A 133784-nucleotide genomic window follows, 5' to 3' on the forward strand; every position below is an offset into this window, starting at 1 on the left:
CAACACCATCCAGGACAAAGCAGCTTGCTTGATTGGCACTCCATCCACCCCCTTAAATGCCTTCCTCCACCACCGATGCTCAGTGGCAGCAGTGTGGTCCATCTACAATATGGACTGCAGCAACTCACCAAGGCTCCTTCAGCAGCAAAACCCACAACCCTAACCACAAGAAGGACACAGGAACACCACCAGCTGCAGGTTCCCCACCAAGCCATACACCATCTCGACTTGTAACAATGACACCATTCACTATCACTGGGTGAAAGCATGGAACCTCCTCTCCAGCAGCACCGTGGGTGTTCTTGCAGCACAGGAGTGGTTCAAGAAGGTGGTTCACCCCTGCCTTTTCAAGGCCAATTAGGGACAGGCAACAAATGCTGGCCTAGCCAAGGGCCCCAACATTCCCTGAATTAATACGTTTTAAATAGTCAGTCTGGGAGATATTGGGGTGCTTCTAGATGAATGAACCAAGACACGTGAAATATCTTTCATCATGTACATAAGATCTTGTGACCTTATCAAAGACAATTAGAAACATAGAAACATAGAAAAACTACAGCACAAAACAGGCCCTTCGGCCCCACAAGTTGTGCCGAACATATCCCTACCTTTTAGGCCTACCTATAACCCTCCATCCTATCATGCTCCATGTACTCATCCAGGAGTCTCTTAAAAGACTCTATTGAGTTCGCCTCCACCACCACTGACGGCAGCCGATTCCACTCGCCCACCACCCTCTGTGTGAAAAACTTCCCCCTCACATTTCCCCTGTACCTACCCCCCAGCACCTTAAACCTGTGTCCTCTCGTAGCAGACATTTCCACCCTGGGAAAAAGCCTCTGAGAGTCCGCCCGATCTATGCCTCTCAACATCTTATATACCTCTATTAGGTCTCCTCTCATCCTTCGTCTCTCCAAGGAGAAAAGACCGAGCTCCCTCAGCCTATCCTCATAAGGCATGCCACTCAATCCAGGCAACATCCTTGTAAATCTCCTCTGCACCATTTCAATCTTTTCCACATCCCTCCTGTAATGAGGCGACCAGAACTGAGCACAGTACTCCAAGTGGGGTCTGACGAGGGTCTTATATAGCTGCATCATTATCCCCGGACTCCGAAACTCAATCCCTCGATTGATAAAGGCCAGCACACCATACGCCTTCTTAACCACCTCCTCCACCTGCGGGGCCGATTTTAGAGTCCTATGGACCCGGACCCCAAGGTCCCTCTGATCCTCTACAGTACTAAGAGTCTTTCCCTTTATATTGTACTCCTTCATCCCATTTGAGCTGCCAAAATGGACCACTACGCATTTATCTGGGTTGAAGTCCATCTGCCACTTCTCCGCCCAGTCTTGCATCCTATCTATGTCCCTCTGTAACTTCTGACATCCCTCCAGACTATCCACAACCCCACCAACCTTCGTGTCGTCGGCAAACTTACCAACCCATCCTTCCACTTCCTCATCCAGGTCATTGTTCATCAGTCATTTGCAAAGAGAAAAGAGAGCATTCCTGATAGCTATGACAGAACAATACAGCACAGGAATAGGCCTTTCAGCCCACCAAACCTGCATTCATGTGTCAAGATAGACATTGAATGTTGCTAACGTGTCTGCCTCCACCACCTCCACTGGCAGTGAGTTCCAGGAACCCACCACTATTTGCATGAAAAACTTTCCCTGCACGTCTCCCTGAAACTTCCCACTTCTCATCTTAAACCTGAGCCCTCTTGTAGTCAATCCTTCCACCCTGGGAAAAGGTCATCTGAGTGCAGTCGCGATCTTGAATTGACAAACTCTGCTTGTACTGAAGAGGAATTAATTTGGCAGAGAAACTGAAATAAAACAACATTTTGGGTGGGAGAGTTCACAAGTTTATTCACAAAGGGAAGAGACTATTTTTGAAAACAAATAATTGACTGTAAAAGTGACGGATCTTATTGTGGCACCTGATAGCTCTGCCTGTCATGTTACTGAAGCCTTGAAGATACTTTAACTATAGTTGAGAATGGGAGCATTGTGGCTATGTTACTGGATCAGTAATCCAGAGACCTCGTCCCGGAATTTCCCACAGGGCTTCAGGACACCCCCACCAATGCGAGTCCTGCGCCATGTGGGAAACAGTCAATGTGATTTCTTTCCTGAACTGGCTAAGGGTGGGTTTGCTGTCCAATTAAGGATAGTTGGCAGGTTCTTGAAACTGGAGGGCCAGTAGGAGGATGAGACTTGAGGGAAATGGCAACTCAAAACTCAACAGGACCTTTCATTTACTTTATTTATTAGTGTCACAAGTAGGCTTACATTAACACTGTAATGAAGTTACTCTAGTCACCACACTCCGGCACCTGTTCGGGTACACTGAGGGAGAATTTAGCTTGACCAACGCACCTAACCAGCACGTCTTTCAGACCATGGGAGGAAACCGGAGCACCCGGAGGAAACGCACGCAGACACGGGGAGAATGTGCAGACTCCACACAGACAGTCACCCAAGTCGGGAATCGAACCTGGGTCGGTAGGCAGTGCTTACCACTATGCCACCCATGCCACCCTACAGCTTACAGTTGGGCTATCGCTGGGGAGGGAGAGATCTCTCAATAAGGAGACCTGCACCAGCTGCTGCTTCCGGGCAGCCAATAGGAGCCTTTATGCCTGCCTCCAAGCATATAAACTGTCCCCCACCACCGAGAACATAGAGGCCGAAGAGAAAATCCCCACTCAGTCTGTAACAATTGGCCTTAACTGGCCATCAATAGCCTCAGTTGGCTACCTGCCACTTCTGGTTGGGTAACCCTACTGCTGCCCCTGGTCAAACTTGCCATCAACAGATCCAGGCAGCGGGCCACTGAGGGAGTCATCTGATCCAAATGTTGTCCGCACTACCGCAGCTGCATTCATGACCGGGTACACCAGGAGAGGAAGAACGCAGTGTTTACCGACACTGTAGAAGGCCTTTCATGCTCATTGGCACCGCAGGAACGAGAGTGCCTTATCAAACCCCTTAATCGCCTTTTGGTTCATGAAACTATAAGTTTCATTAGTGATTTGTTTTTTGTTCGAGGCGATATCCCTTTAGGGGCTGTTACTTTAATTTTTCCCGAAGTTAATTTGATTTAGTTTAATTGGTTTTAACCCCAAATTGGGTAACCCTGCTGCCTGCATCCTCTGCCAATCTGTGCCCCTGGAAAATGGCCCACGGCCGGGGTACAGCAGAGAACTAGATTGCAAATTGGCACCGGGAAATTCTGCACTCGGCTGCCTCCAGTGTCATCCCCAGTGAGTCCTAAAACTCTTGCTCCTGAACAAATGATCCAGAGATGCGAATTGAAATCCCAACACAACGCTAGGGGAATTTAAAATTAGTTAATTTTCAAAAGCCTGGAATTTAAAATGATGATGGTGGCCACAAAGGAATCAGACTGTCCTAAAAACCTGTCTGGTTCGCAAATGAAGGAAGGAACATCTGTCATCCTTACTCGACCTGACCTACATATGAATCCAGATCCACAGCAATGCGATTGATTCTAAACTTCTTCATTGTAATGATTTTAATCAGGCAATTGAGGTGGGCCTGCTTGAATATGAGCTCCCTGATTGAGGGCCAAATGGATGGTCCAATCAGGGAGCCCCATGCTCTGTACAGCAGTGTCTTTTCCTCTGGCACTCTAGAGGTAGTCATGGTGTGGAGATGCCGGCGTTGGACTGGGGTAAACACAGTAAGAGTTTTAACAACACCAGGTTAAAGTCCAACAGGTTTATTTGGTAGCAAATGGCATTTACTTTCGGAGCCCTGCTCCTTCAAGGAGCAGGGCTCCGAAAGCTAATGACATTTGCTACCAAATAAACCTGTTGGACTTTAACCTGGTGTTGTTAAAACTCTTACTCTAGATGTAGGCAGCATACTGCGAGCACTCCGTATAGTGTTGTTAGATCTTGTCAATAAAGGACTTTTGGTGAAGGGACTTCCTCCTCCACTTATGAAATGATGTAGAAAAATGTACTGAACCAACGTACACTACACAAACTGCAGTGATTCCAGAAGTCAGCTCAATGCCACCCTTCCAATGACCAATTTGGGATGGGTAATAAATGCTGACCTTGCAAATGACTCCATGGAAATGGGCGGCACGGTGACACAGTGGTTAGCGCTGCTGCCTCACAGCACCAGGGACCCAGGTTTGATTCCGACCTTGGGTGACTCTTTGTAATGCAGGAAAACACACACACGCAACTTGAAACCTCTCTGTGGATTGGTGATAACAAATGCATTAGCACGGTCGTACAGAATCCTGCTATTTGAATGAATTCAGTCATCTGGTGCAGGCTGATGCCATCATTAAAACAGCAAAGGAATTTGGTAGGGGTGTGTCGACGCGTTGATTCTTACTGTCACATTGCATGACCTAAAATCCTCAAGAGGATTCTGTTACAAACTCAAGTTGGCTCATTGAATAGATTCACTTGGTGCTTGGCGAAGTGGATTTTTCAATGCTTCATTTAATATTTTCAAAAAATGTGTCTCTGGATGAATTTCCTTAGTTAAAGCCTGCTATTCTCAGACACTTGTTAGTCTTGATCGATGGGGTTAAAAATGGGTGGCACAGTGGTTAGCGCTGCTGCCTCACAGTGCCAGGGACCTGGGTTCAATTCCAACCTTGGGTGACTGTGTGGAGTTTGCACATTCTCCCCGTGTCTGTGTGGGTTTCCTCTGGGTGCTCCGGTTTCCTCCCACAGTCCGAAAGATGTGCAAATTAGATTGATTGACCATGCTAAACTGCCCCTTTGTGTCCCAAGATGTGATGTGGTGACAATTCACACCTCTTTAACCTGTGCTTAACCCTCTCTCCGCTCACATTGTCTGTACCTGTAAAGACTTGATTACCTGTTAAGACTCGCATTCCAACCATTATCTTGTAATTGAGTTTGTGTCTATATATGCCCTGTTTGTGAAACAAATCCTGCACTCACCTGATGAAGGAGCAGCGCTCCAAAAGCTTGTGCCACCAAATAAACCTGTTGGACTTTAACCTGGTGTTGTGAGACTTCTTACTGTCCCAAGATGTGTAGGTTAATGGGATTAGCGGGGTAAATATATACGGTTACAGAAATAGGGCCTGGATAAGATGCTCCGTTGAAGAGTCGTTGCAGGCTCAATGGGCCAAATGGCCTCCTTCTGAATGTCGTGATTTTCTCTGATCCACTATTAATGAGAAGAAAAAAATAGGGAAAACGAAGATTCACAAGAATTAGCGGAGGCTACTTCCTTTTAGAACTTCAGCAGATGAAGTTGTTCAAGTTTAAGATGTTTACTGATTTAAATGAGCTGTTTGCCTGATGTAGATAAGTGGCTTACCTTGTGTTAATATAATACTGTACATTTGTTGGGGGAAATGTTAATGGTTCCAAACAATAAGCAAGCAAAGAACTGCACCTTTATCAGACACTTGCCATCAAAGGGACATGGGCCAAATGCAGGGAAATGGGGTTAGCTGAGATTGGCTTTTTGCGAGGCATGGACCAGTTTGGGCCAAAGAGCCAAAGGGATTGGTCTTGTATCTTAACATCTGAAGAATCTCAACAACGGTCATTTAAAAGGAAATAACAAGCAATGAGTTTGATGGCGAACCTGGTAGTGTACACTCAGATCTACAAAAGGAATTTTATAAAGTGCTACATCGAAGGTCACTTTTTGTTTATTCATCCATGGGCTATGGTTTAAAGTTTATTTATTAGTGTAACAAGTAGGCTTACATTAACACTGCAGTGACGTTACTCTGAAAATCCTCCAGTCGCCACACTCCGGCACCTGTTCGGGTACACTGAGGGAGAATTTAGCACGGCCAATGCACCCTGACCAGCACATTTTTCAGGGTGTGGGAGGAAACTCACACAGACACGGGGAGAACGTGCAGACTCCGCACAGGCAGTCACCCAAGCCGGGAATCGAACCTGGATCTCTGGCGCTGTGAGGCAGCAGTGCTTATCATTGTGCCACCATGCCGCCCCCTTGGGTGTCACTGACTGGGTTAGCATTTATTACCTGTCCTTAATTGTCATTGAGAAGGTGCCTAGGAGATGCCTTCCTGAATCGCTGACATTTATTGAATTCATATTTCACCATCTTCCATGGTGGGATTCGAACCCAGGTCCCCAGTGCATTACCCTGGGTCTCTGAATTACTAGTCCAGTAACAATACCACTAGACCACCGCTACCTCAGATATCTACTCGGACTTGAAGCAGCAACAACCAAAGCTGGCGTTGTAAGCTCCGTTTGGAGTTCCATAGGTCACTCAGTTGTGAACAGTTCAGTTCTGAGGCAAGAGCACAGTGGTGTTGTCACAAGACTAGAATCCAGAGTCCAAGGGTAATGATCTTGGGGACCCGGGTTCATACCTCACCATGGCAAACAGTGAAATTCAGTAAAAATCCGGAATTAAGAATCTACTGATGACCATGAAACCATTGTCAATTGTCGGAAAAACCCAGCTGGTTCACTAATGTCCTTCAGGGAAGGAAATCTGCCGTCCTTACCTGCTCTGGCCAAATGTGACTCCAGAGCCACAGCAATGTGTCTAACTCTCAAATGCCCTCTGAAATGGAGGGCAATTAGGGATGGGCAATAAATGCTGGGCCTAGGCAGCGACATCAACATCCCGTTAAATGAATAAATAAATGATTATTGGGAAAGGCATCAAAGGAACAAATCCCATGGACAGGAAGGGCTGAAGAGGGCATGGGGAGAGTTAGGGGAAAAGCTAGAGAAAGACGCGGGTTCAGGGTTAAGACTTGGTAGGTTTGGTGGAGGTTCAGTTTGGAGCACAATGGAACAACAGAGGCTGGTAGCGAATAAGCCAGGGTTATTTTTGTGTAATAGGTCTGCGGATGCAGAAGTCCCTTCACCTTAATCCCTTCATTTACAAAATCTAACAGCAGTACACAGAGTGCTATCAGTCAGCAGTCTATCTCCGGGGGTGTCAGAGGAACTGACACTCCCAGTTAAGTACAAGGCAAAGATTCCCTGACTGGCCCATCAACTGGATCCTTAATCAGGGAGTTCATTCTCCAATCTCAATCTCAATGGCCTGAGTGAAGTCTTTGCTCTGCTGAATGAGCTGAGGGATGGCTCACCCTGCTATACACATGATATATTCAAGTCGATACACCTTAGACGTGAAGGATTGAAAATGATGGTCAGACCAGGGGAATATTTAAGTATTTTTCCATTTCATTCATGGGACATGGGTGTCACTGGCTGGCCAGCATTTATTGCCCATCCTTAATTGCCCGAGGGCAGTTGAGAGTCAACCACATTGCTGTGGCTCTGGAATCACATGTAGGCCAGACCAGGTAAGGGCGGCAGATTTCCTTCCCTAAAGGACACTTCTACAAATACATAAAGGGCAAAAGAGTAACAAGGGAGAGAGTAGGGCCTCTTAAGGATCAACAAGGTCATCTATTTGCGGATCCACAAGAGATGGGTGAGATCCTAAATGAATATTTCTCATCAGTATTTACTGTTGAGAAAAGTATGGATGTTAGGGAACTTGGGGGATTAAATATTGATGTCTTGAGGAGTGTACATATTACAGAAAAGGAGGTGCTGGAAGTCTTAAAGCGCATCAAGGTAGATAAATCTGCGGGACCTGATGAGGTATATCCCAGGATGTTGTGGGAGGCTAGGGAGGAAATTGTGGGTCCCCGAGCAGAGATATTTGAATCATTGATAGTCACGGGTGAGGTGCCTGAAGATTGGAGAGTGGCAAATGTTGTACCTTTGTTTAAAAAGGGCTGCAGGGAAAAGCCTGGGAACTACAGGCCAGTTAGCCTCACATCTGTAGTGGGTAAATTGTTGGAAGGTATTTTAAGAGACAGGATCGACAGGCATTTAGAGATGCAAGGACTAATTAGGGACAGTTAGCATGGTTTTGTGAGTGGAAAATCATGTCTCATAAATTTAATTGAGTTTTTTGAAGGGGTAACCAAAAAGGTAGATGAGGGCAGTGCAGTTGATGTTGTCCACATGGACTTTAGCAAGGCCTTTGACAAGGTACCGCATGGCAGGTTGTTGCATAAAGTTAAACCTCACGGGATCCAGGATGAGGTATCTAAATGGATAACAAAATTGGCTTCTTGACAGAAGCCAGAGGGTGGTGTAGAGAGTTTTTTCAAACTGGAGGCCTGTGACCAGCGGTGTGCCTCAGAGATCAGTGCTGGGCCCACTGTTATTTGTCATTTATATTAATGATTTGGATGAGAATATAGGGGGCATGGTTAGTAAGTTTTCAGATGACACCAAGATTTGTGGCAAAGTGGACAGTGAAGAAAGTTATCTCCAATTGCAGCGGGATCTTGATCAATTGGGCCAGTGGGCTGACGAATGGCAGATGGAGTTTAATTTAGACAAATTCGAGGTGATGCATTTTGGTAGATTGAACCAGGGCAGGACTTACTCAGTTAATGGTAGGGCATTGGGGAGAGTTACAGAACAAAGAGATCTCGGGATACATGTTCATAGCTCCTTGAATGTGGAGTCACAGGTGGACAGAATGGTGAAGAAGGCATTCAGCATGCTTGGTTTCATCGGTCAGAACATTGAATACAGGAGTTGGGACGTCTTGTTAAAGTTGTACAAGACATTGGTAAGGCCACACTTGGAATACTGTGTGCAATTCTGGTCACCCTATTATAGAAAGGATATTATTAAACTAGAAAGAGTGCAGAAAAGATTTACTAGGATGCTACCGGGACTTGATGGATTGAGTTATAAGGAGAGGCTGAATACGCTGGGACTCTTTTCTCTGGAGCGTAAGAGGCTGAGCGGTGACCTTATAGAGGTCTATAAAATAATGAGGGGCACAGACAAAGTAGATAGTCAATATCTTTTCCCAAAGGTAGGGGAGTCTAAAACTAGGGGGCATAGGTTTGAGGTGAAAGGGAAGAGATACAAAAGTGTCCAGAGGGGCAATTCTTTCACACACAGGGTGGTGAGTGTCTGGAACAAGCTGCCAGAGGTAATAGTAGAGGTGGGTATAATTTTATCTTTTAAAAAGCATTCAGATAATTACATGGGCATGATGGGTATAGAGGGATATGGGCCAAATGCGGGCAATTGGGATTAGTTTAGGGGTTTAAAAAAAAAAGGCGGCATGGACAAGTTGGGCCGAAGGGCCTGTTTCCATGCTGTAAACCTCTATGACTCTATGACACTGGTGAACCAGATGGGTTTTTCCCGACAATCCACGATGGTTTCACGGTCATCAGTAGATTCTTAACTCCCGATATTTTTCATTGAATTCAAATTCCACCATCTGCCATGGTGGGATTCAAACCCGGGTCCCCAGAACATTAGTTGAGCTTCTGGATTAATAGTCACGGGGATGGTGCCAGAGGACTGGAGAATGGCGAATGTTGTTCCTCTGTTTAAGAAAGGGAATAGAAATGACCCTGGTAATTATAGACCGGTTAGTCTTACTTCGGTGGTTGGTAAATTGATGGAAAGGGTCCTTAGGGACGGGATTTACGACCATTTAGAAAGATGCGGATTAATCCGAGATAGTCAGCACGGATTCGTGAAGGGCAAGTCATGCCTCACAAATTTGATAGAATTTTTTGAGGAGGTAACTAAGTGTGTTGATGAAGGTAGGGCAGTTGATGTCATATACATGGATTTTAGTAAGGCGTTTGATAAGGTCCCCCATGGTCGGCTTATGATGAAAGTGAGGAGGTGTGGGATAGAGGGAAAGTTGGCCGATTGGATAGGCAACTGGCTGTCTGACCGAAGACAGAGGGTGGTGGTCGATGGAAAATTTTCGGATTGGAGGCAGGTTGCTAGCGGTGTGCCGCAGGGATCAGTGCTTGGTCCTCTGCTCTTTGTGATTTTTATTAATGACTTAGAGGAGGGGGCTGAAGGGTGGATCAGTAAATTTGCTGATGACACCAAGATTGGTGGAGTAGTGGATGAGGTGGAGGGCTGTTGTAGGCTGCAAAGAGACATAGATAGGATGCAAAGCTGGGCTGAAAAATGGCAAATGGAGTTTAACCCTGATAAATGTGAGGTGATTCATTTTGGTAGGACAAATTTAAATGTGGATTACAGGGTCAAAGGTAGGGTTCTGAAGACTGTGGAGGAACAGAGAGATCTTGGGGTCCATATCCACAGATCTCTAAAGGTTGCCAGTCAAGTGGATAGAGCTGTGAAGAAGGCCTATAGTGTGTTAGCTTTTATTAACAGGGGGTTGGAGTTTAAGAGCCGTGGGGTTATGCTGCAACTGTACAGGACCTTGGTGAGACCACATTTGGAATATTGTGTGCAGTTCTGGTCACCTCACTATAGGAAGGATGTGGAAGCGCTGGAAGGAGTGCAGAGGAGATTTACCAGGATGCTGCCTGGTTTGGAGGGTAGGTCATATGAGGAAAGGTTGAGGGAGCTAGGGCTGTTCTCTCTGGAGCGGAGGAGGCTGAGGGGAGACTTAATAGAGGTGTATAAAATGATGAAGGGGATAGATAGAGTGAACGTTCAAAGACTATTTCCTCGGGTGGATGGAGCTATTACAAGGGGGCATAACTATAGGGTTCGTGGTGGGAGATACAGGACGGATATCAGAGGTAGGTTCTTTACGCAGAGAGTGGTTGGGGTGTGGAATGGACTGCCTGCAGTGATAGTGGAGTCAGACACTTTAGAAACATTTAAGCGGTTATTGGATAGGCACATGGAGCACACCAGGATGATAGGGAGTGGGATAGCTTGATCTTGGTTTCAGATAAAGCTCGGCACAACATCGTGGGCCGAAGGGCCTGTTCTGTGCTGTACTGTTCTATGTTCTATAATACCACTAGGCCATCGCAGTGGAAGGGATTTAATTGTTTTACTTGGGTCAAAGGCATGTAAGTTTTTTCGGGCAACTCAGGCCTTTTTTTTATGAGCTGGGAAAAGGACTTGAACCCTAAAGAACTGTGAAAGTGGCCACACTTGACTGCAGGACTTGACCTGGTCAGTGAGCCCAGCCAGCCTGTGTGTGTGTGTGTGTGTGAAGGGGCCCAGTCCAAAAATTGCAAGCAGCCAGAAACCAGACAGACTGCTGATTAGGTTATCAGCAGCACAAAGAGAACCTCACGACATCACCAGACTAGGCCGGCAGCAAGACAATGCACCTGGTCTGGACTCAATACAGGTGATAATGGCCTTGTCCCAGAGCGAGGAGAAGCCCATTTCCCTAATGGGAAAACAATTAAACGATCTCCGATGGAACAATACAAGACAGCAAGGGACCTATCACCTGGGATGGGACCATCTGGTCTCTATGGATTGTAAGATCGCAGCTGCAGATAACCCTAGCAAGCCTTTGTCAATGGAAACTGCCGGTTGGAAGGGGGGGCGGAGTTGGCTGACAAAAGAATTCAAGTTTACAATATAAAAGGATGGTCACGTCGGCCATCGCTCTCTCCTTTTCTCTTCGGACCAGCATGACAGCACTCTCCACTCGGTCGTCTCCAGCACGCAGCCTGAAGCCACTGAGCAATTTAAACTAGGATTGTGAGTATCCCCTGGTAATTCACAAAGTTCCCGAGATCATCATAGTGGATGAGGCTTTGGGGAAAAGGGGGGGCTTTTGCATGCACCTTTCATAGTTTAAGACACTGGTAAACTTGTATAAAGTAAGAATTCCGAGGTGTCCGTCTTAGTATTCCTTCCATAGCTTATAGTCTTATAGAGCATAAGGCATTGTGTGTTGTTTTCCTGGTGTTTTTGCGACCTTTGACCTTGATGTTTTAATATATATATCTTTGACTTCCGTTGGAGTCCGTTTTGATCTTTTCAATTTCTCACCAATGATCTCTGACTAAGTCACAATATAAATATTCCTTACCATAATTCTGGAGGGCATTGGTGGGGTTTTGGGCGACGGAGGACAAAACCTAAAATAAGCCCAGTGGAGTTAAAAAGAGGGATTCCGCTACAATGGCGACCGCGACAGGACTCCGGTGGTCTGGAATATGTAACTTGTCAGAGGGGGTGAGGGAAAGAAGCAAAATGGAGGAGAGAATCTCCTCATATCTGTGGAAAAAGGTCAACCTCACCAAAACGTGGGTATTAGCACTGATCAATGCCGAGCAGCCCATAATGGCTGCGGCTGCATGGACAGAGAGCAAGGAATACACTAAAGGGTTGGAAAAGGCAGTTTGGCTAGCCTGCCTGTCCCAGCAGGTAGCCAAAATGGAAAGGAGGATTGCTGTTCTGGAGGGAGAGTTGAGCAAAGTTAGGGCCAACGCGGGGGACAGCGCTAGAGCAGAGGAACAGTTATTTAATGAATTAACTGATGCGAGGCAGTGTATCCTACAAGCTAGCGAGTCACACAGATACGAAAAGGAATTTCTCCAATGCCAGGTAGTTGAGGCAAAGGAGAGGGAATGGGAGACCCAGGAACTCCTGGCTCAAGGTGCGCAGAGGTACAAGGAGCTGGAAGGGAGGTTCAGGGACATCCAGGCAGCGTACAGGGTGGCTTGCGACGAGTTAGGTGACGGCAAGCATGGGCCGTGCCAGGCACGGATAGAAGAGCTGGAGGAGGCTCTGTCCAAGGTCAGGGGACGGGTGCACCTGAGAGATCCAGGAGGGTCCCCTAGGGGCAGAGGGCTCCTCGCAGCGGATGATTCCCCGGGCGCTAAGGGGAATCGACCACCTCCTGAGGCGCCGGAAACGTGTCCGGGTCGGCAGGTGGGGTTCGGGCTGTCCAGAGAGGGGCAGGTCCAAGGGGGGTCAACGGGGTACCCCCAGGTGGCGGCGTGTCCGCCGGGTATAGCGCACCATTCCTTTGGGAAAGGGAACAGACCGCTGCCTGAGATGCCGGTAATGTGTCCGGGTCAGCAGGTAGGGTTCGGGACGTCCAGGGAGGGATGGGTCCAAGGGGGGTCAGTAGAGTATCCCCAGGTTGTGGTGTCTCCGACATGGGTAGCACACCCCGGAGTGTTGGGGCTACCGAGCATGGAGGGAGAGCCGGATGCCGATGAGGCAGGGGGGCAACAGCCCCAGGTGGGGCAGATGTGCCCGGTTAGACAAAGAAAGTATGGTCCCCCGGTGGGAGGGGACGCAAGGGGACCGATAGAGAGCGATATGATAATTCCCCATGGGGCACATGTGCTCAGGGGGATGGTAACCCACATCCCAAAACTGACTCGGGCGGGAGACCCGTCGTTACATTTTATGCAGGTGCAGCAGGCAGCTGACATAAACGACTGTGATGAGGTGGAACGGGTAAAACTACTGCTGATGACCCTAGACTCATATCTATGTAAGGCAGTGACCTCCAGGGAAGGGGGAAGACCTGCCACATGGGTAGCGGCACAGACAGCAGTTCTGGAGGCCATGGGGTTAAATCAGGGTAGTCCCTTCACGAGGGTGTGGGAGACAAGGCAGCAAGTCGCAGAGTCCCCGGACATGTTCGCAGACAGGCTGTGGACGGTGTATGAGGGAGCGTGTGGGACACCCTTAGACAGGCAACATCTGGACGAGAGGACAGCCCACTGGCTGAAGACTCTCGTGGCTAACTGCCTTCCGCGAGTTAGGGCAAAGGCCGAGCATTGGTTCGACCCGCTGGACCCCAACCTTAACGAGGCGGAGGTAATAAGAAAGCTCACCCTTGCGTATCGCAATGGGGAGAGAAGTGAGGAACAGCCCCATAAGGGCAAGGTGCATGAGGTCGCACCGGCACCCCTCCCTAGGAGGGAGTGGAAGTAGGGAGGCAGCCGGGCCTCAGACCGGAGGCCGGTGTGCTACGGGTGTGGGAAGCCCGGGCACTTCAGGAGGGAGTGTAGGAACCCGAGCAGGGAGGAAAGGGCTCCCATGGAAAAGACACCAACCTCGGTGGTAGGGGCACTTACCCCGGAGACGATCGATGTAAAGGATCTGCTGGCTTATCTGCAGACCAAGGCAACAGGGTCCGGGCAGGTAGCGATGGCAACAGGCCAGGGCCAGCCCGCACCCGCACCACAAGCTCCCTTATGACTGCCAGCGGGGCAGCCCACCTTCCTATGTCCATTAGAGTATGGCCCATGCGGGAGACCCTGGGTCAGGATGGAGGTCCAGGATGTGGTCGGGAGTTACCTACTGGACACAGGTGCTTCCAGTACCATTGTCCACACGGACAATCCCCAAACATCCCCTCTATCCAGCGGGGCGCCCTACAAACTTGTCGGCTTCACGGGAAACGAGAAGACTGGTTTTTTCTCTGTTCCCTTGTCCATTAGGTTGGGAACACTCCAGGCGTGGTGGAAATGCGTCCTGATGAGATGGGAGCAGGAGGGAAAGGGGATCCTAGGCGCCGATTTTATAGTGGCTCATCAGGTCTTGGTGGACCTGAGGAACCACTGTTTGTGGGGCATAGCAGGGGAAGGGGCTGAGAAAGAGGTCATGGTGACAGAGAGGGCACAAGAAAGGGGGGCTTTGTGTGTAGTGAAACCTAAGGAGGGGTATGATTTGGAAGCCATGGTAGGGAATACCTTGGAGGAATATAGGGGGTATGTCCGGAAGAATTTGGCCGCCTTTACGACCCACAAGCACGATTGCGGGAGGGTCACTGGGACAGAGGTCAGGATAGATGGAGACCCCATGTCCCGACCCCAGAAACAGTATAGTTTCCCCCGGGAAGCGGAGGCAGATTTAGAGGTGGCCCTAAATTCACTGATAGGGCAAGGTATTTTGAGGCCAGTTGCCACACATGTGAACTCACCGCTCTGGCCGGTGAGGAAGCCAGATAATTCCTGGAGGGCCACAGTGGACTACAGAGTCCTTAATAAGAATATTCCGGCATGCGCCCCAACGGTAACAGCCGTGGCGGACCTGTTAGGAGAAATTCCAGCGTCAGCCTCTGTTTTTACAGTGCTGGATATTTCGAATGGGTTTTGGTCCATCCCAGTCAGGCGGGAGGACCAGTATAAGTTCGCCTTCACGTTTAAGGGGCAGCAGTATCCCACCAGGGCCAGGAAGAGCAAGAAGGGAGTGAGGAAGGGGGTAGCAAGTGAGGAAGCCCCCGTAGAGGTGGAAACAGTAGGGGAAATACCTGACCCCACCGTTACCCAACAGGTGACAATGTGCTATCCCAGCTGGGCAGCACCGGAGGTAGCGGCCGCAGTGAGGTTAACGGTGATACAAGCACCCAGCCCGGGTAATTTTAAACTACCCGAGCATCAGCTCACCGGCCGGGTCAACTGCCTCAGTGAGGCCGATGTTAGGGAGGCAGAGGAGATGGAGGTATCACCTCTGGTATGGGAGTCAGGGAGGGGTCGTCGGAGCAGCAGGGTCTCCAGACCCCCGGTAAGGTGGTCTCCCTCACACATGGCACTCGGGGCCCGACCACGCAACAAAAGGGCCCGGGTGGAAAGTAGAAGGCGTGGGGCACTACCAAGGGCGGCCACGGGTAGCCCAGTCTCCGCAGGGAACGGAGAGGGATTCCGGAAACCCTTTGGGGAAGGGGAGGCCAGGGGCAGTCAGGACCCTCGGCCCACGGAGGTCCGGACTGGACGGTCGGGCCAGGCAGACGACTGGCCTCAGCAGGGTGAGGGTCAGTTTTAAGTTGGCCACCCGGAGACGGGTGGCGGTGTAAATAGATATAGGATTCACGTTCTGGTTGTTTTAGTAGTTTTCTGTGTAGATTATTCTGTGTATGTGATGTTTTCCGAATTGGGAACAGTAGTGTGGAGGTCGGGAACTTCCATTGTTTAAGAATGGACGCAGGGCACTAGGACCCTGGGGAGCCGGGCTGCGAAATACAGTACCACAGCCGGCAGCTTGTGAAATTGCACGGCGGCAATTTCAAAAGCGGTAACTGCAAGCGAGGAATACAATGGCGCCCTTCCGTTTGAAGTGGTTTCAGGAAGGGTGGACAGCAATGTGGAGGCAAGGAGGTCTTCTGTTTTGTTTTACAGATGGGTCGTCCTGCCATATGGATACTGAGTATAACAATGTGCCTGGAGATGTGCGAGACCCGCAGAGGGGAAATGGAGGAGTCGTTGGTATATGGGTGCTCTGGCGGCAGGGCACCCCTCGTAACTACCGGTCAGGGAGACCTGGTGGCCTCGGAGCAGGCACGCTACTCCCACGTGGGGAGGTGGCCTGGGTGGCTGGGGTCGAACTCGACCAGGTACCCCAGCCACCAGAGCTTCACATGCGGAGAGGCCTCTGTACTCTGCAAAGAGATACAGGTGGCGACTGACCGGGTTAGGGTGACTGAGGGCAGGCGGGTGTGTTTAACCTGTAAGGGGGATGTTCCTTTGGGGAGGTGGTGGTGGCTCAGGAAGCTGAGCCCGGACATGAGGGATCGATCCTCGGACTGGGAACGACTGGACAATAATACCTACCGGACCATCACGGAGTCACCAGGAGGGATTACTGTATGTTGGGCTTATGACCAGGGGATATATTTGTGCCTATGGGGGTCTGCCAGGGTATGTCCACAAGGGGCATCGATCACCTTCGTGAGGTGGTGGCAAGACTCCGGGGGCGGGATAAATTGGGACCGCAGTGGGAAGGGATGTGTAACTCCCTGGGCTGGGATGACCGTGAAAGCTACCGAACTGCTGGTTCAGGTAAAGAGACCCCTGCCCACGGCCCAACCGATCGACCCCCACAACTGTCCGACAACCACCAAGGGGCCCGAGAATGGCCTAGTGCTCATCCCCACCAAGAAGGTATTGTACCAGGGGGTACATTACGCTGTTGCCTCTGTTGTGTTAAATTTGACTGAAATGCATCTACCAGCATGGTGCCCTCGCGAGACAGAGAACTGCAAGTTCCGAAAGCGGAGGAAGACCGCGGAGCTGCGGAAGTTATTAACTCGATCAAACCTCCACAGCCCGAACCGAACCTCGCCAGTTTAACAAAAACCGCTACTGTATCCCAATGCTGTGAAGTTTCTGTATATATATATGCGGTAACCCCTACGTTTGGGGGCCGCTGGTTTATTGCTGTACTTGTTGTGTTTAATGTTTTCCATCCCGCATATTGCAAGGGATTGTTGTAATGTACCTACCTATGTCACCTTTCTCTGTGTTGCTGTATATAAAAGGGTTGTAGCTCAGATTAAGGGGACTCCTCGGGGCACAGAGCTTCGCGGGTTAGTAAGGGGTGCTTACAGTCGCGAAGGAGGAGAAGTGTTGCCCCTCAAACATTTATGTCGATACGGTCCGAGCGCGTCTGAACGTACCGAAGGGGCATCTGTAAGTTTTTTCGGGCAACTCAGGCCTTTTTTTTATGAGCTGGGAAAAGGACTTGAACCCTAAAGAACTGTGAAAGTGGCCACACTTGACTGCAGGACTTGACCTGGTCAGTGAGCCCAGCCAGCCTGTGTGTGTGTGTGTGTGTGTGTGTGTGTGTGTGAAGGGGCCCAGTCCAAAAATTGCAAGCAGCCAGAAACCAGACAGACTGCTGATTAGGTTATCAGCAGCACAAAGAGAACCTCACGACATCACCAGACTAGGCCGGCAGCAAGACAATGCACCTGGTCTGGACTCAATACAGGTGATAATGGCCTTGTCCCAGAGCGAGGGGAGAAGCCCATTTCCCTAATGGGAAAACAATTAAACGATCTCCGATGGAACAATACAAGACAGCAAGGGACCTATCACCTGGGATGGGACCATCTGGTCTCTATGGATTGTAAGATCGCAGCTGCAGATAACCCTAGCAAGCCTTTGTCTGTGGAAACTGCCGGTTGGAAGGGGGGCGGAGTTGGCTGGAAAAAGAATTCAAGTTTACAATATAAAAGGATGGTCACGTCGGCCATCGCCCCCTCTTTTCTCTTCGGACCAGCATGACAGCACTCTCCACTCGGTCGTCTCCAGCACGCAGCCTGAAGCCCACTGAGCAATTTAAACTAGGATTGTGAGTATCCCCTGGTAATTCGCGAAGTTCCCGAGATCATCATCGTGGATGAGGCTTTGGGGAAAGTGGGGGGGCTTTTGCATGCACCTTTCATAGTTTAAGACACTGGTAAACTTGTATAAAGTAAGAATTCCGAGGTATCCGCCTTAGTATTTCCTTCCATTGCTTATAGTCTTATAGAGCATAAGGCATGGTGTGTTGTTTTCCTGGTGTTTTTGCGACCTTTGACCTTGATGTTTTAATAAATATATATATATATATCTTTGACTTCCGTTGGAGTCCGTTTTGATCTTTTCAATTTCTCACCAATGATCTCTGACTAAGTCACAATATAAATATTCCTTACCATAATTCTGGAGGGCATTGGTGGGGTTTTGGGCGACGGAGGACCAAACCTAAAATAAGCCCAGTGGAGTTAAAAAGAGGGATTCCGCTACAATGGCGACCGCGACAGGACTCCGGTGGTCTGGAATATGTAACTTGTCAGAGGGGGTGAGGGAAAGAAGCAAAATGGAGGAGAGAATCTCCTCATATCTGTGGAAAAAGGTCAACCTCACCAAAACGTGGGTATTAGCACTGATCAATGCCGAGCAGCCCGTAATGGCTGCGGCTGCATGGACAGAGAGCAAGGAATACACTAAAGCGTTGGAAAAGGCAGTTTGGCTAGCCTGCCTGTCCCAGCAGGTAGCCAAAATGGAAAGGAGGATTGCTGTTCTGGAGGGAGAGTTGAGCAAAGTTAGGGCCAATGCGGGGGACAGCGCTAGAGCAGAGGAACAGTTATTTAATGAATTAACTGATGCGAGGCAGTGTATCCTACAAGCTAGCGAGTCACACCGATACGAAAAGGAATTCCTCCAATGCCAGGTAGTTGAGGCAAAGGAGAGGGAATGGGAGACCCAGGAACTCCTGGCTCAAGGTGCGCAGAGGTACAAGGAGCTGGAAGGGAGGTTCAGGGACATCCAGGCAGCGTACAGGGTGGCTTGCGACGAGTTAGGTGATGGCAAGCATGGGCCGTGCCAGGCACGGATAGAAGAGCTGGAGGAGGCTCTGTCCAAGGTCAGGGGACGGGTGCACCTGAGAGATCCAGGAGGGTCCCCTAGGGGCAGAGGGCTCCTCGCAGTGGATGATTCCCCGGGCGCTAAGGGGAATCGACCACCTCCTGAGGCGCCGGAAACGTGTCCGGGTCGGCAGGTGGGGTTCGGGCTGTCCAGAGAGGGGCAGGTCCAAGGGGGGTCAACGGGGTACCCCCAGGTGGCGGCGTGTCCGCCGGGTATAGCGCACCATTCCTTTGGGAAAGGGAACAGACCGCTGCCTGAGATGCCGGTAATGTGTCCGGGTCAGCAGGTAGGGTTCGGGACGTCCAGGGAGGGATGGGTCCAAGGGGGGTCAGTAGAGTATCCCCAGGTTGTGGTGTCTCCGACATGGGTAGCACACCCCGGAGTGTTGGGGCTACCGAGCATGGAGGGAGAGCCGGATGCCGATGAGGCAGGGGGGCAACAGCCCCAGGTGGGGCAGATGTGCCCGGTTAGACAAAGAAAGTATGGTCCCCCGGTGGGAGGGGACGCAAGGGGACCGATAGAGAGCGATATGATAATTCCCCATGGGGCACATGTGCTCAGGGGGATGGTAACCCACATCCCAAAACTGACTCGGGCGGGAGACCCGTCGTTACATTTTATGCAGGTGCAGCAGGCAGCTGACATAAACAACTGTGATGAGGTGGAACGGGTAAAACTACTGCTGATGACCCTAGACTCATATCTATGTAAGGCAGTGACCTCCAGGGAAGGGGGAAGACCTGCCACATGGGTAGCGGCACAGACAGCAGTTCTGGAGGCCATGGGGTTAAATCAGGGTAGTCCCTTCACGAGGGTGTGGGAGACAAGGCAGCAAGTCGCAGAGTCCCCGGACATGTTCGCAGACAGGCTGTGGACGGTGTATGAGGGAGCGTGTGGGACACCCTTAGACAGGCAACATCTGGACGAGAGGACAGCCCACTGGCTGAAGACTCTCGTGGCTAACTGCCTTCCGCGAGTTAGGGCAAAGGCCGAGCATTGGTTCGACCCGCTGGACCCCAACCTTAACGAGGCGGAGGTAATAAGAAAGCTCACCCTTGCGTATCGCAATGGGGAGAGAAGTGAGGAACAGCCCCATAAGGGCAAGGTGCATGAGGTCGCACCGGCACCCCTCCCTAGGAGGGAGTGGAAGTAGGGAGGCAGCCGGGCCTCAGACCGGAGGCCGGTGTGCTACGGGTGTGGGAAGCCCGGGCACTTCAGGAGGGAGTGTAGGAACCCGAGCAGGGAGGAAAGGGCTCCCATGGAAAAGACACCAACCCCGGTGGCAGGGGCACTTACCCCGGAGACGATCGATGTAAAGGATCTGCTGGCTTATCTGCAGACCAAGGCAACAGGGTCCGGGCAGGTAGCGATGGCAACAGGCCAGGGCCAGCCCGCACCCGCACCACAAGCTCCCTTATGACTGCCAAAGGGGCAGCCCACCTTCCTATGTCCATTAGAGTATGGCCCATGCGGGAGACCCTGGGTCAGGATGGAGGTCCAGGATGTGGTCGGGAGTTACCTACAGGACACAGGTGCTTCCAGTACCATTGTCCACACGGACAATCCCCAAACATCCCCTCTATCCAGCAGGGCGCCCTACAATCTTGTCGGCTTCACGGGAAACGAGAAGACTGGTTTTTTCTCTGTTCCCTTGTCCATTAGGTTGGGAACACTCCAGGCGTGGTGGAAATGCGTCCTGATGAGATGGGAGCAGGAGGGAAAGGGCATCCTAGGCGCTGATTTTATAGTGGCTCATCAGGTCTTGGTGGACCTGAGGAACCACTGTTTGTGGGGCATAGCAGGGGAAGGGGCTGAGAAAGAGGTCATGGTGACAGAGAGGGCACAAGAAAGGGGGGCTTTGTGTGTAGTGAAACCTAAGGAGGGGTATGATTTGGAAGCCATGGTAGGGAATACCTTGGAGGAATATAGGGGGTATGTCCGGAAGAATTTGGCCGCCTTTACGACCCACAAGCACGATTGCGGGAGGGTCACTGGGACAGAGGTCAGGATAGATGGAGACCCCATGTCCCGACCCCAGAAACAGTATAGTTTCCCCCGGGAAGCGGAGGCAGATTTAGAGGTGGCCCTAAATTCACTGATAGGGCAAGGTATTTTGAGGCCAATTGCCACACATGTGAACTCACCGCTCTGGCCGGTGAGGAAGCCAGATAATTCCTGGAGGGCCACAGTGGACTACAGAGTCCTTAATAAGAATATTCCGGCATGCGCCCCAACGGTAACAGCCGTGGCGGACCTGTTAGGAGAAATTCCAGCGTCAGCCTCTGTTTTTACAGTGCTGGATATTTCGAATGGGTTTTGGTCCATCCCAGTCAGGCGGGAGGACCAGTATAAGTTCGCCTTCACGTTTAAGGGGCAGCAGTATCCCACCAGGGCCAGGAAGAGCAAGAAGGGAGTGAGGAAGGGGGTAGCAAGTGAGGAAGCCCCCGTAGAGGTGGAAACAGTAGGGGAAATACCTGGCCCCACCGTTACCCAACAGGTGACAATGTGCTATCCCAGCTGGGCAGCACCGGAGGTAGCGGCCGCAGTGAGGTTAACGGTGATACAAGCACCCAGCCCGGGTAATTTTAAACTACCCGAGCATCAGCTCACCGGCCGGGTCAACTGCCTCAGTGAGGCCGATGTTAGGGAGGCAGAGGAGATGGAGGTATCACCTCTGGTATGGGAGTCAGGGAGGGGTCGTCGGAGCAGCAGGGTCTCCAGACCCCCGGTAAGGTGGTCTCCCTCACACATGGCACTCGGGGCCCGACCACGCAACAAAAGGGCCCGGGTGGAAAGTAGAAGGCGTGGGGCACTACCAAGGGCGGCCACGGGTAGCCCAGTCTCCGCAGGGAACGGAGAGGGATTCCGGAAACCCTTTGGGGAAGGGGAGGCCAGGGGCAGTCAGGACCCTCGGCCCACGGAGGTCCGGACTGGACGGTCGGGCCAGGCAGACGACTGGCCTCAGCAGGGTGAGGATCAGTTTTAAGTTGGCCACCCGGAGACGGGTGGCGGTGTAAATAGATATAGGATTCACGTTCTGGTTGTTTTAGTAGTTTTCTGTGTAGATTATTCTGTGTATGTGATGTTTTCCGAATTGGGAACAGTAGTGTGGAGGTCGGGAACTTCCATTGTTTAAGAATGGACGCAGGGCACTAGGACCCTGGGGAGCCGGGCTGCGAAATACAGTACCGCAGCCGGCAGCTTGTGAAAGTGCACGGCGGCAATTTCAAAAGCGGTAACTGCAAGCGAGGAATACAATGGCGCCCTTCCATTTGAAGTGGTTTCAGGAAGAGTGGACGGCAATGTGGAGGCAAGGAGGTCTTCTGTTTTGTTTTACAGATGGGTCGTCCTGCCATATGGATACTGAGTATAACAATGTGCCTGGAGATGTGCGAGACCCGCAGAGGGGAAATGGAGGAGTCGTTGGTATATGGGTGCTCTGGCGGCAGGGCACCCCTCGTAACTACCGGTCAGGGAGACCTGGTGGCCTCGGAGCAGGCACGCTACTCCCACGTGGGGAGGTGGCCTGGGTGGCTGAGGTCGAACTCGACCAGGTACCCCAGCCACCAGAGCTTCACATGCGGAGAGGCCTCTGTACTCTGCAAAGAGATACAGGTGGCGACTGACCAGGTTAGGGTGACTGAGGGCAGGCGGGTGTGTTTAACCTGTAAGGGGGATGTTCCTTTGGGGAGGTGGTGGTGGCTCAGGAAGCTGAGCCCGGACATGAGGGATCGATCCTCGGACTGGGAACGACTGGACAATAATACCTACCGGACCATCACGGAGTCACCAGGAGGGATTACTGTATGTTGGGAGAAGTGGTGGGCTTATGACCAGGGGATATATTTGTGCCTATGGGGGTCTGCCAGGGTATGTCCACAAGGGGCATCGATCACCTTCGTGAGGTGGTGGCAGGACTCCGGGGGCGGGATAAATTGGGACCGCAGTGGGAAGGGATGCGTAACTCCCTGGGCTGGGATGACTGTGAAAGCTACCAAACTGCTGGTTCAGGTAAAGAGACCCCTGCCCACGGCCCAACCGATCGACCCCCACAACTGTCCGACAACCACCAAGGGGCCCGAGAATGGCCTAGTGCTCATCCCCACCAAGAAGGTATTGTACCAGGGGGTACATTACGCTGTTGCCTCTGTTGTGTTAAATTTGACTGAAATGCATCTACCAGCATGGTGCCCTCACGAGACAGAGAACTGCAAGTTCCGAAAGCGGAGGAAGACCGCGGAGCTGCGGAAGTTATTAACTCGATCAAACCTCCACAGCCCGAACCGAACCTCGCCAGTTTAACAAAAACCGCTACTGTATCCCAATGCTGTGAAGTTTCTGTATATATATATGCGGTAACCCCTACGTTTGGGGGCCGCTGGTTTATTGCTGTACTTGTTGTGTTTAATGTTTTCCATCCCGCATATTGCAAGGGATTGTTGTAATGTACCTACCTATGTCACCTTTCTCTGTGTTGCTGTATATAAAAGGGTTGTAGCTCAGATTAAGGGGACTCCTCGGGGCACAGAGCTTCGCGGGTTAGTAAGGGGTGCTTACAGTCACGAAGGAGGAGAAGTGTTGCCCCTCAAACATTTATGTCGATACGGTCCGAGCGCGTCTGAACGTACCGAAGGGGCATCTGTAAGTTTTTTCGGGCAACTCAGGCCTTTTTTTTATGAGCTGGGAAAAGGACTTGAACCCTAAAGAACTGTGAAAGTGGCCACACTTGACTGCAGGACTTGACCTGGTCAGTGAGCCCAGCCAGCCTGTGTGTGTGTGTGTGTGTGTGTGTGTGTGTGTGTGTGTGAAGGGGCCCAGTCCAAAAATTGCAAGCAGCCAGAAACCAGACAGACTGCTGATTAGGTTATCAGCAGCACAAAGAGAACCTCACGACATCACCAGACTAGGCCGGCAGCAAGACAATGCACCTGGTCTGGACTCAATACAGGTGATAATGGCCTTGTCCCAGAGCGAGGGGAGAAGCCCATTTCCCTAATGGGAAAACAATTAAACGATCTCCGATGGAACAATACAGGACAGCAAGGGACCTATCACCTGGGATGGGACCATCTGGTCTCTATGGATTGTAAGATCGCAGCTGCAGATAACCCTAGCAAGCCTTTGTCTGTGGAAACTGCCGGTTGGAAGGGGGGCGGAGTTGGCTGGAAAAAGAATTCAAGTTTACAATATAAAAGGATGGTCACGTCAGCCATCGCCCCCTCTTTTCTCTTCGGACCAGCATGACAGCACTCTCCACTCGGTCGTCTCCAGCACGCAGCCTGAAGCCCACTGAGCAATTTAAACTAGGATTGTGAGTATCCCCTGGTAATTCGCGAAGTTCCCGAGATCATCATAGTGGATGAGGCTTTGGGGAAAGTGGGGGGGCTTTTGCATGCACCTTTCATAGTTTAAGACACTGGTAAACTTGTATAAAGTAAGAATTCCGAGGTGTCCGTTTTAGTATTTCCTTCCATAGTTATAGCCTTATAGAGCATAAGGCATTGTGTGTTGTTTTCCTGGTGTTTGGTGACCTTTGACCTTGATGTTTTAATATATATATCTTTGACTTCCGTTGGAGTCCGTTTTGATCTTTTCAATTTCTCACCAATGATCTCTGACTAAGTCACAATATAAATATTCCTTACCATAATTCTGGAGTCTAGAACTGAGGGTACCCTGGGCGCTTCGAGACCGCCCACTCAGGAAAGGCTGCCAGGTAGTGGATAGGCAGCAGTTTCCTTTTCTCTCTCTTGGGAGCGCTACTCTAGTGAAGTAGACGCAAGGTGGCCATTGTTCCATCGGCAAGAGAGAGAATCACTCGGGCATTGGTGGGGTTTTGGGCGACGGAGGACCAAACCTAAAATAAGCCCAGTGGAGTTAAAAAGAGGGATCCCGCTACAGGCATCAAAAGTAGCAGTGGTGGAGTGACTGTGTAGATATATATCCACAGGAGCATTGTAGTGACTGGGAGGCCAAAGGAAGCTGGAGAATGCTCATTAATTACTTGGAAGGACAATTTCTCAAGGTTGGGAAACTGCAACACTTGTATTTGAGGCAGGATAATAAGGGAGGCTGCAGAATGGCAAGTTCAAGGGTGTTTCTGAGAAAAAGAATTGTGGAGTTTACAGGGAAGTGTTTTGGGAGGATGGGAGGCAATGAACTGAGAGGAGAGAGGGCAAGGTGATCTAAGATAGAGATTGGAATCACTGAGGTTTCGTCACCAAAAGAGAAAGGAAGGGGGAATTTTGAGAAAAATGCTGTGGAAAACCGAGATTAAACTCTATAAAGACTCTTTCTGAAATGAAAACAGAAAATGTCAGAAATCTCAGCAGGTCTGGCAAAACATGCAGAGAGAGAGAGACAGACAGGTCTGTTACCCTTTGTCAAGAACTCACTTCCCAGCCAAAAACAACGGCAGTGACATTTGTAGTACTGAAACATCATGTATTAATTATTGTGAGAGGCTCAATAAATGGAATCCACGGGGTGGGGTGGCGGGTGGGGGGGGAATCCACGGAGGGGGGGGGGGGGGTGGGGGGGGCGGCGATTCTCCCAAAAGTGCTGAATTAATGGGAAAACTGTTCTAAATCCCAACTGTTTTGCCAGTTCAGCTTCTCACTCGAATCTCCGCACTCTGTGCACTGCAGAGGTCCAAGTCATGAACATCATTAAAAACTTGGGGGGCGGGGCCTATTCGCACCGGAGTTTGACAGTTCCGGAACTCTGTGCATGCGCAGTGGCCCCAAACTGTCAACCGCCCGTTTGCTGGTCAGCTCGATCGCTGGCCAGCCCGGGACCCCCGCAGTGCTGCCCCTCCAGCCCCCCCCACGGCTCGATCGCGATCCTTACGACAATCCCCGGGCCAGCTCTGACCCCCCACTCTTCTGGAGCGCCCCAATGCCCAGGCCCCACCTCCCAGCAGTGGCGATCCCCCCACCCCCCTCACCTCGGCAGACCGCCCCCCCCCCCACCCCACTGACCACCCCCCGCCCCGGGGTCAGACCACCCCGGATGCAGGCTACACCTGGAGGCAGGCCGCTCCCCGACAGACCACCCCCCCCCCCCTCACCCCCCCAGCCGCTGCCCTCCCCTCCATCCCAGACTGATCCCAATTTATAGTGGCAGCGGGATCCCCCACCCCCACCAATTGCACCTAGGCCTCACCCACAATAGGCCCCGCCCCCTTGGCACTGCCTGATGCCCTGTGGGCAGTGCCAAGGTGCCCCCTGGCCATGATTTTTAACGCCAGATATTTTTCATTGAATTCAAATTCCACCATCTGCCTTGGTGGGATTCAAACCCGGGTCCCCAGAACATTAGTTGAGTTTCTGGATTAATAGTCAAGTGATAATACCACTAGGCCGTCGCAATGGAAGGGATTTAATTGTTTTACTTGGGTCAAAGGCATCAAAAGCAGCAGTGGTGGAGTGACTGTGTAGATATATATCCACAGGAGCATTGTAGTGACTGGGAGGCCAAAGGAAGCTGGAGAATGCTCATTAATTACTTGGAAGGACAATTTCTCAAGGTTGGGAAACTGCAACACTTGTGTTTGAGGCAGGATAATAAGGGAGGCTGCAGAATGGCAAGTGTTTCTGAGAAAAAGAGTTGTGGAGTTTACAGGGAAGTGTTTTGGGAGGAAGGGAGGCAATGAACTGAGAGGAGAGAGGGCAAGGTGAGCTAAGACAGAGATTGGAATCACTGAGGTTTCGTCACCAATAGAGAAAGGAAGGGGGAATTTTGAGAAAAATGCTGTGGAAAACCGAGATTAAACTCTACAAAAAAATCTTTCTGAAATGAAAACAGAAAATGTCAGAAATCTCAGCAGGTCTGGCAAAATATACAGAGAGAGAGAGACAGACAGGTCTGTTACCCTTTGTCAAGAACTCACTTCCCAGCCAAAAACAACGGCAGTGACATTTGTAGTACTGAAACATCATGTATTAATTATTGTGAGAGGCTCAATAAATGGACCTGGGGGGCAAGTGCTAACCACTGTGTTGGGCAGTGCCAGGGGACATAGGCTGGCACTGCCAGGGTGCCCATGCCCAGGGGGACACCATTACCCCACCGCCCGACCCGCTGGGGGGGCCCCGATTTCCCGCCCTTCATTCCGGCTGGATCTCCCACTAGCTCCCCGAACGTGGAGAGCTGGTCTGAACCCCTGCCGGAATGAAGTACCCCTGGCGGGGCGGGAGATTCAATCGGGACCTGAAAGTTCCCGATAATGAACAAATATACATATTTAAAATACAAGCAGAAAAGATTTAAATGGCTTACCTGCCTTCCCGTCGGTTTCCAGCGTGGTCTGACTGGCGAGTGTTCGGCGGCTCTGGGGGATGCACCTGCAATGGGAGAATCGCGGCCCTCGCATCTCATTTATGTAACAGAAAGATAGCACAAGGACATCACTATAATTGTGGTGCTATAAAAGCAGAGAAACACCTTTGCAGGATTCAGCAGAGGATGCGACAGGCAGCATGGGGTGGCACGGTGGCACAGTGGTTGGCACTGCTGCTTCACAGCTCCAGGGACCTGGGTTCGATTCCCGGCTTGGGTCACTGTCTGTGTGGAGTTTGCACATTCTCCTCGTGTCTGCGTGGGTTTCCTCCGGGTGCTCCGGTTTCCTCCCACCGTCCAAAGATGTGCGGGTTCGGTCGATTGGCCATGCTAAATTGCCCCTTAGTGTCCTGAGATGCGTAGGTTAGAGGGATTAGTGGGTAAAATATGTAGGGATATGGAGGAAGGGCCTGGGTGGGATTGTGGTCAATGCAGACTCGATGGGCCGAATGGCCTCTTTCTGTACTGTAGGGTTTCTATGAATAGCGCCAGGGACCTGGGTTCAAATCCCGGCTTGGGTCACTGTCTGTGCAAAGTCTGCACGTTCTCCCTGTGTCTGCGTGGGTTTCCTCCGGGTGCTCCGGTTTCCTCCCACAATCCCGAAAGGCGTGCCGGGTAGGTGCATTGGCCATGCTAAATTCTCCCTCAGTGTACCCGAACAGGCGCTGGAGTGTGGCGACTCGGGGATTTTCACAATAGTTTCATTGCAGCGTTAATGTAAGCCTACTTGCGACACTAATAAATCAGCTTTATTTTATAACACATAGCTTGAAGCACATTACAGAATGAAGTTTGGAGATTAGAATCTGTTCTCTGCAAAATAACTTCAAGGTGTGACCGTGAGTTAGAGCAGGCTGCAACTTGGATGGTAAATACAGAAAAGTGACTGTTTTTTTTTCAGCTTGTCTTATCTGATTAAACAGCAGGAAATGAAATCACCCTTTGGTTCTGATAGACATTCCGCCCTGGCCTCAGTCATTGTGATGTGGAGATGCCGGTGTTGGACTGGGGTAAGCACAGTAAGAAGTCTCACAACACCAGGTTAAAGTCCAACAGGTTTATTTGGTAGCAAATACCATAAGCTTTCGGAGCACTGCTCCTTCGTCAGATGGAGTGGATATCTGCTCTCAAACAGTGCACAGACACAGAAATCAAGTTACAGAATACGAATTAGAATGCGAATCTCTAAAGCCAGCCAGGTCTTAAAGGTACAGACAATGTGGGTGGAGGGAGCATTCAACACAGGTTAAAGAGATGTGTATTGTCTCCAGACAGAACAGCTAGTGAGATTCTACAAGCCCAGGAGGCAAGCTGTGGGGGTCACTGATAATGTGACATAAATCCAACATCCTGGTTTAGGCCGTCCTCATGTGTGCGGAACTTGGCTGTCAGTTTCTGCTCAGCGACTCTGCGCTGTCGTGTGTCGTGAAGGCCGCCTTGGAGAACGCTTACCTGAAGATGCAAGGCTGAATGCCCGTGACTGCTGAAGTGCTCCCCCACAGGAAGAGAACAGTCTTGCCTGGTGATTGTCGAGCGTACTGGACAACGAAGGGTACTCTGTCCACCGTGTCCTGTGTCACGGGACACGGTGGACAGAGTACCCTTTGTCGTCCAGTACTTCCCCGGAGCGCAGAAGCGACGGCATCTCCTCCGGAGCCTTCAATATGTCATTGATGAAGACGAACATCTCGTCAAGGCCATCCCCACACCCCCACTTCTTGCCTTCAAACAACCACGCAACCTCAAACAGACCATTGTCCGCAGCAAACTACCCAGCCTTCAGGAGAACAGTGACCACGACACCACACAACCCTGCCACAGCAACCTCTGCAAGACGTGCCGGATCATCGACACGGATGCCATCATCTCACGTGAGAACACCATCTACCAGGTACACGGTACCTACTCTTGCAACTCGGCCAACGTTGTCTACCTGATACGCTGCAGGAAAGGATGTCCCGAGGCATGGTACATTGGGGAAACCATGCAGACGCTACGACAACGGATGAATGAACACCTCTCGACAATCACCAGGCAAGACTGTTCTCTTCCTGTGGGGGAGCACTTCAGCAGTCACGGGCATTTAGCCTTGGATCTTCAGGTAAGCGTTCTCCAAGGCGGCCTTCACGACACACAACAGCGCAGAGCCGCTGAGCAGAAACTGATAGCCAAGTTCCGCACACATGAGGACGGCCTAAACCGGGATGTTGGATTTATGTCACATTATCAGTAACCCCCACAGCTTGCCTCCTGGGCTTGTAGAATCTCACTAGCTGTTCTGTCTGGAGACAATACACATCTCTTTAACCTGTGTTGAATGCTCCCTCCACCCACATTGTCTGTACCTTTAAGACCTGGCTGGCTTTAGAGATTCGCATTCTAATCAGTATTCTGTAATTTGATTTCTGTGTCTGTGCACTGTTTGAGAGCAGATTTCCACTCCATCTGACGAAGGAGCAGTGCTCCGAAAGCTTATGGTATTTGCTACCAAATAAACCTGTTGGACTTTAACCTGGTGTTGTGAGGCTTCTTACTGTGCTCAGTCATTGTGTCATGAAATTCAGAGTGAACTCATGTAGCACAAAGCAAACAAATGTGCATTTTGTAAGATTTTTCTATTCAGGCCCATAGAAACCTATGATAGGCAGTTGACCGTTTGTAGGTAATTTTAGGATACTTTATTAAGAAGCAACTGTTTAAATATGATGGGGTGAATTTTACCGTTCCACTCACCATGGGAAACAGAGCGGGCGAGGGGCGGACCATGGAAAGGTGCGTTGACCTCGAGTGGGGCCTTCCGGTTTCGGGGCGAGCGAGCTCGCAAAATCCCACCAGATGTATTAACTAATTCGACAGTAAAAGCGACGTCTGAAAGTGGTTCAACTCTCCCAGAGGATGGTAAAGGGATGTTGCTGGTCTCTGCACCCCAAGGTGATGGGGCGGTGACAGTTCTTCGATGATTGTGGACAGCAGTCTTCCTTCCTTTAGAACAAAGATCAGCACGGCACAGGAAGAGTCCTTTCAGCCCACCAAGCCAGCGCTGACACGTGACAACTTTCTGAACTGAAGACCTTTTGCCTCGAAACAGTCCATATCCTTCCATTCCCCGCCTATTCATGTATCTGTCAAGATGCCTCTTAAATGTTGCTGTTGTATCTGCTTCTACCATCTCCTCTGGCAGCGCATTCTAGGCACTTACCACCCACTGTGTAAAAAACTTACCTCTCACATCTCCTTTAAACTTTCCCCCTTTTACCTTAAACCTATGTCCCCGAGTAATTGACATTTCTACGCTAGGAACAAGACTCCGACTATCCATTCTATTCATGCCTCTCATAATCTTGTAAACTTCTATTAGGCCGTCCCTCAGCCCCTGAGGTTCAAGTGAAAACAAACCAAGTTTCTCTGATCTCTTCTCATAGCTAATACCCTTCAAACCAGGTAACATACTGGTAAACCTTTTCTGTACACTTTCCAAAACTTCCACATCCTTTTGGTAGTGTGGCAGCCAGAACTGTACACAATATTCCAAATGTGACAGAATATACAGCTGCAACATGACTTGCTAATTTTCTATGCCTAGACTGATGAAGGCAAGCATGTCGCATGCCTTCTTGACTACCTTATTGTCAGAGGATACAACAGGATATTGATAGATTGGAGACTTAGGCACAGGAATGGCAGATGGAGTTTAATCAGGACAAATATGAGGTGATGCATTTTGGACGATCAAATTTTGGTGTGAATTATACTGTTAATGGCGGAACCCCCTCAGGAACATTAACACGCTGAGGGATCTGGGTGCGCAGGTCCACAGTTCCCTAAAAGTGGCAAGGTGGCCAAGGTGATTAAGAAGGCATATGTCATGCTTGCCTTCATCAGCCGGAATATTGCGTGCAAGAATTGGCAAATCATGGTGCGCCTATATAAAACCTTGGTTGGGCCGCATTTGGAGTATTGCATGCAGTTCTGGTCGCCACACGACCAGAAGGACCTAGAAGCTTCGGAGAGAGTGCAAGGAAGGTTCACCAGGATGTTGTCTGGTCTCGAGGGTGTTGGTAATGAGGAGAGGTTGAATAAACGAGGATTGTTTTCACTGGAAAGATGGAGGCTGAGGGGAGACCTGATAGGGGTGAACAAAATTATGAGAGGCACAGACAGGGTGGATAGTCAGAGGCTTTTTCCCAGGGTGGAAGTATTAATTATAATGTGGCACAGGTTCAAGGTAAGAGGGGAAAAGTTTAAGGGAGGGGAAAGTTATTTCATGCAGAAAGTGGTGGATGCTTAGAATGCGCTGCCGGAGGAGGCGGTGGAAGCAGGCACATTGGCAACATTTAAGAGGCATCTGGATGAATTCATGAATAGGGGGGGGATAGAGGGATATGGTCCGAGTAAGGACAGAAGGTTTTTTTTTAGTTTAGTTAGGGCATCATGATCCGCATGGGCTTGGAGGGCTGAAGGGCCTGTTTCGGTGCTGTACTTTCCTTTATTCTTTGTTCTTATTTTGTGTTGCCACTTCCAGGGAACTATGGACCTGTATGCCTATATGTATGTTAATGCTTCTAAGCATTCTGCCATTAACTGTATACTTCCCTCTTGCATTGGACCTTCCAATATGCATCACCTCACATTTAAATGCCATCTGCACTTTCTCCACCCAAGTCTCCAGCCTATCGATATCCTTCTGTATCCATTGACAATCCTCCTCATTATCCGCAGCTCCCCAATCTTTGTTTCATCTGCAAACTTACTATTTCGACCACCTACATTCTCTTCCTAATCATTCATATATATTACAAGCAGCAGGGGTCCCAGCACTGATCCCTATGGAATACCACTGGTCACAGATCTCCAGTCAGCAAAACACGCTTCCACCACTACACTCTGTCTTCTCTGACCAAGCCAGTTCTGTATCCATATTACCAACTCTTCGTGGGTCCCATGTGACTTCACCTTCTGTATCAGCCTGCCATGAGGGGCCTTGTCAAAGACCTTGCTGAAGTCCATGTGGACAACATCCACCACCCTGCCCTCATCAATCATCTTTGTCACTTCCTGAAAAAACTCAATCATGTTTGTGAGACACAACCTCTCCTGCACAAAGCCATGCTGCCTATTGCTAATAAGTCCATATTTTTCCAAATGTGAGTAAATCCTATGCCTTTATTTACCTTTCCCTCAGATTGGCTGAAACATCTGAAGGCTCTTGATCTTCTTCCAGGCAATAGTTCTTCTTTTCTCCTTCATATGCACCCCTCGATATACCCTATCTCTGGCGACTGGTAGCTTACCCAGTGTCAACCATCTATCTAGACCCTTCTGACCATTGGATACAGGACAGTTACCCAAACTGTCAGGGTGGTTACCAAATCCATGTTTTTCACTTTGCTTGGGATCAGCTTATAAATTTACAACATGTTAAGAGTGTGATGATAATAGTTCAATTGATATAATATATAGTTATTGTGTGTTTAAGGGGAATGTTTAAAAATTCAGCTTTATGCTACAGGTAGTCAGTATGTCTGGTGGGAATGCAACTCAGGTTTTTGGAGAGCATGATAGTTGCTCATTTCATTCTTGTAAGTGTTTATTTTAGGTAGAGCAAATGGATTTTTGTTTACTTAAGTTCCGCAGGGATTTCTGATTACAGTAATTGACAGGGTCATGTGATGATGTGGTTATTGTGCAGAGCTGGGTCTGTAGCAGCGAGGAAAAAGCTTTGGCAGAAAGCAGTTTAGTTTGCAGCTGAAGCCTGGCTGAAGTTTAGAAGGATTTTGCGGGCTCCTGGAATGCTCGAAAGCTCAAAGGCTGTTAACAAATGTTAAAACTAGTATGCTTGGGTTTGCTAGCTATATTTATTTAAAAGTGAATTTGACTTATGCATGAATGGGGCTTAGTTTGAACTGAAATAGTGATAAGCTAGAAAGTAAAGTTGTTTCCTTTTCAATGTTAAATAATGTTCAACTGTTAATGGTTGAGCTGCTTCATTTGTTAGAGTTATAGATAAAGAACAAAGAACAAAGAAAATTACAGCACAAGAACAGGCCCTTTGGCCCTCCAAGCCTGCACTGACCATGCTGCCCGACTGAACTAAAACCCCCTACCCTTCCGGGGACCATATCCCTCTATTCCCATCTTATTCATGTATTTGTGTTATTAAGTTTATTTTATAAACTGTGTTATTAAGTTTGTTTTACTATTTTTAAAAATCCCTAATTTATCAGTGGAATCATTCCTGGAAGGAAGTATACTTTCCTCACATTAATGTCAAAATAGAAAATTGTTGGGATCTTACCTGGCCTCATAATATACCTGGGGTTCTGGTCTGTGATCCTAACAAGGATCATATCCTGGTGTCCTTCAAACACTTGCATAGATAAGAGGGTACCCAGGACTAACAGCTAACAGCTTAGGAATGTCAACATGGCAGCCTAAACTACAACTGTTTTGAGGTCAAAGGGCAGGATTTTCCAGCCGCGCTCACCTCAAGCCCGGAAATTCCTGCCCAAGGTCAACAGACTTTGCATGGTCCTCCCACCATCCACTATAATTCTTGTGGCAGGTGGGATGGGAAAATTACGCCCAACATGTTTACAAATCCTCTTTCTGGTGAGATAATAAATGCTCTGGGGCAGCACGGTGGCACAGTGGTTAGCACTTCTGCCTCACAGCACCAGGGACCCAGGTTCAATTCCCGGCTTGGGTCACTGTCTGGGTGGAGTTTGCACGTTCTCCCCATGTCTGCGTGGGTTTCCTCCAGGTGCTCCGGTTTCCTGCCACAGTCCAAATATTTGCGGGTTAGGTGAGTTGGCCATGCTAAATTGCCCCTCAGTGTCAGGGGACTAGCTAGGGTAAATGCATAGGGTTATGGGAATAGGGCCTGGATGGGATTGTGGTCAGTGCAGACTCGCTGGGCTGAAATGCCTCCTGCTGCACTGTAGGGATTCTATCCTCGCAAAGCAGTCCAAAGATGTGCGGGTTAGGTTGATTGGCCATGCTAAAAGTTGCCCTTAGTGTCCTGAGATGCGTAGGTTGGAGGGAATAGTGGGTAGACATGGGGGTAGGGCCTGGGTGGGATTGTGGTCGGTGCAGAGTCGATGGGCCGAATGGCCTCTTTCTGTACTGTAGGGTTTCTATGACTTCTATGAAATCCCACAAAGGTTCAATATTAGACAGAAACTACCTGTTTATTCAAGGCCCCATTTTTACAGGTTCACTTTGCAGAATGTTGATGGGGGTGAATACTTATCTTTCCTGTGTCACCCTCAGAAAATATCTTCTTCACTGCTTTAAGGACTATTTGTGCAACCTCGCAAAACATCGAGTTATGTTCAACAGGATTTGGGCCAGAGTTATCCGACCTGGCCTGTGGCTGGGATTATCCAGTCCAACTTCTATGAACAAAGATTTGGCTAAGCACCAAATTCTCTGATCTCACTGGCAGCAGTATTGGGGTGTATGAGACCAGAGAATTGGGGCCCTGATCACTCAAGCTTTGCCATCTGATAGACAGGATGTTGAATCACTGGTTCTCTTCACATAGGAGAGGACAAAATTCAAAAGGAACATTACAATGAGCAGCACAGTGGTTAGCACTGCTGCCTCACAGTGCCAGGGACCCGGGTTCGATACCTGGCTTGAGTCACTGTCTGTGCCAAACCTGCACGTTCTCCCCGTGTCTGTGTGGGTTTCCTCCGGGTTCTGCAGTTTCCTCCCACAGTCTGAAAAACGTGCTGGTTAGGTGCGTTGATCATGCTAAATTCTCCCTCAGTGTACCCAAACAGGCGCCGGAGTGTGGAGACTGGTGGATTTTCACAGTAACTTCATTGCAGTGTTAATGTAAGCCTACTTGTGACACTAATAAATGCTTTAAATCCACAAAGCTGATCACACAACAACCACAAAATCGCATGAAGCTGATCTTTCCCTACACCCTAGCTATGACTGTAACACACTCTCTCCTGCACTGTCTCCTTTTCTTCTCTATGAACGGCATGCTTTGTCTGTACACAGACGGGGCGGCATGGTGGTACAGTGGTTAGCACTGCTGCCTCACAGTGCCAGGGACCTGGGTTCGATTCCTGGCTTGGGTCACTGTCTGTGTGGAGTCTGCACATTCACCCCATGTCTGCGTGGGTTTCCTCCGGGTGCTCCAGTTTCCTCCCACAGTCTGAAAGACGTGCTGGTTAGGTGCATTGGCCATGCCGAATTCTCCCTCAGTGTACCCGAACAGGCGCCGGAGTGTGGCGACTAAGGAATTTTCACAGTAACTTCATTACAGTATGAATGTAAGCCTACTTGTGATTAATAAATATACTTTAACTTCAGAAACAATACTTTTCACTGTATATTAATACATGTGACAAAAATAAATTAAATCAAATCAAATCAAAAAGCAGTGTGGGATTTGAAGCTATTAACTGGCATCAAAGCAAAAATGACACCAGATAACTAGAAGGAGATTGTAAGTTCAGTGCAAATTAAATTGAGCAGTAAGGTTGTTTGATCTGAAAGAGAAACAGGAAAATTGTGGAAAGCACAGTGCTGTCGGGTTCCTGTTTCTGCTCAATGACCTTCCATCAGAACTTTGTTCCATGTTCTCAGTTCAACTGAGGCTTGATGAGGGGTCACTGACCCAACTTGTTAGCCTGGACTTTAACTGTCCAATTCACTGCCAATGGGGGATTCCAGCAGCGGGTGAGGAAGCCAGAAGTTTCGGCAGAGTGTTTGTGGCTTTTTAATGCGACCAATGCATTTGTTTTTGACTTGTGGGTTATATTAAGTAGTTTCACTAATCACTTACAGTACTTACTTCTCTCTGAGTTTGCACAAAGATTTTTTTTGGAGCTCTTTTCTGCTCCCGTCTGGCCTCACTCTGTTATAGAGTCATAGAGTCATCGAGGTTTACAGCAAGGAAACAGACCCTTTGGCCCAACTTGTCCACACCACCCTTTTATTTTAACCCCGAAGCTGGACCCAAATTTGGCCCATATCCCTCTATACCCATCTTACCCATGTAACAGTCGAAATGCTTTTTAAAAGACAAAATTGTACCCACCTCTACTACTAGCTCTGGTAGCTTGTTCCAGACACTCACCATCCTCTGTGTGAAACAAATGCCCCTCTGGATGCTTTTGTATCTCTCCCCTCTCATCTTAAACTTATGCTCTCTAGTTTTAGGCTCCCCTACCTTTAGGAAAGGATGTTGACTATCTGGCTGATCTATGCCCCTCATTATTTTATAGACCTCTATAAGATCACTCCTAAGTCTTCTCCGCTCCAGGGAAAAAAATCCGAGACTATTCAGCCTCTCCTTATAACTCAAAACATCAAGTCCCGGTAGCATCCTAGTAAATCTTTTCTGCACTCTTTCCAGTTTAATAATATTCTTTCTATAATAGAGTGACCAGAACTGTGCACCGTATTCCAAGTGTGGCCTAACCAATGTCTTGTACAATTTCAACAAGACGTCTCAATTCCTGTATTCGATGTTCTCACCAACGAAACCAAGCATGCCGAATGCCTTCGTCACCTGTGCACCTGTGACTCCACTTTCAAGGAGCTATGAACCTGTATTCCTAGATCTCTTTGTTCTATAACTCTCTCCAACACCCTCCCATTAACTGCTACCATTAATTGTTCTGCCTCTTGCTGCTGCCTTTGCCATTTTATGCACTCTGCTGGTCTCGCTCAGCGCATGGAAGTTAAGTTGCTCTGAGGCTCAGTGTGCTGGAGCCGGTTTGAAAAAGGGTTTTGTGTTTCGATACAGATCCACAACATGCCATGGCACCTCCCTTTACCGACCTGATTACCAACCTCTCTCTTTGCATCCAGCGTGGTGCCACGCTCCTGCTGCTTACCCCCTCAGTGATTTCCAATCAACACTGCCTTGATTTCTCAGGTAGCCTTTGTCCTTTCATCAGCTGGGAGCAATATTTCACTGCGGGGCCTTACAACCTGCAACATTACCTCGAGGGACAGCCTTGATGTGAGTCCAGTGCTGCAGGTTCTTGTTCTGTTTAAGCACCTATACAATCGTTCATGTCCCACCCTGGCAGGGTCCCTATAAGTGGCCTAGCTGGTATGTGTTGTCATCACAGCCGCTCACTCAGTGAAAATGGGTTTATATGGAAAGAGGTGATTCAGGAGGACACAAAAGCAATGAATTCAGAAAAGAGAGGGTAATGAGAGCTGAGGTAAAGATTGGAATCATCGAGGCTACAGCAATGATAGGGGAGGGAGAATATTGAAAGGATTGGGGTGAACCCCATTATAACTATGATGCGACTACGAATGACATAATCTAATATAACTACAATATGAGTTGATTTTTAAAATTCATTTATGGGATGTAGGCATCGCTGGCTCGGCCTACATTTATTGCCCTTCCCTAACTGCACTTGAGAAGGTGGTGGTGAACTTCCTTCTTGAGCCGCTGCAGTTTCTGTGGTGTAGGTGCACCCACAGAGCTGTTAGGGTGATGGGAGAAGTTGGGGTTGTTCTCCATGGAGAGAAGAAGGTCTGAGGAGTTTTGATAGAGATGTTCAAAATCATGAGGGGACTGGTCAGAATAGAGAGGGAGAAACTGTTCCCTCTCATAAAACGATCCATATTAATGACTTGGATGTAAGGATAGTTGGTGCCATAGCCAAATTTGCAGATGACACTAAAATAAGTGGGATAGTAAAGTTGTCATTAGGAAAGAAGAAATTTACAATTTAATATGGATAGTTTAGGTAAATGGACCAAAATTTGGCAGATGGAGTTTAATGTGAATAAGTGTGAGGTTATCAATTTTGGTCGTAAAAATAGAAAGGCAACTTATTATCTAATTGGAGAGAAACTTCAGGGTGCTTCAGTGTAGAGGGATCTGGGTGTCCCCATGCACGATTTGCAGAAAAATGACATGCGTATCCAGAGGTTATAAAGAAGGCAAATGGAATTTTGGCATTTATAGCTAAAGGAATAGAGTAGGAACATGTTGCTAAGGTACAAGGCATTAGTGAGACCGCACCGAGAGTATTGTGCACAGTTTTTGGTCCCCTTACTTAAGGAGGGATGTTGGAGGCAGTTCAGAGGGGGTTCACTAGATTGACTCCAGAGATGTGGGGTGGGATTTTCCGGCTGCGCTCACCCCGAAATCGGAACCCCCCCCTCCCCCGAGGTCAACGGACCTTTCCATGGTCCAACCCTCACCCGCTATGATTCCCATGGCAGGCGGAATGGGAAAATGTGCCCCAAGGATTTTGTCTTTTGAAGCGAGATTGGGCAGTTTTAGGCCTATACTCTCTAGAGTTTAGATGACTGAGAGGAGATCCATTTGAGGTATTTAAGATGATAAAGAGGTTTGCCAGGGTAGATGTAGAGAGGCTGTTCCTTCTTGTGGGGCAATCTAGAATGAGAGGTCACGGTTTTCAGATAAATAGTGCGGTGGACGCCGGGACATTTGAGTAAATTCAAGGAGGAGATAGACAGATTTTAGATTAGTAATGGGTTCAAGAGTTATGGAGAATGGGCAGGACAGTAGAGTTGAGGCCAAGATGAGATCAACCTACCTATTGAATGGCAGAGCAAGCTTGAGGGGCTGAATTGCTCTTAGTCCTTATGTGCTTATGTTAAGATTCCAAGCCTCTAACCTACACTTGTATCCACAGTATTTATATGGCTAGTCCAATGATAACTCCCAGGATGATGATAGTGAGAGATACCGTGATGGTAATGTCATTGAATCTCAAGGCTAAATTCCCTCTTGTTGGAAATGGTCATTGTCTGGCAATATGTGTGATGCAAACCTTACTTCCCACTTGTCAACATGAGCCTGGATATTGCTGCATTTGGACATGGACTGCTTCAGTATCTAAGGAGTCGTGAATGGCGCGGAACATTGTGCAATCATCAATCAACATCCCTACTTCTGACCTGATGGAAGTAAGTTCATTGATAGAATCATAGAATCCCGACAGTGCAGAAGGAGGCCATTTGGCCCATTGACAACAATCCCACCCAGGCCCTATCCTTGTAACCTTACGTAATCCCCCTGACACTAAGGGAAAATCCCACCCAGACCGGTTCCCCATAACTCCAAGTATTTACCCCACTAATCCCCCTAACTGACACATCTTGGACACTAAGGAACAATTTGTCATGGCTAATGCACATCTTTGGACTGCGGGAGGAAACCGGAGCACCCGGAGGAATCCCACGCACGGGGAGAACATGCAAACTTCACACAGACAGTCACCGGAGGCCGGAATTGAACCTGGGTCCCTGGCGCTGTGAGGCAGCAGTGCAAACCACTGAGCTGCCGTGCCACCCCACACCAGTGCTGATGAAGAAGCTGAAAATGGTTGGGCCTCGTATACTACCTTGAGGAACTCCTGCATATAACATATTGTTAATGAAACAATGGGCCCGATTTTACCAAAAATTCACACCCGTTTTCAGGCGCAAAATCGTGGTAAAGTTGGGCGTCGGGCATTTAACGCGATCTGCACCCGAATCTGAGCAGATCGTGGCTTTACCGGCACCCGGTTCGGGCGGCCCGACGATTTAAATGCATTTGCATGCATTTAAATCGACTTAATGAACCACGTGCCCAACTCTACCGCCAAATCCCACTTTACCATCGCGCGGCCCAACCGGATCCGCGTTTTTAGCGACCTGCAGAATAAAAGTCCGAAGCGGATTTCTATTCTGCAGGGGAATCTCCGAAGCCCATCCTCCCCGACCATCCTTCACGGACCCCCCGCTGACCACCCCGGCAGCCCAGGATCAGACCCCCCCTGGGAGGCAGGCCCCCCTCGGCAGAGCACACCCCCAACCTACTTCGATCGCTGGTCTCCCTCCACCATCCTTCCATCCTGCAGTCCTTCGAGAGCCTGCAGCACCTTCCTGGCCTTCCACTGGCATCCGCCGGAGGAGGGGGGTGGGCTCAGATGGATTTCTGGTTGGGAAGGGGAGGATGGGTGGGAGGATGGACTTGGGAGAATCTTGCAAACTGAAAATAATGTAGCATCGACTTTGTGCTGCCTAATTATCGATGGGAAAGGTAACTAAACTTCAGTGTCCTGGTGAGCAATTAGTGACCTGTATAATACATTTGTGATCTGTAACAAAGAACAAAGAACAAAGAACAGTACAGCACAGGAAACAGGCCCTTCGGCCCTCCAAGCCTGTGCCGCTCCTTGGTCCAACTAGACCAATCGTTTGTATCCCTCCATTCCCAGGCTGCTCATGTGACTATCCAGGTAAGTCTTAAACGATGTCAGCGTGCCTGCCTCCACCACCCTACTTGGCAGCGCATTCCAGGCCCCCACCACCCTCTGTGTAAAAAACGTCCCTCTGATATCTGAGTTATACTTCGCCCCTCTCAGCTTGAGCCCGTGACCCCTCGTGATCGTCACCTCCGACCTGGGAAAAAGCTTCCCACTGTTCACCCTATCTATACCCTTCATAATCTTGTACACCTCTATTAGATCTCCCCTCATTCTCCGTCTTTCCAAGGAGAACAACCCCAGTCTACCCAATCTCTCCTCATAGCAAAGACCCTCCATACCAGGCAACATCCTGGTAAACCTTCTCTGCACTCTCTCTAACGCCTCCACGTCCTTCTGGTAGTGCGGCGACCAGAACTGGACGCAGTACTCCAAATGTGGCCTAACCAGCGTTCTATACAACTGCATCATCAGACTCCAGCTTTTATACTCTATACCCCGTACTATAAAGGCAAGCATACCATATGCCTTCTTCACCACCTTCTCTACCTGTGTTGCCACCTTCAAGGATTTGTGGACTTGCACACCTAGGTCCCTCTGTGTTTCTATACTCCTGATGACTCTGCCATTTATTGTATAACTCCTCCCTACATTATTTCTTCCAAAATGCATCACTTCGCATTTATCCAGATTAAACTCCATCTGCCACCTCTCTGCCCAATTTTCCAGCCTATTTATATCCTGCTGTATTGCCCGACAATGCTCTTCGCTATCCGCAATTCCAGCCATCTTCGTGTCATCCGCAAACTTGCTGATTACACCAGTTACACCTTCTTCCAAATCATTTATATATATCACAAATAGCAGAGGTCCCAGTACAGAGCCCTGCGGAACACCACTGGTCACAGACCTCCAGCCGGAAAAAGACCCTTCGACCACTACCCTCTATCTCCTATGGCCAAGCCAGTTCTCCACCCATCTAGCCACTTCTCCTTGTATCCCATGAGCCTTAACCTTCTTAACCAACCTGCCATGTGGGACTTTGTCAAATGCCTTACTGAAATCCATATAGACGACATCCACGGCCCTTCCTTCATCAACCGTTTTTGTCACTTCCTCAAAAAACTCCACCAAATTTGTAAGGCACGACCTCTCTCTTACAAAACCATGCTGTCTGTCACTAATGAGATTGTTCCGTTCTAAATGCACATATATCCTGTCTCTAAGAATCCTCTCCAACAACTTCCCTACCACGGACGTCAAGCTCACTGGATTGTAACTGGAAGTAACTGGATTGTTGATGCTCAAGTGTTCAGAGTCCTGTGGTGAACCTGGAAGAATTGTCTCCGTGGTGGAACTTAGTTGGAAATAAGATTCAAGGAGATTACTAAATCTTGTTTTCATCTGAACATTGCACAGAATTAGAGGAATTCCCTTTGGAAGATAATGTCAAAATTACAACCGCAGGAACTAAAAACCTGACAGTCAAAAATTTGGGAAAATATTTCAAAATATATATCCCCCCCCATCCATATTGCTCTCTCTACTGTCTTTTTCTTTCCCGCCCGGGCACGCTGCTTCGGATTTTTTTCGAACTGCGCATGCGCAGTTCAGAGCTCTGATTGGTCCGGCAGCGCTGAGCCCCGCCCACAGCGCGGATCGGGCCGGAGCCGGCAAAATGCGTATGGGCGCGCTGGAAAGAGGATTCCAGGCGCGGATCTATTTGACGCCCGGATTCTGCACTTAGACTCCAAATGGTAAAATCGGGCCCAATGAATACTTTTACGTGATACTTTAAAACCTGAAACCGAACTAGTTTCATAAAAACAAAATAAAGATGGCAAGGCAGATGTTGTGTTGCGGCTGTAGCATTGGGGGGTAGTGGACACCAGCGTGCTCCACGGCAGCTCCGTCTACAGAAAGTGTCTGCAACTCCAGGACATTCGGCTCCGATTTGTTGAGCTGGAGTCCAGGCTTTGAGCACAGCGATACAAGCAGAGAGAGGGAAAGTTACCTGTACACTTTGTTCCATGAGGTAGGCACACCACTGAGGGTCAGGGCAGGAGGGAGTGTCTGAAAGTGAGGAGGCTATAACAGAACATAACAATGGAGATCTTGTGTTTATTTGATTTGATTTAATTTGATTTATTATTATCACATGTATCGGTATACAGTGAAAAGGATTGTTTCTTGCATGCTGTACAGAAAAAGCATACCGTTCATAGAGAAGGAAAGGATAGGGTGCAGAATGTAGTGTTACAGTCAGAGCTAGGGTGCAGAGAAAGATCAACTGAGTGCGAGGTAGGTCCTTTCAAAAGTCTGATGGCCACAGGCAAGAAGCTGTTCTTGAGTCGGTCGGTATGTGACCTCAGACTTTTGTATCTTTTTCCCGACAGAAGAAGGTGAAAGAGAGAATGTCTGGGGTACATGGGGTCTTTGATTATGCTGGATGCTTTTCCAAGGCAACGGGAAACATAGACAGAGACAATGGATGGGAGACTGGTTTGCGCTAGTTTGTTTATCAAATAAGTTTGCCGTTCTTACAGCTTGTGTAGATGAGAACAGGAATGCAAGGAGGATAAGCAAGTACCACCACCATGGTACAGGAGACCATTCAAGTTGGGAAGTTAAAAGAAACATACCATAGAATAGAATCATAGAATCCCTTCAGTACAGAAGGAGGCCACTCGGCCCATCGAGCCTGCACCGACAACAATCCCACCCAGGTCCTATCCCCTTAACCCCACATATTTACCCTGCTAGCCCCCGAAATGGCAATTTAGCATGACCAATCAACCTAACCCACACACCTTTGGACTGTGTGAGGAAACCGGAGCACCGAAGGAAACCCACTCAGACATGGGAAAAATGTGCAAACTCCACACAGACAGTCACCCGAGGCTGGAATTAAACTTGGGTCCCTGGCATTGTGAGGCAGCAGGTTCTAACCACTGTGCCATCGGGCCGCTCATATGCAGTTGTAGTAAGGGACAGTATAGTTAGGGGAAAAAAATGCTGTTCTCTGCAGCCAAGAGTGAGGCCTAGAGGTTGTGTTGTCTGCCCAGTGCCAGGTTTAGGGACAAACCCTCGTGGCTGGAGAGAAACGTGCGTTCAACAGTAGTTCTGATTCAGGGTGGGAACCAAGGACATAAGCAGGACGAGGAAAGAGGTTCTTTGAAGGGAGTTTGGGCAGCAAGGGACTAAATTAAAGAGCAGAACCACAAGGGCAACAATCTCTGGAGCAAATTGACATGGGGCCAATAAGATTGGAGAACCAGCAATGTCAACTCAATCAAACCCCCATGATCACCATGACAGCCTGCATCATACCTCCAGATCTATTCCGCACAGAGTGCCGGATGTTTTTTATTTATTCATTTTTATGGGATATGGGCGTCACTGGCTGGGCCAGCATTTATTGTCCATCCCTAACTGTCCTTCAGAGGGCATTTGAGAGTCAACCACATTGCTGTGGGTCTGGAGTCACATGTAGACCAGACCAGGTAAGGACAGCAGATTTCCTTCCCTCACGGACATGAGTGGAGCAGATGGGTTTTTACGATCAATGGTTTCATGGTCATCCGTAGACTTTGAATTCTCGATTTTTATTGAATTCGAATTTCACCATCTGCCGTGGTAAGATTCGAACCCGGGTCCCTCGAGCATTACCATCCTTTGGATTACCAGTTCCGTGATAATTCCACTGTGCCACTGCCTCTCCAATAATCTGGAGATTGTATGGGACGTTTGTGAGGCCACACCTGGAGTATTGTGTGCAGTTTAGTGTCCTTATCTGAGGAAGGATGTCCTTGCTATAGAGGGAGTACAGTGAAGGTTTACCAGGCTGATCCCTGGGATGGCAGGTCTGTCATATGAGGAGAGACTAAGTCGGTTAGGAATATATTCACTGGAGTTTAGACAAGTGAGAGGGAATCTCATAGAAACTTATAAAATTCTAACAGGGTTAGACAGGGTAGATTCAGAAAGAATGTTCCCAGTGGTGGGGGAGTCAAGAACTAAGAGTCATAGGATAAGGGGTAAACCCTTTAGAACTGAAGTGAGGAGAAATTTCTTCACCCAGAGGGTGGTGAACGTGTGGAATTTACTTCCAGAGAAAGTAGTTGAGGCCAAAATGTTTGATTTCAAGAAAAAAATTAGGCTCTTGGGGCTAAGGGGATCAAGGGATATGGGAGGGAAGGGAGATCAGGATATTGAATTAGGTGATTAGCCATGATCAAAATAAATGGTGGAGCAGACTCGAAGGGCCGAGTGGCCTACTCCTGCTTCTAGTTTCTATGTTTCTATTAATCTGGATTATCTGGAGAGGAATCCCGGCTGTGCATCTGGAGGGGTGCGTGAATGTGCACTGAGAGCAAAATTCTGTCCTCTGTCTCCAAATGGGAAAATTAGGCCCAATATCACCATTCATTCAATGCTGCTGGGTGGGTCAGAATTCTGGGACCCGCTCCCAAACCGATACGATGCAATCTGGATGGTAATCAGTTTATCTGATGTCTTGTTGCCTGTATAGACCAGAGATTACAGTAAATCAGATGAACAGGAAGTTTTGTTCGTGACCTCAGCAGCCGGAGTGGGATTTCTCTCGAATAGCTGTTCTTAGAATATGTTGCACGGGGACAAGAGTTAACATCTGGAGGAAAAAGCGGCTTATTGCTCTTCTGAAAAAAGCGCCCCACTTGTCGATCGGGGAAAGGAAAGAGGCAGTCCACTTCGCTCTGCTTGTACGAACACTTGTGAGTTTTTGATTGGATATGGCACAGGTAAAAACCTCTCTCATAACCAACTTTTAAAAACCATTACCTTCAAATTGTTTGCTGGTTTAGTTTGACTTGAGGTGAACGCAATTTTCTGTAGCAAATCTGGCACAAGTGTGACATTTTTGATGTTTTTCTTTCAGTTTCTGTTAGTTTATGAGTCGACAATGCTAGACTTTTTTAGTCGGGTTTCCTAAAGCGTCTAACTTGTACCTGTCTAATTAGGAAGCAAGTGCATGAGCTGGTTTATTGTCAAGAATCCAGGCATTTCTTCTAGTTTTTCCTTCTTGTGCCAATTCAAAGTGTTATCTACTCGTGGGTCAGAACAGAATCAGCAGGAAATTGGCAATCTGGCACACATTAGAAAGAGCAATAAATTCACAACAACAACAAGGTTCAGTTTGTATTTGAGCTTATTGACTGGCAACATAAAAGAATAGGACACTAATCATTGGTTTTACAGAGACAGGAGAACGAAACATGGGCCATCAAGAAATGGCAGAGATGTGATTCACAGTAGAAGATATAAGTTGCATACCAGAAATAAAGAGCAAGCAAGGGGCTAATATGAATGAAGAACTCAAAGAAGTTTATATCATCAGGACATAAGTATTAGAGAAACTCAAGAGACTAAAAGCCAACAAAGTCACATGATATTTCCTGGATGAAAGCAGCTCCAACAACAATCAAGAAGCTCAATACAATGCAAGACAAAGCAGTCCACTTGATTGATGCCCCTTCCAGCATCTCCAACCTCTAAACCTTCCACCACTGGCACACAGTGTGTACCACTGACAAGATGCATTGCAACAATTCACCAAGGCTCCTGTGACAGCACCTTCCAAACCCATGACCTCGACTACCTTTTTTAATATATTGTTATATATTTTTATATTTATTTATTAGGCTTTCATTAACACTGCAATGAAGTTACTGTGAAAATCCCCGAGTCGCCACACTCTGGTGCCTGTTCAGGCACACTGAGGGAGAATTTAGCACGGCCAATCCATCTAACCACCATGTCTTTCGGACTGTGGGAGAAAATCGGAGCATCCGGAGGAAACCCACACAGACACAGGGAGAACGTGCAAACTCTGCAGACAGTGACCTAAGCCGGGAATCGAACCTGGGGCCCTGGAGCTGTGAGGCAGCTGTGCTAACCACTGTGCCACCTTGCCGCCCCAAGAAGGACAAGAAAGGCAAGGGCAATAGATGCATTGGGAATACCGCTACTTGCAAGTTCCCCTCCAAGCCACTCACCATCTTCACTTGAAGTTATGTCGTCATTCCTTAACAATGGCTGGTCAAAATCCTGCACTCCCTCCCTAACGGTGCCGTAAGTATTCCTACAGCAAAAGGTCGGCAGCAGTTCCAGAAGGCAGCTCACCACTCAAGGGCAATTAAAAATTAGCGATGAATTCTGGTAAATGCAAGAAAAAAATGACTGTCTATTCCCTTGGGTTCCTAATAACGGCAGCCGCAGAAATAATGGATGCACTGGTTATAACTTTCCAAACTTTTCTAGATCCTAAAATGATCCCAGTAAATTGTAATTTACAAAATGGAATATTGCTGTCGGAGAAAGAGTGAGAAAAAGAGGAAAGAACAAGGCAGTTAGCCTGACATCATGCTGGAACATACTGGAATCCGTTATTAAAGAAGTCTTAACAAAGGAATGAAAATATTTGATAACAGACTGAATCAACATGGCTTTACAAAGGGAAATCGTGTTTGACAAATTTATTAGAGTTTTCTAAGAATGCAACTGATGGGGTTAATAACAGGGAATTGGGATTTCGAAAAGCATTCAATAGTAGGATAGAAAAACAGGATATTCTATTCAAGGTGTGATATTTCTAAAGGGTGATGTCCAGAAGACTTGGAGGTACTCGTCAATGGAGCACAGAAAGTTAGTATGCAGATACCACAAGCAATTGGGAAGGAAATTGGCATGATTCTTTTCATTCATTCGTGGGACATGGGCATCTCTGGCTGGCCAGCATTTATTGCCCATCCCTAGTTGCCCTTGAGAAGGTGGTGGTGAGCTGCCTTCTTGAATCGCTGCAGTCCACGTGTTGTGGGTTGACCCACAATGCCATGGGGGGGGGGCTATTTCCAGGATTTTGACCCAGTGACAGTGAAGGAACAGCGATATGTTTCCAAGTCAGGATGGTGAGTGGCTTGGAGGGGAACTTGCAGGTGGTGGTGTTCCCATGTTGCCCTTGTCCTTCTAGGTGGAAGTGGTCAAGGGTTTGGAAGGTGCTGTCTAAGGATCTTTGGTGAATTGCTGCAGTGCATCTTGTAGATAGTACACATTGCTGCTACTGAATACCAGTGGTGGAGGGAGTGGCCGTTTGTGCATGTGGTGGCTATCAAGTGGGCTGCTTTGTCCTGGATGGTATCAAGCTTGTTGAGTGTTGCTGGAGCTGCACCCAGCCAGGCAAGTGGGGAGCATTCAATCACACTCCTGACTTGAGCTTTGTAGATGGAGGACAGGCTTTGGGGAGTCAGGAGGTGAGATACTCGCCGCAGTATTCCTAGCCTCTGACCTGCTCTTGTAGCCACTGTGTTTATGTGATGAGCCCAGTTGAGTTTCTGGTCAATGATAACCCCAAGAATGTTGACAGTGAGGGATTCAGTGATGGCAACACCACTGATTGTTAAAGGGCGGTTGTTAGACTGTCTCCTATTGGCGTTGGTCATTGCCTGACGAAAATGTTGTGTGGCGCAAAAGTTACTCATTGATCTTCATTGCAAGGGGATTGGAGTACAAGAATGAAGAATTCTTGCTACAATTGTACAGAGTTTTGGTGAGACCATGGGCAGAATCTTCCCAAAATAAAGATCTAGGGGGTGATCTTGTGAAAAAAATTCTAAGTACCAAATGAGAGAGAAAACGGGAGAGTTTCAGACTCATTTTTTGGGTTAGTTTGAAAATGCAATCTTACGGCACTTAGTGCAAATAAAGAGCCAGGCTGTGTTTCTCACCAACAGGGGAGAGTGCGGATTCAGAGCCTGAGCTCACCAAGGAAGCCAGCTGCTGAGCTTTAGGGCTTCCATTATGCAGGCACCCTGATCTCCCAGTGTACAGGGAGATATCTTGCCACGGTTCCCACTTGTCCCACAGACATCAGGATCACCCCCCCCCCCCCCCCCCCCCCCCCCACTCGTCATTAAAGAGTCCCAGATGCTATAGTCCAGGCTCACTTACCTTAACCAACTTGCTGGTCAAGGTTCTGCCCTGTGAGAATCATAGCTGGCCTCCACCAAAGGAAAGCAGATGTGATGGCCTTGTTGGGGGGCATCGGAGGCTATTAAAGCCCCCTGGTTGGTTGTGGGCAGGGCTGAGCCCATGAGGCAGTGCCAGCCTGGTACTGCCCACCTGGCACCCTGGCACTGCCATAACCACTGAGTGGTGGTTGAGGTTGTGGGATGAAGCTATGATGCAGGGGGGAGGCAATGGGAACTCCAGAGGGGTGGAAGGGTAGGGGGAAGTCCCACCGGGGATGCGATCAGGATGGGAAGGGAACTCTGCCGGGGGGTGGAGGTATAGTCGGAGTGAGAGGGAGGGCGGGGAACTCTGCCAGGCTGGCAATCGACATGGTGGGGGGGGGAGTGGGCGGGTGTAAAGAACCTTGCAGATCAGGGTGGGAGGGAGGGTTCTCTGCTGGGGGTGCAATTGATAGCGGGGGGTGTTGATGGCTATGTCCTTGTGGCAGGTGCGGGCGTGGGAGACCGGCGCAGGGGGTCCTGATGTCCCTTGGGGCAGAGGGGGTGGGTGGCAGGAGATATCCCAATATGGGGCACCTGCGCAATGGCACCCCTCGAGTTCAGCAGCTGGCTTCCCCGGCAAGTCCAGGCTCCACCTTGGAATTTTGAATGCTGACAATGGATCTCATTAAAACATATAGGATTCCAGAGGGTATTGACAGGGTGGACACTGAGAGGTTAATCCTCCTGGCTGGTAATTAGAACACGGGGGGCACTGTCAGGGACAATCAATTAGGACTGAGATAAGAAGAATTGTCTTCACTCAGAGGGGAGGCAATGGCCCAGTGGTATTATCGCGAGGCTATTAATCCAGAAACTCAGCTAATGTTGTGGGGACTTGGGTTTGAATCCCGTGGGATTCAACCTGGGTTCAAATCCCGTGGGATTCGACCTGTGTTCGAATCCCGCCACGGCAGATGATGGAATTTGAATTCAATAAAAAATATCTGGAATCAATTAACAATGACCATGAAACCGTTGTTTGAAAAACTAATCTGGTTCACTAATGTCCTTTAGGGAAGGAAATCTGCTGTCCTTACCTGGTCTGGCCTACATGTGACTCCAGAGCCACAGCAATGTGGTTGACTCTCAACTGCCCTCTGAACAAGGACAACTAGGGAGGGGCAATAAATTCTAGCCAGCCAGCAATGCCCATGTCCCATGAATGAATAAAAAATAGTTGATGAAATATTAATGAATATTTGGAATTCTCTGCGCTAGAGGGTGGCGGGTGTTCTATCACTGCGTATATTCAAGGCTGAGATTCTTGCTCTCCTCGGGAATCAAAGAATATGGGGAACGGGTGGGAAAGTGGAGTTGAGGTAAAAGATCACCCAGATCGCATTGACGGGGGGAGATGGTTGATGTATGGCCTCGTGCGACTGGAGCTGGTTAAGATATTAGATGGGGCAGTGGCATGATCAATTTAAACGTGTGGAAGAGAGTTCTTATTTGAGAAATTTAATTGTCTGAGGAAGAAGGAGTGAGGACAATGGTGACATTGTGAGCAGGACTCTGTACCGGATGGGATATGAGCAGCAGAGTTTTGGGGAATATCAGGATTATGCTGTGTGCCAAATGGGACAGATGTATGGAGGAAGAATTCAACAACAGAGAGGCTGAGATAGAAGTAGACAAGACAGAGAACTTTTCAATAGTATTTCCAGATTCAAATGGACCAGGCACTGAATGTAAGACCTTCTGACTCTGTGCGACTCATTTCCACACTAGATGCTGTACAGGCAAACGAAGTGAACCATTTTTGATGCATCAGTTAAAGCAACAATGAGTAGTTCAATGCCATTCATAATGTTGCGGTGTTTTTCTAAATGAATAAGAAAAACTTATTTTGAGATGTTGGTTCCTATTTTAAAATGGTTAGACTTAATGCTCCATAAAATAAACAGAAGCACAATTGTAAGAACATGAGAAGCAAGAAAAGGAGTAGATCATATGGTCCCGAGAGTCTTTTCCATGATTCAATACAATCATGGCTGATCTTAGATCTAATTTCCACTTTCCGACCCACTCCCCAGTCAGAATATTACGGCCGTTCACGGGATTTTCATTCTCTCTTCCACCTTCTTCTGTCGGAATAAAGATACAAAAGTCTAAGATCACGTACCAACCGACTCAAGAACAGCTCCTTTCCTGCTGCCGTCAGACTTTTGAATGGGCCTACCTCGTATTAAGTTGACCTTTCTCTGCACCCTCGCTATGATTGTAACACTGCATTCTGCACTCTCTCCTTTCCTTCTCTATGAACGTGATGTGGAGTTGCCGGCGTTGGACTGGGGTTGGCACTGTAAGTCTCACGACACCAGGTTAAAGTCCAACAGGTTTATTTGGTAGCACGAATGAGTGCTTGATGAAGGAGGAGTGCTCCGAATGTTTGTGCTACCAAATAAACCTGTTAGACTTTAACCTGGTGTTGTGAGACTGCTTACTGTTCTCTATGAACGGTATGCTTTGTCTGTATAGCGTGGAAGAAATAATACTTTTCACCGTATACTAATACATGTGACAATAGTAAATCAAATCAAAGAACGGAGATTTGGCTGGAGCCAAATTCTCTAACTTCACTGCTGCGACCACATGGCGAGAAGGGCTGATACGATCGCACTCCCCCCCTGCCCCTGCCCCCCTCCCCCGCATCTTTCTTCATTCTCTGAAAGACCAGATCATTAAAGGCAGAAATTTTGCAGCAGCTCACACCTTGCTACTGCTGCAAGTGAGGGCGGAGGAATTGGCGCTCAGCCAAATCTCCATTCACTGCACCGGGACCAGAGAATCCGGCTAGCATGAGCAACTGGAAAATTCCGGCCAAGAAATTTGGGGAGGGAGCATAATAGAGTCCAAAACAGGATTTAGAACAAAGTTTGAGCAAGACATGTTCCAGAAAAGTTACAAAACCAGGGTGCATCGTTGGCTGGCGATCATATTTTTTGTTGACAGGAGGTCATTCTGATCGAGTGTTCACTCAGTGTTTGATTCTGAAATAACTTTACTTTGTCACATTTTGCAAACCAAGGCATCAAGGGAGAATGATGGTTGATCCTCGCACAATGCGCATTCTTTGCTTCAAAAAGTGGTTGTGAAATAGTCATTTCCTTTAAAAGTAAATGTTGGTTTCTCATCATTTGAAAACCCCAGGCAGAGGGGGTTGTGAAGAAGATAAAAGGTCGTGAATGTAGCCCACTCCATTGCGCAAACCAGCCTCCCATCCATTGACTCCATCTACACTTCCTGCTGCCTCGGAAAAGCAGCCAGCATAATTAAGGACCCCACGCACCCCGGACATTCTCTCTTCCGCCTTCTTCCATCGGGAAAAAGATACAAACGTCTGAGGTCACGTACCAACCGACTCAAGAACAGTTTCTTCCCTGCTGCCGTCAGACTTTTGAATGGACCAACCTTGCATTAAGTTGATCTTTCTCTGCACTCTAGCTATGACTGTAACACTACATTCTGCACTCTCTCATTTTGTTCTCTATGAACGGTATGCGTTGTCTGTATAGCATGCAAGAAACAATACTTTTCACCGTATCCTAATACATGTGACAATAATAAATCAAATCAAATCAAATAATAATGAAAAATCTGGGTGGAGAATTGGGAATATTTCTTTTTGTACTCATGGCTGTTTGGCCCACAGATGCATTGGCAACATAAAGAAAATACAATCACATCCTGTGCCTGGGGTCTGAGCGATTGGCCACAATACGTGAAGATAGAGCATGTTGAGGAGGTGATGACCCAGTGGTATTATCGCTGGGTTATTAATCCAGAAACTCAGCTAATGCTCTGGGGACCCGGGTTCGAACCCTGCCATGGCAGATGGTGGAATTTGAATTCAATAAAAAATATCTGGAATTAAGAATCTACTGATGACCATGAAAGATTTGTCGATTGTCATAAAAACCCATCTGGTTCACTAATGTCTTTTAGGAAAGCAAATCTGCCGTTCTAACCTGGACTGGCACAATGGCATAGTGGTTAGCACTGCTGCCTCACAGTGCTTGGGACCTGGGTTCCGGCCTTGGGTCACTATCTGTGTGGAACAAAGAACAAAGAAAATTACAGCACAGGAACAGGCCCTTCGGCCCTCCAAGCCTGCACCGACCATGCTGCCCGACTTAACTAAAACCACCTACCCTTCCGGGGACCATATCCCTCTATTCCCATCCCATTCATGTATTTGTCAAGATGCTCCTTAAAAGTGACTACCGTATCCGCTTCCACTACTTCCCCCGGCAACGAGTGCCAGGCACCCACTACTCTCTGTGTAAAACATCTGCCTCGTACATTTCCTTTAAACCTTGCCCCTCGCAGCTTAAACCGATGCCCATTGAACATTCGCCACTCTCCAGTCCTCTGGCACCATCCCCGTGGACAGTGAGGACCCAAAGATCAAAGCCAAAGGCTCTGCAATCTCATCCCTTGCCTCCCAAAGAATCCTAGGATATATTTCATCAGGCCCAGGGGACTTATCGACCTTCAGTTTATTCAAAACTGCCAGGACATCCTCCCTCCGAACATCTATTTCCTCCAACCTATTAGCCTGTGACACCTTCTCTTCCTCAAAAACATGGCCCCTCTCCTTGGTGAACACTGAAGAAAAGTATTCATTCATCACCTCACCTATCTCTACTGACTCCATACACAAGTTCCCACTACTGTCCTTGACCGGCCCTAACCTCACCCTGGTCATTCTTTTATTCCTCACATAAGAGTAAAAAGCCTTGGGGTTTTCCTTGATCCGACCCACCAAGGACTTCTCATGTCCCATCCTAGCTCTCCTCAGCCCCTTTTTCAGCTCATTCCTTGCTAACTTGTAACCCAATGACTATCTCCTTAGTTTTGTTGACATTGAGGAGATTATTGTCGTCACACCAGTTCACCAGATTCTCTACCTCATTCCTGTGCTCTGCCTCGTCAATGTTTGAGATCCGACCCACTACAGTGATCTCATCAGCAAACTTGAAAATCGAATTGGAGGGGAATTTGGCCGCACAGTCATAGGTGTATATGGAGTATAGTAAGGGGCTGAGGACACAGCCTTGTGGGGCACCGGTGTTGAGGATGATTGTGGAGGAGGTGTTGTTGCCAATCCTTACTGATTATAAGGCAATGTAAGGAATGTAGGGCAAAGGGAATATTTCAACATCTTTGTCTTACCTCCATTTCCTCCCTCCATCCCCAATTCTTCTTAATATCCAGGTTCTTGTTGTAATATTTCAGCCTGTCCTTGGTACATCAGCCAAAGGAACTGGGCAAATAATTGTCACCAAATGCTTTGCATTAGACAGTAAACATGGTGGGCACTTCTTGATCTTGCTTGGCATCGATTTTTGTTTTGATTTGATTTGATTTATTATTGTCATATATTGGGATATAGTGAAAAGTATTAAAGCAAATTACTGCGGGAGCTGGAAACTGAAACCAAAATAGAAAATGCTGGATAATCTCAGCAGGTCAGGTAGCATCTGTAAGGAGAGGTCTAGTTTGGACCAGGGAACGGCGCGGGCTTGGAGGGCCGAAGGGCCTGTTCCTGTGCTGTATTGTTCTTTGTTCTTTGAGAGAAAAGAGCTGACGTTTCGAATCCAGATGACCCTTTGTCAAAGCTGAAAGGCAAAGTGGAAGATATTTATACTGCAGGGTGAGGGAATGAAAGATGAGTCATAAACACAAAAACCAAGGGAAAGGCTGCTAATAGCTGTCCACAGAGAGAATAAAGGGTGTGAATGGCCAAACGGCAGAGAAGCTAAAATCAGAAGGTAAGCTGTGACAGGGCAGCATGCTGGTTAGCACTGCTGACTCACAGCGCCAGGGACCCGGGTTCAATTCCAGCTTCGGGTCACTGTCTGTGTGGAGTTTGCACATTCTCCTCGTGTCTGCATGGGTTTCCTCCGGGTGCTCCGGTTTCGTCCCACAGTCCAAAGATGCGCGGGTTAGGTTGATTGGCCATGCTAAATTGACCCTAGTGTCAGAGGGGCTAGCGGGGTAAATGTGTGGGGTTACGGGAGTGAGGCCTGGGTGGGATTGTGGTCGGTGCAGACTCGATGGGCCGAATGGGCTCCTTCTGCACTGTAGGGATTCTATGATTCTATTCTATGAGATGAAGATGTGGGGGGAAGGGAGGGCAATGGGTGAGAGAGAGGTAAGCTTTCGGGAAACGGGAAGCAAAGGGGGAGAAATGGTAAGAAAAAAGGGAGATAAAGTAGGGGGAAAGAGTGGGGGGAAGAAAAATGAAGAAAGACGATAAAGAAATAAAACAGTAAAAAATTAAATAAAATGAAAACAAAGGGGTCGAGGCGGGGTCGAGCAAATCAGCTGAAGTTGTTGAATTCGATGTTGAGACCGGAAGGCTGTAAAGTGCCTGGCCGGAAGATGAGATGCTGTTCCTCCAGTTTGTGTTGAGCTTCACTGGAACATTGCAGCAGGCCAAGGACAGACATGTAGGCATGGGGGGCAGGATCGTGTGTTAAAACGGCAGCAACCGGAAGGTCAGGGTCATGATTGCGCACAGACCGAAGGTGCTCAGCAAAGCGATCACCCAGTCTACGCTTGGTCTCTCCGATATAGAGGAGACCACATTGGGAGCAGCGAATGCAATAGACCAAATTAAAAAAGGTGCAAGTGAAACGCTGCTGAACCTGGAATGAATGTTTTGGACCTTGGATGGTGAGCATGGAAGAGGAAAAGGGGCAGGTGTTACACCTTCTGCGATTGCATGGGAAGGTGCCATGAGTGACGGGAGAGGTGTTGGTGTGAGTTTTAGGGCAAATCCTCCATGATTAAAGAACCCAGGGATAAAGAAAATGGCCGACTGGCTGTCAGGAACCTTTACAGCCACATGAATATGCAAGAGGCTGGGAATAACGAGAAGGTCGAGACAGGGATAATCTAATCAACAGGAAACAAAGGAGAAACCATGGCCAGCAGACACGGAGTAAATAGCCCAGCAGCAAGACAATGAGAACAGAGATCATTCCATCCACAGACAACATCAATGACTCAGCTCGCTGATGGGATTCCAATCAGGATGACTCAGAGAACATTTAAAAGACATTAAAATATCAATTAAGGGCGGTCCCGACAGTTCCGGCCCTTTTTGTTCCAGTCAATCAAAACTACCAATGATCAGAAACTGTTTTGTGTGAGAGAATCACTGGTTCAGGTTTTAAAAAGGGACAAGCAATCTCTGGTCTCTCTCTCTTTTTCTCTTCGGACCAGCATGGCAGCTCTCCCCACTCTCTTCTCCTGTTCCTGGCTGCTTCTCGTTCGTCTCCAGCACGCAGCTCGATGCCCACTGAGCAATTTAAACTAGGATTGTGAGTATCCTCCGGTGAAGTTCCCGAGATCATCATAGTGGATGAGGCTTTGGGGAAAGGGGGGGGGGCTTTTGCATGCACCTTTCATAGTTTAAGACACTGGTAAACTTGTGTAAAGTAAGCATTCCCGTTGTGCCCGTTTTAGTATTCCTTCCATAGCTATAGTCTTATAGAGCATAAGGCATTGTGTGTTGTTTTCCTGGTGTTTGGTGATCTTGACCTTGATGTTTTAACAAATATATATATATCTTTGACTTCCATTGGAGTCCGTTTTGATCTTTTCAATTTCTCACCAACGATCTCTGACCAAGTCACAATATTAAATATCCCTTACCATAATTCCGGAGTCTAGAACTGAGGGTACCCTGGGCGCTTCGAAACCACCCACTCAGGAAAGGCTGCCAGGTAGTGGATAGGCAGCAGTTTCCTTTTCTCTCTCTTGGGAGCGCTACTCTAGTGAAGTAGACGCAAGGTGGCCATTGTTCCATCGGCGAGAGAGAGAATCACTCGGGCATTGGGGGGGTTTGGGTAACGGAGAACCAAACCTGAGATAAGCCCACGAGTGGAGTTAAAAAGTGGGATCCCGCTACACTGCGTATAGTGGAGGAGTGGACTAGGTTATCCTGGAGGGAACGGTCTCTGCGGAATGCTGAAAAGTATTGTTTCTTGCAAACTATATAGACAAAACACACTGTTCATAGAGTACATACGGGAGAAGGAAAGGAGAAGATGCAGAATATAATGTTACAGTCATAGCTATGGTGTAGCGAAAGATCAACTTAATATATGATATGTCCGCTCAAAAGTCTGATGGCAGCAGGGAAGAAGCTGTTCTTGCGTCAGTGGTACGTGATCTCACACTTTTCTATCTTTTTCTCGATGGGAGAAGGTGGAAGAGAGAATGTCCAGGATGCATGAGGTCCTTGATTATGCTGGCTGCTTTTCCAAGGCAGCGGGCAGTGTAGACAGAGTCAATGGGTGAGAGGCTTGTTTGAGCGATGGACTGGGCTTCGTCAACAATCCTTTGTAGTTTATTGCGGTCTTGGATAGAGCAGGAGCCAGACCAAGCTGTGGTACATCAGGAAGGATGCATTCTATGGTGCATCTGCAAAAATTGGTGAGAATCGTAACGGACATGCCGAATTTCCTTCGCCCCCTGAGAAATTGGAGACGTTGGTGGTCTTTGCATATGCATCCACATATTGGTGAGATTTTCCCGGAAATTGGAAAAGACTGATGTGGGCGGGAACCACAGCACTGAAGGCACCGTGGGCAATGGCGGCTTTCACCTCTGTTCTATGGGTTCCGCAATGTATTGCTGGCGGGCAGACATCTGATTCGACTGCCCCCAACAACTTAGACAGCCAAAGATTGGGGCACCATTTTTAAAGGCTGCCCACTGCAGAGAGAATAAACCAATTCACTCTGGAACCCCACCTCACCCCAGCACGATGTGGGCACTGCCGAGGCAATATCCAGGCACTGCCTGGGCACCACCTGGACTCTGCCCCCACAACTACCCTGGCACTGTTCCCCTTGCATTGCCTGGGCAATACCTCGGCAATATCGGAGCACTGCTTAGGCACTGCCCCCTGGCATTACCCACCCCTCGCCACTGTGCGGGCGCTGTCTATGGATGGATTTTCTGACGGGGAGGGTGGATTTTGTGGCAATAGGGGCCTGATAATAATATGGTAATTTATTATGATGAGTTATTTTCGTGCTGTACAGAGAGGGTGTGTCCTCCTTCACTATGCTCCTTTTACACTTTGTCTCTGGAGGTGGGAACACGCTTTGCTTCTTGAGTCTCATCCGACCTGAGTCAGGAAGGGTGAGGGAGACAGGCGGTTTAGAATTGAAGTGTAGGTAAGTCAGTGCGGAGTGACAATCCGCTGCCTGTAGGTTACGGTCCTATGACGGAAGTAAACAATTGCTCCTCACGCTCCTTGACCTCACAGCAGCCTGTTATATTTTTGATCGGACCATCAAAGATATCAGCGTTCCTCCAATTCCAACTTCTTGTGCACCCCAATTTAATCAAGCCAGATGTACAGTTGCACCAAAACTTCCCCATTGTTATGTTCCCCTCCCCCTTGCAATGAACAATATTTCATTTGTCTTCCGAATCATCTGCTGTAACAGCGCATTAACATTTTGTGGACTCACAGGTTTTTAAAAGTTTGAAGTTTATTATTAGGTTCATGAGTAGGCTTACATTAACACTGCAATGAAGTTACTGTGAAAATCCCCTCGTTGCCACACTCCGGTGTCGGTTCGGGTACACTGAGGGAGAATTTATCGTGGCCAATGTACCTAACCAGCACGTCTTGCGGACTGTTAGAGGAAATCGGAGCACCAGGAGGAAACCCACGCAGACACGGGGAGAAGTTGCAGACTCCACATAGGCAGTGACCCAAGCCGGGAATCGAACCCAGGTCCCTGGTGCTGTGAGGCAGCAGTGCTGACCACTGTACCACCATGCCGCCATGAATTTGAACCTAGGTCTCTGGTTTACTAAGCAAGTGTGCTAACCTCTACACCACAAGACTAGAAGGTCCCCCTGTACCAGTGAGTTCTCAATCTCTCCCCATTTAAATAATATATTGCTTTTCTATTCTGTCTTCCAAAGTGGGCAAGTTCATGGTTTCCCATATTTTACTCCATTTGCCAAAATTTAACTCACTCGCTAAACCTATCTATTGTAAGAAGTCTCACAACACCAGGTTAAAGTCCACAGCATGCCTATCTTTTGTAACCTATCCCTTTGTAGACTCTTTATCTCCTCTTCACAACTTACTTTCCCAGCTATCTTGGTGTCATCGTCAAATTTAGCTACCATACTTCTGACCCCTTCATCCAAATCATTGATGTAGATTGCAAATAGCTGAGGCCCTAGCCCTGATCCCTGTGGCACTCCACTAGTTATAGCTTGCTAACTCAAGAATGACCCATTTATCTCTCTTCTCTGCCTGCTGCTCTATTATCTCCCGAAGTGACCTAAGACGGATTGTTTGACAATGCTCCTGTGAAATAGTGCGTCGGGACGTTTCATGGCATTAATGCTGCTTTTCTTTTTGCAAATTCTTGTTTTTCATGGACATTAATTGGACACCACCCTTCCCTTTATCACTCCTCCTGCTGCCCTTTCCCAAAGAACTGTAGCTTTGAATTAGAATTCCTAGTTCAAGTACAGCTTTAGAACCTGAGCGTGCGTTCCTCTGCCTGACTCAAATTCTCACCACCACAACAAACACATCAGGGGAACAAGTCTGTGGTTTTTCATTAGAATGCAATAAGGATGATTATTTTTTTCATTTCTGCATGTAATAACTTACTTGGGCAGCACGGTGGCACAGTGGTTAACACTGCTGCCTCACAGCACCTGGGACCCGGGTTCAATTCCCAGCTTAGCTCACTGCCTGCGTGGAGTCTGCACGTTCTCCCCGTGTCTGTGTGGGTTTCCTCCGGGTGCTCTGGTTTCCTCCCACAGTCCGAAAAACGTGCTGGTTAGGTGCATTGGGCATGCTAAATTCTCCCTCAGTGTACCCGTACAGGCGTCGGAGTGTGGAACTAGGGGATTTTCACAGTAACTTCATTGCAGTGTTAATGTAATTCTACTTATGACACTAATAAATCAACTTTAAAAGTTAAACTTGAGGCTACATTGTTCATGATATGTGCAGCTACTCTTGTTTGTGACATTAATGATAACTGCCTACCATAATGACTAATATTTTGTGTTGCGTCTCATGTTTTGGAGATTGATAGGGTAGAGAAGTGCTTTATGTTCAGCTTTATTATATCCTACACTTCTCTGCAAATTTGGAATTTTCCAGCCTTCCCCCCTCGGTGAGATCTTCTGGGATCTCCCTGCAGCAGGTTCCTCGGTGGCAGGCTGGGTAAGCCATAAAAAGTGCCATAGACATTGGCGGGATTGGAAGATCCCGCCAGTGGCGAATTATGAACCACCTCCGCTACCGAAAAACACGGTGGGGGGGGGGGGGGAGGGGAGGTGGTGGTGGTGGTGGGGGGGGTGGGGGGGGGGGGGGGGGGAGGTGCGGGGGGGGGGGAGGTGGTGGGAGTGGGAGGTGGTGGGGGGGTCAAACATCCTGCCCATTGCTTCTCATAGTCTGAAACTTACCTTCAATAGTTTAAGAAAATCTGCCTCCAGTATGATATCATGAACTAAAAATAACTAGCTTGCGTTTATACTCATCCCAAAGCAATGGGTGGCATAATGGTTAGCACTGTTGCCTCACAGCGCCAGGGACCCGGATTTAATTCCAGTTTTGGGTGACTGTCCGTGTGGAGTTTGCACGTTCTCCCCGTGTCTGCATGGGTTTCCTCTGGGAGCTCCCGTTTCCTCCCAAACCCCGGAAATGTGCTGGTAAGGTCTCATCAAAAATGAAATCCAATGTGCTGATTGGCCATGCTAAATTGCCCCTTAGTGTCAGGGGGACTAGCTAGGGTAAATACATGGGGTTAAGGGGACAGGGCCTGGGTGGGATTCTTGTCGGTACAGGCTTGATGGGCCGAATGGTCTCCTTCTGCACTGTAGGATTCTATGATTTCACAACCAATAAATTACTTTTTAACTACAGTCATTGGTGTTGCATGAGTAAACACAGCAGCCATATTTGCTTATGGCATGGGTTTGTTAAGCAGCAATGCAATAAATGATCATTAATGACTTTGCTGACCTTGCTTGAAAGGTGAATTTTCGATAAACCATTGGGGTAATTTGCTGTTATTCTCTAGTTCGTGTCATCAAATCATTTAAAGCCAACTGAACAAGAAGATAGTCTTGGTTCAACATCCCATCTGAAAAGTAATGCACAGAAAATCCGAACGGTTTCCCCACACAATTTTTGGCATGCAGGAATCTTGACTTGCTTTGTACCCAATGGCTTGGAAATTGATAGCTCACCAATTTAGCTTTGCCTCCTCATTTACCTGAAGACAGCATTAGGCTGAGTGGCTCCTGCATTGCTGGGTGCCTCTGTGCTCAGCAGGAAGCCGAACCGTGTGTATTCATAACTTGTGTTTAAAGGCTCTTAAAAAGTGGGGAGGTGATGGCCTGGTGGTATTATCGTTAGACTATTAATCCAGAAACTCAGCTAATGTCCTGGTGACTTGGGTTCAAATCCCATCATGGCAGATGGTGGAATTTGAATCCAATAAAAAAAAATGCAATTAAGAATTTACTGATGAACGTGAAACCATTGTCGATTGTCGTAAAAACCCATCTGGCAATCATAGAATCCCTACAGTGCAGAAGGAGGCCATTTGGCCCATTGAGTCTGCACCGACCACAATCCCACCCAGGCCCTATCCCTGTAACCCCACATATTTACCCTGCTAATCCCCCTGACACTAGGGTCAATTTAGCATGGCCAATCATCCTAACCTGACACTGCTGCCTCACAGCGCCAGGGACCCAGATTCGATTCCCAGCTTGGGTCTCTGTCTGTGTGGAGTTTGCACGTTCTCCCCATGCCCGCGTACATTTCCTCCGGGTGCTCCGGTTTCCTCCCACAGTCCAAAGATGTGCAGGTTAGTTGGATTGGCCATGCTAAATTTCCTCTTAGTGTCAGGGGGACTAGCTCGGCTAAATGCATGGGTCATGGGGATAGGGCCTGGGTAGGATTGTGGTCGGTGCAGATGCGATGGGCCAAATGGCCTCCTTCTGCACTGTAAGATTCTATGATTCTATTTTTGGAAACCGGACCGTCCAAAGAAAACCCATGCAGACATGGGGAGAATGTGCAAATTCCACACTGACAGTGGTTCACTAATGTCCTTCAGAGAAGGAAATCTGCGGTCCTTACCTTGTCTTACTTCCATGTGACTCCAGAGCCACAGCAATGTGGATAACTTTCAACTGCTTTCGGGTAACTACGGATGGGCAATAAATGCTGGCCAGCCAGTGACACCCACGTGCCACGAATGAATAAAAAAATGAAGCTGAACTGAATCACAGGAAGCTGCTGCTGAATATTATTAGTGCAAGTCTAGATGAGGAAAATGGAAAACTAAGGCTGAGACAGAGAGAGAGAGAGGGTCACAGGTGAAGTGTTGGGAGCCTTCGTGGTGAAGGTGGTCTGAGGTATATGTTTCCTCAGGGTTCAGGAGATACCCAAGGACCATCCTCAGAAGGGATTGGGAGGAGATAGTCATGGAGGTAAATTCCCAATTCCTAGATCTGAGCATCTTCCCGCACTGCCACTTGAAGTCTAATGAACTCACGTGGTCATGCTCAATGAAAGTATCTTCACATGACATCTCCTACACACATCACCACTGGCCTCTCATGTTGCCTGATGAACTACATCGCTATCACCCAGCTATCATCAGCACTGGCAGCTAGGCCTCAGGCCCCACTTTCAGACATTCCACTTCACTTTCGCATGCTTACCAATGCTGCCAGTTTCACACCAGCCTCTGCTGCCTATCCATACTTTCACCTGTTCCGATATGCAGCTTACCAAGGCAAAGTGTACATTGGCGAAGGAGGTTTGGCTCCGTCCCGCCTTCTCCAGTGGCAGTATGGGTCTGAATTTCACATTCAAAATAATTGGCTTAACGATTAAGTTTTTTTGGGCCACAGATAATGATCAACTCATTTTGAAAATAATCTATGTCAGCCAGTGTTTGGGCTGAATGGCCTCTTTCTGTGCACTGTAACTTTTTAAAAATTCATTCTTAGGACATGGGCGTCGCTGTCTGGCCAGCATTTATTGCCCATCCCTAGTTGCCCTTGTTCAGAGAGCAGTTGAGAGTCAACCGCACTGCTGTGGCTCTGGAGTCAAGAGTAGGTCAGACCGGGTAAGGATGGCAGATTTCCTTCCCTAAAGGACATTAGTGAACCAGATGGGTTTTTCTGACAATCATAGAATCCTACAGTGCAGAAGGAGGCCATTTGGCCCATCGAATCTTAACCGACCAAAGTCCCATCCAGGCCCCATCCCCATAACTCCAATGCACTTACCCTACTCAGGGTCAATGTAGCATGGCCAATCCACCTAACCCGCACATCTTTTGACTGTGGGAGAAAACCGGAACACCCGGAGGAAACCCACGCAGACATGGGGAGAATGTGTGGACTCCGCACAGACAATGACCTCAGCCGGGAATCGAACCCACGTTCCTGGCGCTGTGAGGCAGCAGTGCTAACCATTGTGCCACCACGCAGCGCCCCAGTCTCAATTGACAATGGTTTCATGGTCATCAGTAGATTCTTAATTCCAGATATTTTTAGATAAGTTTTCTATTTGGACCTAAGGCCTGTTGGCTTCTAGTCACAGGCTGATCATACAGAAACTTCCGAGAGTCAACAAACGCAACTGTCAATGCAGTGTGATTTTTATCCTTGTTTTAGGTAAACACTAAGTTTGAAAGATCACAACAATTTATGTGATCTGTGGCTGTTTTTATTGGGTTTCGAAATGGTTCAGTAGGCCACAAGTTTAGTTGAAGCCTTTGAAGTATCCTGTTGCTTTCGAGTGGAAGTCACCTCATCCGCAGTAACAAAGGAACAGGAAGTCTAGCATTGTCTGCATTTGAAGGAAGGCACTTCATGCACGCAAGAGTTTACTGCTGTTCTCATCATCATCCAATGTAGCGCAGATGGGAGATGCCTGTGGTAGGGGTCAGGTTTCAGTCATGGTGAACTTTTAGCATGGAAGCTCTTCCTTAACTCCAGGCAGCACATCCACTCTATGTCAGAGTGTATTCAAAAGCACAGTCAAAATCTGATAACGTCACCTTGTCATTAAAAAGACCAATTCTGCATCGGATTAAGATAGAACATAGAACAGTACAGCACAGGAACAGGCCCATCGGCTCACAATGTTGTGTCAAACATGACACCAAATTAAACTAATCCCTTCTGCCTGCCCTTGGTCGATATCCCTCTATTCCTTGCATTTTTATGTTTTGATTTGATTTGTTATTGTCACATGGATTGGTATACAGTGAAAAGTATTGTTTCTTGCGCGCTATACAGACAAAGCATACTGTACATAGAGGAGGAAAGAGAGAGTGCAGAATGTTGTGTTACAGTCATAGTTAGGGTGTAGAGAAAGATCAGCTTAATGTGAGGTAGGTCCATTCAGAAGTCTGATCTAAAATCCCCTTAAACACCCCGATCGTATCTGCCTGAAACATCCCCCCGGCACGGGTTCCAGACACCTACCACTCTCTGTGTAAAAACGTGCACCTCACATCTTCTTTGAACTTTCCCCTCTCACCCTAAGTGCATGCCCCCAAGTATTCGACATTTCAACTCTGGGGAAAAGATTCTGATTGTTAACCCTATCTCTGCCTCGCACAATTTTATAGATTTCTATCAGGTTTCCCCTCAGCCTCTGCCGCTCCAGAGAAAACAGCCCTAGTTTGTCCAGCCTCTCCTTATAGCTCATACCCTCTAATCCAGGCAACATCCTGGTAAACCTCTTCTGCATCCTCTCCAAAGTCTCCACATCCTGCCGGTAATGTGGCGACTGGAATTGAACGCAATACTCAAATTTTTATAAAGCTGCAACATGACATCCTGACTCTTGTACTCAAAATCTCAACCAATAAAGGCAAGGAAGCCATATGCCTTCATTACCACCCTATCTATTTGTGTGGCCACTTTCAGGGAGCTGTGGACTTGAACCCCAAGATCCTTCTGTGCATCAATTCTGTTCAGGGTCCTGCCATTAACTGTATACCTACCCTGAACATTTGATCTCTTAAAGTGCAGCACCTCACACATGCTCAGATTAAACTTCATCTGCCATCTCTCTGCCCATGATCATTACGTCAACTTTGACTACAAAGACAAGTCAGGGGCTAGGAATGCTGCGGCAAGTGGCACACCTTCTGACTCTCCAGGGCCTGTCCACCATCCTCGTGGCAGAAGTCAGAACTGTGCTGGAATACTCACCACTTGCCTGAATGAGTGAAGCTCCAAACCGCTAGGACAAAGCAGCCCACTTGATTGGCACCCCATCCACAAACATTCACTCCCTCCACCACTAATACACAGTTGGCAGCAGTGCGTACCATCTACAAGACATTCAGCAACGCTCCTGAGACAGTACCTTCCAAACCCACAACCACTACTATCTCGAAGGACAAAGGCTGCGGACACATGGGGATACCACCACTTTGAATTTTCCCTCCAAATTACTCACCTCCCTGACTTGGAAATATATCGCCATTCCTTCAGTGAAAATCCTGGAAGTCCCTCTTCTTGGAACACTCTTTCACTGGAAAGACGGAGGCTGAGAGGAGACCCGATAGAGGTCTCCAAAATTATGAGAGGGACAGACAGGGTGGATGGTCAGAGGCTTTTTCTCAGGGTGGAAGTGTCAATTGCAAGGGGGCACAGGTTCAAGGTGAGAGGGGGAAAGTTTAAGGGAGATGTGCGGGGGAAGTTTTTCACCCAGAGAGTGGGAAGTGCCTGGGACGCGCTACCGGAGGAGGTGGTGGAAGAAGGCACTTTAGCAACGTTTAAGAGGCATCTGGATGGGCACATGAATAGGGAGAGATTAGAGGGATATGGCCCGAGTAAGGGCAGAGGTATTTTTTTTAGCTTAGTTGGGGCATCATGATCAGCATGAACTTGGAGGGCCGAAGGCCCTGTTCCTGTGCTATACTTTTCGCTGTTCTTCTTTGTTCTAACAGCACTGTGGATGCACTTACACTTCAGGGTATGCAGCGGTTCAAGAAGGCAGCTCACTACCACCTTCTCAAGGGCAGCTAGGGATGGGCAATAAATGCTGGTTTAGCCACATCTGTGAATGAATCAAACAAAAATCCTTTCATTATCTCGGTCTCTTGAATATTTTATAAAGCAGTAATGACATTGTCAAAGAGTTACTGAGACTGACAGAAAAAGTGACCTGAATGTCATCACTGGCAATAGTTATTAACCCAAACAACATGGGTTAGTTGCGTTGAAATTATTGTTAGCAATATTTGAGGATGAGTACATTTTAGTGACATTTTACTGTCCATTTTCACAGAGCCAGATTAACAACTGCTTTACAATGATTAACCGAAGATTGTTGTGCAGGAGCATTAGGCCTTTATCTATTAACAGTAATTCCTACTTTTTAACAACAACTGCCTGCATTTATATAGCACCTTTGACAGAATAAAAGATTATAACACAAAATTTGTTGCTATGCCACACTAGAAGGCAGTGGTCTAGTGGTATTATCACTGGACTATTAATCCAGAAACTCAGCTAATGTTCTGGGGGACCTGGGTTCAAATCCCGCCATGGCAGGTGGTGGAATTTGAATTTAATTTTAAAAATCTGGAATTAAGAATCTACTGACGACCATGAAACCATTGTCAATTGTCGGAAAAACTCATCTGGTTCACTAATGTCCTTTAGGGGAGGAAATCTGCCGTCCTCACCTGGTCTGGCCTACGTATGACTCCAGAACCACAGCAATGTGGTTGACTTTCAACTGCCCTCAGGTAACAAGGGATGGGTCATCAATGCTGGCCAGCCAGCGATGCCAATGTCCCACAAATGAATAAAAAAGCGATAATCGGACAGGAACCGTAAGACTTATGAATTTTAAGGAATATCTTAATGGCGGAGAGAGTGGTGGAGAGGTTACAAAAGGAATTCCAAAATCTTGGGGCCTGGGCAATAAAGAAAATATCCGGGTGTGGGCAAGAGGCCAGAATTGGAGGAGTGCAGAGATCTCAGAGTTGTAGGTCTGGAAGAGTTTGCAGAGTTAGGGACGAGACCACAGAGAATTGAAAATTCTTTAACAGCAAGGTGAACCGGGTGTCACTGTAAGTCAGAGGGCACAAAGGTAATGAGTGAATCAGATTAAATTTTTAGATTAGTGCAGCAAAATAAATGGAAAGGAACTGAATCAAACTAGCAATGTTAATGTTTAAAGTTTATTCATCAGTGTCACAAGTAAGCTTTTTTTATATTCATTTGTGGGACATGGGCGTCGCTGGCTGGCCAGCATTTATTGGCCATCCCTAGTTGTCCTTGAGAAGGTGGTGGTGAGCTGCCTTCGTGAATCGCTGCAGTCTACATGCTGTGGGTTCACCCACAATGCTGTTAGGGAGGGAATTCCAGGATTTTGACCCAGCAACTGTGAAGGAACTGCGATATATTTCCAAGTCAGGACGGTGAGTGGCTTGGAGGGGAACTTGCAGATGGTGGTGTTCCCATTTATCTGCTGCCCTTGTTCTTCTCGATAGAAGTGATAGTGGGTTTGGAAGGTGCTGTCTAAGGATCTTTGGTGAATTGCTGCAGTGCACCTTGTAGGTAGTACACAGTGCTGCTACTGAGCGTCAGTGGTGGAGGGGTTGGATGTTTGTAGATGTGGTGCCAATCAAGCGGACTGCTTTGTCCTGGATGGTGTCAAGCTTTTTGAGTGTTGTTGGAGCTGCACCCATCCAGGCAAGTGGGGAGTATTCCATCACACTCCTGACTTGTGCCTTGTAGATGATGGATAGGCTCTGGGGAGTCAAGAGGTGAGTTTCTCGCCACAGTATTCCTAGCCTCTGATCTGCTCTTGTAGCCACTGTGTTTATGTGGTGAGTCCAGTTGAGTTTCTGGCCAATGGTAACCCCTAGGATGTTGACAGTGGGGGATTGAATGTCAAGGGGTGGTGGTTAGAGTGTCTCTTATGGTGATGGACATTGTGTGGTGCGAATGTTACTTGCCATTTGTCAGCCCAAGCCTGGATATTGTCCAGATGTTTATGTTAACACTGCAATGAAGTTACTGTGAAAATGATTCTTTTCAAGTGTATTTTACCTTTTCAAAGTGAATTGATCTCGAGGAAATCATAGGGGAGGTGATGGCCTCGTGGCATTATCGTTAGATTATTAGTCAAGAAACTCAGCTAATGTTCTGGGGATCTGGGTTCAAATCCTGCAACAGCAGTTGGTGGAATTTGAATTCAATAAAAAAAAATCTGGAATTAAGAATCTACTGATGACCATGAAACCATCGTCGATTGTCGGAAAAACCCATCTGATTCACCAATGACTTTTAGGGAAGGAAATCTGCCATCCTTATCTGGTCTGGCCAACATGTAATTCCAGAGCCACAGCAATGTGGTTGACTCTCAATTCCCTCCAAGGGTAACTAGGGATGGGCAATAAATGCTGGCCAGTCAGCGACGCCCATGTCCCACGAATGAAGTAAAAAAGACTAGCATCATACAGTGCAGAAGAGGCCCTTCGGCCCATCGAGCCTGCACTGGTATGTGAGAAAAACCTGAACTCCCACATAATCCCATTTACCAGCATTTGCCCGATAGCCAATAAAGTGTTGTCTGCAAGTTCTTCATTACAAATATGCCATGTGGTGTTATAGATTTAATTACTGTGTTAGATAGCATCAATTATACTTGGCATTATTGCCATAGGAACATAGGAAATGTCCCTACAGTAAAGCTCCCACTTTCCCCAGCACTGGTGCCAATGCCGTGGTGGTGCCTTGAAGATCACTTGTGGCTAATTTCAAAACATTAAGAGTAATGTCTCTAAAAGTTTAAGTTTTAAGTTTAAGTTTATTTATTAGTGTCACAAGTCAGCTTACATTAACATTACAACGAACTCACTGAAAATCCCAAGTCGCCACATTCCGACCGATGCCTGTTTGGGTACACTGAGGGAGAATTTAGCATGGTCAATGCACCTAACCAGCGTGTCTTTCAGACTGTGGGAGGAAACCGAAGCACCCGGAGGAAACCCACACAGACAGAGAGAATGTGCAGACTCTGCACAGACAGTGACACTGTTAGGAATTGAACCCAGGTCCCTGGAGCTGTGAGGCAGCAATGCTAACCACTGTGCCACCGTGCCACCCTTCTCAGTGGCCGGAGACCCTTCACCAGATTTTGTTTTGATTTGATTTGAGTTATTATTGTTACATGTATTAACATACAGTGAAAAGTATTGTTTCTTGTGCGCTATACAGACAAATCGCACCGATCATAGAGAAGGAAAGGAGAGGGTGCAGAATGTAGTGTTACAGTCACAACTAGGGTGTAGAGAAAGATTAACTTACTGCGAGGTAGGTCCATTATAAAATCTGATGACAGCAGGGAAGAAGCTGTTCTTGAGTCAGCTGGTTCATGACCTCAGACTTTTGAATCTTTTTCCCGACAGAGGAAGGTGGAAAAGAGAATGTCCGGGGTGCGTGGGGTCCTTAATTATGCTGGCTGCTTTTCCAAGTCAGGAGGAAATGTAGACAGAGTCAATGGATGGGAGGCTGGATGGGAGATTCCCGTAATTTATAAACTCTATTCCACTCCTCTTGTGCTTCAGGTACAAAGTCAGAATTACGAGAGCCAGTGGACCCCACACTCCCATACTTATATATAGGTGAGGTTTCCTGATTGGGCAGGCAATTATCAGCTCAATCAGGGAGCTCATACTCCAAGATGCCAACCTCATGGGCCTCGTGGAAGTTATTACAGTCTTGTGATTTTTTTTTCCATGCAGACACTGCACTAAAAACTTCTATCTCTCTCCTGTTAGAAACATAGAAACATAGAAACATAGAAAACTACAGCACAAAACAAGCCCTTCGGCCCCGCAAGTTGTGCCGAACATATCCCTACTTTAGGCCTACCTATAACCCTCCATCCTATTAAGTCCCATGTACTCATCCAGGAGTCTCTTAAAAGACCCTATCGAGTTTGCCTCCACCACCACTGACGGCAGCCGATTCCACTCGCCCACCACCCTCTGTGTGAAAAACTACCCCCTAACATTTCCCCTGTTCCTACACCCCAGCACCTTAAACCTGTGTCCTCTCGTAGCAGCCATTTCCACCCTGGGAAAAAGCCTCTGAGAGTCCACCCGATCTATGCCTCTCAACATCTTATATACCTCTATTAGGTCTCCTCTCATCCTACGTCTCTCCAAGGAGAAAAGACCAAGCTCCCTCAGCCTATCCTCATAAGGCATGCCACTCAATCCAGGCAACATCCTTGTAAATCTCCTCTGCACCCTTTCAATCTTTTCCACATCCTTCCTGTAATGAGGTGACCAGAACTGAGCACAGTACTCCAAGTGGGGTCTGACGAGGGTCTTATATAGCTGCAACATTATCCCTGGACTCCTAAACTCAATCCCTCGATTGATAAAGGCCAGCACACCATACGCCTTCTTAACCACCTCCTCCACCTGCGGGGCCGATTTTAGAGTCCTATGGACCCGGACCCCAAGGTCCTTCTGATCCTCTACAGTACTAAGAGTCTTTCCCTTTATATTGTACTCCTTCATCCCATTTGAGCTGCCAAAATGGACCACTACGCATTTATCTGGATTGAAGTCCATCTGCCACTTCTCCGCCCAGTCTTGCATCCTATCTATGTCCCTCTGTAACTTCTGACATCCCTCCAGACTATCCACAACCCCACCAACCTTCGTGTCGTCGGCAAACTTACCAACCCATCCCTCCACTTCCTCATCCAGGTCTGTTGAGGCATATGATCTCAATTCTTAAAGTGTATCCAGGACAGCTTTTTGAGCTGCCATGTAGAAATTCCCACAACAGAGGGGGTGCTACTGAACCTAATTTTAGGGAATGAAGATGAGCAGATGTTGCCAGTATCAGTGGGGGAGCATTTTTGTGGCAGTGACCATAAGTCAATAAGATTGAAGTTATGGAAAAGGAACAGGGTGGAACTGAATTGGGGGAAGGCCAATATTAATATGATTAGGCACCCTCTGGCCAAAGTCAACTTGGAGCAAAGAATTGTTGGAAATTCCGACTCGGAGCAGTGAGAGTCAAAACAGAAATAAAGAGTGTTCAAGGCCAACACGTTCCTGTAAAAATAAAGGGTGGGACTAAAAGCTCCTGAGAATGCCGGATGTCAAGGGATAAGTACACTAAGAAGTCTCACAACACCAGGTTAAAGTCCAACAGGTTTATTTGGCAGCACAAGCTTTCGGAGTCTCGCTCCTTCATCAGGTGAAGGAGTCTGAGACTCCGAAAGCTTGTGCTGCCAAATAAACCTGTTGGACTTTAACCTGGTGTTGCGAGACTTCTTATTGTGCTTACCCTAGTCCAATGCCGGCATCTCCACATCATGTCAAGGGATATACAGGGCTGGATAAGGAAAAAAAGAGCTTGTGCCAGATATCGGGGACTCAAAACAGTGGACGCCTAGAGAAGTATAAAAAGTGCAGGAGGGTACTGAAAAAGGGAGAGTGAAGAAGTGAAGAGGGGGCATGAAAAAACATTGGCAGGCAAAATAAAGGACAAGAGGGTAACCAGGGAAAGAGTAGGGCCCATTAGGGACCAAAGTGCCCACTGGTATATGGAACTGAAAGGCCTTGGGGAGGTATACACTGAGAATTTTGTACCTGTCTTCACATTGGAAAAGGCCAATGTAGGTATAGAAAGCAAGGAGACCATGATAGACCTAAACAGATGAGCAGTGAGATGGGGGAGGTGCTATCAATTTTACTGGGCTTTAAAATGGATAAATCCCCAGGCCCAGATGAGATGTATCCTCGGCTGCTGTGTAGAATAAGGGAGGAGATTGCAGGGACTGTGCTGCTTCAGCCCTGCCATAGAGATTTTATGTTTTTAAGTAGTTTGAGGATCAGGGTAAACCTTTTAGGTCTGAGGTGAGGAGAAAACTCTTCACGCAGAGAGTGATTGATCTATGGAATTCACTACCGCAGAAAGTAGATGTGGCCAAAACAATTTGTGATTTCAAGAAGAAATTAGATATAGCTCTTGGGACTAAAGGAATCAATGGATCAATCAGCAGACAGCAGCTGAGGATACATCAATTGGGCCAGTGGGCTGACAAATGGCAGATGGAGTTTAATTTAGACAAATGTGAGGTGGTGCATTTTGGTAGATTGAACGAGGGCAGGACTTACTCAGTTAATGGTAGGGTGTTGGGGAGAGTTACAGAACAAAGAGATCGAGGGGTACATCATAGCTCCTTGAAATTAGAGTCACAGGTGGACAGAGTGGTGAAGAAGGCATTCGGCATGCTTGGCTTCATCAGTCAGAACGTTGAATTCAGGAGTTGGGATGTCTTGCTGAAGTTGTACAAGACATTGGTAAGGCCACACTTGGAATACTGTGTGCAATTCTGGTCACCCTATTATAGAAAGGATATTATTAAACTAGAAAGAGTGCAGAAAAGATTTACTAGGATGCTACCGGGACTTGATGGATTGAGTTATAAGGAGAGGCTGAATAGACTGGGACTTTTTTCTCTGGAGCGTAGGAGGCTGAGGGGTGATCTTATAGAGGTCTATAAAATAATGAGGGGCATAGACAAGGTGGATAGTCAATATATTTTCCCAAAGGTAGAGGAGTCTAAAACTAGAGGGCATAGGTTTAAGGTGAGAGGGGAGAGGTACAAAAGTGTCCAGAGGGGCAATTTCTTCACACAGAGGGTGGTGAGTGTCTGGGACAAGCTGCCGGAGATAGTAGTAGAGGCGGGTACAATTTTATCTTTTAAAAAGCATTTAGATAGTTACATGGGTATGATGGGTAGAGGGATATGGGCCAAATGCGGGCAATTGGGATTAGTTTAGGGTTTTTTTTTTAAAAAGGGCAGCATGGACAAGTTAGGCCGAAGGGCCTGTTTCCATGCTGTAAACCTCCATGACTCTATGGCTCTATCTCATCTGGATCTGGGGACTTATCCACTTTTAAGCCCGTTAAAACTGATAGTACCTTCCCCCTCTCACTGCTGATCTGTTCAATTATATCACAGTCTCCTTCCTTGTTTTCATAGAATCCTACAGTACAGAAGGAGGCCATTCGGCCCATCGAGTCTGCACTGACCACAATCCCACCCAGGCCCTATCCCCATAACTCCGTGCATTTACTCTAGCTAGTCTCCCTGAGGGGCAATTTAGCATGGTCGATCCACCTAACACCTTTGGATTGTGGGGGGGGAAAACCAGAGCACCCGGAGGAAACCCACGCAGACGCGGGGAGAATGTGCAAGCTTCACACAGACAGTGACTCAAGCCAGGAATTGGACTTAGGTCCCTGGTGCTGTGAGGCAGCAGTGCTAATCACTGTGTCACCGTGCCGCCCATTTTCTATACCTACATTGGCCTACAAGGGAATTCCTGCAGCATTGGTGCAGTGCCATCTTGTGGCTCAACAACAGGGGGGTGGGGGGGGAGGGTGGATGGGGTGAGGGGAAGTGGTGGTGGTGAGGGCTGTCTCTCTCTCTCTCTTTCAAGATCCCCTTTTCTTCAGCAGGTCCCATTCCAAATCCCCCTTCCCCCCACCGCTCTGCCTATAATGTCTGGCCCTGTGGGTGCTCCCTCTATTCGACACATCCTCTCCATTAAGACCCTTCCCCTCTTCTCCCCCCACCTCCCCCGCACCCCCCCTCCCCCTCTGCGCCCCCCCCCACAACCCCAACGCTGGCTTCAAATTTCCACGCCACCTTGAGAATCCAGCTACCACCGCCACCTTTTACCCAGCCTGCTTCAACATTCAGTTGCCCGCGTGGCCACCTCTGATCTCCTTCGAGGTCGGTAGACTCGAATCCATCCCCCACGTTGCCACCACACACCCCCACCCCCACCATTCCCCCACCACTCTCCCACCCCTCCAGCAACTCCGGAGAGAAGATTGCACCGTTCAGGGTACTTGGTACTTTCTATTGCGTTCAACCAAGGTGGGAGCGGTGACATAGGAAATTTCCTGACTTGATCTATACCTCCCATAGGCAAAAGTCCCGGCCTACCTTTTGCACTGCACGTATTGGCTTCAGGTGACCACTGCCTTAAGGAGCTTGGTTGTTTCCATATTTATTTTCGTTTGTCGCTTCTTCACCTTTCTTATGTGTTAAGTCACTTGGTCAGCGTGGTTCAGTCGGTGACATTCTCATCTCTGGGTTAGTGAGATGAACTGATAATCCAGTGCAATACTGATCTGCGCTGTCGCAAATGCTGTCCTGCATTTCACTGCACTTAACTCCCTTGTTAGCTGTGAGTTAAAGTGTTGCAAAAGGCAGAAAAAGATCATTTATTGTTAAAAATATATGTCCAAATTTTCTTCCATTTTTATAAGATGATATTATTTTCCTTTCTTCTTTTTTCAAGGAGTTTTATCGTCTGGCATCTGAGTTTATTTCTGAGTAGGCAGTATTTCTACTGAAGACTTCTACTATGTTCTTACTGGCAGCTTGCTTTGTGACCTCCTTTGTGTTACGAATTGCATTAAGTGATGGGAACCTAAAGTTCCGAGATAACCTGAGTAAGTACTGAGATTTCCCTCGCTACAGAGTCTGTTTTCCCATTTCCTTTTAACAATGGCAGCTCCAAGTTTTCAATCCCACTTCCATGTTCCCAAATGCCCTTCCTTCCCAAGTCAGTTCCCATCTCATTTTTGAACTGTTCACTTTGCACTTACATGTTCCACGTTTCTATATTAAAGATGTCCATGTGCATCTTATAAGTTTCCTATTAACTAATAAGAAAGTTAATAATAACTAATAATGAGCGAAGTTGAGCTATAACTTTTATTAAGTCTCAACGACCTGGGCGGCACGGTGGCACAGTGGTTAGCACTGCTGCCTCACAGCACCAGGGACCCGAGTTCGATTCTAGGCTTTGGTCACAGTCTGTGTGGAGTCTGCACATTCTCCTTGTGCCTGCGTGGGTTTGCTCCGGGTGCCCTGGTTTCCTCACACAGTCCTAAAGTTGTGCTGGTTAGGCGCATTGGTCATGCTAAATTCTCCCTCAGTGTACCCGAATAGGCACCAGAGTGTGGCGACTGGGGGATTTTCACAGTAACTTTATTGCAGTGTTCATATAAGCCTACTTTGTGACATAATTAAACTTAAACTTAAAATGTCCCAAAGTGGTTTGCAGATGTTATCAAACAAAATTTAATATAAAACCATTTAAGGGTATATTAAGTGAGATGACTCAAAGTTTGGTCAAAGGATATGTTTCAAGTATCATCCGAAAAGAGAAAATCCATATAAAGAGGCAGAGAAGATTAGGGATCAAAATGGGACTAATTACTTAAGGAGCAAAAATGTGTGCAATTTGCAGAAGTGTGTAAAAACGATACCAGGGTAATAATATTAGGTGATATTAACTTCCCCAACATTAGATATAGAATCAAGTGTACATATTACAGAGAAGGAGGTGCTGGAAGTCTTAAAGAGCATCAAAGTAGATAAATCCCCGGGACCTGATGAGGTATATCCCAGGACATTGTGGGAGGCTTGGGAGGAAATTGCGGGTCCCCTAGCCAAGATATTTAGATCATCGATAATCACGCGTGAGGTGCCTGAAGATTGGAGAGTGGCAAATGTTGTGCCTTTGTTTAAAAAGGGCTGCAGGGAAAAGCCTGGGAACTACAGGCCAGTGAGCCTCACATCTATGGTGGGTAAGTTGTTGGAAGGTATTTTGAGAGACAGGGTCTACAGGCATTTAGAGACACAAGGACTGATTAGGGACAGTCAGCATGGCTTTGTGAGTGGAAAATCATGTCTCACAAATTTGATTGAGTTTTTTGAAGGGCCCTCATCTACCAAGAAGGTAGATGAGGGCAGTGCAGTTGATGTTGTCTACGTGGACTTTAGCAAGGCCTTTGAAAAGGTACCACATGATAGGTTGTTGCATAAGGTTAAATCTCACGGGATCCAGGGTGGGGTATCTAAATGGATACAAAATTGGCTTCTTGATAGAAGCCGGAGGATAGTTGTAGAGAGTTGTTTTTCAAACTGGAGGCCTGTGACCAGCAGTGTACCTCAGGGATCAGTGCTGGGTCCACTGTAACTTGTCATTTGTGAGTCTTATGTGAGGAATAAAAGAATGACCAGGGTGAGGCTGGGGCCGGTCAAGGACAATAGTGGGAATTTGTGCCTGGAGTCAGAAGAGATAGGAGAGGTGATGAATGAATACTTTTCTTCGGTGTTCACCAAGGAGAGGGGCCATGTTTTTGAGGAAGAGATGGTGTTACAGGATAATAGGCTGGAGGAAGTAGATGTTCGGAGGGAAGATGTACTGGCAATTTTGAATAAACTGAAAGTTGATAAGTCCCCTGGGCCTGATGAAATATATCCAAGGATTCTTTGGGAGGCAAGGGATGAGATAGCAGAGCCTTTGGCATTGATCTTTGCATCCTCACTGTCCACGGGGGTGGTGCCAGAGGACTGGAGAGTGGCGAATGTGTTTCCTCTGTTTAAGAAAGGGAATAGAAATGACCCTGGTAATTATAGGCCGGTTAGTCTTACTTCGGTGGTCGGTAAGTTGATGGAAAAGGTCCTTAGGGATAGGATTTACGACCATTTAGAAAGATGCAGCTTAATCCGGGATAGTCAGCACGGATTTGTGAAGGGCAAGTCTTGCCTCACAAATTTGATAGAATTTTTTGAGGAGGTAACTAAGTGTGTAGATGAAGGTAGTGCAGTTGATGTCATATACATGGATTTTAGTAAGGCGTTTGATAAAGTCCCCCACTGTCGACTTATGAAGAAAGTAAGGATGTGTGGGATAGAGGGAAGTTTGGCCGATTGGATAGGTAACTGGCTATCTAACAGAAGACAGAGGGTGGTGGTGGATGGAAAATTTTCGGACTGGAAACCGGTTACCAGCGGAGTGCCACAGGGATCAGTGCTTGGTCCTCTGCTATTTGTAATTTTTATTAATGACTTGGAGGAGGGGGCTGAAGGGTGGATCAGTAAATTTGCTGATGACACCAAGATTGGTGGAGTAGTGGATGAGGTGGAGGGCTGTGGTAGGCTGCAAAGAGATATAGATAGGACGCAGAGCTGGGCTGAAAAATGGCAAATGGAGTTTAACCCTGACAAATGTGAGGTGATTCATTTTGGTAGGACAAATTTAAATGTGGATTACAGGGTCAAAGGTAGGGTTCTGAAGAATGTGGAGGAACAGAGAGATCTTGGGGTTCATATCCATAAAATAATGAGGGGCACAGATCAGCTAGATAGTCAATATCTTTTCCCAAAGGTAGGGGAGTCTAAAACTAGACGGCATAGATTTAAGCTGAGAGGGGAGAAATACAAAATTATCCAGAGGGGCAATTTTTTCACACAGAGGGTGGTGAGTGTCTAGAACAAGCTGCTAGAGGTAGTAGTAGATGCGGGTACAATTTTGTCTTTTAAAAAGCATTTAGATAGTTATGCTGCAACTGTACAGGACCTTGGTGAGTTATGCTGCAACTGTACAGGACCTTGGTGAGACCACATTTGGAATATTGTGTGCAGTTCTGGTCACCTCACTACAAGAAGGATGTGGAGACACTGGAAAGAGTGCAAAGGAGATTTACCAGGATGCTGCCTGGTTTGGAGGGTAGGTCTTATGAGGAAAGGTTGAGGGAACTTGGGCTTTTCTCTTTGGAGTGGAGGAGGTTGAGAGGAGACTTGATAGACGTTTATAAGATGATGAGGGGGATAGATAGAGTGAACGTTCAAAGACTATTTCCTCGGGTGAATGAAGCGGTAACTAGGGGGCATAACTATAGGGTTCATGGTGGGAGATATAGGAAGGATGTCCGAGGTAGGTTCTTTACGCAGAGAGTGGTGGGGTGTGGAATGGACTGCCTGCAGGGATAGTGGAGTCAGAAACTTTAGGAACATTTAAGAAGCTATTGGATAGGCACATGGAGTACTTCGGGATGATTGGGAGGAAATAGCTTGATCTGGGTTTCAGACAAAGCTCGGCACAACATCGTGGGCCAAAGTGCCTGTTCTGTGCTGTACTGTTCTATGTCTATGTCTATTTATATCAATGATTTGGATGAGAATATAAGAGGCATGGTAGTAAGTTTGCAGATGACACCAAAATTGGTGGCATAGTGGACAGTGAAAAAAGTTATCTCCAATTGCAACGGGATCTTGATCAATTGGGCCAGTGGGCTGACGAATGGCAGATGGAGTTTAATTTAGACAAATGCGAGGTGATGCATTTTGGTAGATTGAACCAGGGCAGGATTTACTCAGTTCATAGCTCCTTGAAAGTGGAGTCACAGGTGGACAGAGTGGTGAAGAAGGCATTCGGCATGCTTGGTTTCATCGGTCAAAACATTGAATGCAAGTGTTGGAACGTCTTGTTGAAGTTGTACAAGACATTGGTAAGGCCACACTTGGAATATTGTGTGCAATTCTGGTCACCCTATTACAGAAAGAATGTTATTGAACTAGAAAGAGTGCAGAAAAGATTTACTAGGATGCTACCGGGACTTGATGGATTGAGTTATATGGAGAGGCTGGATAGACCGGGACTTTTTTGTCTGGAGCGTAGGAGGCTGAGGGGTGATCTTATAGAGGTCTATAAAATAATGAGGGGCACAGATCAGCTAGATAGTCAATATCTTTTCCCAAAGGTAGGGGAGTCTAAAACTAGACGGCATAGATTTAAGCTGAGAGGGGAGAAATACAAAATTATCCAGAGGGGCAATTTTTTCACACAGAGGGTGGTGAGTGTCTAGAACAAGCTGCTAGAGGTAGTAGTAGATGCGGGTACAATTTTGTCTTTTAAAAAGCATTTAGATAGTTACATGTGTACAATGGGTATAGAGGGATATGGGCCAAATGCGGGCAATTGGGATTAGCTTAGGGGTTTTTAAAAAAAGGGCGTCATGGACAAGTTGGGTTGATGGGCCTGTTTCCATGCTGTAAACCTCTATGACTATGACTCTATGGAATGGATTTCTTGAAATGTGTACAGGATAACATTTTAGGGCAATATTTGGAGGGTCCAATGAGGGAGGGAGCTGTGCTGGACCTAATTCTGGGGAATGAATCTGGACAGGTGGTTGAGGTGGTGGTGGGGGAGCATTTTAGTGATAGCGATCACAACATGGTACAATTTAAGCTTGTTATGGACAAAGAAATAGACAGGTTGTGAAAAGCGTTTTGTATTGGGGGAGAGCAGCTTTTACTAAAATAAGGCACAGTAAGAAGTCTCGCAACACCAGGTTAAAGTCCAATAGGTTTATTTGGTATCACAAGCTTTCTGAGCCCTGCTCCTTCATCAGGTCCAACATGTCCCCTCTATGGTGATAGGAAGGAGTAACAAGCCCAGAGAATCATGGATGACTAGAGATATTCATGATATGACAAAAAGGAAAAGAAAGGCAGATACAAGGGTAGCAAATCAACAGAGGCATTAGTGAAGTACAGAAAGTGCAGGGTGGAGCTTAAGAAGCAATTAGGAGAGTAAAGTGGGGATATGAGAAAGCTCTGGCTGGTAAAAATAGGGAAAATCCCAAGACGGTGCAGACTCAATGGGCTGAATGGCCTCCTTCTGCACTGTAGGATTCTATGATCCTATGATTTTGTGATATTCTGCAAGTATATCAATGGGAAGAGGATAATCAGGGAAAGGGTAGGGCCCCCTACTATTCCTCATTTATATAAACTACATAGATGATTATGTGGGGGGTAGCATTAGTAAGTTTGCAGATGACACAAAGATTGGACGGATGGTTAGCAGTGAGGCGGAGTGTCATGGGCTACAGGAAGATAATAAATGGGATGGTCAAATGGACAGATAAGTGGCAGATGGAATTTAACCCTGAAAAGTGAGATGATACACTTTGGAAGGAGCAATTTGACAAGGAAGTATTCAATGACACTAGAAAATTCTGGGGAACAAAGGGACCTTGGCGTGTTTGTCCATAGATCGCTGAAGGTGGACGGGCATGTTTGTGGAGGCAGTTGGGATTCTTGCCTTTATCAATTGAGGCATAGATTACAAAAACAGGGGAGTCACGTTGGAGTTGTATAGAATTTTGATGAGGCCACAGCTAGAGTACTGTATGCAGTTCTGGTCGCCACATTATAGGAAGGGTGTGCTTGCACTGGAGGGGGTGCAGAGGAGAATTACCAGGATGCTCCCTGGGATGGAACATTTAAGATATGAAGACTGGATGAATAGACTTGGACTGTTGCAGCAGAGAAGACTAAGAGGCGACCTGATTGAGGTGCGTAAGATTATGAGGGGCATGAACGGAGTGGATAGGGAGGAACTGTTCCCCTTAGCTGAAGAGTCAGCCATGAGAGGACACAAGTTCAAGGTGAGGGGGAGGAGGTTTGCGAAGGGGTGGACAGGTGTGAGAGAGGTCAAAATCGAGATGTTTGGAGTGGGAAGTCTTGCAAGCATTCAGGAGAAAGATGACGATGACAAAGTGGATGGGCTTTTCCTGCCTTGCTATGTCACTAAGAGTTGTACAGAGTTTCTAGACGTACATTTACTCTCATTATCTGCTAGTGTTGAACAAGAGCCTGAATGTGAATGCAACTTCCACATTTAAGCTTCTTCTTTCGCTTATTAATGTTTGTTTATTATCTTTAAAACAGCGGAACTTAATCCACCGACCAACATTACGATTGTAGATATACAGCTCGGAGAACTGACATTTACTTGGAATGACGGCCTCAGTGAAGACATAAAGAAGATGTTAGATATGTTAGATGTTAGATATCTGTTTGAGTATAAGTACCTCGATTCTCACACTTGGCAAAAAGTAAGATTTTATTTTTTTCTCTCTATTATGTTAAAACCTAATTCCAATATGTTGTCAATCATCTTAAATAGGTTCTCCATCTTTCCACCACTGAGAACAGCTTCTCTCTCCCTTCACATGTCTTGCTCCCCATACGTTTGAACATACAGATGGGATCTCAGTTTAACATCTCATTCAAAGGATGTCACCTCAAAAACAGGCAGGCTGACCCCATTGGAGAGAAGGGAGGCCATTGAGGTCCCCCCCCAAAGGAGGTCAGTAGTAAGGGGGGGTGTCCCTTGGTCAGTGCCAACCTGGCAGTGCCAGCCTAACACCCTGGCACTCCTCAAAAGAAAAACTGGCACTGCCCACTCGGCATCGGGCAGTGCCAAGGGCCTTTTGGGGGGCAGGGCCAAACAGGGCCTGATCACTGGTGCCACTCTGCATTGGGATCACAATTGGGAGGGAAGAGGGCAATCGGGGTTCGCCATCCGGGTGGAAGGGAGTTCGGGACAGTCAGGGAGTGGGGGTCAGGGAGACCTGGGCTGGCTGGGGTCCCGGGGGGAGCAAGTGGAACATAGGGGCTGGCCTGCAGAGGTCCGGGTTGTCACCGATCGGGGGAGTGGGGAGTCAGTGGGCTAACGATGGGGGATTGCCCGGTAGGCCAGCGATCTGCAATGAGGGGCCGCTGCGCATGCGCCAATCTCCGCTCCGACAATTCAGCACATGCGCAGTGACCCGCTCAGTGCTGTGCTGCCAACCTCTCAGGCAGGAATACACCCCATCCCCAGACTGAATCACGCTAGGGCACTCTGGGATGCACAGTGGGTTGGAGATTCATTCTGGAAATCACCCTAAAAAAAAATTGGATTTACTCCTAATTTCCCAATCGTTGGGAAATTAGAATTTTTTGAGAAAATCTTTACATTAATGCCAAAATAGGATATTGTTCGGGTCTAGTCTGGCTTCATATCTTGGGGTTTCTGATCTTAACATCTGTAAGAGCTTTTCATCATTTAGCAAAAACACATAAAAGTCGCCATAAGGATCATAGAACCCTTACAGTGCAGAAGGAGGCCATTCGGCTCATCACGTCTGCTCCAAACACGATCCCACCCAGACCCTGTCCCCATAACTCCATGCATTTACCCTAGCTAGTCCCCCTGACACTAAGTGGCAATTTAGCATGGCCAATCCACCTAACGGCACATCTTTGGACTGTGGATGGAAACCGGAGCACCCAGAGGAAACCCACGCAGAGACAGGGAGAATGTGCAGGCTCCACGCGGAAATTGACTCAAGCCAGGAATCGAACCCGGTTCCCTGGCGTTGTGAGGCAGTGGCTAACCACTGTGCCACCATGTCTTCCTTCTTGAAGGACACTAACTACACCAATTGTTTTACTATTTAATACAGGATTCCAGGCTTTCGGAACCGGAATATATGACAGTATTTGAATTACACAGGGGTGTTTCCGTACGAGTTAAAAATGTGCCCCTTGATATGCGAAAAATAATTTTTAAAGAAAGTAACTGGACTGTGAAAGATATCCAACCACCACCAGGTATGGCAGCTGCATATATCATTATAATTAATGTCCAAATATGAGTATGTGTGTATATTATATATATTGGTTATAAACATATCTATATATTACATAATGAACAGACTCCTGAACATGCACAATCTTTTTTTATATATTATATATTCATTCGTGGGACATGGGCGTCGCTGGCTGACCAGCATTTATTGTCCATCCCAAGTTGCCCGCGGGCATTTAAGAGTCAACCACATTATTGTAGCTCTGGAGTCACATGCCAGAATGCCTCTCACCTGATGAAGGAATGGCGCTCTGAAAGCTCCTGATACCAAATTAAACTGTTGGACTTTAACTTGGTGTTGTGAGACTACTTACTGTGCCCACCCCAGTCCAACCCCAGCATCTCCACATCATAGATCAGCTAGATAGTCAACATCTTAGAACTCAGCACTTGGAATATAGTGTTCAATTCTGGTCGCCACACTACCAGAATGATGTGGAGGCTTTGGAGAGGGTACAGAAAAGATTTACCAGGATGTTGCCTGGTATGGAGGGCATTAGCTATGAGGAGAGGTTGGAGAAACTCGGTTTGTTCTTACTAGAATGACGGAGGTTGAGGGGCGACTTGGTAGAAGTCTATAAGATTATGAGGGGCATGGACAGAGTGGATAGTCAGAAGCTTTTTCCCAAGGTGGAAGAGTCAATTACTAGGGGGCATAGGTTTAAGGTGCAAGGGGCAAGGTTTAAAGGAGATGTACGAGGCAAGTTTTTTACACAGAGGGTGATGGGTGCCTGGAACACGCTGCCGGGAGAGGTAGTGGAAGCAGATACGATAGTGAGTTTTACGGGACGTCTTGACAAATAGATGAATAGGATAGGAATAGAGGGATATGGTCCCCGGAAGGGTAGAGGGTTTTAGTTAAGTCGGGCAGCATGGTTGGTGCAGGCTTGGAGGGCCGAAGGGCCTGTTCCTGTGCTATAATTTTCTTTGTTCTTTTATTTTTGTTCTTTGTTCTATCTTTTCCCAAAGGTAGGGGAGTCCAAAACTAGAGGGAATAGGTTTAAGGTGGGAGGGGAGAGATACAAAAGGGTCCAGAGAGGCAATTTTTTCACAAAGAGGATGATGAGTGTCTGGAACAAGCTGCCAGAAGTAGTAGGAGAGGCGGGTACAATTTTGTCTTTTAAAAAGCGTTCAGACAGTTACATGGGTAAGACGGGTATAAAGGGATATGGGCCAAACGCGGGCAATTGGGACTACCATGGTGGCTAAAAAAAAAGGGCGACATGAACAAGTAGGATCGAAGGGCCTGGTTCCATCCCTCTATGACTCTAGGAACACCACACAAGAATGGAGAAGTGTTTGCTCAGGGCCAGATCAGCTGCAAGCTGGGTAACCTTCAACAAAAGCTTCACAGGATGTCTATATTCAATGTTTGAGAATACACACAGCAGAAAGAGGAACTGATAGCTACTGAAGTACCACCCAGACCAGGACACACTGTGGGAACTGAATTATCAACACACAATCAAGAATGCAGCAGCTCAGAGCTGCAGACAACCACTCAACATTCCCTTTTATCTGCACAGTGGAAGATCTCAGCAGTACGAGGTCTGTTCATTGAGCAAGGGATTCCTGAAAGAATAATAGGAGGGTTTCTAAGTTTCTAAGAACTTAGAAACTTTCTAAGTTTCTAAGAACTTTCTAAGTTCTAATAATATGCAACAACGGAACCCAATTCACCATCATCCTGGTACCTAAGAAAAACCAAGCAGTGTGCTTTAATGACTATCGGCCGGTGGCTCTGACATCCATCATTATGAAGTGCTTTGAAAGGCTAGTCATGGCACGAATCAATTCCAGCCTCCCGGACTACCTAGATCCACTACAGTTTGCCTACCACCTCAACAGGTCCACAGCAGATGCCATCTCCCTGGCCCTGCACTCAACCCTGGAACACCTAAATAATAATTTCACCCATGTCAGACTCCTATTTATTGACTGTAGCTCAGCCTTCAACACCATTATTCCCACAAAACTCATCTCCAAACTCCGTGGCCTGGGCCTCGGCACGTCCTTCTGCGACTGGATCCTGAACTTCCTAACTCACAGACCACAATCAGTAAGGATAGGCAACAATACCTCCTCCACGATCATCCTCAACGTTGATGCCCCACAAGACTGTGTTCTCAGCCCCTACTATACTCTTTATACACCTATGACTGTGTGGCCAAATTCCCCTCCAATTCGATTTTCAAATTTGCTGACGACACCACCGTAGTGGATCGGAGGAAACCCACGCAGACACGAGGAGAATGTGCAAACAATGATGAGACAGAGTAGAGGAATGAGAGAGTATCTGGTGAACTGGTGCAGCAACAATAATCTCTCCCTCAATGTCAACAAAACAAAGGAGATTGTCATTGACTTCAGGAAGTGTAAAGGAGAATATGCCCCTGTCTACATCAACGGAGACAAAGTAGAAAGGGTCGAGAGCTTCAGGTTTTTAGGTGTCCAGATCACCAACAATCTGTCCTGGTCCCCCCCCATGCTGACACTATAGTTAAGAAAGCCCACCAACGCCTCTACTTTCTCAGAAAGGAAATTTGGCATGTCAGCTATGACTCTCAGCAACTTTTATAGATGCACCATAGGGAGCACTCTTTCTGGTTGTATCACAGCTTGGTATGGCTCCTGCTCTGCCCAAGACTGCAACGAACTACACAACCTCGTGAATGTAGCCCAATCCATCACGCAAACCAGCCTCCCATCCTGTCTACACTTCCCACTGCCTCGGCAGTGTCTACACTTCCCACTGCCTCGGCAAAACAACCATCATAATTAAGGACCCCACGCACCCCGGACATTCCCTCTTCCACCTTCTTCCGTCGGGAAAAAGGTACAAAGGTCTGAGGTCACGTACCAACTGATTCAAGAACAGCTTCTTCCCTGCTGCTGTCAGATTTTTGAATGGACTTACCTCGCTTTAAATTGATCTTTCTCTACACCCGAGCTGTGACTGTAACACTACATTCTGCACTCTCTTGTTTTTTTTCACTGTATGCTAATACATGTGACAAAAATAAATCAAATCAAATCAAATCAAAATTCCATGAATTTGCTGACACTCCTACATCATGATGTCCAGAACTGCATGCATTATGTTAGAGCATAAGACCATTAAACGTGGAAGCAGAATTAGGCCAATTGGCCCATCGAATCTGCTCCACCAATCAATCATGGCTGATATTTTTCTCATCCCCATTCTCCTGCCTTTACCCCATAACCCCGATCCCCTTATTAATCAAGAACCTATCTAGCTCTGTCTTAAAGACACTCAATGACCTGGCTTCCACAGCCTTCTGCGGCAAAGAGTTCCACAGATTCACCACTCTCTGGCTGAAGAAATTCCTCCTCTTCTCTGTTTTACAGGATCGTCCCTTTAGCCTGAGGTTGTACCCTCTGGTTCTCGTTTTTCCCAAAACATCCTCTCCACATCCACTCTATCCAGGCTTTGCAGTATCTTGTAAGTTTCAATAAGAACCCCCCTCACCCTTCTAAACTTCAACGAGTACAGACTCAGAGTCCTCAACATTTCCTGATACGACAAGCTCTTCATTCCATGGATTATTCTTGTGAACCTCCTTTGGACCCATTCCAAGGCCAGCACATCCTTCCTTAGATATGGGGCCCAAAACTGCTCACAATATTCCAAATGGGGTCTGACCAGAGCCTTATACAGCCTCAGAAGTGCTCTTGTATTCTATCCCTCTTGACATGAATGCTAACATTGCATTTTCCTTCCTAACTGCCGACTGAACCTGCACCATACTGTATGTGGCTTTCCCAAAGCTTTATATGGATTCAGCATAACTTCCCTGCTTTTGTACTCAACATCCCACCCAAGTTGTCCTGCCACCTTCAAAGATCTATAAAGATGCACACACAGATGCACTTGTTCAAGAAGAAGGTTTGGCACAACGTTCTCAATGGCAATAAATGGCAATTGGTGGAGTAGTGGATGAGGTGGAGGGCTGTTGTAGGCTGCAAAAAGACATTGATAGGATGCAGAGCTGGGCCGCAAAATGGCAGATGGAGTTTAACCCTGATAAGTGCGAGGTGATTCATTTTGGTAGGACAAATTTGAATGCGGATTACAGGGTCAAAGGTAGGGTTCTGAGGAATGTGGAGGAACAGAGAGATCTTGGGGATCATATCCACAGATCTCTGAAGGCTGCCACTCAAGTGGATAGAGCCGTGAAGAAGGCCTATAGTGTGTTAGCGTTTATTAACAGGGGGTTTGAGCTTAAGAGCTGTGGGGTTATGCTGCAACTGTACAGGACTTTGGTGAGACCACATTTGGAATATTGTGTGCAGTTCTGGTCACCTCACTATAAGAAGGATGTGGAAGCACTGGAAAGAGTGCAGAGGAGATTTACCAGGATGCTGCCTGGTTTGGAGGGTAGGTCTTATGAGGAAAGGTTGAGGGAGCTAGGGCTTTTCTCTTTAGAGCGGAGGAGGTTGAGAGGCGACTTAATAGAGGTTTATAAGATGATGAGGGGGATAGATAGAGTGGATGTTCAGAGACTATTTCCTCGGGTGGATGTAGCTGTTACTAGGGGGCATAGCTATAAGGTTTGTGGTGGAAGATATAGGAGGGATGTACGAGGTAGGTTCTTTACTCAGAGAGTGGTTGGGGTGTGGAATGGACTGCCTGCTGTGATAGTGGAGTCGGACACTTTAGGAACTTTCAAGCGGTTATTGGATCGGCACATGGAGCACACTAGAATGATTGCGAGTGGGATAGCTTGATCTTGGTTTCGGAAAAGGTTCGGCACAACATCATGGGCCGAAGGGCCTGTGCTGTACTGTTCTATGTTCTGTGTAAACATTAGCCTTGCCTATGGCACCAATATCCCAAGAACCATATTAAAGAGAAACATGAATTGTAAAAGCAAGGATCTGGCGAAATTCTTATTCGTTCTCCCACACTGTTTAAAAATTTGGACCATCCCTTTTCGTTCTATTTTAATCATAGAATCCCTACAGTACAGAAGGAGGCCATTTGGCCCATCGAGCCTTCCACTGACAACAATCCCACACAGGCCCCATCCCTGTAGCCCAACATATTTACCCTGCTAAACCACACCCCCGATACTATAAGGTAATTTCGCATGGCCAATCCACCTAACCTGCACATCTTTGGACTGTGGGAGGAAACCGGAGCATCCGGAGGAAACCCAGAGGGAGAACGTGTGAACTCCACACAGACAGTCACCTGAGGCTGGAATCGAACCCGGGTCCCTGGCACTGTGAGGCAGCAATGCTACCCACTGTGCCACCATGCCACCCAGAGTTAATTTTCTGAGAGAAAACATTTCTGGTATAATTTCTTTCAATTCATAGAAATCATAGAAACCCTACAGTGCAGAAGGAGGCCATTCGGCCCATCGAGTCTGCACCGACCACAATTCCACCCAGGCCCTACCCCCACATATTTTACCCGCTAATCCCTCTAACCTACGCATCCCAGGACTCTAAGGGGCAATTTTTTTAACCTGGCCAATCAACCTAACCCGCACATCTTTGGACTGTGGGAGGAAACCGGAGCACCCGGAGGAAACCCACGCAGACACGAGGAGAATGTGCAAACTCCACACAGACAGTGACCCGAGCCGGGAATCGAACCCGGGACCCTGGAGCTGTGAAGCAGCAGTGCTAACCACTGTGCTACCGTGCCGCCCCAGAACGAAAATTATTGTTAATACGCCACGCTTATCACAACGTCTTTTAATTAAAATCCTGCTTATTTTATTAACACAGGTGATCGACAAACATTGATTTCCAACTTTTCGTGCATTTTGTATAATCATTCATCCATGAATTGTACATGGAGAGCAGGTAGCAAAGCACCAACAGACACCCAGTATGTAATGTATTACAGGTAAGTGTCAAAATGTGGGTCCATAATAAGCTAAAACAACTCCAAATTTTCTGGGGTTTTTTGTACTAATTACAAATGTTTTCCCTTTAAGGCAGAGTGAGACCACCAGGCGATGTATTCATTATTTTACAGATGTGAATGGGAGACATGGCTGTCAAGTTAATCAAGGCATATATGATGCCGAGGAGACTATTCTAATACGTGTCAATGGATCAAGTAAAACCAGAACGATTCGACCATATTACACAGAGCTCGACCCACAGGAATATGGTACGATATAACCCCTTTTCTAATGCATTTATATCTTTTGGATTGTTGTGTTTCTCATTGCATTAAGAGTACAATTAAACGTGAATGTTTTCTTGGTGCCCTTAACTTTCAGAGATATACAACCCACCAGTAAACCTTACGGTTTTACCAAACCTGACTGTGAAATGGGCCATGCCTCCAGGTTATGACATCAATACTGACTGCTTTGCATTTGAATTGAAAGTCACAGATTTGGAAGCGGGTTGTACTGAGGTAAAGTTTATGTGTTCCTCTCTTCGTTCCCTTGTGCGTTTCTAGCAATTGGTATATTTTTAAATCGACCATTATGTTTGTGGACCATTTAAGTAGAGATCAGGGCAGCACGGTGGCACAGTGATTAGCACTGCTGCCTGTCAGCTCCAGGGACCCAGGTTCGATTCCCGGCTTGGGTTACTGTCTGTGCGGAATCTGCACATTTCCCCCGTGTCTGCGTGGGTTTCCTCCGGGTGCTCCGATTTCCTCCCACAGTCCGAAAGATGTGCTGGTTGGGTGCATTGACCATGTTAAATTCTCCCTCAGTGAACCCGAAAAGGCGCCTGAGTGTGGCGACTAGGGAATTTTCACACTAACTTCATTGCCGTGTTCATGTAAGCCTGCTTGTGACATGAATAAATAAACTTAATACTTAAACTTAATTAAAATCCAGGAACATGGATGGCCCAGCAGGTCTATGCTGCATATAATCCTGAACCATCACAACTTCACCTCATCCTCTAAGCCTTGACATTCATTACTTCATCCCTCATGCAATTATCCATCATTACTGTTGTAGGTAAAAAACCTCTGACACTATTAGTGGTTCAAAATGCAGTGTTTATTTTCACAATTGTGGGAGAAGTGAGGTTCCTAACAGTGGACCCCCAGCCTTCTCATCGAACACAAGTAAGAACAGAGTTTATATATGTCCCTGTTCCCGCCCTCATTACATTGCAATTTTCTGAGATGGCTGTCATTGTTCATGGTGAGATTCTTGTTGTTTTAGCAGTATCTTCCTCTGCGTAGTTTGTTCGATCTCCAAGGCCACGATTGTTCATCATTTATATCCTTGAAACAACATAACAGGTTTTGCACAAACAAGTTAACTAATATACATACAGGTTTGTATAATACTTTATATCAGGATAAGATGAATAACGTATGATGAATATACATATGAATCGATGGTGATTCAAAGACAGAAGGCATACATGTCAACTCCATCGTGTTAAACAAAGGTACATAAAAATGGAGATTGTTTAGCTTATTTCGAGCTGGGTTAATCACATTTCTTAATAACAAGAATAGCTGTTCCTCTTATCTGGCACAGACATGAAAAACACCGAACTCTGACAAAAACATGAACTCTGCAGTGTTCTCAACAAAATCACAGAGTTTGGGTCTTAATGCTTAAGTGTAACAAAGTTCATTAACCCATACCCGACTTCACTCCCCCCTTTTGGTCGGATGCCAGGTCCAAACATGGCATTTATGACCAACTCAGAACCACATGTTATCGGGGAATGGGCCTAGCTCCTTAGTCGGGAGGTCTGCCCCCTCCCCCTGTACACTTGCGACTGTCATAATTCGTGCTGTTACTGTTTTGCAACAGGCGTTCAATAATGCCATACAAACACAGCAAGTAATTACAATGACAATTAATACAATCAATCCATGCATCAGGTATGGACCCCACGACCCGAACCATTGCCCCAGACAGCCCGGAGGGTTATAATCATGATATTGGTTCCCTTCCTCCTGTATTGCTTTTGCTACTTGTTTAATATGATCTGCTAAGCAAGTTATATTCTCAGAAGCTTCGGGAATATATGTACAGCATTCGGAGCCAACTATGGCACATGTTCCTCCTTGGGAGGCGAGCACATAATCGAGTTCCAATCAGTTCTGTAACGCCATAGTTCGAATAGCTACGACCTCTGCTGACATTTCAGAGATGGCCATGCTCACCTCCTCGAACCCATCCTTAGTCTTATTTGCAACTTTCTCTAGGGTTGAGGCCATCTGTATAAGTTCCTGTGCTGCCTTTGCCGTCCCAAAAAATGGGTAGGCTATCATGAAGAATCGTTCTGTCTCACTAATGGCTCGCTTTGCCCTAAGCAGGTGTATCTCGGGGTGGTCCCGTAAGTCAGTGTAATGGTGAAGATAAGGCACCACATATGCCAAATAACACAATCCTGTCCAATTCCAGGGAAGCCACAGATAGGCATTGTTTCCACAGACAAAATAGGTACCATTATATGCAGTCATCTCGCTCACATAAGCGGAGGAGAGGTTAACCGGGACAGTGGCTATGGGGCACTGGATTGTGATCTGTATCATGGCCTCAGCGTCATCAGTGATATCAATCTGCTGTATACAGTAACTACGGCCAACAGGTATGGTTCCATTTCTTGTCAGGCAGATAACTCCCCTTTGTTTATTTTTCACAATGAAGTAGGGTGGGGAATCTGATCTGTCGTAGCTGGGCTGGTAATTCTTCTTAAAGGACGATAAAGTGCACCCTCCGCCCCCTAGCCTTGAAACAACATCACTGTTGCTGATACCCTGCATAGTGGTACCCGATGGGGTTTTAAATGTCAGTTGCCTTGTCCCTTTCTGGGTTCCATTCTGATTTAAAACCCATTCAATTACTTCTGGAGCTGATAAAGGGATAGGAAATAAGGGAATTCCTCCCTTTCCTCCGTGCATGGGAATGTGTGAACAGACCCAGCACTTGCTCAGATTCATACATGTATGCTTGTGATGCATACAGATAAGACATATACACAAAGGTGTTCATACAATAGACAGAGTCATCGTTACAGAGATGATCACTGTGCTTCATCCCTAACTCCTCATAATTCAATTTATATTCTCCCGCTATGGCTAACAGGGCCAGGGTCGTGAGTATCAGCATGAGAAGCATCTTATCACTTACTAATATCCCGCGCGACCGTTCTACAATGGTCCAAAGGCTATATCTCCCACGCGCAAAGTTTCCGTGCGCCCTTTCAGCTTGCTTGGAGGTCAGTTGTTGTTTGTTTATATCTGCAATTGGAATATATCACATATTTTTCCAATTAATTTCAGCATATTCAACTGAGTATATACAGGCACAGATATCTCCACTAATTATAACTTCATACAGCTCATTTCATTTTTGTACAAGCCCTGATTTGTTAGGTAATATTTTTACTAGGACATCCCACTGTTGGGACTGTCAGGGAGCATTTCAAGCTCTCTCTGCGTCTCTTATTTCTTGATTGTTTTTTACCGATTTATGCATCCCTTTTAGTTGGGTGCTTAGTTTCAAAACATATCTCCTGATTTTATCTTTTAGTGGACCTACATCGGTCCCACCTGTTATGATGCTTTTTGGTAATTGCGTCATCCGTCCTGTCATTAGCTCATAAGGGGTTAATCCGGTTGTTTGGTTTGTAGCAACCCTTAATCTCATTTAGTATGGTGGGCAATACCTTCATCCACGTTTTTTTCCCCGATGTCTGTATGGCTTTCGCCAGTGCAAAGTATTTTTGCCCAATGCAATTAATTGTGCTATGCTTTAAGTTAATTGAAGCTAATTTGGCCTCATCAGCTTGGAATTCTGAGTCCAACTTAGAAACTTAGCTGCATTCTCTGAAAGTACAATGTAAGGTAAACAAACTTTCTCATGGCCAAGTTGTTGATGTAGCTGGAGACTGCTTGTATGTAATAATAATATCTAATTTAGTTATGCTTTAGAAACAGATGTTTTGTTTTTTTTCAATCTCAGCGCTGGTTTTTGGCTGTTCTCTCTCCCTCTCCTTTCTCTAAAATAACCGTTATTTCGAAAGCAATGCTTAAAGAAAGGCATATTTATTTCAGATCAGTCGAGTTTATTCTGAAGAAATAAACAGACCCTTCAGTTGGCTTGGTGCGAATCACACAACACTTTGCACTGGCTGCAGCCGGACATTCTATCAAAAGACATCGCTTTTCTCATTTAGATCACATACCATACAACTCCGATCTTTGTATGATGTATTCTTACATTATATCTAATTTGATCATTTGTTTGTCCACATTTGAAAGTGCAATGTTTAAGCAGAAATGATTCTTCTATAGACAGATTGTCTCATAAGGTAAACACCAGTGTTTCGTGGTCATAGATGCCAATTGTATGCTGCCATACACAGCTCTTTAAAAACACAGATAACCGAATAAGCCGTTTGTTGTGTGCAGTCGAATGCTGCACATCTGTGATAAGAGTGCTGCAAGATTTTTGAGTCTGGCGGCAAAGCCAGTCTCCAACTCTTTTTCTCTCTCTCAAGTAATCCGGTTTCACTTCCTGTCATGTTAATGTTAATGTTAATTGTGCAAGCTATTACAAATTATGGCAAAGAATGGTTACATGTTTGGAATAACTAGCCTTTTTTTCACAGACTTATGTTTTTATCAATACACAATATATATTATAGCGGGTATCTCAAAACCCTCTTAATTTAATTTTTAAATTAATCTGTTTCCATTTTTAAACTGAGCTCCAGATCAGAATTCCTTCATTTTCAGAACGATAACAAGCACAATACATGTAACAATAATAAGAGTTACTTGATTAGAAATGTTTTGGTTTGCTTCCTAGCTGGCTAGGCTTTAAGCTTTGCAGTGTTCTTAGATTTGGAAAACCTTGAACAATAGATGGCACAATTCCAACGGCAGTATATAATTTTAACTAGTTACCCTATCAGAACTATCATCAATGTTAGATGATTTAAATGATGTAATTTGTTGCATGTTATCGGAACATCACACAAGTCTTGAATTTCATATCGGTAACTAATTGGCAACACAAGTTCCAATAATTCATGGTGTTCAATGGTTGGCATCAAATGCAAATTAAAAATACTCAAGGACAACATCTTTATTTGTATTAACAACTGAGGTTTTAACTGATTAATCTCCTGCTGTAAATTGGGTTAATCGGAACTACGATTCATTGATTTGATAGACTTTAAACTGACTCATAGACAGTATATTCACCTCATTCTTTTGTTCCTGCTTTTCTATTTTTCACAAAATTACTTATTATTTTTTTAACTTCTCAACTACACTCTTATAATTTCAACTTCAAGACAAGGAAAGAGCACATGGTCCTTCCACGGTCTAACTCCTTTCTCAACATTAAAACGAACAACAACAAAACATTCACGCAATCACGTTATTAAACACACAGATACACACAGATACACATGGAAGCTTCCAACATTTATTCAGACTTAACATCTTAAACTGGGATGGAAGTAAAACATTTAAGAATACAGACCGTTGATTAACAGTCACTTTTATTCTGCTGCCTTCCAAACTGTAATTCAACTCAAAACAGAAGTAAATTCAAGAAATTTTATCACTTTAATCTTTAACCATTTGTAACAAATACTTCCCCAGCATTTTCTTATCTCATTATTCCACTGAATTATTTCCCTCATCTCTAATTATATTGATTTGTCAATTTGGTATTATAGGCGGGCACTCCCTTTTAGCCCGTCTGTCATTTAATACAGTTTCATGGTTGATCCATGTAACCCATTTTAATTAGAATGCATTATGGCAGTATAATAATTCCCAGTACGACACACGCACTCCCATTCTACCTTATGTAACTCCCTTCTCTGTTAAACTTTGACTATATCTTAAAATTAAATCAAGACTTATAACTCAGAGGAACATAAACAAGTGATTAATCATCATTTCAAATACGCAGGAATAATTCTTTCTATTTATCTTTCCAACTTCAGTTCTATCAAAAATACATTTTCAAATTTAACAAAAGCCTGATCCAAATAATCCATTTATTTTATCACTTTTAAATATCCCTACTAAAATAATTATCTTTACACAGGCAGATGCAAGATCGAATCTACTGTGTGCTTAAATGGCTAACTCTCCTTACGACTCTTCAGATGTAATCTAATGCTATTATTCCCACATTCCTCAAATCTCTGTCCGATGCCCCTATCGTAATATTTACTGGGGAACGTAATTTATTAAACTCGCATTGATCTGCTATACCCCATTCCACCACATGAGGCTCTCGATCGCAATTACATCTTACATCTCTCTCTCTCTCTCCCTCGAGTGAGAGAAACTTACAACCTGCTTGTTTTCTTTTAACCCTTTATTCCTCTTTTAACTGAGGATTAGTGGTTCAAAATGCAGTGTTTATTTTCACAATTGTGGGAGAAGTGAGGTTCCTAACAGTGGACCCCCAGCCTTCTCATCGAACACAAGTAAGAACAGAGTTTATATATGTCCCTGTTCCCACCCTCATTACATTGCAATTTTCTGAGATGGCTGTCATTGTTCATGGTGAGATTCTTGTTGTTTTAGCAGTATCTTCCTCTGCATAGTTTGTTCGATCTCCAAGGCCACGATTGTTCGTCATTTATATCCTTGAAACAACATCACAGGTTTTGCACAAAGAAATTAACTAATATACATACAGGTTTGTATAATACTTTATATCAGGATAAAATGAATAACGTATGATGAATATATATATGAATCTATGGTGATTCAAAGACAGAAGGCATACATGTCAACTCCATCGTGTTAAACAAAGGTACATAAAAATGGAGATTGTTTAGCTTATTTCGAGCTGGGTTAATCACATTTCTTAATAACAAGAATAGCTGTTCCTCTTATCTGGCACAGACATGAAAAACACCGAACTCTGACAAAAACATGAACTCTGCAGTGTTCTCAACAAAATCACAGAGTTTGGGTCTTAATGCTTAAGTGTGACAAAGTTCATTAACCCATTCCCGACTTCACTCACCGTCGATGCATCTACATTGTTCTCCCAACTGTAACTCTGGTGAAAATTCCCCGCAGTTCCCTGGAAATGTTTGTTAACCGCCGTTATTCCATTTCCCTGGCAACTTTGTTCTTCCCTCAACCGGGGTTCTGGCAGGAGTTGGATAGAAGCCCTACAGGATTTCAGAGGCAACTAATCAGGAAAAAAGACTCCGACTATCCACTCTATCCAAGCCTGTCATAATCTTGTAAACCTCTATCAGTTTCCCCCACATCCTCCAATGCTTCAATAAAACAATCCAAGTTTCATAGAAATCATAGAAACCCTACAGAAAGAGGCCATTCGGCCCATCGAGTCTGCACCGACCATAATCCCACCCAGGCCCTACCCCCATATCTACCCATGTTCAACCTTTCTTCATAGTCCATTTCCTCCAAACCAGATAACATCCTGGTAAAACTCTTCTGCACCCTTTGCAATGCATCAACATTGTACACTGAGGGAGATTTTAGCAATGCAAATGTACCTAACCAGCATGTCTTTTGGACTGTGGGAGGAAACTGGAGCATGCGGAGTAAAACAAAGCAGACAAGGGGGAAATGTGCAAACGCCACACCGACTGTGACCCAAGCCCGGAATTGAACCTGGGTCCCTGGCGCTGTGAGGCAACAGTGCAAACCACTGTGCCACCCGAGTCCTGTGCCCCTGCTTTTTCCCCATTGCCTTGCAAAAGTTTTATTTTTCAAATGCGCTTCCAATTCCCTTTTGAAAGTTACTGTTAAATTTGTTCCATGACTCCGTTCAGGCAGAACATTCCCAATCATCATAACTCACTGCGTAGAAAAGAAAAATGCTTCTTAACTCTCCTCTGCTTTCTTCATAGGGTGTTGTATTGCACAAAGTCCAATTTGATTTGATTTGATTTATTATTGTCACATGTATTAACATACAGTGAAAAGTATTGTTTCTTGCGCGCTATACAGACAAAGCATACCGTTCATAGAGAAGGAAAGGAGAGAGTGCAGAATGTAGTGTTACAGTCATAGTTAGGGTGTAGAGAAAAATCAACTTAGTGCGAGGTAGGTGCATTCAAAAGTCTGACAGCAGCAGGGAAGAAGCTGTTCTTGAGTCAGTTGGTAGGTGTCCTCAGACTTTTGTATTGTTTTCCCAACAGAAGAAGGTGGAAGAGAGTATGTCTGGGGTGTTTGGGGTCCTTGATTATGCTGGCTACTTTTCCGAGGCAGCAGGAAGTGTCGACAGTGTCAATGGGTGGGAGGCTGGTTTGCGTGATGGACTGGGCTTCGTTCATGACCCTTTGTAGTTTCTTGTGGTCTTGGGCAGAGCAGGAGACATACCAAGCTGTGATACAACCAGAAAGAATACTTTTTATATCCCTAATTGTTTTGTCTACATCCCTATCTGTTTTGCTTTAGCTTTTAAGCATCTGTGGTGAAACAGAGTATGTTCTTGTCAACCTCAACCCAACAAAACGGCACTCAGTGAAAGTAAGGATGAAATTACAATATTGCAAAGAGACTCGCTTCTGGAGTGAGTGGAGCAACGAGGATTTTATTGGTAAGGTTTCTCTTTCCTTGAACCATTGTTATGTCCATTGAGGGTTTCTCATCCTTTCTGTTGCTGCATGGATTGAATGATTCTGAAATCTGTACATTTTCACCACTGATGCCAGCGAGAATGCAGCCTGGTTTTTATTATTTGTTCCTCTCCCTTTACTTGTTTTTCAGCTTGAATGTGGCATTAGCGAGAGAAAAAGATTGCAATAAATAAACTTATCTTTGACTCCCCCCCCCCCCCCCCCCCCCCCCACTCCTGAAGACAACCTGAAGTGATTTGTGAGAAGGCCATGTCCCTCTCTCCCAGGGGCTTTTCTCATCCTTATGCCTCCCGGGGGGATTTCAACAACAGGTTCACATCATCCGGGTGAACATGGTGTAATCCTCGCCAACATGATGTGACATCAGCAAAATTTGAAAACACGGTTAGGGAGTCAATAACTGGCAGGGGGGGCGGTGGTAGGGGGCCTGTTATTGTCACATGTATTGGTATACAGTGAAAAGTATTGTTTCTTGCACACTATACAAGCATACCGTACATAGGGAAGTGGGAGACACGGTGGCACAGTCGTTAGCACTGCTGTCTCACAGCTCCAGGGACCTGGGTTTGACTCCCGGCTCGGGTCACTGTCTCTGTGGAGTTTGCACATTCCCCCCGTGTCTGCGTGGGTTTCCTCCAGGTGCTCCGGTTTCCTTCCACAGTCCTAAGATACACGGGTTAGGTGCATTGGCCATGCTCAATTGCCCCTTCGTGAACTGGGATGTGTAGGTGAGAAGGATTAGAGGGGTAAATATGTGGGACTGCTGGGTGGGATTGTTGTCGGTGTAGACTCGATGGGCCAAATGGCCTCCTTCTGCACTGTAGGGTTTCTATAATTCTATGAAAGGAGAGAGTGCAGAATGTAGTGTTACAGTCATAGCTAGGCTGTAGAGAAAGATCAGCCTCATGCATTAGAGAGATTAAAAATGTTAGAATAAAGATTAGTAAGCATAGAACAAGAGTAAAAGATAGAATTAGAAGGTACGCTGTGCACAGCTTGCAAGAAGTCGTCACGCTCCAGTGCCATCTTGAATGGATCATCATTTGTGATCGATAATAACTGGCTTGCTTATTTGCAGAACCTATCCGTTTGTCTAATGCAAGATGGGTGTTGCTAACACTGGCCATAACTGCAATAATGATAGTGCTGCTTCTACTGTTTGCAGTCAGATGGTAAGTTTCCATCCAGTTATTGAGTTATAATCAGTATCAGGATTCGCCCACCACCTGTCCTGATGGCACTGACTGGCATCAGAGTTCAGCTCCAAAGGGTTTCAGCTCCCTGCTATATCTTGTTAAAAGCCAGGACTATTGAAATTCAGCAGTGTTTCTCCCAATCTCCCGCCACAACGTGAGACCAGCTGAACCATGGCACAGTGGCACAGTGGTTGGCACTGCTGCATCACAGTGCCAGGGACCTGGGTTCATCTCCCGGCTTGGGTCACTGTCTGTGCGGAGTCTGCACGTTCTCGTCATGTCTGTGTGGGTTTCCTCCGGGTGCTCCGGTTTCCTCCCACACTCCAAAAATGTGCGGGTTAGGTGAATTGGCCATGCTAAATTGCCCCTTAATGTCAGGGGGACTAGCTAGGGTAAATACATGGGGTTATGGGGATAGGGCCTGGGTGGGATTGAGTAGGGAACAGGCTCGATAGGCCACTGAGGGATTCTATGATTTCATGATTCTATGAAATAAGAAACAGTTTAACTGAAAGTTCGTGTGGAAGTTGGGGTGGGTGGTATGCACTAAACTCCTGTTAAATCATAGTGGGAAGTCCATTCATTTTTTTATTCGATTTATTACTGTCACATATATTTGTATACAGTGAAAAGTATTGTTTCTTGCACGCTATACAGACAAAGCATACTGTTCATAGAGAAGGAAAGGAGACAGTGCAGAATGTAGTGTTACAGTCATAGGGTGTAGAGAAAGATCAACTATATTAGCTTAATTCTGCCCCTATATGCGCGGGGTGGCGTAATGGCTAGCACACTGCTGCCTCACAGAGCCGGGGAGTCGGGTTTGATTCCCGGCTTGGTCATTGTCTGTGTAGAGTTTGCAAGTTCTCCCCGTGTCTGCGTGGGTTTCCTCCGGGTGCTCCGGTTTCCTCCCCAGTCTGAAAGACATGTTGGTTAGGTGCATTGGCCATGCTAAATTCTCCCTTAGTGTTCACAAACAGGCACCGGAGTGTGGTGACTAGGGGATTTTCACAGTAACTTCATTGTACTGTTAATGTATGCCTACCTGTGACTAATAAATAAATAAAAATATAAGGTGGGTCCATTCAAACGTCTGATGGCAACAGGGAAGCAGCTGTTTTTGAGTCAGTTGGTCTGTGACCTCAGATTTCTGTATCTTTTTCCTAACAGGAGAAGGTGGAAGAGAGAATGTCCGGGGTGCGTGGGGTGCTTGATTATGCTGGCTGTTTTCCCGAGGCAGCGGGAAGTGTAGACAGAGTCAATGGATGGGAGGCTGGTTTGTGTGATGGACTGGGCTTTGTTCACAATCTTTTTAGTTTCTTGCGGTCTTGGTCAGAGCAGGAGCCCATACCAAGCTGTGATACAACCAGAAAGGATGCTTTCTATGGTGCATCTGTAAAAGTTGGTGAGAGTTTTAGCAGAATTTCCTTAGCCTCCTGAGAAAGTAGAGGCGTTGGTGGGCTTTCTTAACTATAGTGTCAGCATGGGGGGGACCAGGACAGGTTGTTGGTGATCTGGGCACCTAGAAACCTGAAGCTGTGTACCGTTTCTAATTCTTCCCCATTAATATAGACAGGGGCATGTTCTTCTCTACGTGAAGCCAACTCAGGAGGATGGAGCAAGGGCATAGCTCACCTCTGACCTTATTAAATGGTGGAACAGGCTTGAGAGGCTGAATGGCCTCCTGTTGTCTAATTCCAGTAGATTTCTTTCCCTTTGCCAACTTTCACCCTTCACCTCCTCTTCCGAATATGCCCACTTGTTCCTGTTGCCAGGCTTCCTCTGGTGCCTGGGTTAAATGACCATGAAGTAGGCAATGGGTTTTGGCAGACCACTGTGATAATATCAGTCATTGGGATATGATGAAGAATAATACAGCAGCTTGTCTTTATCTTCAACCAGCTGATTGGAGCTCATTGGAGCTACAAACTCCTTATGGTTTCCCCCCATCCCAACTCTTCTGAGTCGTTCTGGGCATCTGGACAAATAAATGAATAGGATGGGAATAGAGGGATACGGTCCCTGGAAGGGTAGGGGGTTTTAGTTCAGACATGGTCGGTGTCGGCTTGGAGGGCCGAAGGGCCTGTTCCTGTGCTCTAATTCTCTTTGATCTTTGTTATTTGAAACGAGTAGCCATTTCAATCAATCAAATAAACTGAGAGACAAAATGAAAAGGGGCGGTCCCTTAAAGGGATACTGCCTTAAAAAGAAACAAATCACAAATGAAGCTTAAAACGTCAAAGTAAAATATGATTAACGGGATCATTCAGTCACCCCAGTCCCTGCGGTTCCCGCCGAGCATCGAAGACCTTAACAGTGCCGGCAGACACCTTTTCCTGGGATACCCAGCTGTGAATGTAGCCACTGTAGATAAATGAAATGTTGCCACAGTCCCAGAGGTCACTCTTCCTTTGAAAGGGAGAGCTGACTGGTGGCGTTTTAATCAGAGGTTCGCCACACCTCAGACAAAGGGCAAGGGTCAAGAGTCGGGGCCTTCATGAATAACAATGGCTGCCATGGGAGTGAACTTGCACAGTTGGTGTCCTTCCACATCCCAAATCAGCCATCCAGCCAACTGAGCTAACCTCCGACCCTAACTATTCCAGAACTGTCCATTAATACTCCTTCAGAGGGAATACCAATAACCATCATCTGGCTTTAATGAGGCAGTTAGCTTAACAATGTTTTTTAAAATTCATTTGTGGGACATGGGGATCGCTGGCTGGCCAGCATTTATTGCCCATTCATAGTTGGCCATGGGGAGTTGAGAGTCAACCACATTGCTGTGCATCTAGAGTCACATGTAAGCCAGACCAGGTAAGGGCGGCAGATTTCCTTCCCTAAAGGACATTAGAGAACGACATGCCTTTTTCCGACAGTCGACAATGGTTTCACGGTCATCGGTAGATCCTTAATTCCAGATATTTTTTTATTGAATTCAAATTCCACCATCTGCTGTGGCGGGATTCGAACCCGGGTCCCCAGAACATTAGTTGCGTTTGTGGGTTAATAGTCTAGCGATAATACCACTCGGCCATCAGCTCCCCTAGTGTAATTGCCAAAGTGTGCACTTGCTAATACAGTGACATGCTGCACTGTGAGGCATCACACTGGAGCCCAGCTAACACCTTCACATGGACAGTTTGCTGGGCCTGCCGTTGTCTTGCTGCTAATTGTGATTGGTGTTCCATTTCCTGACCTCGGGTCACTGTGACTAATCATAGCAACAGTGCAAAAAAAGTCTGAACCAAGCCTCCATTCAGAAAATTCTGCTCTTGTTTAAAAGGACACTGTAGAATCAGTGGTTAAGCTAATGTAACGTAATTTCCTATTGGGGATGATGTATCAATCATATAACCTTGCATTTAAGATTCATTTTAACACTCCAAAGGGTAGATTTTGAGTTTGCGTCATAGTGTTAAATGGGTGATAATGAGTTGCAACTTATTTTATGGCTTTCCATAAGTCTCCAGTCTCCAGACTTCAACGGAGATAGTTTAAAAGTTTATTTATTAGTGTCACAAGTCAGCTTACATTAACACTGCAATGAAGTTATTCTGAAAATCCACGAGTCGCCGCACTCCAGCACCTGTTCGGGTACACTGAGGGAGAATTTAGCACGGCCAATGCACCTAACCAGCACGTCTTTCAGACTGTGGGAGGAAGCCAGAGCACCCGGAGGAAACCCACGCAGACACGGGGAGAACGTACAGACTCCACACAGCCACCCAAGCTGGGAATCGAACCCGGGTCCCTGATGCTGGGAAGCAGCAGTGCCAACCACTTGCCACTGTGCTAACCATGAAATGAGGGCAGGCCAGTGCCAGGCTGCTGACCAGATACCAGACATTTTTCACCATCACACAAAGCCATCATCGACCCCAAATGGTCTTCTGTATTTAAGAAAATGTCACGCTTATGTGGGTTTAATTAATGTGTTTAACGTTGCTTAGGTACAAAGTGTTGGAAATTGTATTCAAACCAATCCCTGATCCTCAAAAGAAGTTCAAAGCATTATTTGAGGAATATAACGGTGATTTCCAGGTAGGCAGGCACTAATGAAATGCTATGGCCATGATTCTCCAATCCCGCTGCAGGGGGGGTGATGCGCGGAATTCGTGCGAGAGTTCGCGCCCCGCTAACGTCTCCCAGCACCGGATTTCTGGCGTGGTCTGCTCCACGCTGGAAATCGGCGGGGTAGCATTTAAATTATATTTTAAATATCATGTAAGCGCTATTAGCAGGCCCAGAACTGAATTCTCCAGACCCGCTGGCCTCTCCCATTCGGTGGAGATGCCGGCGTTGGACTGGGGTAAACACAGTAAGAAGTCTCACAACACCAGGTTAAAGTCCAACAGGTTTATTTGGTAGCAAAAGCCACTAGCTTTCAGAGCGCTGCCCCTTCGTCAGGTGAGTGGGAGTTCTGTTCACAAACAGGGCATATAAAGACACAAACTCAATTTACAAAATAATGGTTGGAATGCGAGTCTTTACAGGTAATCAAGTCTTAAAGATACAGACAATGTGAGCGGAGGGAGCATTAAGCACAGGTTAAAGAGATGTGTATTGTCTCTGGACAGGACAGTTAGTGAGATTTTGCAAGTCCAGGCAAGTCGTGGGGGTTACAGATAGTGTGACATGAACCCAAGATCCCGGTTGAGGCCATTCTCATGTGTGTGGAACTTGGCTATCAGTCTCTGCTCAGCGACTCTGCGCTGTCATGTGTTGTGAACGCTGCCTTGGAGAACGCTTACCCGAAGATCAGAGGCCGAATGCCCGTGACCGCTGAAGTGTTCCCCAACAGGAAGAGAACACTCTTGCCTGATGATTGTCGAGCAGTGTTCATTCATCCGTTGTCATAGCGTCTGCATGGTCCAATGTACCATGCCTCGGGACATCCTTTCCTGCAGCGTATCAGGGAGACAACGTTGACCGAGTTGCAAGAGCATGTACCGTGTACCTGGTGGATGGTGTTCTCACGTGAGATGATGGCATCCGTGTCGATGATCCGGCACGTCTTGCAGAGCTTGCTGTGGCAGGGTTGTATGGTGTCGTGGTCACTGTTCTCCTGAAGGCTGGGTAGTTTGCTGCGGAAAATGGTCTGATTGAGGTTGTGTGGTTGTTTGAAGGCAAGAAGTGGGGGTGTGGGGATGGCCTTGGCGAGATGTTCGTCTTCATCAATGATATGTTGAAGGCTCCAGAGAAGATGCCGTAGCTTCTCCGCTCCGGGGAAGTACTGGACGACGAAGGGTACTCTGTCCACTGTGTCCCTTGTTTGTCTTCTGAGGAGGTCGGTGCGGTTTTTCGCTGTGGCGCGTCGGAACTGTTGATCGATGAGTCGAGCGCCATATCCTGTTCTTATGAGGGCATCTTTCAGCATTTGGAGGTGTCTGTTGTGTTCCTCCTCATCTGAGCAGATCCTGTGTATGTGGAGGGCCTTTCCATTGCGAATGGCTTCTTTTACGTGTTTAGGGTGGAAGCTGGAGAAGTGGAGCACCGTGAGGTTATCCATGGGTTTGCGGTACAGTGAGGTGCTGAGGTGACCGTCCTTAATGGAGATGCGTGTGTCCAAGAGTGCAACCGATTCCAGAGAGTAGTCCATGGTGAGTCTGATGGTGGGATGGAACTTGTTGATGTCATCATAGAGTTGTTTCAGTGATTGTTCACCATGAGTCCAAAGGAAGAAAATGTCATCGATGTATCTAGTGTATAGCATCGGTTGGAGGTCCTGTGCGGTGAAGAGGTCTTGTTCGAACCTGTGCATGAAGATGTTGGCATATTGAGGTGCGAATTTGGTCCCCATGGCTGCTCTGTCTGTCTGGATCAAGAACTGGCTGTTGAAGGTGAAGACATTGTGGTCCAGGATGAAGTGGATGAGTTGTAAAATTGCATCTGGAAACTGGCAGTTGTCGGCGTTGAATACTGAGGCAGTTGCAGCAATGCCATCGTCATGGGGGATGCTGGTGTAGAGTGCCGAGACATCCACTGTGAAATGCTATGGCCATGCTAGAATGCTCCTGGTTCAACTGCTCCATGTGTGCTGAGTTTCTGTAGGAAGTCCGTAGTGTCGCGACAAAAGCTGGGGGTTCTTTGTACAATGGGTTTCAGGATGCCCTCGACGTAGCCGGAGAGGTTCTCGCACAGGGTCCCATTGCCCGATACGATGGGACGGCCGGGTCTGTTTGCCTTGTGTGTCTTCGGGAGGCAATAGAGATCTCCAACGTGGGGAGTACGTGGGATGAGAGCATGGAGGGTGTTCTGAAGGTCCGGATCAAAGGTCTTGATCAGTCTGTTGAGTTGACGGGTGTGTTCTTTGGTCAGATCTGCGGGTAACTGTCTGTAGTGTTCCCCAGGCAAGAGTGTTCTCTTCCTGTTGGGGAACACTTCAGCGGTCACAGGCATTCGGCCTCTGATCTTTGGGTCAGCGTTCTCAAGGTGGCCTTCACGACACACGACAGCGCAGAGTTGCTGAGCAGAGACTGATAGCCATGTTCCGCACACATGAGGACGGCCTCAACCGGGATCTTGGGTTCATGTCACACTACCTGTAACCCCCACGACTTGCCTGGACTTGCAAAATCTCACGAACTATCCTGTCTGGAGACAATACACATCTCTTTAACCTGTGCTTAACGCTCGCTCCACTCACATTGTCTGTACCTTTAAGACTTGATTACCTGTAAAGACTCGCATTCCAATCATTATTTTGTAAATTGAGTTTGTGTCTTTATATGCCCTGTTTGTGAACAGAACTCCCACTCACCTGATGAAGGGGCAGTGCTCCGAAAGCTGGTGGCTTTTGCTACCAAATAAACCTGTTGGACTTTAACCTGGTGTTGTGAGACTTCTTACTGTGTCTCTCCCATTTGGCCAGAGTGTTTCACTCCAGCAGGCATTACAGTAGCTCCCCATTTTCGGGGAACTCGCAGCCCGACCCCACTGGAGTGAAGGGAGGGAATCGGGGCCCCCAGGGGGGTCAGGCAATGGGGGTGGCGTGCCCCCTGGGCATGGGCACCTGGGTAGTGCCAGCCTGTCCAAGGGGCAAAATGCCAATGCAAAATGCCAATGCCCCGGGGTGGAGGGGAGGGTGCTCCCATAGGAACTCTGTGATCATGGGACTCCCTCACCATAGATCTCCCTCCCCCCGGCACTGCCCCGTGCCTGTTTCAGAATCACATTCTATGACAACTAAAGCAAATCAAAAGAATATTAACATCAAAAACAGAAAAAGCTGTAAAACCTCAACAGGTCTGACAACACCTGTGGAGAGAGAATAGAGCCACCATTTTGAGTCTGGATCACCCTTCAGAGGTCATCCCCAGACTCAAAATGGTGGCTCTATCCCCTCTCCAAAGATGCTGTCGGACCTGCAGAGATTTTCCAGCATTTTCTGTTTTTGTCTCAGATTCCAGCACCTGCAGTATTTTGCTTTTAAAAGAATATTAAATTGAGTTTTTCCTTCCTCCACAGAATTGGATTAACTGTCAGATACCAAGCTCAAGTGATGACGAATGTCATCCAGTTGTCATTGAAGAAAGTTCCAAGACTGAAGACTGAATGGGGAAAGGGTCATCAGAACAGAGCTTTGTATTTAGCAGACTGCCATCATCCTGTGTGTACAAACCAGTGTTCGGAATGCTTCGGTTTTCCCATGCCTTATCCATTATAAACTGCTTGTCGTTGCCAGTCAGTGTTTCCATGTGGCTCAGGATCAGTTCCGAAGTAAGGTCAGCAACTGGAAGCATTGGAGTGAATTTTCCAGACTCCTAAGGTCGTGGACTTGGAGGCAGGTGGGCAACGGAAATAGTTGGGAGCTGCATCGGAATGTTTTCCGGGCACGTTCTCGACGCTGGCGAAGCTGCCCAGGGGTGGTGTGGGAAATAAACTGGTGACCTTCACCACAGGGCCCAGCAGGCAATTTGGATATTTAACACTGCAATTTGGGACAGTTTCAAAGATTTGACTGCTCTTTGCAAATTGTGGAACAGCCCCACCTTCTGGTACAAAGGCTGCCAGTTCAAAAAGGGGCGAACTCTCTGTCGCAATCTTGGAACAAGAGGCTGCGTGCTGGCTATATGCGTGAAAGGCCCACATTTGAGGTTGAGATAGATGCAGTGGAGGGTTTCTCCCTGCACGATGGCCATCAGTACACATTTAATACTTCACGTGTAGGCCAATGAGGGCACCTCCATGGTCTGCATCTGCTGCACGCAACGCTCCCACTGGGGCAGCTGGACCCGTAGAGCCTTCGGCCCTCTGATTGGGCCGTGCAGCATCTAAATCCGGGCCAGAATCCTCAATGAGATGGCGAACTTGGACACAACCAATTAGCAGGCTGCTTCTGAGAATATTGCAGAGCAGAGGCCTGACTCTCAGCAAGTGCACGGGGGTGGCACGGTGGCACAGTGGCTTGCACTGCTCCCTCACAGCGCCAGGGACCCGCGTTCGATTCCTGGCCTCGTGTCACGTCTTGGCGGAGTCTGCACATTCTCCCCATGTCTGCGTGGGTTTCCTCCAGTGCTCCAGTTTCCTCCTACAGTCCAAAGATCAGGTGGATTGGCCATGCGAAATTGCCCCTTAGTGTCAGGGGCACTAGTTAGGGTAAATGTATGGAGTTATGGGGATAGGGCCTAGCTAGGATCGTGGTCGGTGCAGGTTAGATGGGCCGAATGGCCTCCTTCTGCACAGTAGGGATTCTATGATTCTATGAAGTGCAGTCCCAGGGTCTCCATTGTTTGCTACCTCTACCTGTCTCTCTATAAATGCTGTCAGGCCTGAGCATTAGTTGTTTTATTCCAACCTATTCTGTTATGTTTATAGATCACCCTCTCCTGTTGTTAATACAAAGCTATTTCAAGCAATGAGTATACATTTATCAAACCTTTGCTTCTTCAGGTTTTTTATATTTGATATTTTTATATATTTGATCCACTTTGCTGCCTCTCCATAGGTTCTGCTCGCTGCTGGAGCAGTGGGTAAGCATAGAGGCCTTACGCATAGATATAAATAACAGTGAATACTTCAGTTTAATATGCATTACCTCACCTCAAACTGTGGGACAGATGCTGTAAATAATCAGAAAGACGAATGGAAAGTTGGGGAATTACTCAGTTAGGTAGAGAGAAACTATTTCCACTGATGAGGGAATCTAGAATCAGATATCTTAGTTTAAAAAGCTAGGCTGAAAAGCCACAAAAAACCTCAACAGCGGTGTACACGTCAGTTCAATATATAGAACAAAGATCAAAGAACAGTGCAGCACAGGAACAGGCCCTTCGGCCCACCAGGTCTGTGCTGGCACAGATGCCTCTCTAATCTAATATTTTCTTGCCTCTATGTGGTCCATATCGCTCTATTCCCTGACTATTCACGTATCTCTAGTAAGATGTTTAACAACACCAGGTTAAAGTCCAACAGGTTTATTTGGTAGCAAAAGCCACACAAGCTTTCGGAGCTCCATCATAGAAATCATAGAAACCCTACAGTGCAGAAGGAGGCCATTCGGCCCATCGAGTCTGCACCGACCACAATCCCACCCAGGCCCTACCCCCACATATTTACCCGCTAATCCACGCATCTCAGAACTCTAAGGGGCAATTTTTAACCTGGCCAATCAACCTAACCCGCACATCTTTGGACTGTGGGAGGAAACCGGAGCACCCGGAGGAAACCCACGCAGACACGAGGAGAATGTGCAAACTCCACACAGACAGTGACCCGAGCCGGGAATCGAACCTGGGACCCTGGAGCTGTGAAGCAGCAGTGCTAACCACTGTGCTACCGTGCCGCCCCACTGTGCTACCGTGCCGCTCCAAGCCCCTTCTTCAGGTGAGTGGGAATTCTGTTCACAAACAGGGCATATAAAGACACAGACTCAATTTACATGAATAATGGTTGGAATGCGAATACTTACAGCTAATCAAGTCTTTAAGAAACAAAACAACGTGAGTGGAGAGAGCATCAAGACAGGCTAAAAAGATGTGTATTGTCTCCAGACATATTCACGTATCTATCCAGATGCCCCTTGAACGTTGTTATAGAATCTGCTTCCACCACCTCCTCCGGCAGTGCGTTCCTCTGTGTGAAAAACTTGCCCCTTACATCTCCTTTAAACTTTCCCCCTCTCACTCTCAACCTATGCCCCCGGGTAATTGATCCTTCGACCCTGGGAATTATATTGTTTCTTGTGATTAGGTCAATAAAAAGTTAAGGCCAGAATCTTACCACCGTTCACACCGGTGGGATTTTTCCATCCCGTTGCAGTGAAGGGAGATTTGATTGGTTGCCAAATTCTCCGACCTCGTCACAGAAGGAGCGTGCCGTGTACGGCCAGTAAGATCGCGACCTAAAACTCTTAATCATTAAAATTAGAGCCAGCCATTTCAGGAAAGTGGAATTTAATGCCCTCCCATGAGTCAGGTTTGTGGCGGGTAATTGGGCAGGAAGGTAGCGGGGTAGGGTCCCGACTACATTCCTCGACTCTACCCCGATTAAGTCCAGGGCGGGGTGCCCCGTGGAAGGCCTTGCCACTACACAACCAAAAGGCAGTAGAGGCTTGAAACTCTCTTCTGAAAATTATCATAGAATCCCTACAGTGCAGAAGGAGGCCATTCGGCCCATCGAGTTTGCATCAACCACAATCCATCCAGGTCCTATCCCCGTAACCCCACATAGTTACCCCGCTAATCCTCTGACACCGGGATCAATTGAGCATGGCCAATCAATCTAACCTGCACACCTTTGGATTGTGGGAGGAAACTGGAGCACCCGGAGGAAACCTGCGCAGACACGGGGAGAACATGCAGACTCCACACAGACAGTGATCCAAGGCTGGAATTGAACCCAGGTTCCTGGCGCTGTGAGGCAGCAGTGCTAACCACTGTGCCACTGTGCTGCCAAAATAACAGTTGATACTTGGTCAATTGATGATTTTAAGTCGAAGACTAATTTTGTCGAGTGAATGTTTTCAGGGAAATGGGGCAATCTATCTGGAATTAGGTCATAGATCAGCCACGATCACATGAATGTGGTAAGTCTCGAGAGGTTAAAAGGCTACTATTCCCCAGGTAAGACCAGCGTCAATGCACGAGCACACATTAGCTTAATTTTCCAATGTGGTTATCAATCGAAGAATGACACAGCACAGAAGGAGGTATTTCAATCCCTAGTGCCTTTGCCTGATATTCTGGGAAAATTGCAGACAGCATCGAGTGGTACAGTGGGCTATTAAAAAACAACGTTAAGCTTTGCACTGCCTGGGAAGGTAGTGGAGGCTGGAAACCTGACAACCTTCAAAAAATATTTGGATGAACACTCAAAATATCATAACATTCAAGGATAAGGGTGGCACGGTGGCATAATGGTTAGCACTGCTGCCTCACTGCACCAGGGACCGGGGCTCAATTCCGGCCTTGGGTCACTGTCTGTGTGGAGTTTGCACATTCTTCCTGTGTCTGCATGGGTTTCCCCCGGGTGCTCAGGTTTCCTCCCACAGTCCAAAGATGTACAGGTTAGGATGATTGGCCATGCTAAATTGACTCTAGTGTCAGGGAGATTAGCAGGGTAAATATGTGGGGGTACGGGAATAGGGCCTGGGTGGGATGGTGGTTGATGCAGACTCGATGGACAGAATGGCCTCCTTCTGCACTGTAGGGATTCTATGATACCACTCGGCCATGACCTCCCTATCAATTATGATAGTTGATTGGTTCGAATTCAAGTCTTCAGTTCATATTTAGGCTATCATCCAGACAAAATGTTTGTGTTTACTCTGATATTAGTTTTACGATCCTGTGTTGTTAGGAGGGTGGTCGTGTGTTTTTGGACAGTTTTTTTTCAGTGAGTTTGAGGTTTCATTTTCTGTTTGGCTGTCATTATAGTTGAAGTTTTAGAAGGGACAGCAAGCTAAAAAAGAAGTGTTTTCCCTCTCTCCCTATTTTTTATTCTTTGAAAATTCTCTTGTTTTCCTGAAGGGTGGAAATCTGTTGTCGTTGGGAGCTGGACCAGAGTCTCCCTGGTGCTTTGGGAAGCTGTCTTATCGTCAACCTGCTCTGAGTGAATCAAGATTGAGAGTTTTCAATTCTCCAACCAAAGGGCTCAATTTCCAGTATCACATGAGCATTAGTCTTTGCTGCGTTGAACTTGTTTAAAGGGTTTTGTCTGTGGAAGGATGTGGGTTTGATTGGAACATTGTAGCTATCTTTGTTGAAGGTTATACATTTTCATGATTGTTTGTTTCTTGTTTGTAATTGATAAAAATTCTTGCAAATTTTCTTACTATGCATGTTAACCATATTCTTAAATAAACTTTGTTTGATAAAAGCTCCCTAGTGGGTCACTTGAATCAGACCTGAAGTGAAACGTCTCATGCTTATCCCAGCCAAATTCAAGATGCAAAACCTATGATTCAGGCAGGGTCCATAAACCATAACAACCTGTACCACAGAAGCTGACTCGAGCTTCATTTCTGTAGCACTTTTCACATCATGAGGGAAAGCTTTGATGCAACAGCTGTTTCTATGTAAAGGATTTTATGAGATATAGAAAGGCGTCAGCACGTGTTAAGAAGGTCACTGTTACAACCATAAGCCATGGTGCATGGTGGCACAGTGGGTTAGCACTGCTGCCTCACAGCGCCAGGGACCCGGGTTCAATTCCGGCCTCGGGTCACTGTCTGTGTAGAGACTGCACGTTCTCCCCGTACCTGCGTGGGTTTCCTCCGGGTGCTCCGGTTTCCTCCCACAATCCAAAGATGTGCGGGTTAGGTTGATTGGCCATGCCCCTTACTAGCAGGGGGATAGGGCCTGGGTGGGATTGTTGCCAGTGCAGCCTCAATGGGTCAAATGGCCTCTTTCTGCACTGTTGGAATTTTTAAACGAAATTCTCTGATGGTAGGTATCTATTCTAGCCTATCTCGAACATCATTGCTATTATTAATTCAAGTGATTTTTAAAGCAGACTTGCAGCTCGCTGGCAGAGAAATGTGCAAAGAATTCAGGGATGTATGTTGTTTTAAAGATTAGTCTTTGTGACACATGAGAATTTTACAGTGCATTAAAGATTTTATGTTTTTTGAAAGCCTAAATTGACTTGTGGGCTGTTGAGTATCTTGTGTTAAGCGAGTAGTCACGTGGTAAAATAACACTGTCTAAACGAGGTTTAATGTACATGGAAAGTGATCCCAGGTATTGGGGGGAGTTTTCCCATTCCGCCCACCACGAGAATCACAGTGGGTGGGGGGCGCGATTAACCTGGGGCAGGATTTTCCGGTTTTGAGGTGAATGTGGCTGGAAAATCCCGCCCATTTATTTGTATGGCAAGGTGATAAGTATATTCATTTGTCCTAATGTTTTTTTATTAAAGTTATAGGGGATAATTTTGTGATTTCACGGTTCTTGTTCCTGAGCTGTGACATTCCTTGTCAACAGATTCCCGTATGGACAAGGAGGCACAGTGGTTAGCACTGCTGCCTCACAGCGCCAGGGACCCGGGTTTGGTTCCCGGCTTGGGTCACTGTCTGTGTGGAGTTTGCACTTTCTCCCGTGTCTGCGTGGGTTTCATAGACTCTCTACAGTACAGAAGGAGGCCATTCGCCCCATCGAGTCTGTACCGACCATGATCCCACCCGGGCCCTATTCCCGTAACCCCACACATTTATCCTGCAAATTCCCCTGACACGAGGGTCAATTTAGCATGGCCAATCAACTTAACTCGCACATCTTTGGTCTGTGGGAGGAAACCAGAGCACCTGGAGGAAGCCCACGCAGACACGGGGAGAAAGTGCAAAATCCACACAGACCATGACCCGAGGCCGGAATTGAACCTGGGGCCCTGGCGCTGTGAGGCAGCTGCGCTAATCACTGTGCCACCGTTTCCTCTGGGTGCTGCAGTTTCCTCCCACAGTTCAAAGATGTGTAGGTTAGGCTGATTGGCCATGGTAAATTGCATCTTAGTGTCAGGGGGATTAGCAGGGTAAATGCATGGGGTTAAGGGGGTAGGGCCTGGCTGGGATTGTGGTCGGTGCAGACTCGATGGCCTGCACTGTAGGGATTCTATGATTCTATAAATTCACCTGGCTTGAGGGAGAATAGGTGATTACTCCTGTGCCTCTTCCAGCTATTGCAGTGGTGTGAATGATTGGATTGGAGAGCTGCCCAGTGAGGGCAGCAGTCCCACTTTATGCCAATCAATGCTCGCTAGAGTGTAAAATGGCATCAGGGCTGGCAGAGTCGGTGGGGATGTGTACCTTGCGAACTCTTCAGGTGGCAGGGACCAAAGCTTCAATAGTCTAAAGATTCGGGCCTGTGCTTTTTAAGTGAAAAATATTCGTACCGGAAGGCATTTGATTTCAAACTGTGTGGTATTTTGAATCGTTAGTCTTTAGCATACATAGTTAGAATTTCATTAGGCAACAGTTTAATTATTTAATTCAATCTGATTAAAACATGAATTGCAGAAGATGTTACTTACTTCTGACCTGGGGACAGTACATGGAGAGATCACTGCTTTCCTTGATCAATATTTATAACGTAGACCTGGGTATACAGGGCACAATTTCAACATTTAAAGACGATGCCAGACTTTTAAAAGTTTTTTTAACGTTTTATTTATCAGTATCACATGTAGGTTGACATTAACACTGCAATGAAGTTACTGTGAAAATTCCCTCGTCGCCACACTCCGGCGCCTGTTCGGGTATACTGAGGGAGAATTTAGCATGGCCAATGCACCCAACCAGCACTGTGGGAGGAGACGGGAGGAAACCCACGCAGACATGGGGAGAACATGCAGACTCCACACAGACTGTGACCCAAACCGGGAATTGAACCCAGGCACTGTGAGGCAGCATTGCTAACCACTTGATCATATGAGAATCTCTTGAAAAGTAATGTCACCCAAGGCCGGAATTAAACCCGGGTCCCTGGCACTGTGAGGCAGCAGTGCTAACCACTGTGCCACCGTACCACCTCCTTGGAAGGATTGTGAACTGTCAGGAGGGTAATGATAGGCTTCAGGAGGATTAGGACAGACTGGTGGAATGGGCAGAAATGTAGCAGGTTAAATTGAATGTACAGAAGTGTGAAGTAATATATTTTGGCCAGAAGAATGAGGAGAGGCAACATAAATCAAGGGCGCAATTCTAAAGGAAATGCAGGAGCAGAGGAACCTGGGTGTATATGTGCATAAAACATTGAAGGAGGCAGGGCAGTTTGAGAAAGCAGTTAATAAGTTGTATTGAATCCTGGGTTTAATACATAAAGACACAGAGTACAAAAGCAAGCGAGTTTTTATGAATCCGCATAAAACACTGGTTCAGTCTCAACAGGAGGGCTGTGAACTTTTAGAGAGGGTGCAGAAAAGATTTACGAGAATGGTTCCTGGAGACTTCAGTTATGTGCCTAGATTGGCGAAACTGGGGCGGCTCTCCTTGGAAGGTTGAAAGGAGATTTATTAGATGTGTCCAAAATCATGAAGAGTCTGGATTTGGGGAGGAAGCGGCGGCACGATGAAGCAGCTTCTTCATGCAACAAGTTGTTTGGATCTGGAACACACTACCTGAGCATGGGGTGGAGACGGATTAAATTGTGGTTTTCCAAAGGGAATTGGATAATTATTTGAAGGGAAAAGATTTCAGAGGGCTTGAGGGAAGAGATCAAGGAGTGGGACTAGCTGAGTTACTGCTGCAGAGGGCTCATGTGCAGAATAGCCTCTCCCTGTGCTGTAAAAATTCTCTGATTCTAGTATAGATACATTCAAAGAAGTTGTTAAATGCATGAATCATAGAATCCCTAGAGTGCAGAAGGAGACCATTCGGCCCATCTGCACTGACCACAATCTCACCCAGGCCCTATTCCCATAACCTCACATATTTCTCCTGCTAATTCCCAAGACACTCGGGTCAATTTAGCACGGCCAATCAACCTAACCAGCACATCTTTGGGCTGTGGGAGGAAACCCGAACTCCCAGATGAAACCCACGCAGACACGGGGAGAATGTGTAAACTCCACACAGACAGTAACCTAAGGCTGGAATTGAACCGGGGTCCCTGGCGCCGTGAGGTAGCAGTGCTAACCACTGTGCCACCATGCTGCCCCCGTAGAGGAAGAACATAGAACATAGAGCAGTACAGCACAGGAACAGGCCCTTCAGCCCACGGTGTTGTGCCGAACATGACCCAAATTAAACTAATCCCTTCTGCCTGCCCTTGATCCATATCCCTCTATACCTTGCATATCCATGTGCTTGTCTAAAAGATCCTTAAATGCCCCGATCATATCTGCCTGCACCATCAGCCTAGTGTTCTAGACACCTACCACTCTCCGTGTAAAAATTTTGCCCCTCACATCTCCTTTGAACGTTCCCCCTCTCACCAGGTGCAGGAGCGTGGCGACGAGGGGGTTTTCGCAGTAACTTCATTGCAGTGTTAATGTAAACCTACTTGTGACACTAATAAATAAACTTTAAACTAATGTGCATGTCCCCTAACATTAGACATTTCAACTCTGGGAATAAGATTCTAACTGTCAACCCTATCTATGTCTCTCATTATTTTATAGACATCTATCAGATCTTCCCTCAAACTCCGCCACTCGAGGCAAAACAACCCTAGTTTGTCCAGCCTCTCCTTATACTCATTCGGACTTTGGGAGGAAACCGGAGCACCCGAAGGAAACACACGCAGACACGGGGAAAACGTGCAGACTCAACGCAGAAAAAGAGCCAAGCCAGGAATTGAACCCGGGTCCCTGGCACTGTGAGGCAGCAGTGCTAACTACTGTGCCACCATGCCACACAGGCATAAAATGAGCCCGACAGTAAAACAACAGGGTAGACTGCTGTAAGTAGGCAGTATTGCTGCAGGGTGTTTAGCGTGGAGATGGGTCACTATTGGGCGATGAGATTTCTATACCAAGCAAAACGATTTCAGATGGTATTTTTCACATACCAATCTCACAACTATTGTCAAACGTTATTACTTGAACCAGGCTAACATTTCAAGCAAAGCCAATGAAAAAACAAAAATAAAATATTCTGAATGTTGGAAGTGAGGAGAAGATACAAATACTCAGCAAGCCAGACAGCGTCTGTGGAGAGATAAACAGGGTGGTGTTTCAGTTCTGGGTCAGGAATCTGCCTGCAGGGCTGGTCAGGCCCTCATAGTGCATCGTGACAATGTCACTGACAATTTTCAAATGTAGATGAGCTGATTGGCCCTGGGGAATGATTTGAGCATCCAATCAGAGACACCGGAAGAGACAAGGGGGTGGGACATAAGGGCCCTTAGAGCAGCCATGATGTGGAGTTGCCGTCAGAACACCAGGTTAAAGTCCAACAGGTTTATTTGCTAGCATGAGCTTTTGGAGTGCTGCCCCTTCATCAGGTGAGCCAACTCGCTGTGGAAATGCCAGCTTAGAAACCTGATCAGGACCGGCTCTGTGCTGGCAGGGCAAAATGCCACTAGCATCCCCAACATTCACAATGTCTCGCTGATCAAGGCTGTTGCTGAGAGATGGGAGATTTTGTTTCAAACCTCCAATCAATATTCCATGCACTCTCCCATCCACGACAACCCAGAAAAGCGAAAGGTGCGTGACTGGAGATGGTGATGGAGGGGGAAGGGCAGAGATGGCGTCAGCAGGAGACTGAGCTGACAATTGGAGGTGATGATGAATTTCACTGGCCAGGAATTTCCAGCCCCAATGCAGCAGGTCCCGCTGCAGCAGATGCAACGGAGCCATTCAAAACTTCATTGACTTTGGTGGGACTGGAAGATTCCACTGGCAGTAGGAATTGGAAAATTCCAGCCTTCGTCCAAGTCTGCCTTCATCAAGAGGAGGCCGCCAAGAATCAGGATCTCAGCCTTCATCTTAATTAACAGGGGTTTGACACTTTCCTGTGGGAGCTGGTTGGAAGAGAACATTAGTTTTCCAGATGTTTAGTGAAAGGCCCATTTTCTCAATTGCTTCGGAGAATGAGCCGAGAATGACCTGGGTAGCCAGTTTCCGAGTGTGCTGCCGATGACACTTAAGAGGTTTGACACCTTCCAGGACAATACCTGCTTGAATGGCACCTCATCCACCACCAATCTCTCCCCATAGGGCAGTCCCACCAACCCCAGTATCAGCCGAGTGAATCTCCGTTGCAGTCCCGCTTTGGAAAGCATATCCTTTCTTAGGTAGGGAGACCTAAACTGCATGCAATACTCCAGGTGTGGTCTCACCAAGACCCTGTGAGACATCTGCACTTCTGAACTGAAATCTCCTTGCAATGAAGGCCAACATACCATTTTCCTTCCTAATGCTTGCTGCACCTGCCTCTCCACTTTCATTGACTGGTGTACAAAGACACCCAGATCCCTTTGTACATCCACACTTCCCAATATATCACCATTTAGATAATACTCTTCCTTTCTGTTTTTCACCCCCAAGTGTATAATTTCACATTTAGCCTTGTTGTACTGCATCCGTCATGCCTTTGCCCACTCACTCAACTTGTCTAAATCACCTTGAAGCCTCCTTACAATCACAGGGATTGCAGCAGTTCAAGAAGGCGGCTCACATTGAATCATAGAATCCCTATGGTGCAGAAGGAGGCCATTTGGTCCATTGAGCCTGCACCGACCACAATCCCACCCAGACTCCATCCCTAGAACCCCACGTATTTACCCTGCGAATCTCCCTGATACTAAGGGTCAATTTAGCATGGCCCATCAACCTAACCCACTCATCTTTGGCCTGTGGGAGGAAACCAGAGCACCTGGAGGAAACCCATGCAGACACGGGGAGAATGTGCAAACTCCACACAGACAGTGACCCAAGGCCGGAATTGAACCCGTGTCCTTGGCACTGTGAGGCAGCAGTGCTAACCACTGTGCCACCGTGTTGGCCCCATCAACTTCTCATCGGCAATTAGCAATGAGCAATAAATGCTGGCCGAGCCAGAAAGGTTCACATTCATTGAATCAATGGAAAAATGAATGTTTTTGTGGTTGTTGTTGATTTCTGGGCTTCCAAACTGAGCTAAAAATGGCTGTCAGATATTACTCTGTGCTTTTGGGAAAGTTTCCAACATTGTGAATGATGCTATTTCTGTAATGGGGAAATCCTGAAAGGCACATCCTAATGATTAAGACATAAAAGGTGACCAGCCAATGCACAAACAACACATATAAGCTACATGTAAGTCAGTTCCTGTATTGCAGGAACAGAGCAGCATTCATTTGTGCTACAATTCAGCCATAGTTCAGTCATAAAGGTATGTTACTGAATATTCTGGATGTTGGCCAGTCAGCCAGTGTTATTTAGAAGCAATGGGAAAGGGAGACAAAAGGTCAGCAATGGGTTAGCTCAGTCAGGACAGATAAGTGACCAGATCAATGAGTTTTTAAAGTTTATTCATTAGTGTCACAAGGAGGCTTACATTAACACTGTAATGAAGTTACTGTGAAAATCCCCTAGTCACCACACTCCAGCGCCTGTTCAGGTACACTGAGGGAGAATTTAGCATGGCCAATGCACCTAACTAGCTTCGGACTGTAAGGGGAAACTGGAGCACACAGAGCAAACCCACGCAGACACAGGGAGAATGTGCAGACTCCGCACAGACAGTGACCCAAGCCAGGAATCGAACCTGGGTCCTTGGCACTGTGAGGCGGCAGTGCCAACCACTGTGCCACCATGCCGCCCCTGGGCAAGAACAAAAAAAACCCAAAATTGCCATAGAAATCAGACCAGAACAGGTAATAACTATAATGGGTAGAGCTTCATAAAAGCACAGGGAAGCAGCTACAGCAATATCAATCCCAGGTGTTATTGGAGAAGGTGGTTAAAGGGATATTGTTAGAATGTCCACAAAATTCCCGAGTTTGAACTGATGTGAAGCTGGACTACTATCTGAATTTGAAATGTTCAGCGATGAGCAGAGTGATAGTTTCTTAATCCAGGTTTATCTGAAAGGAACAATAAGACATAAAAATTTGCCAGCAATTGGGAATGAAGGTCGATAAAGGCTGTAAACACGAGGGTTGATGGCATATGAGCCAATGGAGCCCGGAGGATATGGATTACATTGGAAGACTGGCTCAGAATCAAGATAAACTTGCATGTTGATCAATTAGAATCATAGAATAACAGAGTGCAGAAGAGGCCCTTCGGCCTATCGAGTCTGCACTGACAGGCGAGAAACGCCTGAACTTTCACCTCATCCCATCTACCAGCACTTGCCCCATACCCTTGAATGTTATGACGTGCCGAGTGCTCATCCAGGTATTTTTTAAAGGATGTGAGGCAACCCACCTCCACCACCCTCCCAGGCAGCGCATTCCAGACCATCACCACCCTCTGGATAGAAAGGTTTTTCCTCACATGCCGCTAAATCACCTGCCTTTCACCTTGAACCTATATCCCCTTGTGACTGGCTCTTCAACCAAGGGGAACAGCTGCTCCAGTCCAACACAAAAAACCCAAGCCTACCCAACCTATCTTCATAACTTAGACAGTCCATTCCAGTCAATATCCTGGTGAATCTACCCTGCACCCACTCCAGTGTGATCACATCCTTCCTACAATGTGGCGACCAGAACTGCATACCGTACTCTAGCTGTGGCCTCATCAAAGTTCTATACAACTCCAACATAACTTCCCTGCTTTTGTCATTTATGCACAGTGGTTAGCACTGCTGCCTCACAGAATCATAGAATCCCTACAGGCAGAAGAGGCCATTTGGTCCAATGAGTCTGCACCAACAACAATCCCACCAGGCCCTATCCCCATAACCGCACATATTTACCCTCCTAATCCCCCTGACACTAAGGGACAATTGAGCATGGCCAATCAGCCTAACCCGAGCATCTTTGGAGTGTGGGAGGAAACCGGAGCATCTGGAGGAAACCCACGCAGACATGGGGAGAATGGGCAAACTCCACACAGACTGGAATTGAATCCGGGTACCTGGCGCTGTGAGGCGGCAGTGCTAACCACTATGCCACCATGCCGCCCATAGCGCCAGAGAGGCGAGTTCAATTCCGGCCTTGAATCACTGTTTGTGTGAGGTTTGCACATTCTCCCCGTGTCTGCATGGGTTTCCTCCGGGTGTTCCAGTTTCCTCGCACACTCTAAAGATGTGCTGGTTAGGTTGATTGGCCATGCTCAATTGTCCCTTAGTGTCAGGAGGATCAGGAGGGTAAATATGTGGGGTTACAGGAATAGGACCTGGTTGGGGTTGTTGTCAGTGCAAGCTCGATGGGCCATATGGTCTCCCTCTGCACTGTAGATTCTATGACTCCATGACTCAACCCCATCCAGGAACAAATCAGCCCACTTGATTCGCACCCCATCCACGACCTTCAACTTTCACTCTCGCCATCACCAGTCAGGAGTGTGCTACCAGAAGATGCAGTGCAGCATTTCATCAAAACACTTTCAATAGCGCCTTCCAAACCTGCCACCTCCCCCACTTAGAAGAACAAGAACAGTAGGCACATGGGAATAGGTTTCCCTCCAAGCTACGCACCATTCTGACTGGAACCATAATCGCCATTCAAAATCCTGGAACTCCCTTCCTAACAGTGCCGTAAGTTTTCCTACACCAGATGGATTGCAACAGTTCAGGCACGGCAGTAAGATGGCACAGCAGTTAGCACTGCTGCCTCACAGTGCCAGGGACCTGGGTTTGATTCCTGGCTTGGGTGACTGTGTGGAGTTTGCACATTCTCCCCGTGGTCTGAGTGGGTTTCCTCCGGGTGCCCCCGCTTCCTCCCACAATCCAAAAATGTGTGGGTTAGGTGGATTGGCCATGCTAAATTGCCCCTCAGTGTCAGGGGGGCTAGCTAGGCTGAATACTTGATGGGCCGAATGGCCTCCTTCTGCACTGTAGAATTCTATGATTCTTTGAGGAGGGTGGGTCATCACCACCTTCTAAATTTCAATGAGGTATGGGCAACAGCTGCTGATCCTGACAGCTCCTGACATCCTAAGAATGAACAAAATTTTAAAAAATACAGATTCAGGGAGGAAGTTTACAGAATTATTTTTTCCCCTCAGATGGCGCCGGAGTGGAGCAACTTCTTGCGAGCTGTACCCAGCATACCCTCAAATTCTATCTTTTACTCATTTGAAACTGTCTATGTCTGTAACACTGGATTCACCACCCTCTCCTTTCCTTCTCCCCTATGTACTCTGTGTACCGTATCCTTTGTCTGCACAGCACACAGGACACAATAATTTTCACTGTATACTAATACATCTGACAGTAATAAACCAAGTAAGAAGTTTAACAACACCAGGTTAAAGTCCAACAGGTTTATTTGGTAGCAAAAGCCACACAAGCTTTCGGAGCTCTTAGCCCCTTCTTCAGGTGAGTGGGAATTCTGTTCACAAACAGAGCTTATAAAGACACAGACTCAATTTACATGAATAATGGTTGGAATGCGAATACTTACAACTAATCAAGTCTTTAAGAAACGAAACAACGTGAGTGGAGAGAGCATCAAGACAGGCTAAAAAGATATGTATTGTCTCCAGACAAGACAGCCAGTGAAACTCTGCAGGTCCACGTAACTGTGGGAGTTACAAATAGTGTGACATGAACCCAATATCCCGGTTGAGGCCGTCCTCGTGTGTGCGGAACTTGGCTATCAGTTTCTGCTCAGCGACTCTGCGCTTGTCGTGTGTCGCGAAGGCCGCCTTGGAGAACGCTTACCCGAATATCAGAGGCCGAATGCCCGTGACCGCTGAAGTGCTCCCCAACAGGAAGAGAACAGTCAGCAGAAACTGATAGCCAAGTTCCGCACACACGAGGACGGCCTCAACCGGGATATTGGGTTCATGTCACACTATTTGTAACTCCCACAGTTACGTGGACCTGCAGAGTTTCACTGGCTGTCTTGTCTGGAGACAATACACATCTTTTTAGCCTGTCTTGATGCTCTCTCCACTCACATTGTTTCGTTTCTTAAAGACTTGATTAGTTGTAAGTATTCGCATTCCAACCATTATTCATGTAAATTGAGTCTGTGTCTTTATAAGCTCTGTTTGTGAACAGAATTCCCACTCACCTGAAGAAGGGGCTAAGAGCTCCGAAAGCTTGTGTGGCTTTTGCTACCAAATAAACCTGTTGGACTTTAACCTGGTGTTGTTAAACTTCTTACTGTGTTTACCCCAGTCCAACGCCGGCATCTCCACATCGTAATAAATCAAATCAGAGGGATATTTCTGACAAATGGTATGGCTGTAGGAGATTGGGGTTAAGATGGAACCACAGCAGAGCATTGGGGAGGGAGACAAGGTGCTGTTATGTAGGATGTTTTTAGTTACAATGCTTTCACCATCAAGACTAAAATACCCTCTCTCTTCTCAATGGGATCTTTAGCCCTGACCTGCCTGCTGGCCTTTTCCTACCTGTCATTTCCCTATCTTATTAAGATCGGGCCCATCCCTGATGCCCTGAACAGGTAAACATTCTGCTGACTTTCTGTTAACTGCCGTCCTTACCTGGTCTGGCCTACGTGTGATTTCAGAGCTACGGGCGGCACTGCTGCTTCACAGCTCCAAGGACCTGGGTTCGATTCCCGGCTTGGGTCACTGTCTGTGTGGAGTTTGCACGTTCTCCCCGTGTCTGCGTGGGTTTCCTCCGGGTGCTCCGGTTTCCTCCAACAGTCCAAAGATGTGCAGGTTAGATTGATTGGCCATGCTAAAAATTGCCCCTTAGTGTCCTGAGACGTGTAGGTTAGAGGGATTGGCGGGTAAATATGTAGGGATCTGGGGGTTGGGCCTGGGTGGGATTGTGTTCGGTGCAGACTTGATGGGCCAAATGGCCTCTTTCTGCACTGTAGGGTTTCTATGATTTCTATGATTCTATGATTCTACAACAATGTGGATGACTCTCAACTGCCCTCTGAACCAGGGCAACTAGGGATGGGCAACAAATGCTGTCCAGCCAGAGGCACCCATGTCCCAAGAATGAATAAAAATAATGTACAATGAAAGGCAAACATGAATAAGATGAAGAGGAGCCATTCAGGCTTGAAATATTAATTCTGCTTCTCTCTCCATAGAGGCTGCCAGACCGAATGCACCCAGCATTTTCTGTTTTTATTTCAGATTTTCAGCATCTACAGTATTTTGCTTTTTTATGAATGATTTGGACAAGGTTCTGGGGTGCAAGGTGGGGTGGGAGGGTGGGGGAAGCATGGCGCATGTTTGCCCAGATAAATGTAGGGGAGTCTTTTCCCATCCCGCCCGCATTGAGAATCTTAGCGGGCGAGGGGTGGTCCATGCAAAGGCATGTTGACCTCGAGTGGGATTTTCTGGTTTTGGGGCGAGCGTGGCCGGAAAATCCCGTCCATGGTCTACAAGGTGCTGATGCCTGCCGGAATAGAGAGGAAAAGCTGGGAGGATAAAGATCCAAAACCCCCCAACCATCACCTTTTAGGTCCAAAATGAATCCTCTGAACACCGGTATTGAAGGCATCAACCGGATCAAGCCAGCATAATCAAGGACTCCACGCACCCCAGACATACTCTCTTCCACCTTCTTCCGTCGGGAAAAGAGTGCAGAAGAGATTTACTAGGATGCTACCAGGACTTGATGGTTATAAGGAGAGATTGGATAGGCTGGGACTTTTTTCTCTGGAGCGTAGAAGGCTGAGGGGTGATCTTATAGAGGTCTATAAAATAATGAGGGGCACAGATCAGTTCGATAGTCAATATCTTTTCCCAAAGGTAGGCGAGTCTAAAACTAGAGGGCATAGGTTTAAGCTGAGAGGGGAGAGATACAAAAGGGTCCAGAGAGTCAATTTTTTCACTCCGAGGGTGGTGAGTGTCTGGAACAAGCTGCCAGAGGTAGTAGTCGAGGCGGGTACAATTTTGTCTTTTAAAAAGTGTTTAGACAGTTTCATGGGTATGGAGAGATATGGGCCAAATGCAGGCAATTGGATTATCTTCGGGGTTTAAAAAAAGGGCAGCATGGACAAGTTGGGCCGAAGGGCCTGTTTCCATGCTGTAAACCTCTATGAACTCTATGAAAAAGGTACAAAAGTCCGGGATCAATTGCCAACCAGCTCAAAAACAGCTTCTTCTCTGCTGCCACCAGACTTTTGAATGGACCTAACTTGTACTAAATTGATCTTTCTCTGCACCCTAGCTATGACTGTAACACTGCCTTCTGCACACTCCCTTCCTTCTCTATGAACGGCATGCAGAGAAGAAGCTGTTTTTGAGGCAGTTGGTACGTGATCTCAGACTTTTGTATCTTTTTCCCGGCAGAAGAAGTGGAAGAGAGAATGTCCAGGCTGCGCAAGAAACAATACTTTTCATTGCACACTAATACACGTGACAATAATAAATCAAATCAAATCCATGATGTGAAAAGCCACACAACTTGCTCAAATGGAGAAAAACATTTGTGGCTCACCGAACAGTAAGGCTGGCGAGTGACTTTAAACCATGCTGGGGACAGGCCAAAAGGGTGAATGGAGTTCTGATAGCTCTGACTCACTCTGTGGTTTACGGACTGGTAACCTAATTTTCATTTCATCCTTTTCCTCTGTTAGTGAGTAATCCTGAAATTCCTTCTCTCAGCCCCGATGCTTCTTTCTTCTCTTTCGAGGTGCTTTCTAAAGCCAGCAAAGCTTTTGATTTTTTGTTTCATTATCATCTTTGGCTCAGTGTCAAATTTGGATAAATACCCCTCTTGAGAAGCATGCTGCGAGGTTTTGCAATCTTAAAAGGCGCTGCATAAATTCAAGTTGTTGTTGTAATGTAGGAATGAATCATAGAATACTACAGTACAGAACATAGAACAGTACAGCACAGAAAAGCCCCTACGGCCCACGATGTTGTGCCGAGCTTTATCTGAAACCAAGATCAAGCTATCCCACTCCCTATCATCCTGGTGTGCTCCATGTGCCTATCCAATAACCGCTTAAATGTTCCTAAAGTGTCTGACTCCACTATCACTGCAGGCAGTCCATTCCACACCCCAACCACTCTCTGCGTAAAGAACCTACCTCTGATATCCTTCTTATATCTCCCACCACGAACCCTATAGTTATGCCCCCTTGTAATAGCTCCATCCACCCGAGGAAATAGTCTTTGAACGTTCACTCTATCTATCCCCTTCATCATTTTATAAACCTCTATTAAGTCTCCCCTCAGCCTCCTCCGCTCCAGAGAGAACAGCCCTAGCTCCCTCAACCTTTCCTCATAAGACCTATCCTCCAAACCAGGCAGCATCCTGGTAAATCTCCTCTGCACTCTTTCCAGCGCTTCCACATCCTTCTTATAGTGAGGTGACCAGAACTGCACACAATGTTCCAAATGTGGTCTCACCAAGGTCGTGTACAGTTGCAGCATAACCCCACGGCTCTTAAACTCCAACCCCCTGTTAATAAAAGCTAACACACTATAGGCCTTCTTCACAGCTCTATCCACTTGAGTGGCAACCTTTAGAGATCTGTGGATATGGACCCCAAGATCTCTCCGTTCCTCTTCAGTCTTCAGAACCCTACCTTTGACCCTGTAATCCACATTTAAATTAGTCCTACCAAAATGAATCACCTCATATTTACCAGGGTTAAGGAGGCCATTTGGCCCATCGAGTCTGCACCGACCACAATCCCATCCAGGCCCTATTCGTGTAACCCCACATGTTTACCCTGCTAATACCCCTGACACTAGGGTCAATTTAGCATGGCCAATCAACCTAATCTACACATTTTTGGACACTTTGGAAGGAATGCAGGGATTATTGAATTTGTCAGCTATAGGGTGGCACAGTGGTTAGCACTGCTGCCTCACAGCGCCAGGGATCCAGGTTCGATTTCCGGCTTGGGTGCGGAGTCTGCACGTTCTCCCTGTGTCTGAGTGGGTTTCCTCCGGGTGCTCCGGTTTCCTCCCACAGTCTGAAAGACGTGCAGGTTAGGTGCATCGGCCGTGCTAAATTCTCCCTCAGTGTACCCGAACAGGCGCCGGAGTGTGGCGACTAGGGGATTTTCACAGTAACTTCATTGCAGTGTTAATGTAAGCCTACTTGTGGCACTAATAAAACAAATACATTAACACCACTTGATTCACCAGCGAGATTCACCACTGATCTCTGTATCTGATCACCTTCAGATCATCTTGTAGCTGTTCGGAGTTTGCTCAGATGATCGTTTGTGTGCCAGTTGCTGGTAAATTGTGAGTCGATAATTGTGTGCATTTCCTTTGTGTCAACAGAAGAAACTGCTTCATTTATACATCCTCCCCCCTCAGCGGGAGATGTTTTTGTTAGATTTAGTGCTTCCGATTTCCTGTTGTATCTATCTTCACTGCCTCTGCCCATGTCAGATGCTCACTTCCTGAGTGCCACTTGTAATTCAGTAATTCTGAGAAAGTAATCTATTTACACTTTGAATGTTGATTTCAGTTCTATTCTTAACACTTTCATTTCTCTTCTGTTGCAGTTTGTTTTTCGATGCAGATGTTAGTTATTGCAGCTTATAGATTGCTTGAGTCTTTGTATAACCACTGGACTCTTGTATGTGAACTCATGGTTACTCCAGAACATTACTTCACCTCTTACGTTCCGCAGGACCGGATCATCCGGATCACCCCGGGGATATTCATTGGCTTCTGTTCTGGAAATGCTTCGATTTTAAAATTCTCCTCTTTGTTTCTTGACCACTCCGTGGCCTTGCCCCGATCTATCCCTGTGGCCTTGCCCACAATCTAGCTGTGTGACCTCCTCCTTGGGCCAGCAAGCCTCTGAGATCTCTGTATTCCGACAATTCTGTCCTGAATCATAGAATCCCAACAGGCAGAGGGAGGCCACTCGGCCCATCGAGTCTGCATCGACAACAATCCCACCCAGGCCCTATCCCCTTAAACCCACCCATTTACCATGGCTAATCCCCCTGACTCAGATGCATTATTATTAGCCTCCGAGTAAATCTATCTGTAAATAGCCTTATCTTCAAATAAAGAACTCAAATTATTTTTTATATTCATTCGTGGTACATGGACGTCACTGGCTGGCCAGCATTTATTGATGTGGAGATGCCGACGTTGGACTGGGGTAAGCACAGTAAGAAGTCTCACAACACCAGGTTAAAGTCCAACAGGTTTATTTGGTAGCAAATACCATAAGCTTTCGGAGCACAGCTCCTTCGTCAGATGGAGTGGATATCTGTTCGCAAACAGTGCAAACAGACACAGAAATCAAATTACAGAATACTGATTAGAATGCAAATCTCTACAGCCAGCCAGGTCTTAAATGTACAGACAATGTGGGTGGAGGGAGCATTCAACACAGGTTAAAGAGATGTGTATTGTCTCCAGACAGAACAGCTAGTGAAATTCTGCAAGTCCAGGAGGCAAGCTGTGGGGGTTACTGATAATGTGACATAAATCCAACATCCCGGTTTAGGCCGTCCTCATGTGTGCGGAACTTGGCTATCAGTTTCTGCTCAGCGACTCTGCGCTGTCGTGTGTCGTGAAGGCCGCCTTGGAGAACGCTTACCTGAAGATCCAAGGCTGAATGCCCATGACTGCTGAAGTGCTCCCCCACAGGAAGAGAACAGTCTTGCCTGGTGATTGTCGAGCGGTATTCATTCATCCGTTGTCGTAGCGTCTGCATGGTTTCCCCAATGTACCATGCCTCGGGACATCCTTTCTTGCAGCGTATCAGGTAGACAACGTTGGCCGAGTTGCAAGAGTAGGTACCGTGTACCTGGTGGATGGTGTTCTCAGGTGAGATGATGGCATCCGTGTCGATGATCCGGCACGTCTTGCAGAGGTTGCTGTGGCAGGGTTGTGTGGTGTCGTGGTCACTGTTCTCCTGAAGGCTGGGTAGATTGTTGCGGACAATGGTCTGTTTGAGGTTGCGTGGTTGTTTGAAGGCAAGAAGTGGGGGTGTGGGGATGGCCTTGGCGAGATGTTCGTCTTCATCAATGACATGATGAAGGCTCCGGAGGAGATGCCGTAGCTTCTCCGCTCCGGGGAAGTACTGGACGACGAAGGGTACTCTGTCCACCATGTCCCGTGTTTGTCTTCTGAGGAGGTCGGTGCGGTTTTTCGCTGTGGCGCGTCGGAACTGTTGATCGATGAGTCGAGCGCCATATCCTGTTCTTATGAGGGCATCTTTCAGCGTCTGGAGGTGTCTGTTGCGATCCTCCTCATCCGAGCAGATCCTGTGTATTCGGAGGGCTTGTCCGTAGGGGATGGCTTCTTTTACGTGTTTAGGGTGGAAGCTGGAGAAGTGGAGCATCATGAGGTTATCCGTGGGCTTGCGGTACAGTGAGGTGCTGAGGTGACCGTCCTTAATGGAGATGCGTAGAAGCAGCGATATATTTCCAAGTCAGGATGGCAGTGGCTTGGAAGGGAACTTGCAGGTGGTAGTGTTCCCATGTATCTGCTGTCCAAGAATGCAACCGATTCCGGAGAGTAGTCCATGGTGAGTCTGATGGTGGGATGGAACTTGTTGATGTCATCATATAGTTGTTTCAGTGATTGCTCACCATGACTCCAAAGGAAGAAAATGTCATCGATGTATCTAGTGTATAGCATCGGTTGAAGGTCCTGTGCGGTGAAGAAGTCTTGTTCGAACCTGTGCATGAAGATGTTGGCATATTGAGGTGCGAATTTTGTCCCCATGGCTGTTCCGTGTGTCTGGATGAAGAACTGGTTGTTGAAGGTTAAGATATTGTGGTCCAGGATGAAGCGGATGAGTTGTAAAATTACATCTGGAAACTGGCAGTTGACGGCATTGAGTACTGAGGCCGTTGCAGCAATGCCATCATCGTGGGGGATGCTGGTGTAGAGTGCCGAGACATCCATTGTGACGAGGAGTGCTCCTGGTTCAACTGCTCCATGTGTGTTGAGTTTCTGTAGGAAGTCCGTAGTGTCGCGACAAAAGCTGGGGGTTCTTTGTACAATGGGTTTCAAGATGCCCTCGACATAGCCGGAGAGGTTCTCGCACAGGGTTCCGTTTCCTGAAACGATGGGACGGCCGGGTGTGTTTGCCTTGTGTATTTTTGGGAGGCAGTAGAGATCTCCAACGTGTGGAGTACGTGGGATGAGAGCACGGAGGATGCTCTGAAGGTCCGGATCAAAGGTTTTGATCAGAGTGTTGAGTTGACGGGTGTGTTCTTTGGTCGGATCTGTGGGTAACTGTCTGTAGCGTTCCTCGTTGTTCAGTTGTCGGTACACTTCTTTGCAGTAATCCGTTCTGTTCAGTATGACGATGGCCCCTCCTTTGTCTGCTGGTTTGATGACAATGTTGCGGTTGGTCTTGAGAGCGTGGATGGCGTTGCGTTGTGCTTGGGTGATGTTCGGGGCTGTCTTGTTGGTGCGGCTGATGAATTTGGTGTTGACGCACCTCCTGATGGCTTGGGCCGACATGTCAAGTCGAGGGCAGCGGCCTTCCGGAGGAGTCCAATTCGACTCTTTCCTCTTCGGTTGCACTGCAGATCTCTCTGTCTGCTGTTCCGGTTCATTAGCTGTCTCATTGTGTTCGCTGTTGGCCTCTTGGGGTTTGTGGAAGAACTCCCGCAGCCTCATTCGCCTGATGAATTCCTCTGTGTCCGCTGCGAGACTGATGGGGTCTATTTTGGTAGTGGGGCAAAAGTTGAGCCCTCGGCTGAGAACTTCGATTTCATCTGGCTGAAGTGCGTAGCCCGATAGGTTGACAATGGACTTTCCTGCAGTGGTACTGTTTTCTACTGTGGTACCGGGGGAGGCTTGGTTGCTGCTGGTGGTGATGCCGAGTTTCTCAAGTTTCCTGTTCTTGGTGTGCATGTAGATGGTGTCGTTGCTTTGTCTCGTCTGCTTGGCAGAGTTTCACAGCTGATCTGCGTCCTGAGCGCAAGTTGAGACTATGGATTCGATCTTGGTTTCCAGGCTGCGGCGTTTGCTGTAGAGTTGGTGTATGAGGTGTTTGAGGAGGGTGAGAGAGGTGCGACGGCAAAGTCTCTCAGCGTAGTCCGTGTTAAAGGTTGACCTGAGTGGGTTCGTGATCCGTAGTCCTTTCGGTATCTTGTCTGCTTTCTTGCATGTTTGTAGAAACTTGATGTCTGTGTCGATATGCGCGATCTTCTTGGAGATCCTCTCCACTTGGAGCCGGCAGTTTGTGGCGTCGATGGTAGTCATGATGTGGAGATGCCGGCGTTGGACTGGGGTAAGCACAGTAAGAAGTCTCACAACACCAGGTTAAAGTCCAACAGGTTTATTTGGTAGCAAATACCAATAGCAAATACTGAACAGAACGGATTACTGCAAAGAAGTGTACCGACAATTGAACAACGAAGAACACGACTGACAGTTACCCACAGATCCGACCAAAGAACACACCCGTCAACTCAAAAGGGCCAGTAGTGCAAAAGGGTAAGGAAAGGAGGGTAGTGCTAATTGGGGACTCTACGGTGAGGGGGTCAGATAGGCGTTTTTGCGGACACAGACAGGACTCTCGGATGGTGGTTTGCCTCCCTGGTGCAGGGGTCCGGGATGTCTCTGGTCGAGTCCCAGAAATCCTGAAGGGGGAGGGAGAGGAGCCGAAGGTCGTGATGCATATAGGTACTGCTGACATAGGTAGGAAGAGGGAAGGGGTCATGAAAAGAGAATATAGGGAGTTAGGTAGACAGCTGAGAAAGAGGAATGCAAAGGTAGTAATCTCGGGATTGCTGCCTGTGCCGCGGGAGAGTGAGAACAGGAATCGGTGGAGAATGAATGCGTGGCTGAGGGACTGGAGCAAGGGACAAGGATTTGGGTACTTGGATCATTGGGACCTCTTTAGGGGCAGGTGTGACCTGTTTAAAAAAGACGGGTGGCACTTGAATCCCAGGGGGACCAATATCCTGGCGGGAAGGTTGGCTAAGGCTACTGGAGAGACTTTAAACTAGAAAGGTTGGGGGGAGGGAATCGAAATGAGGGGACTGAGAGCGAGGAGGTTAGCTCGCAAATAGATAAGGAATGTAAACAGGGTAAGAGGGAGGTTAGACGAGTGATGGAGAAGGGAAGTGCTCAGGCTGAAGGTCTGAGATGTGTCTATTTTAATGCCAGGAGTGTAGTGAATAAAGTGGATGAGCTTAGAGCGTGGATTGCTGCTTCGAATTGTGATGTGGTGGCCATTACGGAGACTTGGATGTCTCAGGGACAGGACTGGGTGCTTCAGGTGCCGGGTTTTAGATGTTTCAGGAAGGACAGGGAGGGAGGCAAGAGAGGGGGGGGAGTGGCACTGTTGATCAGGGATAGTGTCACGGCTGTAGAGAAGGTGGACGCCATGGAGGGATTGACTACGGAGTCTCTGTGGGTGGAGGTTAGGAACAGGAAGGGGTCGGTAACGTTGCTGGGTGTTTTCTATAGGCCGCCCAATAGTAACAGAGATGTTGAGGAGCAGATGGGGAAACAGATCCTGGAGAGATGTAGGAATAACAGAGTTGTCGTGATGGGAGATTTTAATTTCCCAAACATAGATTGGAATATCCCTAGGGCTAGGGGTTTGGATGGAGAGGAGTTTGTTAGGTGTGTCCAGGAGAGTTTCCTGACACAGTATGTGGATAAGCCTACTAGAGGAGAGGCTGTACTTGATCTGGTGCTGGCTAATGAACCTGGACAGGTGGAGGATCTCTCGGTGGGTGAGCATCTTGGGGATAGTGATCATAATTCTATCTCCTTCACGATAGCATTGGAAAGAGATAGGATCAGGCAGGCTAGGAAAGTGTTTCTCTGGAGTAAAGGGAAATACAGTGTCATCAGGGAGGAAATTAGACGGGTAAATTGGAAGGAGGCATTCTTGGGGAAAAGTACCGAAGGAAAGTGGAGGATTTTCAAGGAATGTTTGTCTGGAGCTCTGCATGACAACGTTCCGATGAGACAGGGTACGGGAACCGTGGTGCACGAAGGTTGTGATGAACCTGGTGAATAAGAAAAGAGAGGCGTACAGAAGGTTCAGAGAGCTAGGAGGTGTTAAGGATTTAGAGGAGTATCCGGGATGTAGGAAGGAGCTTAAGAAGGAAATTAGGAGAGCGAGAAGGGGTCATGAGAAGGCCTTGGCGGGTAAGATTAAGGAGAATCCCAAGGCTTTCTACAAATATGTCAAGAGTAAAAGGATGAGATGTGAAGGCATAGGACCCTTAAAAGGTGAAGGGGGAAAAGTTTGTGCGGAACCGTTAGAAATGGCGGAGCTGCTTAATGAATACTTTACCTCGGTATTCACGGTGGAAAGGGATCTGGGTGGTTGTACTGCTGGTTTGCGGTGGACAGAAAGGATCGAGCATGTGGACATAAAGAAAGAGGATGTGTTGGAACTATTGAATGGCATCAAGGTTGGTAAGTCGCCGGGACCGGATGGGATGTACCCCAGGTTACTGTGGGAGGCGAGGGAGGAGATTGCGGAGCCTTTGGCGATGATCTTTGCATCGTCGATGGAGACGGGAGAGGTTCCGGAGGATTGGAGGATTGCAGATGTGGTCCCTATATTCAAGAAAGGGAACAGGGACAGCCCGGGAAATTACCGACCGGTGAGTCTAACCTCAGTGGTTGGTAAGTTGATGGAGAGGATCCTGAGAGACAGGATTTATGATCATCTAGAGAAGTTTAGTATGATCAAAAGTAGTCAGCACGGCTTTGTCAAGGGCAGGTCGTGCCTTACGAGCCTGGTTGAGTTCTTTGAAAATGTGACCAAACACATTGACGAAGGAAGAGCGGTGGATGTGGTCTATATGGACTTCAGCAAGGCGTTCGATAAGGTCCCCCATGCAAGACTTCTTGAGAAAGTGAGAGGGCATGGGATCCAAGGGGCTGTTGCCTTGTGGATCCAGAACTGGCTTGCCTGCAGAAGGCAGAGAGTGGCTGTGGAGGGGTCTTTCTCTGCATGGAGGTCAGTGACCAGTGGAGTGCCCCAGGGATCTGTTCTGGGACCCTTGCTGTTTGTCATTTTCATAAATGACTTGGATGAGGAAGTGGAGGGATGGGTTGGTAAGTTTGCTGACGACACCAAGGTAGGTGGTGTTGTGGATAGTTTGGAGGGATGTCAGAAGTTGCAGCGAGACATAGATAGAGTGCAAGACTGGGCGGAGAAGTGGCAGATGGACTTCAACCCGGATAAGTGTGTGGTGATCCATTTTGGCAGATCCAATGGGATGAAGCAGCAGTATAATATGAAGGGTACCATTCTTAGCAGTGTAGAGGATCAGAAGGACCTTGGGGTCCGGGTCCATAGGACTCTTAAATCGGCCTCGCAGGTGGAGGATGCGGTCAAGAAGGCGTACGGCGTACTGGCCTTCATTAATCGAGGGATTGAGTTTAGGAGTCGGGAGATAATGCTGCAGCTTTATAGGACCCTGGTTAGACCCCACTTGGAGTACTGCGCGCAGTTCTGGTCACCTCATTACAGGAAAGATGTTGAAGCCATTGAAAGGGTGCAGAGGAGATTTACAAGGATGTTGCCTGGATTGGGGGGCATGCCTTATGAGGATAGGTTGAGGGAGCTTGGTCTCTTCTCCCTGGAGAGACGAAGGATGAGAGGTGACCTGATAGAGGTTTACAAGATGTTGAGAGGTCTGGATAGGGTAGACTCTCAGAGGCTATTTCCAAGGGCTGAAATGGTTGCTACGAGAGGACACAGGTTTAAGGTGCTGGGGGGTAGGTACAGAGGAGATGTCAGGGGTAAGTTTTTCACTCAGAGGGTGGTGGGTGAGTGGAATCGGCTGACGTCGGTGGTGGTGGAGGCAAACTCGTTGGGGTCTTTTAAGAGACTTCTGGATGAGTACATGGGATTTAATGGGATTGAGGGCTATAGATAGGCCTAGAGGTGGGGATGTGATCGGCGCAACTTGTGGGCCGAAGGGCCTGTTTGTGCTGTGGCTTTCTATGTTCTATGTTCTATGTTCAACACTCTGATCAAAACCTTTGATCCGGACCTTCAGAGCACCCTCCGTGCTCTCATCCCACGTACTCCACGCGTTGGAGATCTCTACTGCCTCCCAAAAATACACAAGGCAAACACACTCGGCCGTCCCATCGTTTCAGGAAACGGAACCCTGTGCGAGAACCTCTCCGGCTATGTCGAGGGCATCTTGAAACCCATTGTACAAAGAACCCCCAGCTTTTGTCGCGACACTACGGATTTCCTACAGAAACTCAACACACATGGAGCAGTTGAACCAGGAGCACTCCTCGTCACAATGGATGTCTCAGCACTCTACACCAGCATCCCCCACGATGATGGCATTGCTGCAACGGCCTCAGTACTCAATGCCGTCAACTGCCAGTTTCCAGATGTAATTTTACAACTCATCCGCTTCATCCTGGACCACAATATCTTAACCTTCAGCAACCAGTTCTTCATCCAGACACACGGAACAGCCATGGGGACAAAATTCGCACCTCAATATGCCAACATCTTCATGCACAGGTTCGAACAAGACTTCTTCACCGCACAGGACCTTCAACCGATGCTATACACTAGATACATCGATGACATTTTCTTCCTTTGGAGTCATGGTGAGCAATCACTGAAACAACTATATGATGACATCAACAAGTTCCATCCCACCATCAGACTCACCATGGACTACTCTCCGGAATCGGTTGCATTCTTGGACAGCAGATACATGGGAACACTACCACCTGCAAGTTCCCTTCCAAGCCACTGCCATCCTGACTTGGAAATATATCGCTGCTTCTACGCATCTCCATTAAGGACGGTCACCTCAGCACCTCACTGTACCGCAAGCCCACGGATAACCTCATGATGCTCCACTTCTCCAGCTTCCACCCTAAACACGTAAAAGAAGCCATCCCCTACGGACAAGCCCTCCGAATACACAGGATCTGCTCGGATGAGGAGGATCGCAACAGACACCTCCAGACGCTGAAAGATGCCCTCATAAGAACAGGATATGGCGCTCGACTCATCGATCAACAGTTCCGACGCGCCACAGCGAAAAACCGCACCGACCTCCTCAGAAGACAAACATGGGACACGGTGGACAGAGTACCCTTCGTCGTCCAGTACTTCTCCGGAGCGGAGAAGCTACGGCATCTCCTCCGGAGCCTTCAACATGTCATTGATGAAGACGAACATCTCGCCAAGGCCTAAACCGG

At 47.2% G+C, this 133784-nt stretch overlaps 1 protein-coding gene across 1 annotated transcript; it reads left to right on the plus strand.

Annotated features, from left to right (window-relative positions):
• The first annotated feature begins 45134 nt into the window (after nucleotides 1-45134).
• LOC144499872 (interleukin-5 receptor subunit alpha-like) lies at nucleotides 45135-106223 on the plus strand. Its single transcript, XM_078222476.1, has 11 exons — nucleotides 45135-45265; nucleotides 73951-74104; nucleotides 80187-80353; nucleotides 81749-81896; nucleotides 87694-87814; nucleotides 87906-88084; nucleotides 88197-88336; nucleotides 96326-96467; nucleotides 97586-97679; nucleotides 101657-101747; nucleotides 105174-106223. Exons 2-11 carry the CDS (start codon nucleotides 74017-74019, stop codon nucleotides 105258-105260), a joined length of 1257 nt encoding a protein of 418 aa, XP_078078602.1. The 5' UTR covers nucleotides 45135-45265; nucleotides 73951-74016; the 3' UTR covers nucleotides 105261-106223.
• Nucleotides 106224-133784: the final 27561 nt, after the last annotated feature.

Source organism: Mustelus asterias, chromosome 10 (genome assembly GCF_964213995.1).
Source record: "Mustelus asterias chromosome 10, sMusAst1.hap1.1, whole genome shotgun sequence".
NCBI lineage: Eukaryota > Metazoa > Chordata > Chondrichthyes > Carcharhiniformes > Triakidae > Mustelus > Mustelus asterias.

Coding starts and splice junctions, on each gene's coding strand:
- LOC144499872 (XM_078222476.1), top strand. CDS start 74,017: ATGTTCTTACTGGCAGCTTGCTTTGTGACCTCCTTTGTGTTACGAATT. Junction 81,897..87,693: donor AGATATCCAACCACCACCAG/GTATGGCAGCTG, acceptor TTATTAACACAG/GTGATCGACAAACATTGATT. Junction 101,748..105,173: donor AATATAACGGTGATTTCCAG/GTAGGCAGGCAC, acceptor CTTCCTCCACAG/AATTGGATTAACTGTCAGAT.